General features: G+C 36.2%; 12 protein-coding genes across 13 annotated transcripts; 9 read left to right on the top strand and 3 right to left on the bottom strand.

Annotated features, from left to right (window-relative positions):
• Positions 1–14,562: 14,562 nt before the first annotated feature.
• Positions 14,563–16,430, top strand: LOC110731025 (probable aspartyl protease At4g16563). The gene has a single exon (XM_021910881.1). It carries the CDS (start codon positions 14,711–14,713, stop codon positions 16,109–16,111), a length of 1,401 nt encoding a protein of 466 aa, XP_021766573.1. The 5' UTR covers positions 14,563–14,710; the 3' UTR covers positions 16,112–16,430.
• A 9,775-nt stretch (positions 16,431–26,205) lies between these two features.
• LOC110731060 (wiskott-Aldrich syndrome protein family member 2-like) lies at positions 26,206–27,210 on the top strand. Its single transcript, XM_021910911.1, has one exon. It carries the CDS (start codon positions 26,206–26,208, stop codon positions 27,208–27,210), a length of 1,005 nt encoding a protein of 334 aa, XP_021766603.1.
• A 525-nt stretch (positions 27,211–27,735) lies between these two features.
• Positions 27,736–29,153, top strand: LOC110731059. Its single transcript, XM_021910910.1, has 4 exons — positions 27,736–28,000; positions 28,054–28,211; positions 28,296–28,555; positions 28,754–29,153. The coding sequence occupies exons 1-4, from the start codon at positions 27,736–27,738 to the stop codon at positions 29,151–29,153; spliced, it is 1,083 nt and encodes a 360-aa protein (XP_021766602.1).
• A 437-nt stretch (positions 29,154–29,590) lies between these two features.
• Positions 29,591–29,980, bottom strand: LOC110731058. The gene has a single exon (XM_021910909.1). The coding sequence runs from the start codon at positions 29,978–29,980 to the stop codon at positions 29,591–29,593; it is 390 nt and encodes a 129-aa protein (XP_021766601.1).
• Positions 29,981–32,662: 2,682 nt separating this feature from the next.
• On the top strand, positions 32,663–41,341 carry LOC110731024 (adoMet-dependent rRNA methyltransferase spb1-like). Its single transcript, XM_021910880.1, has 11 exons — positions 32,663–33,249; positions 34,113–34,160; positions 34,423–34,578; positions 34,698–34,741; positions 35,084–35,243; positions 35,324–35,385; positions 35,994–36,219; positions 38,028–38,117; positions 38,686–38,825; positions 39,578–39,698; positions 39,869–41,341. The coding sequence occupies exons 1-11, from the start codon at positions 32,776–32,778 to the stop codon at positions 40,931–40,933; spliced, it is 2,586 nt and encodes an 861-aa protein (XP_021766572.1). The 5' UTR covers positions 32,663–32,775; the 3' UTR covers positions 40,934–41,341.
• Positions 41,342–64,115: 22,774 nt separating this feature from the next.
• Positions 64,116–69,934, top strand: LOC110731023 (cytokinin riboside 5'-monophosphate phosphoribohydrolase LOG7-like). Its single transcript, XM_021910879.1, has 7 exons — positions 64,116–64,462; positions 65,678–65,775; positions 67,426–67,456; positions 67,946–68,045; positions 68,181–68,251; positions 69,063–69,206; positions 69,498–69,934. The coding sequence occupies exons 1-7, from the start codon at positions 64,352–64,354 to the stop codon at positions 69,591–69,593; spliced, it is 651 nt and encodes a 216-aa protein (XP_021766571.1). The 5' UTR covers positions 64,116–64,351; the 3' UTR covers positions 69,594–69,934.
• A 1,216-nt stretch (positions 69,935–71,150) lies between these two features.
• On the bottom strand, positions 71,151–75,854 carry LOC110731022 (2-Cys peroxiredoxin BAS1, chloroplastic). Its single transcript, XM_021910878.1, has 7 exons — positions 75,475–75,854; positions 74,752–74,826; positions 74,516–74,597; positions 74,347–74,426; positions 72,149–72,274; positions 71,643–71,756; positions 71,151–71,542 (listed from the first exon to the last, which is right to left on the bottom strand). Exons 1-7 carry the CDS (start codon positions 75,700–75,702, stop codon positions 71,426–71,428), a joined length of 822 nt encoding a protein of 273 aa, XP_021766570.1. The 5' UTR covers positions 75,703–75,854; the 3' UTR covers positions 71,151–71,425.
• Positions 75,855–77,783: 1,929 nt separating this feature from the next.
• Positions 77,784–79,128, top strand: LOC110731021 (transcription termination factor MTEF1, chloroplastic-like). The gene has a single exon (XM_021910877.1). It carries the CDS (start codon positions 77,982–77,984, stop codon positions 78,999–79,001), a length of 1,020 nt encoding a protein of 339 aa, XP_021766569.1. The 5' UTR covers positions 77,784–77,981; the 3' UTR covers positions 79,002–79,128.
• Positions 79,129–83,101: 3,973 nt separating this feature from the next.
• On the bottom strand, positions 83,102–102,557 carry LOC110731020 (putative HVA22-like protein g). Its single transcript, XM_021910876.1, has 7 exons — positions 102,469–102,557; positions 87,577–87,650; positions 87,358–87,456; positions 85,643–85,699; positions 85,478–85,541; positions 85,184–85,396; positions 83,102–84,564 (listed from the first exon to the last, which is right to left on the bottom strand). The coding sequence occupies exons 2-7, from the start codon at positions 87,606–87,608 to the stop codon at positions 84,199–84,201; spliced, it is 831 nt and encodes a 276-aa protein (XP_021766568.1). The 5' UTR covers positions 87,609–87,650; positions 102,469–102,557; the 3' UTR covers positions 83,102–84,198.
• On the top strand, positions 83,377–83,928 carry LOC110731057. The gene has a single exon (XM_021910907.1). It carries the CDS (start codon positions 83,377–83,379, stop codon positions 83,926–83,928), a length of 552 nt encoding a protein of 183 aa, XP_021766599.1.
• Positions 102,558–117,183: 14,626 nt separating the features above from the next.
• Positions 117,184–126,574, top strand: LOC110731019 (lipid droplet-associated hydrolase-like). 2 transcript variants are annotated; one of them, XM_021910873.1, is made up of 13 exons: positions 117,186–117,800; positions 117,969–118,070; positions 118,367–118,440; positions 118,522–118,593; positions 118,683–118,711; positions 119,722–119,772; positions 120,629–120,679; positions 121,355–121,414; positions 121,514–121,596; positions 122,767–122,911; positions 123,796–123,846; positions 124,438–124,542; positions 126,140–126,574. In XM_021910873.1, the coding sequence occupies exons 1-13, from the start codon at positions 117,727–117,729 to the stop codon at positions 126,269–126,271; spliced, it is 1,029 nt and encodes a 342-aa protein (XP_021766565.1). In that variant the 5' UTR covers positions 117,186–117,726; the 3' UTR covers positions 126,272–126,574. The 2 variants fall into 2 exon arrangements, with proteins under 2 accessions (XP_021766566.1, XP_021766565.1); XM_021910874.1 differs by lacking the exon at positions 117,969–118,070 and having other exon boundaries at positions 117,184–117,800.
• A 2,736-nt stretch (positions 126,575–129,310) lies between these two features.
• Positions 129,311–130,392, top strand: LOC110731018 (transcription repressor OFP6-like). The gene has a single exon (XM_021910872.1). The coding sequence runs from the start codon at positions 129,414–129,416 to the stop codon at positions 130,017–130,019; it is 606 nt and encodes a 201-aa protein (XP_021766564.1). The 5' UTR covers positions 129,311–129,413; the 3' UTR covers positions 130,020–130,392.
• The last annotated feature ends 3,591 nt before the right edge of the window (positions 130,393–133,983 follow it).

Genomic DNA, 133,983 nt, shown 5'->3' with positions numbered 1-133,983 from the left:
AAGAACTTTGCTACAAATTGTATTGAAAAACGAACAAAGGCTTGTAATCGCTTCCCGCACGTGTTTCGGTAGAATACCACGGATTGCAACCGGTAGGAATACTTGCATCATAATGTGACAATCATGGGATTTCATACTTGTCAGTTTCAATTCTCCATTTAAGGTTACAAATCTTTTCATGTTAGATGAGTACCCTGATGGAACCTTAATGCCGTACAAACATGCACAAAACATACGTTTCTCTACCCTTGAAAATGTATAGCAAGCCGGGGGTAAATAATTCTTTTCATCCTTCCCTTTACCCTTAACTTTCTTCTTTGACGCATCTTTGGCCTTTCCCTTTCCCTTGATCTTCTCCTTCCCTTTTTTCGAAACACTTTCATCTTCTATTCTCGGCTCCTTCCCCTTTCTAACCTTTTCTTGAGGCCACAATTCTGGACGAATCCCCATCTCTTTCAAATCTAACTGTGCACCCTTTCCGTCCTTCGTTTTGCCTGGGATATTCATAAGCGTCCCCAAAAGAGCATCACACACATTCTTCTCTATATGCATCACATCAAGACAATTCCTAACGTCATGTTCTCTCCAGTACGACAGCTTCCAAAAGATTGATTCTTTCTTAAACAGAGCAGCTGAGACCACAGTTTTTTCTGATTTTCCAAACACCGTTCGTATCCCTTTCACCCGAGCACTAATCTCAGCACCAGTCAATGGTCTAGGCGCAGTATCCTCTTCTACGGTTCCATCGAATGCCTTTTTCTGCCTACGGTACGGGTGATCACGCCTAAGGAACCTTCGAGTCCGTAGGTAGACATCTTTGTGAGAATGAGTCAGGTATACGCTTGATGTGTCATCAATACATATGGGGCATGCTTTTTTCCCTTTGACCTTGTACCGACACAAGTTGCCATATGCAGGGAAGTCATTCATGGTCCACATAAGGGCTGCACGCAATGTGAACATCTCGTTCTGATGAGCATCGAAAACGGAAACCCCTTCGTCCCACATCTTTCTCAAGTCGTCAACAAGCGGCGCAAGGTAAACATCTATGTCGTTTCCAGGTTGCTTAGGACCAGTTATTAGCAATGAAAGCATTACATACTTACGTTTCATGCACAGCCAAGGAGGTAAATTATAAATCACTAAAAGTACTGGCCATGTGTTGTGTTGGGTACTAAGAGTGCCAAATGGATTCATCCCGTCCGTGCACAACCCAAGCCTTAAATTTCTGACTTCATTACCAAATTCCTCAAACTTCAAATCAATGTTCTTCCACTGTGGAGAGTCAGCTGGATGCTTCAGCATTCTATTTTTCTTTCTTCCCTCTGCATGCCACCTCAAGTTTTTAGCGTCTTTTGGTATTGAGAACAGACGCTTAAACCTTGGAATAATGGGAAGATACCACAACACCTTAGCAGGAGGTCCCTCCGTGCCAGGATTGCAACTCATGCGCTTGTACCACGACCGCTTGCATCGTGGACACTCCTGCAGTTTTTCATACTCATTTCGATACAAAATACAGTCATTAGGACATGCATGTATCTTCTTATACTCCAAACCAAAGGGACACATGAGCTTCTTTGCGTAATAATAAGACTTAGGAATTTCATTCCCATCAGGAAACATATCACTTAATGCGGTCAACAAAGAAGTAAAATTGATGTCCGTCCACCCATGCTTCGACTTAATGTTGAAAAGTGTTAGCACGGCCGATAGTTTGAAGTATTTTTTGCACCCGGGATACAAAGGATTTTTGGAAGCCTCCGATAATAATTCAAACACTTCACCTTCAACACCTTGCAACATCTCATCCACTTGTTCATCCTCGACCTCATCCGCCTGATCTTCATCGGCTCCATCCTCACCATTATCAACAATATACTCATCATTCTCGTATTCCTCGTCCACATGAATCTCAGTGCTTCTAACACGCACATCATTCCAATCAAGATCCCCACTGTACTCTCCACTTTCTCCGTGCCAAATCCACACATGGTATAATTGCCTAAACCCACGACATAATACATGATCTCTAATGATTTCAACACTATCAACCACATTCACACAATTACAATCAACACAAGGACAATAAAGGCCTTTGCCTCCCAGTTTGCGTTGATAAGCTAAAGCCCTCTCGCAAAACTCTTGAACCCCATTCCAAAATTCCAATGTATCGCGTCTACCATACATCCAACCACGATCCTTCTCCATTTAGTAAATTGTCTCTAAACATATATATAGCACCATATAATTATAATGTGTAAGTGCTACATATTTTATGTAAATCAAATTCAAGTACAAAACGTGAATATACCATTTATATAGTGAAAAAATGCATGTTTCCAAAGGGTCCTTATCATTCCAACCTAACCCATCCTTGAATGTCTACTCTCACTAGTGAATGTATGTCAACTTTCCAATTCTAAGGAAAATCCGGCAGCATTTCCCCCTAGTTCTCCAAGTACACAATGTAGATAATTAATTACCCACATATGTACCCAGAGAACATAGTGAGGAAATGGTAAGCCAAGATATTCCTTAAAATCGAAAAGAAAACATACATTCACCACCTAAGTGAGAGTACACATTCAAGAACAGTCCCAACCGAGGACTATTCAAGACTTTCTCCTAATGAGAAAGCCTTGAACGGGTATCTAGGCATATGATGATGCAATTCAAGTATTCTATATATTGTTGTATTTATTTGCAATTAAACAATACACAAGTTGCAATTTCATGAATAAACTTTTATTAAATGGATGAATAGAAAGAAAGATAGCTAAGTAAAGTTTAATAGTCATACCAATATAGCAAATACCCACTTGAGCTCAATATGTAGTCCTCAAGCTAATTAAACTCTTGCTTCAATTCACATATGAAACTATATATTAAAAAAACAAAAATTAGCAACGTCACTAATTCTCTAATATATTCACAAATCTCTAATGTATTCACAATTCTCTAATTTATTCACAACTAATTAAGTGGCAATATCACTATTTCTCTAATTTATGCACAATTCTCTAATTTAAACATAATTCTCTAAATTATTCACAAATCTATAATGTAATCACAATTCTCTAATTTATTCACAATTTTCTAATTTATTCACAACTAATTAGAAGCAAGGTCACTAATATACACATTAAAACATACAAAAACTCAACTAAGGAACAAGGTAATGCAAAATTACTAATATATTCAATCGAGGATCAAGAGTCAAAGCATTCAATCACAATAATTTGACTAAGAAATCACCATCTGGAACAAAAAGAAAAGTGCATGGAGAAAAATAAACTCACTCTTTTTCACCAAGCTTCACTGTAGTTCCTCCGTATTCACGGTATCCCCTTCTTTGACAGCAACAGGAATATGATTCCCCGTCTTGTCATGAAGGCCAGGTCCAACAGCAAGAACTTTGCCAGAATTCAGCTGAAATCAAATCCAAGCAACAAAATTCAGTAATAAATCCTTAATTTGATTCAATTATCAAAAACCAAACTCCCCAAAACAAGGCATCATAAACAAATTTCACAGCCAGCAATGTAGCACAAACATACAATTTTAATCCCAACAATGTAGCACAATTTTAATCTAAAATAAGATGAACCCATTAATTTTCTTCGCATTTCATATACAATCTAAGCAGATAGATAACAAATCTACCAATTTTCTCTACTTGAAAAGATGAACTTACCCTAAATTAGTTGGAGGTGGAAGAAGCTAAGGGGATGAGAGAATGAAAAGACCCTCGCTGGTGGAGGTCAACAGGAGGTGGAGGCGGTGCGCGCTGGTGGAGGTGGAGGCAGTGCGCGCTGGTGGAGGTGGAGGCGGTGCGCGCTGCTGCTGTTGTTATTTGTTTCGCACAGAGAAAGGTGGTGGAGGCCGGCCGTGAAAGACATAGAAGGGCAGGGCAGGGAGAATTCACGGCGGTGGTTTTCGACACCTAAAAGCGCCGATGAAGGTAGCGGTTGTGGTGGAGGGAAAAGGTGGAGGCATGACTTCAAATTCTCTGAAAGAGAACGAAAGAAGGGATGAACGAATGAAGGGAAGGAAAGAGAAAGAGAGGAAGAAAAGAGGAAAAGACGCGGTTTTTTTTTTTGAATTTGCCACCGGTTTGAATTGCACCGGTTCAAACCGGTGCCTTTTTTATTTTTGGCACCGGTTCAGGCTGAACCGATGCCTTTTATCTTTTGGTGAAAACCCGCCCAATTCTAGACCGGTTTTGGGCACCGGTTTAGGATGAACCGGTGCCATATGGGGGGTGCCTTATCCTTTTTTTCTACTAGTGGTTCTTGGTCTGTCCAACCTGCCATATCGGAGATAGAGTTCTGAGGGAGTGGGGACGGACGCATCAGCGTCCGCCCAAGAAGAAGGAGGAGGCCCCTCACAGAGTAGCAACTCGGCCCCATCCATGACCGAGCTGGCATATTGGGGGAACCTCACCCCGGAGTTTGCCCGGACGTTCCCCCCATTGTAGAAGCGCCTTGAGTTCTTTGACGCTCCTCGAATAAGGAAGTTACTTCCACGGCCGAGCAGTGAGTGCCCGTGGAAGCGGTCGTAGGAGTGGTGGAAGGGGTCTCTATGTTAACATTGTTTGGGTCATAAGGAGGCCTATGGTTTACCAGACTTCCATCTGGATTTCTGGCCGCATGACGATCGTGCGTTTGCATCGTCCGTGCCATGTTCGACTGCAGGGACAGAGAAGAATGGGTGGATGTGAGTTGGTACGCACTAGAAATGGACCCACTCCACGAAGGAGACAACTCGTCTCCGTCCACTCTAGACTCCTCAGTCCCAGGCGAACGGCCGGCCTCATGAGGAGAAACGGACGAAGCCGAGTGTTGAGCCAGCTTTTAAATAAACAAAGAAATAAAAAGACAAGGAAAAGAAAAACAGGCGGTCTACCTCTGTACGTGTTGAAAACTTGGAAGTCTTGAAGATTGATCGAAAAATTCAACGAATGTCACCGGAAAACTCAAATGCACGGCGGAGCTCTTGAAGATTCAAAGGAAAATGCACTTTCTCTCTCTAGAAGCTCTGACTTCTCTCTAGAAAATGTAAAGTTCCAAAGTGCCAAAATGAAGTCAAAACCCTTGTATATATAGGGAAAATTTATGAGGGTAAGAGAGTAAATTCATCTTTCCCGCCTAACACAGCTGAACGGTTACAATTTGAAAATGTGACCTATAATTTGGAGAGACAAGGAGCAACTCCGTTAAATTAGGCGGAAAAGAGGATGACCTAATAAACGGCGCGTCCAAAGGGAAGTTGGCAGAGCTAAAGCTCTCTCCGCAGTGGCAAGACGACCACATCTCCCAAAAGTAAGACGGCCTATCTTCGTCCAGGGAGGTTGACAGAGCTAACTACACAAACAATCGAACATAATTGTTAAATTAAAGCAAGAAGTACACAAACTAGTAACCCGGGGCATCGCCCGGGGTACACACTAGTTGAACATGATATGTATGTATGGTTATAATCATCATCGTTATTATTGTTATTATTGTTATTATTGTAACGATGCTTGATCATTTTAAGAGTTTATGCAACTAAAATTGTTAATAATAGTATCATTCAATATTTCAATCACCTTTCCATTATTAAGGTAAGATACCTCCTGGGCCTCATTAAAACCTTCTTGTTTCTTTGAATGTACTTAAGGGAAACCAGAATCGATGTTCATAGTAAGTGTTTATGTTCTACCCAATTCTATTTATCTCTACAAACTAAGGCCCTATTCTGTTGACTGAATTTATTGGAACTGAACTGAACTAAATATTTTATGAGAGAAGAAAATTAAGAACTGAACTGAACTAAAATAAACTTATTGGAGCTGAACAGGACTAAACTAAAAATAATCTGAAGAGAATAGGCCCTAAGAGGTACACGCTATGTGTGTACAATATAAGAAAAGAAAAAATATAAAATACCGCAATCAACCTAGAATCACCACACAAAAAAAAAAAAAAAAAAAAAAAAAAAAACCATGTGTATTAAGAGTTTTGATCGAAACTGAGAATACAAATGAAATATTATTTATTAAAAGCATGAGAAAGAAAAAATAACAAAAAAAAAAATTGCAAATTGCAGCCATTTTAAGTTAGTACTTTGCAAATTGCAGCCATTTAAAAAAAATGCAAATTGCAACCCAAAAGTTTATATAAATTGTAAATTACGGCCTGATTTAACTTTTTCATCGGTTTACATGTCAAAAAAAATAGTTAAGGTTTTATGGATTTTTAAGGGTCTGAATTGAGTTCGAAATTAGCAAAAATATAACGTAAGTGTCATGTTTATTCTTTTTTAATATAGTTAGAAATATGAATGGTACACGTCAATTAAAAATTAATTATGTCAAGAATTGAACTTAGGTCCATTAGGAAATGAATAAGAAGTCATACTATTGTGGGTAAAAATACCCCGTATACGTGGGCCAATCCCATAGTGACACGTGGCCCAGTTATAGGGTGACACGTGTCACCACGGGAAGATGCCACCTAATTCAGAGCCCTTAAGGCCGTGGACCAATCGCATAGTGACACGTGGCCCAGTTATAGGGTGACACGTGTCACTACGGGAAGATGACATGTGTTAAGGGCATCCGCTCCCTTAATAATCAACATACCATAAAACCCTAACAACGTCAGGGCCTAAATCCCGAGAGATATCAATGAAAGCCGCAGGTGGGACCGACTCATTGCCAGAAGAGCGTGACCAGTATCCCATGAAATCCAAAAAATACCCGAAACACATACAATCTTTGCTACCTACTCCGTAATAATTTTGCTTATTTATTCTTTTTTAATTTTAATATAGTTAATGTGGAACATGAGAGTGTTTTACTTCTTTTTTTTTTTTTTCTATTTGTTAAGTAGTACGTACTTCAAGCTAGATATTGACTAGAAGACAATTTGTTTTTGTAGACTATCTAAAATAAAAGTATTTAAGATTATTATGTGAACACAAAAAAGGGTTAAATTGATCATCCACACAAGATGTAATACGTTACGTGAAAATAATAATAAAATAAATATTTAACATATTGACCCGGGACATCACCCGGACTAACATTAGTTTACATTAAAATCAAATCATGCTAAAGTTACCATTTTGTGAGGATCTTTTAATTGTCGCAAATACACAATAAATAGCTTTTTTCTTTGCATTTTCTGAGCACCTTTAAAAGCTTTATTTTGAGCTATTTTTTTTAAGGAAGAATGACTAGAATATTGCAAAATCTATCAAATACTTTGTATATTGAAATTAATTTCATGCTAACATAGTAATTATAAAGTCTCATACATTGATACATCGTAGTATAGTATGATTGTTAACATTGAAGAAGGTGATTCATTTCTTATATACTCATATATATGAAATACCAAGTACACGATTAACGCGAAGTAACACTTGGTCGTCTAGTACTAATGATTGAATTATACAAGCTCAGTTGCTTATACTCGTTTCATTTCTCCCCTGTTATTTCGAAGGAGTCGTGCCTATACTAGTTGCCCACACACCTGTGTGGCCGTGTTAAATTAAGTGTCGTTCTGATTCAATAGAGCGTTTTTCTAGTTTTTTCTTACCATACCATTCTACCACATGTTGATGTGCACGGAAGAAAAAGAAGGCAATACGATATATTCTCAGCTCATTAGTCCATTATTGCATGGGCTCACAAATAAAAATGAAGGCAAATCCAAAAGCTGAAGTTGAGCTTGGAGTTGATGAACAATATCGATGCTCCTCCGTGACCAAATACTAGTATGTTGCAAAGAAGGGACCATCTGAATCTGACTCCCTTTCACCTTGTTATTTTGTGTACTTTTGTATTACTCAATTATTCCAATTTATCATAATAAAGTCTAGGCCCTACTTTTTTTCATGTCCTTCAGTCCTTGTGAATATATATCAACTATCACCATTCAAATGATATATCATGGACATTTTTTCAGTATTTTATTTTTACTTAATTAGGCATAAACTTAGTTTTTATAATGAAATTAATTGCAAAAAAATTAAATGAACAAACTGAAACTATGCATGGTCCAGTTGTATAAAGCGGGTAAACTCTACACCGTACCACCAAATTCAGTCATGGCTTGGCCTCATGGGTATGTAACTATGTACACGAAGTGACAATATTGTGACATAAATGATAATAATCAAAAGATTGGGGATTTTGCGGGGAATGTTAAAATCTTTATACTTCGTATTTTTTGTTAAATTTTTATAAATACTTAATTACCCTCCTATGTTGAAGAGTAATTAAGGTCATTTTTATAATAATACAATGAAGTGAAACAATCTTAATTGATTAACTGAGTGTCTGAATATATTAATCTTAAAGCAATTTTAACTCAATTTCAACCAAATTCTAAACACAAATTAGCAGATCTTATAGTCTTATGCATCAGCCTGCCATCAGGTCCACTTTTGTGTAACTTATGCTTTTGTCGTTAAAGTTGGCGCCTTATTGGTTTGATGAGTTGCCGCTTTAATTGGAAGGGTCATTTAAACACATGTTTCTAAAGCAATCATTCATAAAATGACTAGTATTATAATTAATTTTCATTGGTGTTTTTTTTTTCGTTTTTCAACTTTTAAAAATGATTTTAAAAAGGAAAAAATTGTCACCATTGATCCCAACTTTGCTCCAATCCCGATATTAATCCCAACTTATGTTTATTCCCTATCACTTTCAAATTTGCACCCATTAATTTTTATCACCCACAAATGACTTGCAATCGGTTAATCAGGTTAACATTTGTGAATTAAATTATTTTGCACACGTGTCAATATTTAATTTAATAAAAAAAAAGGAAAAATGTAAAAAAAAAAAAATCCCTAAAATTAAACAAGCCACCACACCACCACCACCAGCCCGCGGGCCCGCACTTGCCCACCTCCAACACACACCCTCCCCACACACAACCCAGCCACCACACGCACTCCCTTCCTAGCCCACCACAACCAGAAAACCAATCCCAGCCCTAAACGACTATTTCCCCACCAAAAAACAACCCCCTCCGTCCCCAAAATTGATCATAAATGGCCAAAATCAGCCGATGTTTGGGTTGAATGGTTGATTTCAACCCTTTATCGGCCAATTTCGATCGTTAATGGCCAATTTTCGTGACTGTTTTAGGGAAATGGGTTTCGTTTTGGACGATTTAGGGATGCGGGAGTTGGAGGTGGATGGGTTCTGGTGGTCGGGGCTGGGGAGAGAGGATGGGTTGCGTTGTTGTTCGGGTGAAAAGAGCCGGAGAGAGGATAGGTGGTTGGGGAAGCGCCAACACCGGGGGAGAAGAAGGAAGACTCGGCAGCTGCCGCGCGCTCCGGGGGGAATAGGGGTTGGGGTGGTCGTGGTGGCAACAAGTTGGGCATGGGTACGGTAGTTTTTGGGTTTTTTTGTTTTCGTTTTTTTTTAAATTAAATTTTTTTAAGTCAATTATACGCTGACACGTGTCTTGTAACCTGATATATTAAGTTAGATGACCGGTTGAGAGTGACAAAAATTAATAGGGTGCAAAGTTGGGAGTGATAGGGAATAAACGGAAGTTGAGATTAATATCGACGAATAGAGCAAAGTTGTGATTAATGGTGACAATTTTTCCTTTCAAAAATTCTTTTTTTTTATGAAAACAAAACTGGCGATTGTCTTCTTCGATTTGCAATTAATTTTTGAAATAAAAATTAAGGGTTTGTTCTCATTGACTGAACTCAGCTGAACTGAACTGAATTGAGCTGAACTGAACTGAATTGAAATGAATATTTTATAAGAGAAGGAAATTAGGAGCTGAACTGAGCTGAACTGAACTGAACTGAGCTGAGCTGAACTGAACTGAATTTTAACGTAAGAGAACAGACCCCAAAAAGGAAAATCAGTATGAAGTTTGACCAATAAAAAATAAATAAAAAATCAACCAATGATAGTTGTTTTAGGGGTCACTAGTATAAATTTTCAACATATACGCACATTCTTCTATTTGACTATTTCCTCTTAATTCCCCGCAAAGAAAGGAGTGTGTCTCCATAAATTCCCTACCCAAATTTGAAAAAAATGATGAAATGTTTAACAAAGATGATACATGCAACATGCATCAAAAAACAACTTGATGCCGTAGGCATTTCCTTCCTTATTGAAACCATACAAATTACAATAATCGTAGTGACAAGTTGTGTTTAGCAACAACATATATTGATATATACATCTTATTTTGATTTCAGTGTACTATACATCTCAGGTTATATATCCATGAATCCATTGTATGTAAGAACGAAGTTGCTAAGAATCTAAGATAGCATGAAAATAGTCGTAATTTCCCTAAATGGATATATATCGGTAATAGTTACTTGCTAAGTGACACATGATCGAAAAATAAAACATACACTACCTCCGTTAACTTTTATTTACAACTTTAGAATATTTTATATCTCACAAATAATACCCCAAAGTTGCAAATAAAAGTTAAGGGAGGTAGTATAAATGACATGATTTTGATCTGATTTGGTCACATAGGTAATGTGAATTTGTGAAAAATTATAGAAAAATAATAATATGTTGGTTTCCAAATTCACGTGAAGTTTGTTCGGCATGTACGTAAACGCCGACTACTAATCGACGGGCCGTAAACTACCCAATCAGTTTTCGGTTTGTCTGCACCTTATCATTTTTATTTCCTGTACTAGTGTACTACGAATATTTGTATCTTTCTCTTAGTTTTACAAACTGAAATGTTACTCATAATGCATGCCATTTTATTTCACTTGACAGTTCACAACTTCACAAGCATTATTATTATAATGAAGCATGTAATCAACCACCATTATTTTGCTTTATTATAAAGAAAATATGTAGGAGTGATTAATTTACATTACTGTTGTAATCACATAAGATGACAATGAATGTGAAATCAAATAGGCTATATGCCTATATGGGGTTCGATCTGATGACGTTTACAAATTTGATGATTTGTGTTATGTGAGAATAATATTATCATGCTTTCGGGATAACCTAAAATGTTTGTCTTATCCTTTTATAAATGAGCTTGTCATCTAGTGATGTAATTGAATGGTTCTATTCTTTATTGGTGACCAATTATTTTGTACATTACATTTATTATTGTCTAAGCCTTAAACTCAATCTATACTACGAGTAATATATTAAAAGGTGTTTCTAACAACGTCCATGTGTCACGTAAACTCTCCTCACTACGCCACGTCACCCATGTAACTACTCATAACGCCACGTGGTTCTCCCTTCCATTTTCTTCATTTATGTCTTTCACTACTTATAATAATTAAAAAAAATGCTCACCACAAGATTTTTTATGTAATCTTTTGAATAAAAAATATTAATATGTAGCAAATGACAATATGAACCACAAATTTAATTACAAGAAAATTTAATCATAAATTACAACCTACATTAATGATCAATTCCATGTAAAAATTCGGGGCATCGTCCAGGTCTACAAACTAGTTTAAACTTATAACGAGTATGCTATTGTATGCATTAAGTTCATTAATTAATTTCTTTTCATTCAAATCTGGTTGGCACATTGCTTATACTTTTACATTAACCAGACTTCTCAGCTATTTATCAGTACTCCGTAACGATTATCCCTATTTTTAAAGTGAGAACTGGATAGTCGTGGTCACTACGGCTAATTTGCAAGTTACAAAACATGAAATGTTATTTTATTTTATTTTTATTTTTTTTTCAAAGTGCTAGATTTTGTAAAGCTCTTATAATGAAGTGAATTTAATTGATTATGAACTTATTTGGTAGAAGTGTTTGATGTGGCAATTAGCATTATTTGGACATTAAGACCAAGTCTAACATTATGTAATAGTAGAAAAAGTGATCAATCTTAGCTAAAAGTTTAATCAAATTCGCCCTAGATTTACGAGTGAGTTGTTAAATGATATCAAATAAACATACTTGCTCTGTTTCTTTATAGTTTCAACACTTATTTAAACTGGAAATATCATAATAATTGCAACACACTACAAAGGGAATGATTTTATGGTGAAAATTGTACTATTACCTTTATTTAAAGGTCATGGTCCACTTGATTATACTCCTAATAACCTCTTAACCCCAATTTTAGTGTATTATATCATGTAAGGTCCACTTTTCTTAAATACCATGATAAAAATATGTGTTGAAAGTAATACCGACTTACGCAATATAATATCATGAATGGAACCTATGGTCTACTTTCTTTTACTATTCTTTATCACAATGTAACTAGGTCGTCTAATTTTATTATTCGTTTTATTGTAAAATTTCAATGATTAGATCGATATGCAACAACCACAGAACATGGCAACATGCTAAAAGGTTAAAAATCAAATCTAGACTACAATCATACATACTCATCTCCCCATGTTCACATGGCCTCCCTTTTATTAACCAATAACCACACCTAATCTATTAGGATTATATGAATTATGATACTATATATAATCATTTTTTAGTTGAAGGATAACTCAAGTGGTTAGATTTTCCCTTTAGATTTTAGAAGATTCAGAGATTGATTCTCACCCTACCCAGGGGCGGATACAACTTGTACCAAGGGTATGCCTTTGCATACTTTGTAACTACATAAAAATAGAATTTGGTGCAATCTTTTAGCAATAATAATTTAAGTGTAGCTTGCTGGTTAACCAAGTGTTTTTAAAGCTTTCTTGAATTTTAAGTCTAGTCTAGAGTTCGAATCCCATTGTTACACATTTTTTCCAATCATTTTTTGTCTGACTACAACATGATTATCTAATAAGTATATAATTGTACATACCCTATATATGAATCTTGGATACGCCACTGACCCTGCCTTTGTGGCTCTCTATAGAAAATAATATGATAATTTTTAACCTAATATTCCTTCCAAACTTTCTCCCAATAACCAACTTTTCTATTGCGAAGAATGTATAAAAGTCATTACAGCTAATATCAACTAAAAATAAAGATGCAATCCAATAATTCTACTCGGGGCCAGACGTTACTCGAACGGCTACATTGACTCATCATTTTACTATGTTTACTTTTTAATTTATTTATTATTTATACTTACATTTTTTTTTAGATAGAATTAGGATTGCCTTTAAATTATTTATTTAAAAAAAAAGGGTAAACTAAACTTATTTTTTTTACATCACAAGCAATCAAATAAACATACAGTAATAAACAACTCCCACCTTTGTAATTATATGATTAAAGTCACCATCAAATCTAACCTTTAAAGTTTTATCAACCAAAAACTTTCATAATAAAAGAACCAATCCCAAAAGGCTTTATCCATAATTGCATGTGATTTAGTTAAAAAACATTTTCCAAAATAGAATTAATTTATGAACACGACAAGATTAAACTCTTACTTAGTACGGAATCTTAATTAATTATGAGTATTATATTTATTATCATCGAATGAACGTTTATAAAAAAAAATTTAAAAAAATTAATATATTCCCTCTATCAATTATCTAACACAGTTAATTTTGCACACATGTCAAGGCACTAATTTCAGTAATTTGACTTTATGTTAATATAATTAAATATTAATGAGAATTAATTTTAAATATTTTTTTAACACGTAAACGACGATAATATTAATTACTTAAAACGTTTACAACATATAAATACAAGCAGCTTCATTCCATAAACAAAATTAGAAGCATGCCTAATAGCTAAAATACATGATTTCGGAAAAACATTAACAAAATTAGAGATAATATTAATTATTTTTAAATATACTCGTACAATATTATGAAACTCTATATTAATATTATCGATCTTGCTAACGAGCGCCCCGGGGCGTTAGATAAGGATAAATTATATTGGTTGAAATGGTATTAAGTTAGGAATTCATGACAAAATCACGCGTCGTTCGGTGTAATTAATGTTAATTTTACTCTAATATTTGCACTTTAATTCTCTTATCTAACGCCCCGGGGGCGCTCATTAGCTTCATATTTAATGATAAAATATGCTTTTTTTATATTAGTAAAAAATTATGATAAAAACTAATACTCCCTCCGTTTCACTTTGTTAATCCCATATAGAATCAATCACAAAAAAATAAGAGAATGAATAATATTTGGAATCTTACATTTTAGTACAAAAATTGCTTAATTAGTTCTATCTTATTAAATGTTGTGATTTTTGTATTTGGAAAGCATCAATTACAATGCTTGTTTAATGGGATTGATGACCAATCAGAATACTTAATTACTGCCATGTCATCAATCCACTAATGGGATTAGAAATTATAAAACCAAATTAGGAAAATAAAATAAAATTTAAAAATGAATAGATTCAATATGGGTAGATCATTTTGAAACGCCCAAAATAGTATATGGGACTAACATTATGAAACGGAGGGATTACATAAATAATGAAAAAAAATCCCGACGTGAGACAGAGGGATTACTGTTCATTAATTCCACAAATCTCTCCCTGATTACTAACTTTCATGCAATCATACTCCACCGAAAAAAATTGTTGATTTGTTTTGTCTTGGTCCCTCAACCTCTTATATTATGTAAACCAAACGTACACATAAAAACAAATCTCACTTCCCCACATTTCACACCATATATCATACACACAAACTTTTTACATACTACTATAATATATTCCTAATTATTTTTCCTATTCTAAAATACTAAGACATCAACTAGCTTAGGATAGAATTAAACTATGGCCTCTCTTTTCCTCTGTTTTTTCCTCTGCCTCTCCTCCCTAATCATCTTACCTTCTTCTTCAAGCACAATTAATCTCAATCTTTCTCCTACTCCTACTCCGAAATCGTCGTTGAATCGATGGGATTTCACGTCCGACGTTGTTAAAACCGCCATCGAAAGAGCTCGGCAGCTCAAACACCCCCACAAAAATACATCATCTACTACTAGTGCTCTACATGGAGCTACTAGCATGCCTCTATATGCACGTAGCTACGGTGGCTACTCCGTAAACCTCGCATTTGGTACGCCACCGCAGAGCATCCCGCTCATTTTCGACACCGGTAGCAGCCTCCTTTGGGTCCCTTGCACGTCAAAGTATGCTTGTGCTAATTGCACCTCCTCTAAAGTTGAACCCTTCCAACCAAAGTTATCCTCTTCTACTCGTGTCATAGGGTGTCGAAACCCGAAATGTGGGTGGATCTTTGATGCTGATGAGGCAGCCCGGTGCGGACCGGGATGTGGGTCGAACTGCAACCGGGGTTGTCCAAGCTATGTTCTTCAGTATGGTAAGGGTGCCACTAGTGGGGTTGCTATTTCGGAGACGCTTGACTTGCCTGGCAAGCCGGTCCGTGACTTTCTCCTAGGTTGCTCCCTCTTGTCGATACAACAACCGGCAGGGACCGGGATTGGCGGGTTCGGGAGAGCCCCTACGTCTCTCCCGAGCCAGCTCCAGCTCGGGAAGTTCTCATACTGTCTTATCCCTCATAAGTTTAATGACGGATCAAGAAATAGTAAGTTGTATCTCGCTGGCAAAGGGGGAAAAATCTCCATTGCCAGCGAGGGTAAAGGTGGTGAAATTGAGTACACACCTTTTTATAAAAACCCTACTAAGGCCCCTTACAATGAGTATTACTATGTCAACTTAAGAAAAATTACTGTTGGTAAAAAACGTGTTAGGTTACCATATAAGTATCTTGTCCCCAGCCGCATTGGGGACGGGGGTACCATAGTGGACTCTGGGTCTACCCTTACTTTTATGGAGCAACCATTGTTTGAGCCGCTCGTGAAAGAGTTGGCTGCACAAATAACCGAATACAAGCGGGCACACGACGCGGAGGCGTTTTCGGGTTTAGGGCTATGCTACGAAATTAAGGAAGCACGAAATGTTTCGTTCCCGAAGCTCGTATTTCACTACAAGGGTGGAGCAAAGATGTTAATGGCAGTGGATAATTACTTCTCGTTTGTTGGTGATTTGGGTGTTTGGTGCTTAACTATTGTTACCGATGCAAGCTTAGCTGGGCCTAGTGTGCATGTTGGGCCGGGTATAATATTGGGTAATTTTCAACAACAAAATTTCTATATTGAGTATGATTTGGAGAATCAAAGATTGGGTTTAAAGAAGCAAAAGTGTGCATAACAAATTAAAGTAGTGAATTTTTTTTCATTCCTTCTCCATTTGTAATCGATTTTTTTTTTTTTTCCCTATGTAAATAAAGGAGGCGTCAAGTTAAGATTATTGGATAGTCTTCAATAATCTTAGAGCTACATTGATTTATTCAAGTTGGTTCAATTTTATAAGTGATGATTTTGTTTAAAGTCTCCAAAAATTAGAAATTATTTACATACGTTTCATGTGTGGTGTACTACATTCAGTTTATTATTCGTAAATTACAATATTGTCTATCATGTAATACCGCATAATGTGTATGGTACTGAATAAGAAAAACTTCGCCGTATGTAAAATTCTCTCACAACTTCACAAAGTCGTAACCTCTAAAAGTTTAAAATATTCAAAAGGAAACAAAAACTTGTATATAAATATATATTAATCCATAAAATCCAATTAGATTGAGATTTAAACGGTTAATATAGTTGGTGAATTATGTAAGTAGATGAAATTTGATCTCAACTCTTGACTTCTTAAGTACCGTCCCTTAAGATTTAAACCAGTTGATTATCCTGACGGTAATACTTAAGTTATTAGAATTCTGTTTTGGAATAAATGGTTAAAAGTTTAATCATGTTAATAAGGTAAACTTCAAATTTAGCGTAGTAAATATATATATATATATATATATATATATATATATATATATATATATATATATATATATATTCAAACCTTTGTAAATAATCCAAATTTAGACTTATTATAGGTGAGAATTAAGAAAAGATTAATTAAGTTTCTAACTTTTTATTATCCCTCATATGTGTTTTTTTTTCTTTTAAAAAGAAAATAAAATAGAAGCAAAAATATGAGGGTTCCTCTCAGTCCAGATTGATTGAGCTATAAATGTGAACCTTTTGGAATTGGCATTCAATACGGATTGCATATTGATCCTCTCAGACTTCTCAGTCCGGATTGATTGGGCTGTTATTCTGTAAATGCCCATAGGCTTGTTGTTCAAGTAAGAGAAGTTGAGATCGGATAACATGTCATACATTTATTTTGTGATGACTATCATAATAAACAAATAAATCTAATATATATAAATAAAGTAGGTATTTTTGGAGAGCATTGGGAGCGCCACATAAGAAAAGGTATATTTTCGACCAATCAAAAATTAGATTTCTATTTTATTTTAGAATTATAAAAATCACTCGCCACCTAAACAAAAGTGACGAATGAAATTTTAAATTTTTTCCACGTAGGTAAAAATGACGAATAGTAATTTATTAGGATTTTAATTATTTAAGAACACTAAATTTTATCATTTCTATTTGTTACAAAACTAAAAATTATCTTTAGATATTAGGATTTATATTATTTAAAAAACTAAAAATTATATTTTGATATTTAAAAAATATAAACTATTATTTGATTTTAATGGATTTATGTAAATATCTGATGATATGATACTTTTATACAAAATTTTAAAACTTATAATGCAAGAAAAAAAATTAAGAGATCACCAAAAAAAATTATATACAAAATGTATATTAAAATTTGTGCATCGCACGCCACATAAGCAAAAGTAATATTTCGACCAATGAAAAATTATATTTATAATTAATTTAGAATTTTAATTTTCAGTCGTCATTTAAGAAAAAATTACCAAATGAAATTTGAGAATTGAAAATAAAAAATAGTAATTTAATATTTAAATTATGAAAAAAAAAACAAAAATTATCTTTTATATTATCTTTTACATTAGGATTTATATTATTTAACAAATAATTAGAAATTCAAAATTATATTTTGATTTAATTATTTTATCTAACTATCCGATGAATGAGATAATCTTTATTTCAATTTATATATTCAAGTTCTATATACGTAAAATTTGAATAAGAATAATTTAAAACTCAACAAAATATTTTACCTTAAATTAATATTAAAATAATAGAATAGAAAATAAAACAAAAAATATTAAGAAATTAAAAAAAATATACAAAATGAAATATTTTAAAACCGTGCATCACACGGGCTAAACAAAAGTGACGAATGAAATTTAAATTTTTTTCAAGTAGGTAAAAAGGACGAATAGTAATTTATTAGGATTTTAATTATTTAAGAACATTAAATTTTATCATTTTTATTTGTTACAAAACTAAAATTATCTTTCGATATATTATTTAAAAAACTAAAAATTATATTTTGATATTTAAAAAATATAAATTATCATTTGATGTTAATGGTTTTATGTAAATATCTAATGATATGATACTTTCATACAAAATTTTAAAATTTATAATGCAAGAAAAAAATTAAGAGATCACCAAAAAAATATTTATATAAAAAATGTATATAAAAATTCGTGCATCGCACGCCACATAAGCAAAAGTAATATTTCGACCACTGAAAAATTAGATTTGTATATTAATTTAGAATTTTAATTTTCAGTCGCTATTTAAGAAAAAATTAACAAATGAAATTTGAGAATTGAAAACAAAAAATAGTAATTTAAGATTTAAATTATGAAAAAAAAACAATAATTATCTTTTATATTAGGATTTATATTATTTTAACAAATAATTAGAAATTAAAAAATATATTTTGATTTAATGATTTTATCTAACTATCCAATGAATGAGATAATATTTATTTCAATTTATAAATTCAAGTTTTATATACATAAAATTTGAATAATAATAATTTAAAACTTAAAAAAATATTTTACCTTAAATTAATGTTAAAAATAATAGAATAGAAAATAAAAACAAAAAATATTAAGAAATTACAAAAAAAAAAATATACAAAATGAAATAATTTAAAAACTGTGCATCGCACGGGCTTACATCTAGTTAGGAAATAAAATAAGCAAAAGTAATCTTTTGAGTGTATATGTAAGCAATAAATTTCTTTTCTAAGAGCATGATAAAGCTATGTTTGGCTCTTTGGGAATATTGTGACTAGACCTGATTGAGTGATATACGTAGTATAAATAAAGAACGAAAGGTAGGGGCTTTTCCATAAGTTTTCCTTGCCCAATTGACTCTGACATAAACACGTTGAGTTAAAGCTTAGGAATGAATCATATATTCATATAAAAACAGGTTAGTGAAGCAATCAAATGACGACCCTATAAAATATCCTCTAGCATTTACCAAAGCTATACAAGTATGTACATGAAGGAATTTGAGAAATATTAAGGTTAACCCTTCCCTAATACTAAATTGTTGAGTTAAAAAACATATTAATAGTTTGCTCATTTATAGTTATTTTCTTAGAAAATATATCAAAAATGACATTTTATGTTAATCATTTTGTGATAAAGGGCACATTAACCTTTGTCTGAATTCTGCAATTGACCACCAATTTTCAGACAAAATAATCACATGAGTGGCACGCGGCTTTGATTTTTCCCTTTTCATTTCTAACCTTTTAACGATTATTCCACCACCAACCAACCCAAAACCACCACCATCGCACAATCAAGTCAATCACAAGCACACTGACACCTATGCAAACACCTTATCTCTTTGCTCATATGCCGCTCTATTTTATATATGATCTCCTCCGATCCTCCCTAAGCATGCCACACCTCTAGCCAAACGCCACCTCTCATCATTGTAACCCTTGCATTACTGTTAGATACGAGTCTAGGCCACATCCGTCATCATTGTAACCCGAAACATCGACGAACTCCAACATCACGCCACCACCATCTAGCGTTGCCAAAATCACGTCGCCGAAATCCTCTCCCTTACATCACGTCGCCGAAATCCTCTGTTGTCAAAACCCCAACCCATAAATTGCTCTCACTTGAACCCTAACCCGTTTCCTGAATTTCATTGAATCGGGCTCGGCTGAGTTGGGTACGGTGTTTTAAGGGTTAGGGTGGTGCATCGTTTAGGTGGTCGATCAAGGGTGGTTGGCTGGGGGAACCGGTGCCGGTGTCTGGGTAGCGCGGTACGGTGGGGGCAGGTTGAATCAGCGCCGGTGGCTGGGTAGTGCGGTGGCTGGATTAAGATTTTAGGAATTTTCATTTTTTTTTATCCAAAATATAGTTGACACGTATATAATATGGTAGGGGTGTACAAAAACTGGCCCGGACCTGAAAACCGACCTGAACCGGACCTGTTGGGACCGGACCTGATCCGGACCTGTAGATTCAGGTCCGGTCCCGGTCCTTGAAATTCAAGGATTCCGGGTTTCAGGTCCGGTCCGGGTAAAACCCGGAAATTTCAGGTCCGGACCTGAAACCGGTAAAACTACTTTTTTTATTTAATAAGTTTAAATAGGTCCATAAACAGGTTCAAACAGGTCCATAACAGGTCCAATAAGGTCCATAATAGGTCTAAACAAGTCCAAACAGGTCTAAACAGGTTAGCACTTTCATATTATTTAAAAAAAATAAAAAATAAAAACTAATCAGGTCTATTCATGTCCAAACCCGGACCGGACCTGATTTTTCAGGTCTGGACCGAAACCGGACCTGTTGATTCAGGTCCGGTCTCCGGTCCTTAAAAATCAAAAATTCAGGTCCCGGTCCATTCGGGTCCGGGTCAGGTCCGGTCCGGTTTTGGACCGGTGTACAGCCCTACAATATGGGGCCCACTAACGGTTTTTTGGATGGCGGTGAAATCCAATTTTTTTGGTTTTTTTGTAGTGTTATAAAAAAGTTTTAAATTTTGTGGTGTTATAAACAAAATCTGGGTTTTTTTATGGTGATATTTTATAAAATTTCCTATTTTATATATCACAAATAATACTCCAAAGTTACACCTAAAAGTTAACGAGGTAGTACTAATTTTTCTAATTTTTTTATCATATTTATTGACGAATAAATTTAGTAATTAATACAAATTATTATGAACAAGTTGAAAATTATAATAAGTTGACATATAAAAAATATAATTCGAGAAGATTACACATAATTGTTAGTTGGAAAAAGCCCAAAATTTTGAAGATTACATATGACTTTTTGTTGGAAATGACCCAAAAATTTCATTAGGCCCAAATTATTTTTGCCAAACTTAATCATGAAACTCTTATAGTGCAGTTTATCAATTATTGTTAGTTTATAAAATACATAGTGTAATCCTCCGTATTTTTAACTTAATTATAATTTATTTATATATTATTCTTACAAATATTTTTATGTCAGTTTCATTAAATAAATTATTTTTATGAAAAGATTTAAGTAAACTAATATGTTTTTATTAATTTACAAACAATTTTAACATTATAGCCTAAAACCCAAATATTACTCCTAATCTAATTAGGAAACCCAAAGCCCAAATAAAACCCTCAAAAACCCTTACCCTTCTCCTCCTTCTCACGTTAAAAAAAAAAAAAAAAAAAAAAAAAAAAAAAAAAAAAAGGAGAACAGCTTTCATTCTTCTCCTCCTTCTCCTTCATTCACGAGCAGCAAACAAGAGAAAAAAAATAAAAAAAAAATAAAAAAAATAACTCCTTGAAGCTTCTGCCGCCGCACAAGCCACCCGAACCACCGGCCGCGTGCACACCGAACCTCTGGCCACCACCGCCTGCACAGCCACGCCTCCCCTGCAGTTCGCCTCTTCTTCTTCTTCTTCCCTTTTCTTTATTTCTTGTTATTTTGATTAAAGATTCAATTTTTATTTGATTTCAATTATAAAATTATTGTTATTAGGCTTTAATTGTATGTATAAATTACAAAAGATTATAAATTTATGGGTTTTGTATGTCTAAAGTATTAAATAAAATTTCAGATTTGGTATATGTATGAATTTAGGGTTTAAAGTATTGATTTTTCATGTTTTAGGGCTTGATAATGTGTTAATCAAGTCATCTAATCATATTATGTTTAAATTACGTTAAAGTATAATTATCTTAATCATAAATAAATTTTCAGATTTATTAAAGTTTCAATTTTTATGAACAAGTAGTGTTAATTTTATGTTTTTATGCTTCTAAACCTATAAAATAATTATTGTGAGTATTTTGTGATTGAAAAAGCTTTGAACTTTAAATTCTAACTTTAAAAATAATTTTCAGATTTCATACCTTTTATTTTGAAGCCTCTAATTGCATTGAATTGATATATTCTTGGTTTTTTAACACACTAACTTGCTATATAATGACTATTTCAAGTAATTATGCTTACGGGGTTATTTTATATACTTAAAACAAGCTATTCAAAAAAAAATATACTTAAAACAAAATTCCATATTTATTTACCCACTTTAAAGTTGTTGTAATTTGATATAAAATACTATATTTTCATAATTCTAACATATAAACTTAAAGTTGGGATGTTATATTACTAACTTTGATTATTGGGGACAATTTAAAGGCTTTATTTTGATGATTTAAAAGGTTTTAAAGTAGTTTAGTATTGCTGTAATTTTAATTGCTTTGGTATTGATTTATTTCTAATTGTTTGGTTTAGGAGAGGACTTTGTAGAAGGCGACTTCTAGTTTTAAAGTGGCCAACCGGATTGTTTACACAAGGTACGTACAAGTTACGAAACCTTGCTTGTAGGTGCATGTTTAAGGACGGATCGAGAACTTAGTATCATGTATAGGATTGACTGGGTTAAATTGTCTGGTTATACATTGTGAATTTCAAATGATGTGCACTAGTTTATAATGCAAGTATTATTTGTGCTTTAATTATGCAAGGTGCGCTTAAAGGCAAAGGTATGTGATTGGTGTAAAGATCAAATTATTACTCATTCATGATTATGTAAACAAGATGAGTAAAGGAGAAATTCAAGTCTTGTGAGACGAGGTTAAGGTTTTGGGGTGCCTTATGCACTCAAGGTGTTTATACACCGAGGTAGTAAAGGAATAATTAATAAAGGTTGTTTATCACTAATAAATCAAGAATCTAAATTGAGAATTTGCCATGTTTGATTGAATTGTTTTTAGGATGTTTGTATTGAAATGTATATGAGTCATCACCAAGTCTAAACTTGTAAATCACGTAAAATGCAAGATGGATGAGTAATAAAACTCTGGAATGGTGCACATCTGGAGTAATGACAATCAGGGGTTGGGGTACATGGGGTATTAGCTGTGTACTTTTATCGAGGTCGTCTGATCTACGAGTCTCCTATTTCAAATATTATTTTTTCTAAAACTAGGAGTTAGGTGAGATCTCATACTAACTACGGTCACGGAGTCGCGCCCGTGGTCGTTGGATGTTTATTGATGTTTCCGAAAGGAGGCATGGGGTTTTTCTTTATTGATGTTCCAAATGGGACATGGGTTGGACAACCTTGTCTATTGCTAAATCCAATGAACTAAATAAATGAGTCAGTCAATATCAATTAGCGATGTCTTAATAAATTTGATAATCGAGTCATGAATTGAGTCTGTATTTAATGATGCTTGTGCTTGATTATTAGTAGCATGTTAGGTATTTTCTTAATTTATTTCGCAGCTTGTATGTACTCAGCTTTGCTGACTGCGTGCTTTTGTGTGTGTCTTTCTTTGGTCATGGCCTTCGCCTTTCAATGACCCTGTAACGATCCAATTTTTACACATGTAATATTGGGGAGCAGAATAACCACAGGTTCTTACACATGCAACATTCATCAGGGTTGTGGGATCTTGAGTAGAGAGTTGGTAATTGCATTTTATTTCTTTTGCAAGTTTGAATTTATTTTAATTCGATTTTATTTGACACTAATTCTTTTGGGTTTGAATTTATTTAAACACTGAATTTAATCACTTACTACTTTTATTGGGTTTTGAATAAGGGCCTTAATGGTTCCAACTTGTAATACTTATTTTGATTTAATTCCTTTGTTTTGAGGTTTATTTAAAACTGTTTTGGTTTTCCGCTGCTAATTTCTGAGATAGCCTTAACGTTTGAACACGTGGCGGTAGCACGCCAATAATTCTCTTGAAATTGTTCAGGTTATATACAGGTTTCTCACAGGTTTTTAAGAGAGAATTATTGGGGTGTTACACATAGTCACTAAGGGTCTGTTCTCATGGACTGAACTTAGTTGAACTGAATTGAACTAAACTGAACTGAGCTGAATTGAATTGAAATGAATATTTTATAAAAGAAAATTAGGAGCTGAACTGAACTGAAAATAAACGTATGTGAACAAGCCCTAAAACAATAAGTTGTCATTTGAATTATAGCTTTTAGCTACCCTTATACTATATATATACAATTTATCAATTATTGTCAGCTTATAGTATTAAATATAGAATTTTTTTTAGAAAATAACATCACAAAGTAACACAAAATTTGATTATAACCCAAAATATAAAAAAACTTATTACAACACCACCACCATTTAATGGATTCTAGGATAGCACGTGTCACTAAACTATTTTAGTTCAAAAAAAAACAAAAAAAAACCTAACCCAGCCCAACCCCACTACCAGCACCACTAGTCCTCCACCGTCGACAACCTTACCTAAGCTGCCGAAACTCCTGCCCCACCAAAAAAAGCGAAACCCTCCGCAAATCATCACCTACCCACCGCAAATCACCACATCGCTTAACAACAACAACTTCACCGTCGCAATCCCAACCAATTTGAAACCCCAACACCTTTGAACCACCGCAAACACCAACCACAATCACAACCAATTTGAACCCCATCACCTTCGAATCATCACAAATAACAACCATAATTCACTAGCTCGGTGTGAATCGGTATTTGCGGTGGTTCAAAGGGGTGGGAATTGATTTTGTGCAATGGCGGAGGTGATTGCGGGGTTGCTCGGTGCGAATTGTGGTTAGATATGTGACACTAGGCGGAGCTGGGGTGGTTTTCCGGGAAGGGGAAAAGAGTAATAAGGACTGGTTTTGGTGGTAATGGTGGGGGTTGGCGGTGTCGTCGGCTTGGGTTAGGCTGTCGACGTGGCTAGGGAAAGGTGGTGCCTATGGTGGAGTTGGCTAGGTTTGGGTTTGGAGTTTTTTTTTCTAATTTTTCTTTTTTTTAATAAACTTTTTTAAACCAATAGGCATTTACACGTATTAGTTATGGCCCCACTACCGGATTTTATCCAAAAATTCGTTCTGTTACGAGGTGGTAAAATCAAAATTTTGAGTTTTTTTTTTTAATTTTTTATGCTATTTTCTTTTTTAAAAAATCCTAAAATATATAGTCACTAAAATCAATCGCAATGGTGTTCATTTGAATTATATCTTTAGCTACCCTTATACTATATAATGCAGTTTATCAATTACTGTCAACTTGCAAAATATATGGTCACTAAAATCAGTAATGTTGCCATTTGAACTATATCTTTTAGATACCCTTATAATATAATGCAGTTTATCAATTATTTTCAACTTATAAAATATATGGTCACTTAAATCAGTAATGTTGTCATTTGAATTATATATAGCTTTTGTTCAACGGAAATTTCACCAAATGCCCTTGAACTCTTCAAAAATTCACCAAATACCCTCAAGTTTTCCAAAATTCACCAAATACCAGTGACGTCTTGTACTATTCACACCATGACCTGTAATTGGCTCTGACGTTAGTCCACCATTAGTGCAAAATTACCATTTAGCCCCTATTGTCTTAAATGGCGCCATGACTACCATTGACTCTTTCAGTTGATCAAAAAATACCCAAATTTTTTTACCTTTCGAATTTCACTTCCTCTCTTTGCTCTGTTCTTCAAGGTTTCAACTAAAAGGAACCCAAAAAACTTCACAAAAAATCCAATCTTTTCCAAATCAGAAGCTTGTGCAAGGTAGAACGAAGTTCCATAAGAATCAGTGATCCAGAATTGTGGGTAGAAACAACCAGTTCGACGTCATTCGGTAGGCTTGGCTGGGTTTGGAGCAAAATTGTACGGAACGTTTCATTTGGTCTATCTCAACTCGCGCAAGGTACCACTCTCTCTTTCGCTCTTGAAATCGCTTTCGTTTTTTAGGGTTTATCTCGAAAATCGATTTAGGGTTTAGGGTTTGATGAATGTGGTTGCTTGGTAACTGTAAGTTGTTTGTTGGTGATTTATGTATGTTATTGCTTGATGCATGTGGTTGATTTGTATAGATAGTTGTGTTTCTGTTTGGTTGTATATGGTTCTGACACTGATTGAATAGGTAGTTGTATAAGGTTTATGTACTCAGTGAATTATTTGTGTGCATATATAGGATGACTCATGTATGGCTGGAGGTTATATATAATGATTCTGCATTTGATGTGCTGATTGAAGACACTGATAAGAGTAATTTAATGGAGTTGTTTGAGTACATGTTTGAGGATTCAGTAAAACAAAGTGTATACCTCCCTAAATATTTCACTTTGTTTATTGATAAACCTAGAACAAATAGAAAGTTGGAGTTATGTGATGATACAGATTTCTTGAAAATGTGGGAGTGGAATGAGGGTAAGGAAACCATAAAAGTGTGGATACAGGCAACTGATGTTCCAGGAATGGTGTTTAAGTCTGCTGAAGCTACTTGGCAAAAAAAGATTAAAGATGAAGCAGAGAAGCAAAGGTGTAGGTTGGAAAAGATACAGGCAGAAAGGGAACTGATGGAGCAACAACAATATATTGTTGTTGTTGAGGTGCCTGTTGTTAATGCAGATAATTCAGGAGTTGAGTATATGAGGGTTTTTGACACTGATGTTGTTGATGAGATGTTCCCAGGTGCATCTCAACCACAACCCTCCCAACATTCAACTCCTCCCAAGCAATCCCAACCAACATCACCACCAAACAACCAGACAAAGAAAACACCTAGAAAGACAATGGCCTCTAGGAGGAAAAAGGGGCCAAAAACTAAATCCCCACCCCAACCAAAATCTGCACCCCAAACAGAGTGTCCACCCCAACCAGAATCTGCACCCCAACCAGAACCTCCACCCCATCCCCATCCTGATTCCCCAATCCAACCAAATTCTCCACCCCTGCCTGATTCTCCAATCCAACCACAACCAAATGCACCATCCCAACAATCCCAGCCACAATCAACACAAGATAAACCCAAAAAGGGAGGGAGAACTAGACCTACAGGCTTTAGAGTCTCTAAAAAGACTGCTGTAAAACAGGGGATAAGGGTGGAAAAGGGACTGACAAGTAGTAGAAGAAAGATAGCAAGAATTGGAGCCAGGTCAGAGGACATGGTAAACTCTGACAGTGAGGATGATGATTAAAGTATGTTTGGTAGTGATATGGATGATGAAGAAGATATTGCTGATTTCATAGTGGATGAGGAAGAAATTGAGTGTTTGTATGATGATATCCCTAAGAAAAAGTTTGAAGACTACCTTGATGGTTCTTCAAATATGGACAAAACATATCTAAATGGAAAAATTTGGACAAAACAAGAGTTTGGTTATATAACTTTAGAACCTTGGTTAATATTCCCAGATAGGAAAACATTCACTGATGTCTTCAAGGACTACTGCATACAAGAGGGGTTTGGAGTGTTTATTGAGAAATCTGACAAGGGGAGGTATGTAGCCAAATGTGCTATTGATGGTTGTGAGTGGAGGATTCTTGCTGGAGAGATGACTGATAAGGTCAGTTGGGCAGTTAAGAAGATAAGTGGGGAGCACAAGAGTTGTGGCAGGCTGGAAGAGAATCCAGTAGTGACTTCAAAGTGGCTTTGAAAGCATCTTAAAGGGGAAATTGAAGCAAACCCAGACATACTTGTTCATGCACTTCAGAAGATATGTATGGAAAGATACAAAATTCTTGTCAAGACAAGATTATTCTACAAGGTCAAGGCAATGGCTAAAGAGAAGATTCATGGAAACTTTAGAGAGTCTTACTCACTTCTGCCTAGGTATGCAGAGATGATTAAGGCAACTAATCCTGGTAGTTGGGCTTTGATCACTTGGACAGAACAAACAACAACTGAAGTTCCAAAGTTCAAAGCATATTTTTTCTCATTTGCAGCTCAACTAAGGGGATTTTTAAGAGGTTGCAGGCCCATAATTGGTATTGATGGTGCCCACCTTAGTGGATATTTTAAGGGAATTTAACTGTTGTAGGTATTGATAGTAATAATGAGATATTTGTTATTGCTTATAGGATAGTTGACACTGAAAGCTGTGACAGTTGGTCTTACTTCCTTAGAAATCTCAAGAGTATGTTTCAAAATGAAGGCTGCAACAGAGATGATTGGACTTTCATCAGTGACAGAATGAAGGTAATGCCATTGATTTTTGTGTAATTATACTTCCTTGACTGAATAGTAATACTTACTATTGTTTTATGTGATTTTGTTTTGCAGGGAGTAGACTCAGCAGTGCATGAAACTTTTCCTAGAGCCACTAGAATAGTATGTTGTCAACATCTTTACATGAACCGCAAAGCTGCTGGTTTTAGTGGAACAACATTTCATAAGCTGTTTTGGATAGCAGCTGATGCATATAATGAGTATGTCTACAACAAGGCCATGCAGAAGATCCTAAAGTACAATCCAAAGGCTGTAGAGTACTTAGACACTGTAACTGAACAATGGTCAAGGCATACATTTGACCCATCAGTCAGGTGTGATCATAATACCACAAATTTTGTGGAGTCCTTCGATTCATGCACCAAAAATTACAGAGATCTCCCTGTCCTAACTCTCCTTGAAGGTAACTTGCTGACTTTTTTTTTCCGTCCTAGTTCTAGCAATAGTTTTTGTTGTTATTCACACTCTAAACCTTTCCAAAATGTGGTTTGTTTTGTTTATCTCGCTATTAGGCAGTGGTGCATGAAAAGAATTGGAGTGAGGTATGAAAAAGCTGCTGCTATGGGGCCAGATGACTTGACTGAGTATGCATCTAGGATTTTGCAAAGTAGGAGTGATGAGTCTAGGTTATGTTATGCTACAGCTTGTGGTGGTGGGGAATTTGAGGTGAGAGATAGGCATGTTCTGTATCCAATTAAGCTGCAAACTGGTACTTGTGGTTGTGGGGTATGGCAGCACTCTGGTATCCCTTGCAAGCATGTGTTAAGGGTGATTTATCATGAAAGACTGCAACCTACAGATTATGCTTCTGCTTGGTTCAAGGGGGCTGCATATAAACAAGTGTATGGAGAGAATATCCATCCCATGCCTGATTCAACTCAATGGCAATCATTCAATCTTCCTGAGATATAACCTCCATTCATAAAGAGGAGTGCTGGCAGACCACGCAAACAGAGAAGAAGAGGGCCAAATGAAGCAAGGAAGGGAAAGAGAACAAGCACAGTGAAGTGTAGCTTGTGCAAAGAAATGGGTCATAACAAGCTAACTTGTGCTGCAAGGAAAAGGAAGCCAACTGATGAAGCAACCACATCCAAGTCCAAGTCAACAACAAGAAAGAGATCAAGGAATGAAGCATAAACTCCACCCCAAACCTGAATAGCTGCAACTGTATTTTTTGGAAACAACTTTTTGAACAAAACATGACTTATTGGTGTACTTATTTTAGGCAGCAGCATTTTGAACATTACTTGTACTTATTTTTGGGTGTCAATGATGAAATTGCTAAGACAATTTAAATTAACAACTGCGTTCTTACTATTTATTCATTTTTTTAAGCTGTTACAACCTAATCACTTCAACAACACAACTACAATGATTACAACCAAAACTATCCCTAATTTTATAAGCACATTAACAACCTTTTGCTGCCTTTTGATCTTCTTCTTTAATTGCTTCAACTCTGCATGCATACTCATCTGTCTTTCTCCATCCCTTGTGTCCATGCTTCCCCTTCCCCTACTCTCACATTCTTGCTGTTGATTGCTCGAACTTTCGTCAACAACAACTTTGCACCATTTGAAATTGTTACACGCATCACACTTGTAATAAAGCCTTTGTGGATTTAAAGATGAATCGGACCTTCGAATAACAAATTTCCTCCCACAAACACAATATTTGTTTGCCACTCTTATGTAAGAAACCTCATGCATAGAGGAGGAAGATCTAGAAATATAACTCATAGTGTGTTAATTTGTGGTTACTTTGATGAAAAAAGGATTATTAAGCCTTCTACATTCAAGAGTATTTATAAGAGAGCAAAATAACGGCTAGTTCCCCAATTTGAAAAGTAGTCGTTGTACCTTAAACAAAATAGAGGTATTTTGTGTAATTTTTTTCCATAATTTAGGCATTCTGTGTAATAAGTGTATAAATTTAAGGCATTTGGTGAATTAAGTTTTGCACTAACAGTGGACTAACGTCAGAGCCAATTACAGGTCATGGTGTGAATAGTACAAGACGTCACTGGTATTTGGTGAATTTTGGAAAACTTGAGGGTATTTGGTGAATTTTTGAAGAGTTCAAGGGCATTTGGTGAAAAAACCGTTTGTTCAATCATTGAAATTGAAAGGTACTAGCTAATATTTACGGTTATTTCACAACATGTCCAAGTTTTCAATTGTTCACCATGTATCCTTTAGTTTTCACACATATGCACCAGATATCCTTAATGACTATTAATTGAACATTAACTTTGTTAGTAATTCATTATACCCCAAGACCAGTCTATGTCCAGATGTCGGATTCATGTATAACTCAAATGATTAATGAAAACATAAAATATTCTCTAAAGATTGTACCTTGAAGCGCGTTTGTTAGTTCGAACGGAACCAAAAACTGCAAGTGCAATACCAAAGTCCACCTACATAAATCAAACCCATCTTGAATATATTAGCTTAGTATAGCTGACACTCTAAGATCCCTTAAGGTTTGTACTTAGATTTAGGTTCTCACTCTTTAGGATGTATAATTAATGGCATGATCATCTAATGATCTTGGGGTATTTATATATAAATAACCTCCTTAAAGTAATCCTTGTAGGAATAGGATATATAGTTATTTCCTCAATAACCTATTCCTCAAAGCTCTGTAATTAACCGAAACATATATTGTTACAATACACTTGGTCACTAGCTACAATATTGCCCAATTTTTAAATTATTGTCCACTTATAAAGTGTATGTTGCCATTTAAAACAAACAATGTTGCCATTTGAACTACTTATTGCGATTCTGTTTAGTTTACATGTTCAATTAGGAAACACGTATTAAGGAGAGGAGAGAGAATGCTAAAGCAAGTGGAGACACTAGTAAACACAAGGTATAAAATTGAACTTACCCAAAAATGAAATGTGTCAACTAAAAGTAAACTTTTTACAGAATAATACGTGTCAACTAAAATATGGAGGTAAGTATAAGTTTCGATCATTCAGTCAACAACGAAAGGTAAACCAAAGTTGTTTATGCTTCAAAATGTATTTATAAAGAAGATGATTTAATTTATGAGCATCTTAGGGCCTGTTCACTTCAGCTTAATTTAAGTTTAGTTCAGCTCCAATCAATTCACTTCAATTTAGCTTTTAATTTCCTTCGCTTACTTTCAGTTTAGCTCCCATCAGTTCAGTTCAATTTAGCTTCTAATTTCCTTTTCTCATAAAATATTCATTTCAGCTCTATTTAATCCAGTTCAGCTCCAACCAGTTCAGTTCAGTTCAGTTCAGTAAATGTGAATAGACCCTTAAAAAGGTATAGTTAAACAATTTTAGAATAATGAGTAGCTTCACATAACGATGAATAATATAATTATACTTCTAATGAATATGATTTATAACAACAAATGGAACGCTCTAACCTACACGAATTAAATGTGACAAAATTTATCAAATATCTTATTTATGTTGTCAATTACACCACAAAATAGTGTTATGTGACAAAATTTATCAAATTTCTTAATTATATTGTCAATTACACCCCAAAATAGTGTTATTTGAAATACATCTTACATTAATTTATAGGTGGTGTTAAATACCGCCCTCCAAATTTATCAAAATCGCTATCATTTGAAGTAAAATGCCAATCCTGTCTTTACTAAATCCTAACCCACTTTCCTCTTTTTTTTTTCCTCTCTCCACAAACACCCCACCACACATCTTTTTCCACACAACCACCACAACAACCTTTTTTTTGGTTTGTCAGGAAGCTCTTGGTGGCGCAAACTCAGGCAGCACAGGCGGCAGCGCGACAACCTCAGGTAGCGACGGCGGCGGCGGCGGCGGCGTGTCCTCAGGCAAAAGCGGCGACAAAATGGGTGGAAAAAGGTATGTTTTGCGATTTTTCATTCTTTTTAAATTTTCGGTGGCTGGTAACCGGAAGTGAAAGCCGGTTTCCAGCTGACGGTAACCGGCGACCAAATCCGGTTGACCGCAGCCAGTAACCGGTTTTCACCTTCGATTACCACCCACCATTTTTTTTATAATTTTTTATTTTAATGTATGGTAACCGGAGGCCAAAATCGGTTACCGTCCACGGTAACCGGAGGCCAAAACCAGTTACCGTATAATTAGTTTTTTTACTCTGGTTAACCGTCATCGTTCAATATTACGAATTTCAACCACCGGAAGTTGGTGTCCCCAATTCATTTTCCGTCGAGCCACCTGTATCACCATCCATTTCTCCTCGACTTTGGCCTTCGTCGTGTCTATCCGGTGTCGAAGGTAGTGGTTGTAATGGTTGTGGATATTGACTATTGTTAGAGAAAGAAAATAGGAAAAAATGTTAGTAAGGGTAAAATTCTCCGTTTGCTTGAAATGATGTCAGTGGCGATAATTATGGACGGCGGTATTTAGCATTTCACTAGTTTATTGAATCTCTACCCTTGTAATATTGCCAATGTTTATCCTACCCTAATAATCCCCTCACCCTTCCATCCCTCTCTCTCTCACTCTGTTCTTCCTGCTGCTCTTCCTCAACTCTCATCAATGGGGAAAGTAAAAGGAAAGCATAGATTAGACAAATTCTACCATTTAGCCAAAGAACAAGGCTACAGATCACGAGCAGCCTTCAAGCTAATCCAACTCGACGCTAAATACTCTCTTCTCCACGCTTCTCGCTCAGTTCTCGACCTTTGCGCTGCACCAGGTGGTTGGATGCAAGTCGCCGTCAATCGGGTCCCTGTTGGTTCCCTTGTTGTCGGCATTGACCTCTTTCCGATTCGTCCCATTCGCGGTTGTATCTCCGTTGAAGAAGACATTACCAAACCCAAGTGTCGTTCCACAATCAAGAAATTGCTTGCTGAAAATGGGTTTAAGGCTTTTGATCTTGTGCTTCATGATGGTTCCCCTAATGTTGGTGGTGCTTGGGCTCAGGAAGCTACTAGTCAGAATGCTTTGGTTATCGATTCGATTAAGCTTGCTACTGACTTCTTGGCTCCAAAGGGTACTTTTGTTACTAAGGTTTGCTTCTTTTGTAATATTTGATTCGGTTGTTGTACTACCTCCGCAACAAAGGGTATTATTTGTGAGACATACAATATTTTTTTATTGCACGTAATAGGAAATGGAGATAGTAGTTTAAAAAAACTGGAATGTTCTTTAAAATTGTTGGGTTAATTTCTTGTTCTCTCAGTCTAATCACTTAGCCAGTTGCAAGTATTATTAAAATGGAGGAAGTATTTGCTTAGAAAGCATAATTTTTGTAGCTTAATTTGCTCGTTTACATTTTCTAATCACGTCCAAATAACGTGCCTAAAAGATGTGTTGCAAGTATAAAAAAAAAAAAGGAAAAACGGAGGAAGTATTTGTTTATGAAAGAAAACATAATTGTTGTCTTGTGAGTTTTGATTGAATTCTCTGAGGAACCCATTGTAAGTAAGTGCCTAGTTGAATAACAAATTTTAAAACTTAAAAAGGAATGAACTTTCTGAATAGCTCAATATATTGTGTTTCAATGTTGTTTGTGGAAGTCCTCCAATATCTGCTTCAGTTGGTTATTTGTTTGAAGTCTTAGTTAGTAGTCAATTGTAAAATTGGGGGGAATCTATATGTTCCTTAATGTCTTATACGCTCCTGAAATCGCAATCGCCAATCTAGAGACATAATGTTTGCTGATTTCCAAGAACCAAGGATCTTAACAATCTGTGTGAAAAGCTTTTATGTCTTTGCATTTTATAAACATTGATAGTTGATCTTAATGTGTAATGGACTGTAGTCATAGATTCAAAGTTTCATCGGTTTGTTCTTCAGTTATAATTACTTCAAGAGTTGAGCTGGTTTTTTGGACAAATTATCTCATTAATCATATATCTTTGTTGTCTCAGGTTTTCAGATCACAGGATTACAATGCCGTGCACTACTGTCTTAGGCAGGTACTGGCGTACTGCACCTTCTTTTTAATGTGCTGTGAAACATGTTTCTTAGGGCAGAGCCAGAGTTTCTGATTCTAAATTTCATAATTACCTATATTTTGTAGCCAAATCAAAATGCTATGCAGTTCTTAGAACTTTTTGTGCTTTAATTTGGGATACTAAAGCTAGTTTGTCATCTCCTATCTGATTATTTACATCGTGATTTGCCTTCTTTTCATTAATCCAACATTCCAACCTCTCTTAAGGAATTATTGGTTTGCAGTTATTTGAAAAGGTGGAGGTAACTAAACCTGTTGCCAGTCGTTCAACATCTGCAGAAATTTATGTTATTGGTCTCAAGTACAAGGCTCCAGCAAAAATTGACCCTCGCCTTCTAGATATCAAGCATTTATTTCAGGGAGCTATTGAACCATCAAAGGTATTTTGAACTATTCATTGGATAGGACATATCCTTTAGTTATTCCTTGCATGTTATTGAAAGTGGCCATTTTTTTTAATTGTCCTAATCTTTATTATTTTGACCTGAATTCAACGCAGGCGTATGATATATTCGAAACAAAGCAAAAGAGAAACCGTGAGGGGTGAGTTTGACAGTTTGACGCTGCTAAAGCTTTACTTCTTTGTTCTTTAATAAAGACCTATATATTTCCTGATATCTGATTACCTCTTGCCTGCATGTCTAAGGGATCTATATTGTGCAAGCCAATATGTTGTTCCATGTTCAATTTTTACCTAGTAAGAATATCTGTATGTTTTGTGCATCTCTGCTGCCCAGAAATCTTCCTAACAATGATGTTTGTATTTCCCTGCTGCAAAAAACTAGGACTTGTTTATAGAAGGAAATAGATTAATGCTTAGCAATAAATGCCGCTGTGTTCATGTTTGTTTGGTTGTTTTTGATTGTTGATAAATGGTACTCTTAGGTATGATGATGATGTATCCCTAGTGAGAAAGGTCTGCCCTGCTGTTGAATTTGTGTGGTCATCAGATGATCCTGTTGAAACTCTTGGCAAAGTAACATCCATCAGCTTTGGTGATGATTCTAGTTTGCCTTTGAAGGAGCATCCTTCGACGACTGAGGAGGTGATTCTCTGTAGTATCTATTTTTTCACATTTGTCCTGCTATAGTTATCTTACCTCTGTTAGTTCTGAAACTTTGACAGGTTATAACCCTATGTGAAGACCTGCGTGTTTTGGGGAAGCAAGATTTCAAGCAGCTTTTAAAGTAAGTATATTTATTATTTATCCCCCTTTTTTTTTTAATTCTGTTTTGTCTCATTTCAGAGATGTTTTTTTTTTTTTTTTTTTTGTGGGCCATGAAAAAAAATTGAGTTCCATGTTTTATAAATATAACTAGAACATGCATATAAATCTCCTGGTTTATCCTGACATTGATGTTCAGAGAATGAACACGGCTTATATTACATAATAATGGTTCTAAATATCTCCTTTAACAGAATATTGTTTTGAGCTATGTTACTTGGACTCTTCATTTCACCTCACGTACCCGTGTCTGACCCTCGACACTTGGACATGGGTATGACACCCAGACACTTCTCTTTTAGTTTAAAATCATGGAATTTTTTCACAATATAGACAAGTCGGACACTTGGACACATATCCGTGTCAAACATGAGTACCCAAGTCCAAGTAACATAAGTTTTGAGGAACACATATATGGCCTACCCAATTTCAAGCTTTCAGATGATTTGTAACCTTTGTTGGTTTTCACAAATATGGCTGCATGTTCTGTTTTCATCTTGGATTATAATGATCATTTGCATTAATTTTTCTTTTTCTTCTCTCATTAATTGTGTTCTAATTTTACTACAGATGGAGGATAAATATTCGGAAGGCTCTTTCTCCAATTGGGAAAACCACTTCTACTGCTGTAAACATTGATCTGGAGAATAAGAATGTGGATAAAGAGGAGGATGAGAATGAGGATGAGGATGGGGACGAGGATGAGAAAGTTCTCAATGAAATGGAGCAGTTGACGCATGATGTAGAGAGAAAAAAGAAACGTGAAAAGAAAATTCTTGCGAAGAGGCGGGCTAAGGTATAATTCTCTTTTTTTTTTTCTTTTTTTTTTTTTTGTAAAATCAAAGATAAGTAAATTTCATATCCTATAATTAGTAGCATATGTAGCTAATCCAGACCTGTGGGTATCAGAAGATAATGACATGTTTGTGGCTGTGCATTAAATAGATATTAAAGATCCTCAAGGGAAAGATTTTTTATATTGTCATGTGCAATGGGCTTGTAGGTTATCCAATAAACATGGCTTTGCTGCATCTTTAATAGTTAACACTGTTACTTACACCCGAAGCTGAAGTCAAATTTTATGCTTGCTCCATTCTCTTTTAGTTGTAACTTTTCTATTTTGATACAGTTCTTTTTAGTTGAAACCTTTCTATTTTTAACATCTTTACCCACTTTACTTTACCAAACTACCATTACACATACAATTTTTTCTTTTTCAAAAAAATAGCCCACTCACTTAAAATATCCAAACCCATTACCTAACACACTAATTAACACTAACCTTTCCCATCACTTTCCTAATGAAACATATAAGAATGCATCAATTTTCCCCAAAAGTTATTTTAAGGTGAGTACTGGTTGACAGAGGTAATGTTCTATATTTTAGATTATATGAGACGTCACATGCTGTAAAACAATGTAATATAAATTGTTGTTGGTTTAGAAAACTAGGCAAATACTGAGCCCCAATCATTGTATAAAAAGTGCACCTGAGTTGTACTGTGGGCCTTGGTGCTTATTTGCGGGTTTGGCCAAAAGATTTCAAAGAGGCGTAGAAATGTGCTCTGAAATGTACCAAGGGGCACATTTACATTTTTTTTGCACCAAAGTTATTTACTTGTATAATATGCACCTCACTTCAATTTTGGGCACACCTTATGCTTTAGATTTGCACCTAGGCTCTTCGACCATTTTTGCCTTATTGTGCTTTGAGGTTTTTGTTTTATTTTTTATTTTTTACTGTTCGGTAATTTGAGCCTTGAGCTTGTAGTACCTGTGCTTATAAATTTACTTTATAATCCATTAAAAAAGAATATTATCCTCACAATTTTATTAGTAGCTCTTTATTGATTAAGAATGTGGTGTTGTAAACGATGTTTTGTCCACTGTTGTGACTGTTGTTGGACCTTTTAGCTTTGTGAGGTTTTATTACTGGGATTAGCCATGAAGCTTTGAGTCAGGTCTCACAATGAAACAGGGGATGGAGTTACCTATTGTTGTCTATTTGTTTTAAGATAATGTAGCCTTTGCATTTTTACGGGGAAGAGGTTTTACTTGGCGGATTGTTTCTATGTAATGCCCATATGAAAGATCTTATATTTTCTAAAGATCCCTTGTATTAAAGATCTTGGTTCTTATAAAAGGTAAGGGTCACTAATGATGTTATGTTGATGTGGTCCGTTCTGGCTCTTCATGCTGGATTTATCCATTGTTTTAAATATCTGTGCATCATAATTAAATGTGCCTCATTGTATTCTCTCAAACAAATTTGATTCGTTTTTTTTTTTTTTTTTTTTTTTTTTTTTTTTGGGCCAGGGGGAGGGGGTTATATTGACTTTCTTACATTTACAAATATATCACTCAACTATCTCCTATATGACATACTTATTCAATTAAAAAAAAAAAAATCTCAGTATCTCCAATCACATTTAGCTTCTAATAAATGTACACTTTGATGATCAGTCTCTACATATCCTGAAATTATGTTTGTGTATTTTATGATGCTTTGTGAATTTTCTACTATAGCATTCATATTGCTGGTGATTTTTGAGGTAATGTATTATACAATAAGATTTTCTCTGATGATGTAGTTTGTTGGATCAGGATAAAGCACGAAAAGCAACAGGAATGCAAATAGATGCTCTACAAGATGGTTATGTTGACAATGAATTGTTTTCTCTTGCTTCTATCAAGGTTAGTCATTATAAGCTGCTATTTTACTTGAAAAATGTAGTTTGGATACTTGTTTCTTATTCTTTTCAATTTCTTTGGGAGCTGGCTTTGCCGCGGGGGGGGGGGGGGGTGGGGGGGTATTGAAGAATCTATTTCTTTTTCGGTTGAAATTGTTAGTACAGTACAATTATTGTAACTGGATGGATAAATATAGAGCTTTGGACTTGTTTTTTCAACTCTTTTTGATGGCTGTTGCTCCAATCTCTTTGACGCTTTATTGAAGAGGGGAGGTTTATTGAAGAGACTTGTTGAAGAATCAATTTTTTTAGTTGAAATTTTTAATGCTGACATTGGACTTGTTTTTTCAACTCTTTTTGCTGGTTGTTGCTCTAGTCTCATTGATGCTTTCAATGTTCTCTTTATTACCTGTTTTCCTGTAAAGTTGGAGCAGTTTTTAGTCGAATTGATTGAAGTTGCTAACATTGTAGTCATGGGAAACTAATACTATAAATCTGAGAAAGCTGTACTGCACCTTGAGCTGTATGCTATTGTATTACCTATATTTTAATTTGCGTTTGCTTTCATTCAGGGCAAGGAAGACTTAGCAATTATTGATACTACAGTAGATGTTGAAGGTGATGAATTGGCTGGTAGTGATGATGATGCAGACAATGAAGCTGATCAGGATAGTGAATCTAGTGATTTGGATTCTGATGAGGAGCATTCAAGGTTGGGTTTTTTTTTTTTCAGTTTGTTTCTGAATGGCTTTTGGTGCCCCCATGTAATGATTTTGTTATTCCCTCTGTTGTTTAAGTATTACACTTTGATCGACACATTATTTTAGGCAATTTAATTGTCTTTAATATAATAATACGAATTGGGTATTATAAAACATAAAATAATTAATGTGGGAGGAGAAAAATAACTTAAAAAGTAGTTGTGGGTTTGTGTGGGGACTATGAGCGGAGAGAGATATATTATTAAAATGTAGTTTGCTGTAACAGGAAATATAACGTAACACTCACAAAAAAAAAGGCCGCAAAAGGAAATTTTAACACTTTAATAAAAAGGAAAATTTGTAAGAATGGTCCTTTTATAAAAAAAAGGTGATACAAAAGATCTTTTATCGCACTTAGGTTGTGGCGACTGGCGAGGGTCCTTTTACCAGATTTTGGCCATTAATTTTTTTTCCGACTAAAAAAAGTCATATGCACCACTTAAGATCCTTTTTCCCCCACTTTACCCCCTGGTTCGATTTGTCTTCAATTTTAATGCGAGGGACTCTAGAATTGGAGTTTGATAAAAAAAAAAAAAAAAATCACAAATTGGATTCGCATTAAGGTTGATGATGAAGAAATTAGGGTTTAATAAAGGAAAAAGGGGTGAAAAGGGAATTTAAGTGATCATGTGCAAGGCCCATAATGGAGGGAGTATGTAATCTTGTACTACCTTACTAAGTTGTGCTCCTATGATTGTCCCAGGTATGATGAACAACTAGATAAGGTTCTTGATGAAGCCTATGAACGTTTCTTGGCCAAAAATGATGGAAGCACAAAGCAGAGGAAGCGTGCAAAGGAAGCATACTCTGATGTGCTCACTGTGGTAAGCTGGAACTGACGGGCTTTATGCTTGTTTTTATCGTCAATGTAGTTTGTTATAGCTTCCTTGAAATGCTGTGACTGTTGAAGCTATCTTCTGATGTTCCTTTTCTGCACATCTTTGGTTCATTTAATACTGGATTGACCTAAGATTTCTGTACAATTTTTTTGCAGGATAGTGATGATGATAATAATGACATAGATCTTCCAGATGACGATTCTGACAATGATCAGGTTGATAAGGAAGCGAATCCTCTTGTGGTTCCTATTGATGAAGATAGAGAACTAACCCAAGAGGAAATCAGAAACAGGTGGTATAGTCAAGACATTTTCACTGAAGCTGTAGAGGGGGGAGATCTAGGCAAGGATAGTAGTGATGAGGATGACTTGCAGATAGCTGTACAAAAGAAGAAAATTGCCCTCAGATTCAAAGCTAAAGATGGGTCAAAGCCTCATTCTTTGGGCTCAGAAGCACCAAAAAATAGGGCTGCAAAGTTACAAGATGATTTAGAGGTTGTTCCGGCTCCTGTTACTGATTCAAGCAGTAGCTCAGATGATGAATCTGAGGACTATGATACTGACACAAAGTGTGAGGTGTTGGCTGCTGCAAAGAAGATGCTCAGGAAGAGAAAAAGAGACGAGATTTTGGATGATGGTTACAACAAACGTACATTTGATGATCAGGGCTTGCCTAGCTGGTTTGCTGAAGATGAAAAGAGGCATAACCAACCATTGAAACCTGTCACCAAGGAGGAGATAGATGCTGAAAAGGCCCGATTCAAAGAGATCAATGCACGTCCTGCTAAGAAGGTTGCAGAAGCCAAAGCTAGAAAAAAGAGGGCTGCAATGAGGACTATGGAGAAGGTACGAAAGAAGGCTAACACTATCGCCGACCAGAATGATCTCCCTGATCGCTCGAAGTCACGGATGATTAATCAACTCTACAAGAAAGCAGCGACACCCAGAAAGCCTAAGAAGGAATTAGTTGTTGCTAAAAAGGGGGTCCAGGTTAGGGCAGGGAAAGGAAAACTTCTTGTGGATAGGAGGATGAAGAGTGATGCAAGACAGCAGGGAATGAACAAACAAAATAAGAAAGGTTCAGGCAAGGGCAAGGGAGCAGGCAAGGGCAAGGCAGCAGGCAAGGGCAAGGCAGCAGGCAAGGGATCAGTGAAAGGTTCGGGCAAGGGCAAGGGCTCTATGAAAGGTTCAAGTAGGAGTGGCGGTAAGGGTAAAATGTGAGCTATATGGGGATTGTGGAAAATTCTTTCCAAGGTTTTGACAATTTTGAATTTTTGACTTAGTTTTGAACTCCTGGTAAGTACATTTTTGTAAAGAAAAGAACATTAATCTTTTTGTATTGAGTGGACTAGTGATATACGAAATATTTAGTGCTTCTATGAGTCTTGTTCCAGCTTGTCACATGAATATCATGGCGCTTAAGCAAAAATGTTTAGGTTTTCTGCATAATTTTTAGGTTTAAATAAATTGCAACTTTCGTCTTGTGACTCTTGTCTTTTTATACTTCACACGTTTTATCTTATTGTTGCTCACAGCTCACACGAGGATGGTATGCTTGGATTGAGAGAAATGTATTACTAGGGGTCTAGGGTAATAAAAGTCAAAAAAAAAAAAAAAAAAAAAAAAAAACTATATATTGGGGAGGACTGGAGGAGGAGATGGCGATGGTGTGATTGTAAGGATTTTTATATAGTGGTGGTGTGGTAATAGGTGAAGAAAGGGAAACTATGTGTTCCAAACGACATATGAGCTAGATGTCTAACAAGTACAGTTGGCATGCAAACAATTTTTTATTTTTTTTTATTTAATTTTTTACAATACCATTGGGTCTCTTTATAATACTATTGATACTTTATATTATGTTGTTGATGATACTATGTCTATTATTACCATTAAGGAAATACCTGGAGGTCAATTATTTCTGCTAAGGAGGCTATTTGTTTGGGTGCCCGCAAGTTTGTGGGTAAGGGAAACACCATTGATGTTTGGCAGGATCCTTCTTCTTCGATTCCAGTTAATGCTGAAGTCTGGGACTTCCTGTGGAAGGCGAAAGTCCCAGCTAAAATTAAGCATTTTGGGTGACGTGCTCTTCACAACAGGGTGCCTGTTCGTAGTAACTTACTGAAGAGAAATATCTGCAGTGATGATGTTTGCCCTGTTTGTGGTGAAGCCCCTGAGACAATTATGCACTCGCTGCTGGTATGTCCGTCTGATGATTGCTCTTCGTTGCATTTTAGAGATTTCTGCACATCTCTTTTTGCTGTGAACAAGAGTAGAGACTGGTGGGATAATTTTTTGGTGTCTTTTGTTGGGTGTGTGGCTGAAAAGGAATGCGTGGTGTTTTGAGAAGAAAAATATTGACATTGTGGATGTGATAAACAAGGCTATGAACATGGTTGGTGAGTTTGCAAAAGCCCAGCAGGTTCAATCATCCCCCCAGCTGAGTCCTGCTTGTTTTGCAAATGGTTCTACTGGACTTGTGGTGTTATGCGTGATTCGGTTGGAGATGTCATGGCTGCCACGTGCTGGAACATTCAGGGATTCTACAACACTGATATTGGAGAAGTTATGGCAGCAAGACATGGCCTTACTATCACCCTCGAACCTGGTCTTCACAAGCTTACGCTTGAAACAGACTCACTGAAGCTCTTTAACCACCTGCTGGGAAGCAAATCTGACAATTCGGCTTTTGGTTTGAATGTTAAAGATATCTTGTTTCTTACCAATCCTTGCTCTTTTATTTGATTCTTTCATGTGGGAAGATTAGGAAATGGTGTAACTCATTGTTAAGGGTGAAATCAGATGAAGATTTCAACCCAGAAAATATAGAGTTTTCTCGGGTTAAATCAATGGAAAATTTAGAGAAGAAAGGGAATAACAGAATAGAGAGAGAAAGAAGAGAGATAGGGAGGAGATTCAGTGTATTAATTCATAATGAAACTTAATACAAAGCATGACCCTATATAGCCAGCTAATTAATCTTAACAGCAAAAACAAAAGGAATCTTATTTTCTAACAACCTGGAAAAGGACAAAAATGATTAACAAACTCAGCTAACCAATTTTCCCGCCAAAACTGACAAAAATACCCTTTTTGCTGTAACATACCCTCCCCCTTTAAGAAGACTTGTCCTCAAGTCAAGAGATGGGTAGATCCTGGAAACTGAGCCACAAAATCAAAACGGTTCATCCAAGAAGCCTCATGCCTTGGTTTACCACACCACTGCACCAAAACTTGGTCAACAGACAAACCATGAATCAGGACAGACCTGATATCTAAAATATCAGCAGGAACTTGAGCTTGCACAGCAGGCTTATCCATTTCAGCAGGAAGAATAGCCACGGCAGGTAACTCTCCTTGAAACTGCTTTAGCTGAGAAACATGAAATACACCATGAATTCTTGCTGTGCTAGGAAGATGTAATTTGTAAGCCACCTTACCCACAACTGAAAGTACTTTAAAGGGACCAAAATACTTAGCAGAGAGCTTATTATTGCTCCTAAACTTATTATTGCTCCTAAACTGAACAGTCTGCTGCCTATAGCCCTGTAACTTGAGCGGGACACCCAATCTCCTACAACAAAGCTTCTTTCAGAACGTTTCTTGTCAGCTTGAACCTTTATTCTATGCTGAGCTTTAGTCAAGTTATCTTTCATAATCTTCAATACAACTTCCCTTTTTTGCATGCTTCTGTCAACCACTTCATTACTAGACTCACCAGGAAGGTAAGGTAAATGAATGGGGGGTGCTTGGCAATAGACAGCTTCATATGGTGTCATGCCAGCAGCAGTGTGGAAGTGAGTGTTATACCACCACTCACCCACAGGAAAATATTTACACCACTCACTAGGCTTAGCACTAGTTACACATCTGAGGTAGGTTTCCAGACATCTATTTACTACCTCAGTTTGACCATCAGTCTCAGGATGGTATGCTCAGTGCCATATAAAGAGAACAACCCTCTCCAAAATTGACTGAGAAAAATGGAGTCTCTATCACTCACAATACTCCTAGGCCAGCCATGAAGCCTAAAAATATTATCTAAGTATGCTTGAGCTACCTCAACAGCAGTGAAAGGGTGCTTAAGAGCAATAAAATGAGCATATTTACTCATTCTATCTACAACCACAAAGATCACATTTCTATGCATAGACATAGGAAGACCAGTGATGAAGTCCATGGAAATGTTTGTCTAGATTTGCTCAGGAATTGGCAAAGGCTGTAATGCTCCTGGTTTTGCTGAAGTATCATACTTTGAAGCTTGACATATGATGCATTTTCTGACAAACTGACTCACATCCTTAGACATGCCCTTCCAATAAAAGATATTTTTTAATCTTTTAAGGGTTTGATCTCTCCCAGAATGCTCTGCTTCCAGTGAAGCATGTTGCCAGGCTAACAATTTCTTTTTCAAGTTGTCATCTGGGCCCACCACTAGCTTGCCAAATCGTCTTAGTAAATTATCTTGCAAACTGAAGCCAGATACAGTTCCACCCTGACTCAATGTGGTCAAAATAGCTTGAGTGTTGTCATCCATAGCATAACTGCTAATAATATGCTGAACTAGGTCTGAATCTATAACAGAAATGGCCAATAACAAACACTCAGATCCTTGCACCCTAGAAAGAGCATCAGCTACACTATTTTCATGCCCATATTTGTATTGAATCTCATAGTCAAAGCCCATAAGCTTAGACAACCAAAACTGCTGAAAAGGTGTTGAAATTTTCTGCTGTAAAAGCCATTTTAGGCTTTTTTGGTCTGCCCATAAGCTATTTTCATGCCCATATTTGTATTGAATCTCATAGCCAAAAGCTCTTTCTCATAAACTGAGAGTTTCTGCCATTTTATACCAAGAGATCTGCTAATAAAAGCTAAAGGGTGCTGATTCTGCATCAAGACTGCACCAATTCCTGTCTTTGATGCATCTGTCTCAACTGTAAACTGTTTAGAGAAGTCTGGGATGGCTAGCACTGGGGCAGTCACAATAGCTTTCTTTAGATTAACAAAAGCAGCCTAAGAATCTTCTTTCCAGTCAATTGCTCCCTTTTTCAGTAAATCAGTCAAGGGTTTGCTAACCACAGCATAGTTACTGATAAACTTCCTGTAATATCCAGCAAGCCCCAAAAAACTTCTCAACTCCTTGACAGAAGCTGGAACAGGCCAAGACTCAATCACAGCAACTTTGCTGGGATCAGTTTCCACACCTTTTCCAGAGATAAAATGTCCCAAGTATTCCACCTTTTCAGTGACAAATGAGCACTTGTTGTCTTTAGCATATAAAGCATTCTGAGCCATTATATCAAACACCTGGGTAAGATGCTGCCAATGCTCATCCAAACTTTTACTGTAAACTAGAATATCATCAAAAAACACCAGAACACATTTTCTCAGCAAAGGTTTGAACACAGCATTCATCCAACTTTGGAAAGAGGAAGGGGCATTTGTTAAGCCAAATGGCATAACTAAGAATTCATAGTGCCCTTCATGGGTTTTAAATGTTGTTTTGAACACATCATTGGGATGTATTATTAATTGATGATAGCCTGCCCTTAAGTCCAATTTGCTGAAAACCACTGCTCCAGATAGCACATCAAGGACTGGTATGGGAAACTTGTTCTTAATAGTCCTTTTGTTCAACTCCCTGTAATCTACACACAATCTCCATGTGCCATCTTTCTTCCCCACCAAAATAACAGGGGAAGCAAATGGACTGGTGCTTGACTGTATAATTCCCCTATCCATCATTTCCTGCACCAATTGCTTTATGATATCCTTCTGTTTCAATGGATATCTATATGGTCTAATGTTCACTGCTCCCACACCTTGTTCAAGATGAATTCTATGATAAAAAACACCTCTGCTGAGAGGTAACCCTTCAGGTTCCTCAAAAACAGCAGAAAATCTTTGTTTCAGCTCTTGCAACTCATGGTGTTCCTTGTTCCCACCACACAATTGCACCATACAAGAACTTGCAAAAATAGAGCTGTCAGACACCTGTATCAAACAAATCTGAGAAGCAGCAGACATTAACTTCTGAGAGGGACCAGCTGCTAACACCTTGAGCTTCTTAGGGGAAATTCCTTGTAACTCAATATCCTCACCATTGAAGTGGAATTTCATGGTTAACTGTTTGAAATTCCAAGAGATTGAACCCAAAGTACTTAACCATTGAATACCAAGAACCATATCATAGTTGCCCAAGGGAATTAGCATAACATCTGTAACATATTCCTTACCTCCAACACACCAAGTAAACTGTCTGCAAATAGAGTGACAAACTAATTGATTACCATCTGCAATCATGACAGCTTGACCTTCAATGGGTTCAGCCTTACACCCCAATTTACTGGCCATATGAGTGTCCAGGAAGTTGTGAGTTCTCCCTGAGTCAATCAAGGTATGCAGAAGGGTATCACCTACCCTAGCTGTTACTCTCATGGTATGGTAACTTTGTGCACCAGTTAAGGCACTGCAAGAAATTCTTGGATCAAGATGCTCAATCTCTTCCTCAACCCCTTGCTCTTCCAACTGTACTACAACATAATCCACTTCATCCAACCCAGGAATCTCAATAGTGAACAATTGAGGTTCCTTGAATTGACATTTGTGATTCCTATCATATGGAGCATCACAGTAATAACACAATCCTTTTGCTATTTTCTCAGCTCTAACATCAGCAGGAACATATCTGGGTTTTTGGTAAGGTTTTGAAGTAATTTTGGGTTAAGTTAAAGGTGGGGTGGAAGGAGTAGGTAGTAAGGGTGGTTGTTTAGAATTGTAGCTAGGTGTTTGGTAAGGTTTTTGGTATTGAATGGTATGTTTGTAAGCTCTTTGTGAGTTGGCAAGGATGGATTCATCTTGCAGTCTAGCATACTCTACAGCAGCTACAATAGTCTGGGGTTTGAAAGCTCTAAAAAATGGTCTGAGCCCAGGCTTAAGACCACCAATAAAACTTTCCAGCAAATATTTTTCAGGTAAACATATATTATTTTGCAGCATGATGGATCTCAAATTCTCAAACTCATCAACAAATGATTCAATACTACCACTCTGTTGTAACTTATTAAACTCTTCTACCACATTAATTCCCTTTTCATCCTTAAGCCGTGTGGTAAGATCAATGACAAAGTCACTCCAATCAACCCTGACTCGATTAGCCAGATAACTAGAAATCCAGTTTTCAGCCTTACCAGACATATTCAAAGATGCTAGATCAACTTTTTGATTCTCAGGAATTTTACACAAATCAAAATACTTGCAACATTTCTTAATCCAGATCCTAGGGTTACTACCATCAAATTTTGGAAATTCTAGTTTAGGATTATACCCCAGTTTAGGCTGAACAGTTCGATCATCAGGTTTTGATTGTGCTATTTGATCCTTCATGAGATGCAACATTCCCAAGAGTTCTTCGATCTTCTGGGCAGAAGCATCTGAAGCAGCAGCAGACGCAGTAGTCTGAGCTTCCAGCTTCTCTGCAAGCTGAGCTTCCATTTTACCAACTCGCGCAGTGAGAGTTGGTGCCATACTGGTAGAAAGCAGAGAAATATAGCGGAGGCTCCGATACCACTGTTAAGGGTGAAATCAGATGAAGATTTCAACCCAGAAAATACAGAGTTTTCTCGGGTTAAATCAATGGAAAATTTAGAGAAGAAAGGGAATAACATAATAGAGAGAGAAAGAAGAGAGATAGGGAGAAGATTCAGTGTATTAATTCATAATGAAACTTAATACAAAGCATGACCCTATATAGCCAGCTAATTAATCTTAACAGCAAAAACAAAAGGAATCTTATTTTCTAACAACCTGGAAAAGGACAAAAATGATTAACAAACTCAGCTAACCAATTTTCCCGCCAAAACTGACAAAAATACCCTTTTGCTGTAACACTCATAGGGTTGCACAATTAAGCAAGTGTTATGATGAGCTACGAGTGTGGCTGGAATAACTCCCTGTGAGTGCTTTAGATGCTATAACCTTTGAGGTTTTGAATCTGTTTTAATAAAGTTTGACAACGTTTCTCGTAAAAAAAAAAAAAAAGGGGGGGGGGGGGGTGAATACTTAATTACAATAATGTTAAAGATCATTTTATTATTGCATAATGACTTTTGCCGATACCAGTTATCACAACTCTACTACTTTATATATCAAAATAAATTAACTTAAATTTTAAAAGCCCACCATGCTTCACAATAATAATAATTTAATGAGAGAGTTTTGACCAATAACTTAATCGACAATGAACTTCGGTGTTTAGAGCTTTTGAATTTACCAAGGTAACTACCCACAACCCTACCTTCCTTAGATTAGGCTCAACATAGATATAATTCGTTTACAACCTTAGACAATAGTCTTTAATCGAACACTTTATATCATGGTTATGATGAATTTTCTAAACCGAAAGATAATCTTTTCAAAGCATATTTTCAATATGTCAACGAATAAATTTAGTAATTAACACAAATCATTATCAATAAGTAATTTTTTATTTTTTTTAACATAATAAGTAATTAAAAAAAATTATAATAAGTTGATATATTGAAAATATGCTTTGAAAAGATTACACATACATGATTGTTTGTTGGAAATAGCCCAAAAATTTGAAGATTACACGTGACTATTTGTTGGAAATGACCCAAAATTTTCATTAGGCCCAAAATATTTTGCCAAACTTAATCATGTTGGAAATGACCCAAAAACTTCATTAGGCCCAAAATATTTTTGCCAAACTTTGGAAATATCTAAAGTCGTGTGGAACTTTGGAAATTAGTAGTGAGCTTCTACAAATGTGGAGTAATTGATTATGAACCGAAGCTTCTATACTACATCTACACACATCTTGAAGACTTGATCACTTTGTTAGCCGACTTAATTTCACCTTACTAACCATTTCCACCACCGAACAACAAGTATATATGGGAGAAGATGGCTTCAATTTTAAGCATCTAAAAAAGCAAATACAAGCATTTTACAGATTTACAGTGGCGGACTTAGAAATTTGACAATGTGGGGACAATTTTGATAATTTAACTAACATCAACTTGTTTTTTTAAAAAACGGGTACACGATACAAATAATTCGGGTACATACTTGTTTAATACTAAAAAGTTACAATCCCAAAATCCATTGAATAATACAATTTGGTTACATACTACTAAAATATCCTCCGAGTCTTCATTCTTTGAAATCGACCAATGATATCCTCATCGGGCACTTGTAAAAACACTTCTTTCTCAATGAAAGTAACCAAACAATCATTCATAAGTTGATCACTTATACATATTCAATAACCTAATTATACATATTCAATAACCTAATTAAATATAGTGTTACAAGGGGATTCGAACCCCAGATGTAGGTGAATATCATATTGGCCCCCTTGTCATATTGTTTCTAGCCCACAACCAGTGGCGGATACAGGTTGGGTTCAAGTGGGTTCATTGAACCCACTGAATTTTTGAATAAAAATTAAAAATAAAAAAAAAAACAAAAATAAACAATGGTTAAATTTAATAATTTCGCAATATATAACATCATGTAAGCGTGTAGCCCAGTGGTAGTTTTTGGTTCGCATCCTAATAATCCTTTACAATGTAATAGAGTATAAAACATATTCCTGGGCCCATTTAAATTGAATTTCATTGTTTTTGGAAATGAGGGTTAAGTTATACAAAGCACTAAAATTGTGATGCAACACAGAAACCTTGGCTTTTGTTAGTAAATATGCTTTGATATACCCAAAATATCAAATGATGAATGGAACATTTGAGGAAGCATTAGTCGAAACAACTTTCTTGCTATCATTAGAGCAAAACAGTGACATTGTTGAAATGATGAGCTACGCCCCACTTTTCGAAAACAGAATGACAGAACATGTAATCCAGACGTGATTTTTCTTCAATATTGCTAGCTATTGGGTTCAAACATTTTTCAAAGAATCGAGTGGAGCGACACTATTAAATGTTCTTTTTTATAATCACTCAAAGAATGAGAATACATATGTTTCCGCAATAAGTTGGACTGATAAGCAAGATAAGAAGAATTATATAATTGTGAAGAATTATATAACGGAGAAGTTGAAAATTTCATTCGATGTAATTGATTCTCACGCCATTAAATTGTGGAAAAAAACGGTACTTACTAGTGATAACTTGCAAGATGATAATACGTTTTATAATTCTACAAATGTGGTGCCAATATCAACTCTACTCAAAAGTGAAGTAGGAAATTTTTTTTGAAGTCGAACCATTCTATTCACTCTTTCTTCTAAATTGTCGATAGAGTATAAAACATATTCATGGGCCTCAACCATAAGCTTAAGCTTTTGGTTGAGTTGGTCCTTTAACACAATGAATTTGGGGTTCGAATCATGAGTGTTTTCATCAATAACTTATGTAAAAAAATAAGTTGTGTTAGATTTAGTGATAATAATGTATTGATACGCTTTCAAAGTATGAAAACTCGAATAATGTTTTTTTAGTTTTTTTTTTCCAAATTTCTAAGTGTAATCCATTTATAATCCGAAATCTAAACTTACGTATTGAATCTTTAATTAATGCATGTTCATTCCTTTTTTTGATTCCGAACCCACTGTTCGGGAATCCTAGATACGCCACTGCCCACAACCAACAACTTCTTATTTTTTTCTTACACTCAATTGTATATAACTACTAGTTTAAATCTCGTGCAACGCACAGTTTTTACTTAATCAAATTATGAATCAGTGAATTATAATGTTAATACAACAATAATTTTTTTTTATATGCCCATATGTCCCTATTTTATTGGCATGTTTTTACCGGCACAATATTTTATACGGAGTAGCATACTATAACTGGCACAATGTTTTACAAATTTAATTGACTAATTTTTATAAAATTTAATAATCATGATTTTTTCATTTTGTTTTATATTTGTGTTTATAGTTATTGAATTGTAATGTTATTACTCCTTCCGTCCCCAAATGATAGTCCCTTATGGACAAATTTTAGTCCCAAAATGTTCACCCCATTTGCTTTTTCCAACAACCATTAATATTAATTTTTTACCAAAATTTTCTCCAATAATTTGCAATAATATTTGTGCAAATTAAAATTTTCTAGGTAAATTTTATTTTTCTATGTACTTTTATTACTTTCTCTCTTTCAACTTTTTTTCATACCCAATGTCAATTTACTTTTTCAATGTACTTTTACTATTCTTATTTGTGTTTATTAATTTCTGTGAAAAATGTCCATAAGGGACTATCAAAAGGGGACGAAGGGAGTATTATAAAAAATAAAAAAAATATCAATAAATATATGATAATAGTTAAAGTATCAAATCCTGGTTAGAGCAAAAAAAACTTTCAAAAAAAAAGTACGTTGTAGAATGATACGAAGCACGGGAGTAGTACAGTTTATTATTCTAATATATTACCTTATTATGTGTTTGTTTATTATACAAAAATACCTATTATAAAAAATTTGAAAGATATGCATATAAAATATATTTCGTATATAGTTGCCAAATTGAAAGTTAAATATCATAGGATATATAAAATAATATTAATGAAGATTTTGTACAAAAAAGAAAAAAATTGGAAAGAAAAAAGTGGCGGGAAAATTTTTAATCAGGACATGACAAGTGTCATGTCAGATTCGCTTTTAGTATTATGTAATTGATTTTCCCAATTTTTTTTTCCGAAATCTTTTTACTCTTTTTTTTCTCTTTTTCCTCTGTTTTTTTTCTCTGAAAGTTGAGGGAAAGTCGTCCCCCTGTTCCTTAGTGGGTCCGCCCATGCAAATTTACATATACATTCAATACCTTCATATATCCTTTTATTATTAACCTGATTCTCTATTCCTCTTTTGAAAATTATTTTCATATATTTTGAGAAGTTTATTTTATCACCCTAATAATTTGAGGTTCTTTTGTACACTCATAATTTCATTATAGCATAGCATCAAATATATATATATTCAATATAGCAAAATCTTTAAATAATTAAGAAACTAACATTAAATAATGTGCCACTTGTTTCGGGGTTTTCTGATGTCCTGCGGGAGAGTTACAATTCCGGGACTGGTATCCTTGCGCCTGTACCTGCAAAACAACGGAGACTCCTTGTGGTGGGAGCTCCGCCTCCAACGGTCAAGTTAGTACTTGTTTGAGGAGTAATAAATGCGGAAAGTAAAGGTGGGAGATCTGGTTCCTCTAGGGGAGGAGTGATCAATGTGTTTAGACTTCTCTAGGTGAGAGTCATCAATTGCTGGATCCCCTTTAATGAGGATTAATTAAGTATTTATAGTCTTGAGAAGCGTGCCAATCCTAGGTTTAAGTTAACCAGGGCAAATTGGGCTTCTCTCGGACTTTGGGCCTTGGTGGCCATTTTGCCTATTTGGCATATGGGAGGCCACGTGGCGTGGCCTGATTAGTCCATGTTGGACCTCTTAGGGTGACAAGTGGCGGACGCTGATTGGCCCACGTGGTGGACACGTGGCAGGTCCGGATTGGTCCATTTGTCATGGGTAATTTTTACCCTAAACATTTGCCCCTCGGAAGGAGTAATTTCTCTTTCCAGGAGGGATTGCTCCTTTCGAAAGTTAGACCCTCGAAGCTTTGCTAGGTCGGCATCTTGTCTAGTTCTAATGGGAGATGGACTTGATTAACTTAGAAAATTTTGAAACCTTGGGCGGTATGACATTTTCAAGGTTAATCAATCATAATAATGATTGCCGCCGAACTAGACAGATGCAGATAGCCCCTGATCAGGTGGACTGTCAACTATTGCACAAGGGGTAAGCATTTAGCATTATTCGGCCGTTGGCCTCTTTTGTTTGAGTAGTAGGGAAGCCAGGCGGCGGGGGCCGAATAGTCCCCTTGATTCGCCAAGTTTTTCTTGGCTATTAACTCAAAGGTTGTTAACCTAGCAAGAGTAGTGGTTGAGAGCCCCTGTTTGCTAAAAACAGGCGGGCGACTCATACCTTTTAGGCTCCATACTAAGTTTGAGAGAGTGACTATGAGTTAACATGGGAGTTACTCAGTCTCCGTCACACTCTAGCTTGAGTAGTAGAGGTACCAGGCGGCGGAGGCCGGCTGAACCTTTTGATTCGCCAATGTTTGTTGGCTATTAACTCAAGAGGTACCCCCTGCATTTATCCCAAGTAATACAAGGGGTCATCCGACTCAGATGTCAAATGCTACCACTGGTTTGGTTAGTGATAGAGTTATCCTTGTCTCAAAAACGGCTACGTGGTTGTCCTTGGGGACAGTCGTCTAGGTGCCGTGTACTTAGTTTATAGAGCAATGTTCCACCCAAAAGAGAGCTGCTCTCTGCGACGAATTTCATCCGGAGGGATGCCGCCGGACGCCTGCTATTATGTTGGGACAAGTCGTATTAGTTTAATTTTAAGGGAGGATCAGTCGGCCTGGCGCCTGGGCTGATCATTGGGCCTGTGGCCTTGGTTAGTTCTTGGCGAACGTAGGTGCTAAGTAAGAAGAGGGCAGCCGTTTGTTTAGGCACATGGTCGGCCTGGCCCTAATCTTTTTTAGCTAAGTATAAGGGGGTGGTTGTCTGTTTTGGAAACAACCGTCCCTCTTCTATGGAGAGTGGCCGACTGTATGTCTAGACGGCATGCCCCTCTGGTGGAGTAAAATAACCAATGGAGAGTAGCCGACCATAAAGGTACAGGCGGCATGCCCCTTTGAAGATAAAGAGTAAAATACTCAATGGAGAGTAGCCGACTGTAAAGGTACAGGCGGCATGCCCCTCTGTAGATAAGAGTAAAATACTCAATGGAGAGTAGCCAACTGTAAAGGTACAAGTGGCATGCCCCTCTGAATCAGTATCAAGTATTGAAATCATTTCAAGTGTTAGAGCAGATGGATCACCTAGTTCCCTTCCATAAAGGATGGATGGTGTTATTAATGAGAGTCAGCTGCTTTCATAGCTACGAGACTTCATTGTATAGGGGGTCGGCTACTATTCATGCCGCCTCTCTTGCTTGATAGATTGTCACACAAATAAGTGGAGGACGGTCTTCAGTAAGGTGCCGCCTAAACAGAAGGGAGACGGTCTTCAATAGGGTGCCTCCTAAACAGCCGGTTTTACTAACCTTAGGCAATTTTTTCCTTTTTTTTTTTTTTTACTTGCAATCATAATAATGATAATGTGCTTATGGTGACAACTCACACATAAGATGAGACTTCCTGAATAATCATGCGGCAGGTTTTATACGATATGCAAGGCGTCAAGCCCCACACATGCTTGCAATGAACAAGCAATCGACTACTCTTTGGGTTTTGAGGCCGGCTGCTTGAGCTACGACGCTTTACATGCCGCCTGCTCAAGCTTCACATCCGGCCAAGCATGGTGCCGGTCTCCTTTGGTGGTTGATCAAAGAGAGTTGGCTCTCTCATAGCACCAAGATACGAGGGGGTGTTTTCAATAATCATTTGGCATGTCGCCTGTTGTATGATGTCGATTGCCGAGCCACTTGTATATAGCTTGCATATTCACAGGTGGCTTATTATGCCGCTTGTGTTTCTAATTCATCTTCAGTTTTCTACTCAGCAAGGAGTCTATCAAACATACGGCTTTCGCCCCTTGCTTGTGCTACTGCCGGATGCTTTAATCATAGGTGCCCATGCTCCACCTTGTACTTTGTCAATGATTTCAAAGGCCGGCTGGTTCTGCCGTGATGTGCCGACTGTTTTTAATTGCCGTATAGCCTGACTTGTGATGGTAGCGAGAGCCGCCTGTTATGAAAATTTACAAACTCTCAAGATTAGACGTCCACTCCCGTCTTGTGTATTTTTCCATGCATAACGAACACACTCTTGTCTTGTTGTGCCTTTGCTTGCTAGCTTCTGGCACAAATTTATGCAATTTCAATGGTTCATTGGTTTAGTTTTATGAGCCTAGGACCCACACTGCTTGGGAGCTTTGATATATCAGGTGTCTAGGAGAGACAATTACATCAAATAGCCCTTGTTTATATGAGCGAAGCCATTCAGCTGCTTATTAGAGACGCTTGTCCTTGAAGTGTCGTATCACAACTTGTGCGACCACTCTTAAACTCCCAGGTGTAGGGAAGTATGCTACGCATTTCATAGTCCCGCATTCGTTTACTGAGTTAGCTGTGAATGTCGCCTGCTTATATGAACTAGACGGCTCTTTACGTGGTCGTGGGTTCGATCCCCACAGACGGCGCCAAAAATGTTTCGGGGTTTTCTGATGTCCTGCGGGAGAGTTACAATTCCGGGACTGGTATCCTTGCGCCTGTACCTGCAAAACAACGGAGACTCCTTGTGGTGGGAGCTCCGCCTCCAACGGTCAAGTTAGTACTTGTTTGAGGAGTAATAAATGCGGAAAGTAAAGGTGGGAGATCTGGTTCCTCTAGGGGAGGAGTGATCAATGTGTTTAGACTTCTCTAGGTGAGAGTCATCAATTGCTGGATCCCCTTTAATGAGGATTAATTAAGTATTTATAGTCTTGAGAAGCGTGCCAATCCTAGGTTTAAGTTAACCAGGGCAAATTGGGCTTCTCTCGGACTTTGGGCCTTGGTGGCCATTTTGCCTATTTGGCATATGGGAGGCCACGTGGCGTGGCCTGATTAGTCCATGTTGGACCTCTTAGGGTGACAAGTGGCGGACGCTGATTGGCCCACGTGGTGGACACGTGGCAGGTCCGGATTGGTCCATTTGTCATGGGTAATTTTTACCCTAAACACCACTTATTATGTTACTTAAGCATTTACCTCGTTTAATTCCTCAATTTAATTTACGTTTTCACTATATATTTATATCAGAACACTTTTTAAAATATATAAATCACATAATATACTCAAAATAGAATTTATTATTGAGACTAAATAAATCTAGTAAATAATAAGGAAATATTGTCAGAAAAAACCATTTATAACAACTTTTTTTGTTGGGATAAAAATTTTTAAAAAAAAATTGGCAAAGGGAAACCAGATTGCATTTTTTTTTTTTTGACGACAACCAAGGTCACATTTCACCGGAAAGTGAACTGAGTCCCCTTTTGCTCCAAAAAATAACTTTAGCGACAATTTGGTAAAAAAAGTTAACTCTAAAAGACAAATTGGTAAATAAAATAATCTCAGGCGACATTTAAGCCAAAAAAATACAAAAATTTCTGACAAATTACTTGCGAATGCTTAATTTAATTCGTTATTCGTGTTTTATTTTTACCAACCCTTTTTTCAAGAAAAAAAAATGTTTCACTATCAATTTTCACTTAAGTTTCATACCCCTTTATCGGAATTATATTTAGCAAAATAAAAAGGATGACATATTAATTCGATATTTAGAATGGGAAAAATAAATTTAAAAACACAAAAACAAATGAAAATAAGATTTTAAATGGTTTGTCGAAAAAAATTAGATTTTTTAGGCTGAATGTTGCCAGAGTTTATTATTTTTACCAAATTGTCGCATATGATTAGTTTTTTTCTTTTACCAAATTGTCGTCGGATAAAGTTTTTTTTTTTACCAATCAGGTCAATTGGCCTTTATTGAGGTACTATGGTATTATTTTCAACACTAAATTGAGTTTAATCACATATAGCCTGTGCAATGTGCATGCTTTGCTCATGCCCAGCGGCCAATTCTACTTCTACATGCATAAGTTTATTTTTCTTGGCCTTCATGCTAAGAAAGGAAAAAGTGGGCTTTTTAATTTGTCGCTGGACCGAATCAACGCAATTAAAGATAAAATTTATATACTAGTATATATATAGTTGGACCTTTTTAGACATTTATTTCGGTTTGAAACTCTTTGGGCTTTTAACCCACGATGTAAAAAAGTACGTCGCATAGTTGGGTTTCTTATATAAGCTTGGTTAAAAGTAAAATAAGTTGTACAAGTTAAAAGTAATTGCAATATCGTAAATAAGTTTAACAGTAAAACTGATATTTGAAAACCTGAAGTAGCAATTTTGCTATTGATACTACGATTTTACCCTGTAGATAAACCTTAAACGCTTATCAAAAAGATCAATGGGGCTCTATCAGGGTGAAAATAATAATAATAATAATAATAATAATGGATTTATTTGTTTTCCAAAACTAATATGAATTAAAAACACCTTATTAGGGCCTGTTCTGATTGACTGAACTGAACTGAACTTATTAGAGTTGAACTGAACTAAACTGAACCGAACTTATTAGAGTTGAACTGAACTAAACTGAACTAAACCGAACATTTTATAAGAGAAGGAAATTAGGAGTTGAACTGAACTAAACTGAACTTAAATTATTAGAGCTGAATTGAACCGAACTGAACTTATTAGAGTTGACCTGAACTGAAAATAATCGTATCAAAGCAGGCCCTTAGTCATTGCGCTTAAGTAAATCCAAACTTTTATGTTAAAAAAAAAAAACAAACTTTAAAATAAGTAAACAAAAGAATAAAAAGCATAACACTTAGCGAAAATAATCGTATCAAAACAGGACCTTAGCTTAGTCATTACGTGTACGTTTGATTTGATCAACTTTGATACACATAAATATTGTTCAAAGGTGAGCAAAATGCACCTTGAAAAATTCATAACAATAACATTATACTACAAAGATACTACACCATTTTAAAATCATCGTCAATTTCATGAAATATTTGTTGTAAAATATGTGTTTCAAAGGCTACGAATAATAGAATGAATACTGCAATAGTTTGATTAAAAGGAAGATGGTGTGGCGTGACTTCGTCACTTCCTTTGAAAACGAATTCCGGCGCAAGTGGGGTGCACATTGTATCGCCGGTACGTTCTTTAAGGTTACACACCACTCTCACTCAAAGGCAATTTTGGATGAGAGGTGGAGTCATATAAACTTATGCCCAAAGAACAAATGTGTTTAGCTAGTTTTTTGTGTATGATGTATATCAACAATGAAGAATAACCAAGCTAATTTTATAGCCAAGGATGAAGTTTCAAGAGGATGAATCTAGACATCAAAGGGGTGATTGAATCATATAGAAGTTGATTAAATCACCATAAACAACCACTTTAATGGGAGATTACAAGAGTATCCAAGAGACGAAGGAGAATGCCAAAAGATGAATGAATGTAGACATCAAAAAGTCCACTCCACAACCCACTTGTGGTCAATCGTTGTTGGCCACAACCTGCTTGTGGAGTAGGCTGATATTCTTATAAAGAAGACATAAAAAGCCTACTTCACAAACCACTTGTGGGCAAACGTTGTAAGCCACAACCTCCTTATGGAGTGAACTGATCAACAATAAAAAAAGCGTGGTTTTTCTCTCTTTAATCCAACAATATTGTGGCCCTTCAACTCTCTACCTTAGCTTGTGATTGGGAGATGGAAACTCTACCTTTGTACGGGTAATAATTTTGGATAAGTAGATCAAGACTGAAGAGCCAGTACTCCAAGGCTCAAGGGTAATGATATAAACGAAAATCAATTTGTATGGTATACGATGAGTATCACTCCTTCAAAACTTTACCAACTGACTTAGATGACATTGACGATCTTTTAGACTATCAGTGAAACATACAACTTCAAAAGCCAATAAGGTTTCTATAATTCTAGTCTTCTAGATGATATCCATTAGCACGTCTTAAATTTCTTCCAAAAGCCACCATTTGGCTAATTCATCCCTAGATTCTCGAAGATAAATTGGATTTTTCATGTATATACGATTCATGATATCTAATCTACCAGTTGGCTGCTAAAATTGAGTATTTTGGACTTATAAAACAAATTAATAAACAAAAAAAAAACAAAAAAAAAACTACTAATTACATTCCTTTTTTTAGGGATTTATATATAATTTTTGTTATGTATTTTGTCCACTTCTCCTTTGTTCTTAGATTATAAATTTGTCTTGATCTGTTGTTGGCTGTAAGACAACTGTACATAAGTCTAAATTAATTAAAATTTGTTACAAATTAAGGATTAGATTGTTCATCAATTTATGTTCAACGTAAAGAAAATTATAAATAATGATAATGTAACTAAGCACTAACTGTACAATCGAAACCAAGATCTAACAAATCTAATATTAGTGATTCATAAATCTTTGGAACAATTAATTTAATCTTTAGAATCTCTCTTCATAAAATTATTTCTAGTTCTACCGTCCATAATTGCAATAGTTTTTTTGTATTATTTTATAAGATGGATACCCTTAACCACTTAACATGCTAGTATGGTCTAGTACTTAATTATTAGTACTACATATACTAATGTACTACAACTCCTAACTTGAATCCATTGGAAATAAGCCTAGTTTTGGGCTTTTAGACTTTTCAAATTCGGGTCAAAATAATTATGAAATTAAATGTTGAACTATATTTTGTTTAAATAGATTTCCGTACGAGTAGATTGAGATTTTAAATTCGATCTTCAGGTTATTGAAGGGGTTTGATTCTCACTGTTCTAATTTGCCATAAATTTTCAAGTGATTTTGGTCAACACTCAATCTATTAGATGATGTGTGGCATTTGGTGAGTTAGTTAAAAAAAAAAAAAAAAAAAAACAGTTTTTATTATTACTGAAATTAATTATAAAATGTTAAAAAAAATAAGGAAATTTTGAGATTTGCTACCACTAAAATGACCCTCTTTCACATTTATTACCTGTTTAAAATTTTATTTTATTTTACTACCATCTAAATCCCACACTGTTAAATATCACTACCACTTAACAGAATCCGTTAAGTGGGCCCATCTTCTCAGCCACCCTCCCCCCTCCCTATACCTGCCCACCAAGCAGCCGCACAGCACCTCAAACCAACCACCATCACCACACAATTTCAACGACATCACCCTCACCTGAGTCACCTCCCCTGTTCAAAGCCACCTCAAGCAAACACCAACACTAGCACCCAACCAACACGACAATAACAGCAGCAGCACCACCCAATCAATCACAAACAACCCAAATCGACCTCCACATATCAGTTGCTCCACCATCGCACCGCCCAAACCATCGAAAATCGGCAATCCTACTCGGTAATTACTATTACTATTACACAGGGATCTCTAATCCTCTTCAATGGCCTCAACTTCGCAAAAATCGTCTTCTTCTTCTTCTACAATCTGATGTTATTCCGGCGAGATCCTTGAATCTTCGCCGTCTTCCGTCGTCGTCGATCCGTGATTCTTGAATCGCTTCCAAAGCTAAAGGTTGTTGCTCTATTATTTTTCTACAAGTTTTGTTGATTTTTAATTTGTGAATTGTGCTAATTTCTTGATAAAAGATGGTGAAATTGATGATTCAAGCGCCAAATTCGACCACCATAGCCAATATGGACGGTGCAGAGGAGAGATAAGGACGGCGAAGAGGGGCTAGGAGTGGCGATGATGTCACTGGTTTAGGCGCCAGAACGGGGAGAGGAGTGAGAGTGGTTAAGGAGTAGAAGTGGTTGTACGGTGGCAGTGAGGGTGGCTAGGCTCCCTAACGGAACAGTAACGGTATAATGCAAGAGATGGTGATAAATAACAATATGGGATTCGGGTGGTAGTAAAATAAAATAAAATTTAAAACAGGTAGTAAATGTAAAAGAGGGTCATTTTAGTGGTAGTAAATGTCAAATTTTCCTTAAAAGTAATAACATTTTAGTTAATTTGACATAAAAAAAAATTAAAATTGGCCAATAAAAAATTAGTATAAGGGTCTGTTCACATTTACTAAACTAAGCTGAATTGAATTGAACTGATTGAAGCTGAACTAAAGTGAACAAAATATTTTATGAGAAAAGTAAATTAAGAACTGAACAAAATTAAACTTAAATTAAGGTGATGTGAACAGACCATAATGATAGTCATTTTAAGAATGACTATCATATAATTTATACAAATATTTAGCTACAATTCTAGATAGTTCAAAAACCTCCATTATTTACCCAACAATATTTTTAGCAATAAGTGTGTGATATGACCTTTAAATATCTTGGGAGTTGAATATCCATTTAAGGTTATCTCATGCTCATTTAAATTAGCTTACTTCCTATTTACTCATTCAAATTGGATCTTACAATGTGGAACATCTCCCGCTTATATCGCTGAAAAATACAGTCTTGTTGGAAAGACAATCCCTTGTAATCGCAAGGATGGTTTCTATCGAATCATTTAACCGTATTCGAAAAATTGAAAACCTTTGCAACCCTAGATAATTTTTCATCAACGAAACAATTTCAAGGCAATCCATCAGATCTATTATCCTAGATTTTAAGCTAAAAAATTTGCCCCTCAAAATAGGAGAAAAATCATATCTTTCGAGGGAGATTGAAAAACCTTGTCTTTCGAAAGCGATCAAAACCCTTTCTTTTGAGGGAGAAATCACTATTATAAACCAAAAAAAAAAAAAAAGTGAAAAAACAAAGGCTGGGGCTTCCCTTCAAAAATCAAGAATAATGGAGGCTAAGTTTTTTTTTTAAAAAGAGAGAATAGAGTAAATAAGTAGAGATAATTAATTTCATGTGTACTCAAATAATTAAAGATAGTTGTTGATTAATTTCATGTGTACTCAAATAAATATACTATGTAAGGGTAAAGTCTAAAATAGACCCGATGCATAATAACTTATTGTACACCCAACCATCTAATATATCATAAAAAATGTGATTATATCGTTACAAAAGTAGTTATATCATCCAAAAACGGATTATGTAAATGTATTATTTAAAAAGTGAATTTATCATGAAAAAAAAGAATCAAACGGTAATTAAATCTCTACCCTTTTAAAAACCAGAAGTGTGTTACTATTTCAATTCTACAGTGTAGTGACGATTATACCCTTGTCATTCAAAAAATAATTATATCATGTCACTAAATTGTTTAATACGATTAATCATTTAAAATATGACTCACAACAAGAAAATTATATCATCTTAAAAAATAATTATATTATTTAGAATATGACTATACTATTTGATAGTATTAAATTTTAAGTGTATAATAATTTATTGTGGACAGGACCCGGTAAGTATCAATTCGTATGATAAGAATTACCTTATCTTTTCTCTATAGTTTTAAGGACGTGAATGGATTAAGTAGATAAAAGCCTTCAAAAGATGTCGAATGTTTTGATGACAACATGATACTATCAAAGGGAGAAAAGACATTTTAATCAAATTTATACTAAGCCATGTAAGCTACTAAGTAATGGGAAAAGACTCAAAAGAGCATGCAAATGCAATCGATAAGAAATATTGAAATGAAAGAAATGATGATGATTTGTTTTTGGACACCATTAATATTTTTGGTTGTTTGGTGCACAACTTGGTTACACTTTCTAGCCTAACACTCCACGTGTATGTATCACCAATTAAACTCAACGTTGTTGTGCTCTGAAAAACTTAGGCACAAACGATTATCCACCCCTTAATTGTCCTTTACATCATTCCACATTTTCTTAATTCTATTTGTGAGCATAAAATCAGTGGATTGTCCATTTTGTCTTTTTTCTATTTGTTACTCTTAATAAGTTTCTTCTCTCCTTGGTTTAAGTATGAAAATATCTCTAATGGTCATAACACTCAATCTTAATCAATTAAGGGCTTAAGGCTATGTTTCAATTAGTAAAAATGAGTTTTCATAAATACAAAACGATTTACTAGCAAAAGTAGGTGAAATTGATGTTACTAGTTGATTCATTGACGTATCTGTAATGTTAAAAAATAAAAAATAAATTGTTATTTAAAGTTAGGGCATGTACATATTTAGTGAATTGAGCTAAACTGAATTGAAAATGATTGGAACTGAACTGAATAGAGCTGAGATGAATATTTTATGAGAGACGATAACTAGAAGCTGAACTGAACTGTACTGAAATTAAGCTGAAGTGAACATGCCCTTAGTATGATATTATGAAGTGCATTTTATTGACCGTTGAAGTGTTGATGAAAGATCTAAGAACACGGTTTATACTTTATAGGGTAACAATATGAGAATGAAATCTAATAATGCAAATATGATGGAGAAACACAAGGATGTAGTCTTGTGGGTGCAAAGGGGAGGGGCTAAATTAATACTTGTATATACTTGTACCAAAAGGCAAAAAAGTTAAAGAAATATCAAAATGGATGATCACGTAATACTACAGTACGACTTTATTCTTTTGAGCCGCTAAGGACTTGTTCTATTCACCTGAAACAAGTAAATCTGATCTGAATTTTTTAAAGTCTGATTTGAATTTTTATGATTTGATTTAACAATTTAATAAACTTTGACCGCATTTTAATACTAATCTATAAAGAAAAATATAATCAAAATGGATCTTGTTAGATTCGTCTTATTATGAACTTTTTAAATATGTAATTTTTATAAAAAAATTTAATATGCAATTAACGATATTTAGCAATAAGTAAATGATAATCAAAAGTTCTGATCTGGTCTGATCTGAATATTTTCTAATCTAATATGAATTTATTAAGAAATAAGTATCTGAAATAAGTTGAAGAGAACAAATCCTAAGCTAAGCCTTAATAATGTTATATACTATACTGAAATTTGCTCTGCTATGCTCTGTAGTGTTGAAAGATGTCGTTTTGCTAACACTACTCTGCCCAAAAGCTCAAAAGAACATGATCGTATGTAATAGTCAACATCGATCAGTTTGTATTATATTTTCTAAACTTCTAACATGAAAATAACAAATATGGAACACGTATATTTTATTAATATTTTACAAAATAGCTTCATACAATCTAATTTTAATAATTGGTTTTATATAGAAGTTAATTTCTCACAAGGAAAACCATTTATAAGTTATAATCACATAATTAAATTTCTTTTCTCACTACTCGTAGTATGTAACCACCAAGCCATCAAAGATGGTAAACGATTCCATTCACAATCATTTCATTTTCTAAAAATTAAATAATTTTCTAATTGTATTGCACTTGGACATAGCATATATAGTCATTATGGGACCCAATTATATCAAAGTTAACCTTCTAAGTCCTTTGACCAAAAATTCAAAAGCAAACATCAACATCACATATTTAAACATAACAAATCTTATTACCCCATAACATAAAAAGGTTAATAGTAAACATGTTATGTTATGTGCAACGATTTGACATAAAGAAGAAAAGAAAAATATCTAATCGTTGCACGTAACCTGTAACAGAGGTAGTAATAAAATTATATACTACTCCGTACCTCCGTTTCTTTTTAGTTAACACGTCTTTCTTTTTAGGAAGTTTTTTTTAGTTGACACGTTTTGTTTTGGGGTAAATTTTTTACCTTGTATTTACAAGCTACCACACTTTCTTTTACATTCTCTTTCACTCTCTCTTCTTTTTAATATATGTATCAAAATCAAACGCGTCAACTAAATAGAAACAAAGGAAGTAAAGATATATAACGTTAAATTAATAAGACATTGTAGTGAGAACAACAAAAGAAAACAAAAAAAAAAAAAAAAAAAAAAAATTAATAAGACATTAAAAAATGGTTACTTGGTAGAGGCGTTACCCGGGTGGACCGGTGGGTTTATATTTATAGGAGAACATCGCATATGCAAACATATCCCAACTTTTGTTCTCATTCTTCTCTTACATTATTCTCTCTCAACTTTTTCTTCCAAAACTCTCTGAATTTTATAATTTTATTTGTACATTTTTTTAGGAGAGAGAAAATTAAATTAAATTAAAAAAAAATGGAACAGACAAAGCCGTCAAAATTCAAGAGGGTTTGTGTGTTTTGTGGAAGCAGTTCCGGCAAGAAATTGAGCTACCAAGAAGCTGCTGTTGAGCTTGGCAATGAACTGGTAATAATTTTATTACTAAATTCCAATATCCCCTGTTTTTTTTTGCTATATATTTTCTGAATTATTGCATTAAGAAACTAAAAAATTGCATCTTTGGAAAAGATAAACTATTTTTTTTGGGTAAATTTATAATCCCAGAAGGTCTGATTTGTAATGCAGTTGAATAATCTTTCTGGGTATTCTTATATGCTCTGTATTATGCAACATTTGCACAAAAATCTGTGAAAATGACAGTGAAAAAGACAGCATTTTTATGAAAAAAAATTGATGGGGTATTTAAGTTGAGCGATAATGAGTGCAAAATTGTAACTTTTTCTGGTTTACCCACTTTAAACCCTATTATTTTACACTAATCTTTTTTGTTTCTAAATTTGAAAATTGTGTAAAGTTGTTGTAATAATTTGGTGAAAATGGAGGAAGATTAAAGGTTAATTTTGACATGAGAGAGAAAATTATTGCAAGCTGTAATCTGTCTGTCAGTGGAACAGCCTTCTTGCATGATCCCTCTTTCCCCCCATTTTCTTCCCCCTTAATTTCCTAGAGTTTTTGATTTTATATTTATGTTCATTAAACATAATTAATTAGAGAAGAGAGAAGCAAATTACATGTTAAAGTGTTCAATTATAAGATATAGGCACATAGTAGACGTTCAATTTCACAAAGGAAGCAATTTACGTGTGATTTTATCATAAATTCTTGACTGGTACATTTTTAGGGCTACGTTTAGCAATACTCGAAAAAATATTGGTAATGAAATTAAAAAGATTAAAACTTTATGATTTTCCCTTGGTGCTCTCAAGGGAAACAAACGTGCTTGTTGGATATCATGACCCATAAAAGCGTGGGGTGGTGACATATGGGGTTTCAATTACTTCCATTAATTTTCCACCAACAAATGAAATTAATTTAAATTTTAAAATCCATATTTTTTGTTTTTATGGCCATGAAAATCAATTATACATTACTAATATTATACATTTATAAAATTATTTTAATAAAATCTATATATAATAAACTTGTTATAGATTAGGCATATGGTTCACAATCATGATTATTTAATTGTCTTTGTTTTTCTTTTTTATTTAATGAGGTTGTGTGAGTTGTGGGTTTCTGACACGTGTCCAATATGAACTAATTTGATTTGTTCTCAATATTAAATATTTTAATTTTTATAAATTTTTAATTTACCTTTGGATGTGTGTATTTGTGTTGAAGGTGGAGAGAAGGATTGATTTGGTGTATGGAGGTGGCAGCGTGGGTCTGATGGGTCTTGTTTCTCAGGCAGCTCATGATGGTGGGCGCCATGTTCTAGGGTATGTTCCTTACTTTCTCTCTCTTCTTTCTCTTTCTAAAAATTACTACTACTAGTACTAGGAGACTATCTACTTATCTAGGAGTAGTATGCTAGTATGTGTTGTTTATTGAGTTGTAAATGGATATGTCAACCAATTAAAGATTATGTGCTAAGTTTTCAAAGTCTAGCAACATCATTGCTCTGCCTGCCCCCTTCATAATTGTCCCTTTTCTTTGCTTCTTCTTCTTCTATGAAGTGGGGTGTGGGGGTATCACTAAACTTCTCTTCATCCTAGACCATGCAAAAACTATTTTTATTGAGCTTCTAAGAACTCTGTGCTCTTATGCTAGACTTGACTCATCATTTCACATCAAGTGCCCATGTCAGATCATTGGACAATAAAAATGGTTAAGTTAGATACTTAAAACATGTACGCGTGTTGAATATTGGTATCCAAATCTCGATAACATAGCCTAAAAAGTTATGATGGTTTTAAATATATTTGCGTGTTATATAATATTGGAGCACTTAAAGAATGTTCGCTTAGACAATATGACCACCCTTGAAAGTTGAGTTCATTTTGGGATTTATATCTAAAGAAGAAAACTTTGTATTACCAAAAAAACACATAAAATAAAGTTTCTTGAGATATGTGAGGAATGTTTTACCCATACAAGAAAAAAGGAAGAGTTTGATTGTATGTGTTACATGAATTAAGTATTTACAAAATGACTGGTACAAAAGTTGTTATACCCTTTTAGTTTGATCTGGATCAGATGGGAAAAGTAAAGTTGAATCCATTGGGTTTTGCCCATGTCAGGCTATTTTACAGGAACTCTCCTTATTCCCATACACATTTTTTTGACATGAAAAGGTTTGGTAGAAGGATTAACTTTTTACTCTGCAAATACATTTGTCATATTATTTTTAAGCTTTGATTTTTATGACATACTCCCCCTTTTCTTGGATCTTTGATTTTGCCACTGTGTTAACCTTATCCTACTAGCTAGTAAAATTTCTTCATCTTTTAGTTCAAAGAACCTAACCTAAGCTACATGCCTTTGCACCATTCTTTTACCTACCAGTTTCAATGAGAACTGTACCTACTTCCTCAGTTCTTTTTTGTTTGCTCCATGGCTCACTTGTTTGTGAGAGCTTTTTGAATCATATGGGGCAAAAAATAAGGGACGGGGAGTAAAGCTCGAGATTAAATGATTTTGCGTATCTCTTAGATGAGGTGATTATGACTCGTATTTATTTTTATGAGCATAAGTTCAATAAATATACTTTCATGGATGTCTAAATCTGTTATTTTAAACCATTAGATGTATTTTGTTAAAGGAGATGGTGAGCAGATTATTGATAAATTTTCGATGGCTACTTTTCTTGTTGATGGCTTCTTTTCTTGTTTACTTTAAACAATAGTGCCTTGTAGTTTCTGTTATTAACTTTGTGGTCTAAGCTAATCTATATTTTATCTACTATCTTATTGTAAAGATCAATCAAATGCACTCAAATGCTTTGACGTGTATGTTATTTGAATGTTTGAACATCTTTGTTGAATATTAATTAAAGCTAATTAGATCATAATGATTCCGTTTAGAAGTTTGACGTGCCAACAAATCAGTTAACTTACTTTTTGCTTTTGGTGGTTGTTTTTAACTTGCAGGGTCATTCCAAAGAGCCTTGTTTCTAAAGAGGTAATAATCTCATTCTCATTATAGCTAGGGTGGTTAGCTTAGTGTTTTATAATAAAGGGATATTCTTTAAGTTGTTCTGCTTACGTAGGCTAGTCATCGTCGTTTGGAAAAATAAAGGCTACATTCTTGGCTTTCCATACATGTGTTGCTTTCTTTGCCTCTTATTAGCTCTAAAGCAAAAGTCAGCTTGTACTATCTCCATGTTGTTAGTCAAAACATTCATACACTTGAGTTTCTCTTTATTATTATAAACTCTTCGGTGCTAATTATCTTTTGTGGATCAAAGTGGACCCACTAATTACTTAATCTTTAAAAAACCTGTAACAAAAATAGTTTGGTTAAGTAATATAATAAGAATATGATACGGTTTTTGTTATTAATCAACATACAAGCAGTTTGATCCTGTCAAAATTACTTGGAATTAGTTTGCATTGTGGTGTTGTTGAATATTGATGATAGCTTTTCTTAACGTAAAATTTTACTGGGCAGATAACTGGTGAAACCGTTGGGGAAGTGAAAACTGTATCAAACATGCACCAGAGGAAGGCTGAAATGGCTAAACAAGCTGATGCATTCATTGCATTACCTGGTATGTTTTTCGTGTTAGTCTAACTAAGCTTAACATGGATAGGCCTTGGATTGATGATATCATACGGGCTTTACTTTATTTGATTTGATTATTAAATGATAATTAAATTAACGTGTTCATTCCGTGTATGATCAGGTGGTTACGGCACTCTTGAAGAACTTCTAGAAGTCATCACTTACGCTCAGCTAGGAATACACCGAAAACCTGTATGAATCCTACTTTTATCTGAAATGCTCTTTTATTTAAAAAACGACGTGTGTAAATTATCCTCTCTTTTCGCGAATAGAAACAATTAGTAGACACCAAAAGATGTAGGCCAGAGGTAAAAAAAATGAAGATGTTTTTATGCATGGGTTATGGAGAGACCAACTACCAATCAAGCTTTTGATGTGTAAATGTCCCTAGAGTATGAAACAACCAACAAGTGTGTAATGGATTACGACGGTTGGATTGTTGGCTTTCCGTTAAAAGAATGATTCCTTTCCATCTTTTGACCAAGCTTTAATATGAGATTGTTTTTTGAATGCTCGTTGTGGACTATCATCATAATTTTTTGTACTAAAGCATAGTAGTCAACATCTTCCTTTGCCATGACATCTACGGACTATACGACTGATTATGTATAAATGCTTAAATAATCGAAATAAATAACAGATTTAATGAAGATTTGATCAAATAGGAGATTTGATGAGGATAGATAATAATGGAAATTGCATGTGATTCTTTGGGTGAGTTCACATGGAAACATGCTAAGAAGATTTTATGCTGTTACATAGTCATGGTGCATCATTATTGAGAGGTTTCCTGAGGGTATCTCCCTCAGGGAATCAGATTTTTTTCGACGAATTTTCAATTGCGTGTGATCTAAGAACTCCTTCCATCTCACACGACATATTAAAAACATTTTTATTAATTGATGTATGTCGTGACAACATCGATCGTAATAAGAATATAATTGAAAAGCATGGTTAGTATCTATTGATTGAAGTTGTGCAATTTGTTGTTTTTATAATACAGGTGGGTCTGTTGAATGTGGATGGGTACTACAATTGCTTATTATCTTTTATCGATAAGGCCGTTGATGAAGGCTTTATCTCTCCAACGTCTCGTGGGATCATTGTGTCAGCCCCAACAGCCAAAGAATTGTTTAGAAAGCTTGAGGTAATTAATCAATATCCAATAATTACACCAATAGTAAGACAGTTTAATTGACAGACCGAAATATAAACATATTTAGAACTGTTAAACTCGCTATTGTCTGGTCGCGGGGATGCACGAAAGTATGCTGTTTTCATATAATAATCAAGGGAAGGAATGTATCAAATTTTTGTCTTTAATATATCAACACTTAGGGTAGCTAGAATTGATTAATTAATTAGTCCTATGCATTATCGAAGTTAGCAATCTTGCTAATTACTCCACATAATAATTCTGTACTCTTTGGGCTAGCAGGAGTATGTCCCCGAGATCGATGAATTGTCGTCTAAGTTGATCTGGGAGGAAGTGGAGAGGCCTAATTATGTCTCTGAATCGGGCGTCACAACATAACCGTGCTCATGTGTGCTGCTGCTGGTTTTCGGAATTTTGGGGGGGCCTCGGCCTATAGCATACACAAAAGTACAGTGATATGTGATGCTGATATATGGGGTAATCTAATGTTTAGTATAGGAAGGAAAAGGGGCCTCTGGTTTTTTGGTACTTAGACAAATGAATTGACCACCCCATTTTGGTTGTATACGTGACCGGAAAACGAATGGTTTTAACAAAAATCAATGGAAAAAATGAAGCAAAAAAATTAGCCTAAACTATTAGTTACTTGGTCAATCTCTGGATGTATAAATTTAATTTTGAATTATCCAAACTTTTTGCCACTTTTTTATGCTTCATCATATTGTGATGTTGTAGATTGATCAAATGTAAATTGTGGCAAACTTTTGTTGTAAGTTTAGGATTAATATTTAACAATCTCAGCTTTATTTAAATTGTATCTCTGGCTCTTAGCCATTTTAGCCATTTAGCAACAAGTAATAGAGTCAAGAATATTGTATTATAAATTAACTTGGCTTACAAATTTTTTCATGTCTCTCTCATATTTAAGCTTTTGTGCTTCTTAATGCAACCAAAACTAATTCATAGTTTATGGGTGATAGTGTGCAAAATTTACTCAAATCAATTATAACCAGACTGAGATAATATCATACTATTTTTCTGATGTTCGGAAAAATAGTCACGTTCTCGTATTAACAACGGTTTTTCAAACTACATGATATTTCCTCCGCATTTTTATTTGTATAACTTGTATCATTTCCTTTTATAGGATCAAGTGATCAACTGGTCAAGTTTTGTGAACTTCATTGTGTTTTTTCCCCATTAATAGTTTTTAAAAAATATACACCCAAGTGGATTGAATTTGGACTCAAAAAAATGTATTTGGATCGCGGACTTGGACTCCCGTCCAAAAAAATACTAAGTTGGACGTGAATTTGGCAAAGTTTTATACAACCCATCCTTTTTTTTTTTTTTTTTTTTTTTTTTTTTTTTTTTTGAGAGATACAACCCATCCAATTTACTTATATGTAATGTTAAATCAACCACTTCCTTATTTCATTATTTGTTACTCCGTATGTGTATAACAATTGGACATATCATCGGACACGAACTAATATAGGAGTAGAACCAAGAAAATGGATGAGATGAGAAAAGCAACGTTAAGAATAATGAAGGAAACAAAAAAAAAAAGTGGTATTACTTCAATTTCAAATGGAAAATGTTTTCCCCTATTTGAAAAACTATTTCCCACCCTTGACAAACAATAGTGGAAAATTAGAAATCATCTCCTAGAAAATCGTTTCCATCAAAGCATTTTATTGGATTTTGGGGATGCAATAAGGATTCAGAGTAAAAGGCCTTGATGTAGTATTTGATTGTAATGTGGATAAGCCCACTAACCCATTAACACCCACTAATAACTACGGGTGTGCTAATTATAAATGACCATTATCAGTATATGTATCAGAATAGGTGGAATCCTATTCAAATAACGCTTTGACAGTATAATAAAATACTAAGAATTCTGAAATCACCATGACTAAGGAGAGGTTGATATGCATACTAAAACGATGCTCAAAGTTGAGCAATTTGCAGTGCTTCTAATAAACAATTTTCCGTTGTACTGCTAGCTACAACAAAGCACACAATCCAAATAGCTCAATGATAATAGTTTAAACCATTACAATTGGATCTGCTACAAAAGCGATACATAGATAAATTGTTGACATTTATTCCCTAGAATCAGCTCAAATTTCGCAAAAGATTACAGATCATGATACAGAAAACAAAAATTCAGGACTTCCTATGTGATGCAGAGTCAATCGTGTTCCTTAAATGGCAGCAAAGTACTCCTTGCTAAGCTTGGGGTCTGGCTTCATTGATTTCTCCCCAGGCTTCCACCCTGCGGGGCAGACTTCATCAGGGTTCTCCTGCACATACTGCAATGCCTGCAAAACCAGTTTAAGAGAGATGAATCACAACACTACTCAACATTTCTCCAATCCAGTGAAAGGATAAGTACGGGGTGGCAATTTGAGATTTATATACCTGGAGTGTTCTCAGAGTCTCATCAACACTACGACCAATAGCAAGATTGTTGATGGTTGAATGTTGAATGACTCCTTCCTTGTCAATGATGAACAATCCTCTCAATGCAATTCCCTGGTAAATTTGAACAAAAGATGAATCAAATAAACAGAAATATTAACACTATAACTGTATATTTATGCATTTGAAGGTCCAAGATTAAAAATTTAATTAACATCCATCAATGACTGAAGCTGCTGAACACATGTACTTATTAAGCTCACTCCTCATGAATTTCAGGGAATGTTGGTATTACACTATTACTACAAGAAAAGACTGCAAATGAGCGCCAGACTCTACTTATACTACTTTAACAGTTTAGCAAATGTGTGAAATTGTGAAAGACTACAAGTTTAGCAAATGTGTGAAATTGTGAAAGACTACCAAATACATTATTTAATGGTTGAAGCCAGAAAACCGAGAAGCCGAGTGTTACCATTCCAACAATAAAAGTGATTCATGCATACCTGGTCTGGGATCAGAACATTGAAAGCCTTTGAGATAGACTTGGTGACATCAGAAACCAAGGGATAATTCAAATCACCCAAACCACCAGACTTCCTATCTGTTTGGACCCATGCGAGATGTGAGAACTGCACAATAAACAATTATATCAACCATTACATGGATAAACTAATACAGAATTGAGGAAAGTGCTAAAAATGTTACAATCAGAACATACTATATGGAAAGGATATCTGACATGGAAATGTGTACATAAACCTTGTGAATAAATTGGTTGGTACTTGGTACTTTATATCGTCTTTACTTGTAATTAGTAATTTTGGTGTAATGCCTTGGGTATGGTTCATGGAATACGGTTTAATGCATGTTCCATGAATTATAATGTTGTCCCACAATAAAAGTTAAAGGAAAATAATCACAATGAAAACTATTTTGAATTAAGTTAATATCTACTCAATAGAAAAGCCAAGAGATAAAGTCAAATTAATTGCGGGGTTAACATTCAAGGGCAAAATCCAGATAGATTGAAGAGAGTTTTCAAGCTACGCTGTGAAGTGATATTATAAAAAATCAGGCTATGCAGAAAATTCACAACAACAAAATCCACCTTATGCCATGAATTTTTGTAAAAAATTTGCCTAAATATAAAGCCTCAAGACCCCCAACATTCCAAAATTAGGCAGTTAGAGACTGCTCTGCCAAAAAAAATGCACTACAGCTCACATAGAGAAGTGAATATTTGCATCAGCCTCATCCCTACCTCCCATTGACAATGACCCCACTAGCAAGAGAAGTAAATAATTGGGAAATGTTCAAGTTGACAGATATATTGACTACAGCACATAATGCTGTGCTGTTGCACACCAAAACAGTACAGAATTTAGCTCAACTCAATTATAATTTAGATAGCAAAAGTATTATTCAGGAAGGCAATCTGAAAGTGTCCCATATAATCCAAATTATTGATGTGATTCCGGGTGCTCCTTCAAGGCAATTGGCCCACATGCTTTTTCTCAAGTTCATTGTAATTTATTCTTTGTTACTTAGAAATATTTCCTAGAGGATATCCTCCATTGACTCCCAAAAGGTCATCCAAATAGGCTTGGTCCACTTAGATAAAGACAGTATACATACCAAAGGTTATAGACACTCCAGACTATCTTTTGGCACTCCTAATTCACAGATGAAGTGCAGAAGGGCAGTGTGACGCTAATTCACATTCCCTTTACCAATGTATGTATAATTTATGCATTTGATAGGGCGGTCAGATTTAGTTGAGTTGATTAAGAAAGTATGGCTTAAGGTAACTGCTTAACCAAAGCCCCATCGCCATCCAAATAATGAATACTGCAAATTACATGCTATTTTCCCATAACTCCTAACTAAATCACCAGATAAAAATAATTTGGGCTCTAGATCATCATTTGACAAAACTTAAATTCCTGTCCGCAAATAAAGCGAAGAGCCTTCATGGGATAAACCTAAAGTAGAACTTGCTAATGTTGCCCACAGTCGTTCTTCGGTAGCAATAATTTTTTGAAACCACTAGTCTTTTCATAGTTGTATGGTGTAGAGAGGTTTCCATTTCAATAGAAACTAACATCAATTTGTAGTCTCCTGACTCTCCACCCTCCCAGGCCCCAGCTCTCCCTACCTTTTTCATTAATTTCATTTCTCTAATGTTCTTGTGCATTATAGTATAGTACAACAAATCTTCTGTTACAATCATAACTATTAACAGAAATCTTCATAGAATTATCATCCATGTTAGTAAAGGTTGTTTTTTGGTCCTCCATGACTACCACATTGAAGTATCCGCCATTTATTTCTTGCAAAAAAGGAATGTCATATTTTCATGTGCCCCTTGTCCCCCTTTTCATCCTTTTTTGGTCACCACTCATCAACAAAGACATTTTTGGCAACCAAAAATTAACAGAATAAAAAGTGTAGGCTGCATGTAAAAAGCACAATCAATAAATAAGAGGGTAGAACCACAGGAGAGACGGTGAAGAGAATCAGAGAAACTAATATAGTTTCCTACTAAATTTGGATTTTTTAGCTGAGCACAAAAGACATTACAGATGAGCACAAAATACATTACAGATGAGAACAATGTAAGCAAGCCACAACCAATGAGCAACTGTAACTCAGCAAAAGATGGTAGCAAATGAAAAAAATGAGAAAGACGAGAGATACTTACAACACTGTCAACGGAAACACCTAGAATTTCGGTGTTCAACTTCTCAAATTCTGCATGACGGTCACTGAAAGCAGTGATTTCTACAAAAACAAAAAGGGAAGCAAAGGGTGTAAGGAACTAATTTGGAAACTATAAACATCAACTAGCCTTTTAGATTCAGAGTACTAACCAGTAGGACAAACAAATGTAAAGTCCAAAGGATAGAAAAACAAAATTACATATTTCTTTCCCCTGTAATCAGAAAGTTTAACCTGCAAGAAAGTTAAAACAATCAGATTCCAACCCTTTTCCAACTTTTCTGACTGGAACTAGTACTCATAAAACAAAGTAATCAAAAATCGGATGGGTGAAGCATGTTTGTAATATATGCAACTATTGTAATAAATTTGTCTGTGCGAAAATTACATTGATGAATTCTTGGTCGAAAACAGCCTCCGCCTCAAAGTCTGGCGCAACGTTTCCAACTAAGGGGAGGTCAGCCTGAAAAAAAAAGACAGAAAAAAAAGGGTCAAGTTATAGCCAACATTGATGCTTGAATCATATGATAACTGCCACACAACAGTCAGTACCCCAATAATCATAGCGTAATGTGTAAAAGGGACTAACAAGAATAATTACTACCTCCATTCCAATATAATAGGCCACATTACAATTACGTCGCAAAATTAACTATCTTATGCCATAACATTATGCCAAAATGTATTATCTTACAACAAAAAAAGTAACACTTCTTGACTTTATATCGATTATAATCAATAGATTGACCACACAATTTAAATATAATGTTACTTTTTCATAATCAAAGATTACAAAAGGCTTCAAACTTCACATTCATAATTCCAGAATCACCCGCTGTCAATTCACCTCATTTTATTTCCAATTTACACAAATGTATAGTGATAATTTGATACTTATTACACATTAACAATGCAGTTCAACCTACAATCTACAGTCTATCAATTATTCGTCAATTAAACCGAATTCAAGATATTAAGAGCAACATTCAAATCAGCAGTTTTTCCAATCAAAATGATGAATATACAATACAGTAATCATTATAAATTTACAAAATTAATTGAAAAAATGAAGAATGAATGAATGAATTGAAATGAAGAAAAAGTGACATACAGAAGCGCGAACGACGAAGCTGCGTCTGGAAGATTGAGTGCGGCGAGAAGACAAAGAGCGAGGAGGTTGGAAGGATTTGCCATTGAAGGTGGAAGAAAGAGTTAGGGTTTGGGAGAAAGGTTTAGGGAGAGAAGAAACGGAAGCAGCCGCCATTGGAGCATGAGATTTAGGGGCGAAAACCCTAGGATTAGAAGAGAGAATAGCAGAGGATGAAGCTGCAGACGCCATTGTTGATGAAGGTTGAGTTTCTCTCTCCTCGAATTTCTGGGTGTGAAATTGAAGTGAGATTATATGAATGGTGTGAGGAGAAAGGTTGGTGGGAGAGTGGATAAGTAGACTGTTTCAGTGTGTGGAAATGGAAGATTGGTTATTTGGTGTGTGATGATGTGTCTTTTTTTCTTTTTTAGTAAAGTGTATTTTCTAGACTTTCCAGAAAATGGTCACTTATCACTCTACTTCTTTTTCTCTCCACAAATTGATGGAATTGTCGTTTTTTAATTAAACCAAAAAAAAAAATAAAAAAAATAATGGAAATTAGGTTATTTTATTTTTATTTTATTAAAAAAAAAAGGTTTATTTATAAGTGACTAATTAAGGAAATCGAGTTCTTATAAATTCAAAGATGTACAAATATGAATATGTTTTTATCAAACAATATTTGATCTAGTTATTTCAAAAAAAAAAAAAAAACAATATTTAATCTAGTGATAAGGATTGTTTGAATAAATCATCAATTTTAATTACAAATAAGAACAATAATATATTAAAGGTATTTCTTTTTATATAAAAAAGGTAATGTTAATTTATCACACGTTAATATTAATCCGCAGTTCCACTACGATCATCTTTGGTGTTGATAAAAACTCTCTTCTATAATACAATACTATGTCACGTAGCCATGTAGGCCTGACAATCCCTGACTTGACCCGACCCGATAACCCGACCCGAAGTTACTGAGAGAAACCCAAACCCGAACAACCCGAATTCGACTGAATTTGACCCAAGTTTCATATTTCGTAATAATATTAAGTTTTACACTATTTTTGACCCGACCTGCTGACCCAAACTGTCACCCCTAATTTAAGAGGAGGGGGGTGCTTTTGATGTTGTAGCGTTGGAATCAAATAAAATTTGATGCAATTGATTGTAGATGTAGAATTGAACTTTGTTGTGACATCACATCTATATTGAACCTTCAAAATGTGAGAGAAGTATTTCTGATACCATGATACATTATACATAATCAATTGCATCCAACCTTAATATGTCCCAAAAGCATGGTCAAACCTAGCTCAATAGTGTTATGCAAGCTTGAAAACTTGATTTTATGTCCATTTAACCTTAATTTAGATTCAACTCATAGATATGATCTAAAAAGTGCACGTTAATTTGACTCGGTCAACTCTATCTATCGGACAAATGACTCGAATCTTGCCTGATTTGGCTCTCTAATTAACTTTATGATATACTATCTCCGTTAAATGTTATGTGCAACCTTGGAAATTTTTTTATATCTCACAAATAATATCCCAAAGTTGCACATAACAATAACGGAGGTAGTATGTGTTTTGTTAAAATATCTCTATAGTGGTTAAATGACGAAAAGAGTTGTACCTGAACAATCACAAACTTTTTTTTACAACAATATCAATCTCCACACATTTGATGCATTGCTCGAATTGAATTGAATTTAAATAATTTGATTGCCACCTTGACCCTTTAAGAGTAAAAATCGCTCTAGATCGGTCGTGCTAGGCTCATGTGCTTTGGGGTTAGTTAGGTTTGTTCCTTGGCTTGACCCACGACTCCACGAGTTACGTGTCGTTCTTAGCTGGGCCAAAATTTTTAAAAGTTGGCTTGTGTACTGCCAAGGTCACGTGCTGAACTTGCGTGCCTAAGCAAAATTTCATTGATTTTAGCATGCTTTGTCGTGCCAGGCTAGGTTGTGTTGTACCTTATCGTGTTTCTCCCAAATAAAGGCGACTTAGACTCGACCCACACCCTGACGCATGCTATAACATACCGGGCATGCTGGGTTTTAGGTCGACCTGACCTAGTGCCATCAGTCTCAAGACTTAGGGTCTGTTCTTATTGACTGAATTGAACTGAAGTTATTAGAGCTGAATTGAATATTTTATAAGAGAAGAAAATTATGAGCTGAACTGAACTGAACTTATTAGAGCTAAGCTGAACTGAACTGAAAATAATCATACAAGAACATATCCTTTAGAGTACTATTGTGTGTCTACTAGTCTTTTACCGAGTAAGCAAAAGAAAATTGAAGGAGTGAAAATTCATACGTGGGAGGTGAAGTGGAAATTGAACTAGTTTACTTTCACTTTAGTTGGATGAAACTCCATAGCTCTAGATTGTAGATAACCTGCAATCTCCCCTAACACCTTTTCCACCTCTCTTTCTTTCAATCCCACCTAAAAGACAAACACCACCCTTCTTCTTCACACACTCTCTCCATTTCCCAACCATGTAATTCCACCCCCACTTCAACAATGCAAGACACCCTCAATTTCCCCACCACCACTTCCGCCGCCACCTCCACCACCGGGAAACTCCTCCAACCCATCTTCCTCCCCAAAACCCCTTCTTTCCTCCGCCGGAAAACCACCATTTTCCCCACCTTTTCCTCCAAAACCACCACAATCCACCCTCTTAAACCACCCAAAATCCAACCTTTACCTTCCTCAACCCCAAACTCCCACCCCAAAACCACCCTCCCCACTTCCTCCGACCCTGAATTCGAAGAAAAAACCCTCTTCCTCGACTCCATAGGACTAGACTCTCTCTCTCTCCTCCCTCCTTCCGCCATTGCCGCCGCTTCTTCTCTCTCCGACCTCAAAACCCTCTTCGATTACCTCACTTCTCTCGGCTTCTCTCCGCCGCATCTCCGCCGTATCACCACCATGTGTCCTGAGATCCTCTCCCTTCGCCTCCACAACACAGCCCCTGTTTTCGCCTTCCTTCTCCGAGAAGTCAAGGTGCCAGTTCATCACCTCCCCCGTGTAATCTGCCGTCGTCCCCGCCTTCTCGTCTCCGATGTAGAAACCCGGCTCCGACCCACCTTGTATTTTCTCCAGAGCATTGGGATTCATGAGGTATATAAGCATACTGATCTTCTTTCAGCTTCTGTTGAGGATAAATATTTGCCTAAAATTGAGTATTTTGAGAAAGTGGGTTTTGCATATCATGATTCTGTGTCTTTGTTTAGGAGATTTCCTGCATTGTTTTGTTACAGTGTTAAGGATAATTTCGAGCCTAAATATAATTACTTTGTGGTTGAAATGGGGAGGGATTTGAAGGAATTGAAGGAGTTTCCTCAATACTTTTCGTTTAGTTTAGAGAAGAGGATTAAGCCTAGGCATCAGTGTTGTGTAGAAAGGGGTGTTTGTTTTCCTCTTCCTTTGATGTTGAAGATGAAGGATGAGGATTTTCGAAAGCGATTGGATGTTTGTTGTAATTCTTCTATGCCTAAGAGCAATTCCCCTTTGTGGGGTTTGCAAAAAACCAAATGACTTGTGAATTTATTGTTGTTAATACAATGTAGATTGCTCATTGTTTTAACTACTGTAACATACATGATCAAGTGAATATATCAAGGTTTATAGATGAATACATGATGTTCTTTCCAGCTCTATGTTGTTTTTGGTCCCAAATGCCAAGATTACTGCTATAATTTGCCAAGTGTTAATGTGTTATCATCTTTGAACTATGCTGATACTAACAATTTTAATGTATAGAAGTTGATGGATGATATAACAATTTCACAAACACTGATTACTATTGTTTGGTACTCAACATCGCGTGAAGTTGGTTGGGTTTCCTGTTCTATACTAGCTCAGTCTTTAACCACCAAAGTAACTGAATGCTACACCTGCCCTTTATCTCGATTTCCTTTCTTTTGCATTGCATTTTGCTAGACCAGGCTGTTAGAAAACTTTTTCTTTCATGAAATTTGTCATGGAGGTGGATTTTAATGCTTTCCTTCTCCATTTGGCAATGCTTTAGATAGTATTCAGTTAGTCTATGGTTAGTTACTTAGGTGCAATATCTCAGTTAGAGCTAGCATGTATCTCATGTAAACGTGTTGATATTCCTGGGTAAGTTGAGAATCTTGAGATATGTTATAGTCTTATAGATGCTGGAAGAAATAAATGTCAAAAAAAATTTTAAAATGAGAAAGATTGGCTCCATATGGATATTTTGGTCTGAAGTTGTGATGCTTCATACAAATCGATTATGTTGAATCTAAGGACTGTACTGGGTTGAAATAATTTGCAGAATGAGGTGTAGTGGTTCTATATGAAGCATGTTGTTCTCGGAATGTGATGCTTTATAATTATTCCTATTAAACTGCTTGAAAATTTAAATTTATGGAACTTGATCATCTTATAGAGTTTTTTCTCTTTGGTAAATCCTGCTAGTGTACTAGAAAGGAAATTGATGCTATTAGAATCAATCATGGAACTGATATTTATGGAACTTGATCATCTTATAGAGTTTTTTCTCTTTGGTAAATCCTGCTAGTGTACTAGAAAGGAAATTGATGCTATTAGAATCAATCATGGAACTGATATTTGTTGAGAACTTGAGATAAGAGAGAGAGAAAGGAATATGAGCTGGGAAAGGAGAGAATATTATCTTTTTGTTTTGAGTTTGTTACATGAGAGAATAAGCATAGCATGGGTAGTTTTGTTCTTTTGTTAGTTTTTGAATTCCTTTTTGTTAGCTGCTGGTGGTGTTGGTTATGTTATTTAGTTTTTTCTGTTGGTAACTCCTAAAAATTTTGGTTCTTACTGTCAGAGCAGTAGTCTGTTCTGTATGGAAAAATCAGGAAAACTGCTGTTGTGCATCACTCGCTATAGCATCCTGCTTTTGTGGTTTTTTAGAGCTGAATCTTTTTCCGATAGTCTCTGGGTTATCTGCAAGGTTAATCCTGTGAGATATTTGACATTTGTTTGCGTGATTTCATCTGTACAACCAATGTTAACTTAAATAATCTTGTTTTTGGGTAACAAACTCATGTAAATAGGCTAAAAAGTATAATAAGAGTACATTGTGATGTTGCACTTCCGGTAGAACCCATAGTAAGTTAACCTCCACCACAACAACCCCAAAGCATCTACCACAACAATATGGACTATACCACCATTTGCAGTGAGGTGATCTTTGCCTGTAACAACTTCCCACTAGCCTTCCATGTCGCTGTGGTTTAATGCCCTATGATTTCTGTTTCTCAGTCTGCTTTCCCGAGTAAATTGGCCATTACAAACAATGCGTGCGTGAGTTCCTTCCTTTAGCCTGTTAGCTCACATTATGTCTTTGGGTGTTTGTGTGATCAAGTGAGGTGGTTTGGTACTTGTGTTTGTTTGGTGCACGGGCCAATATGTGTGGTTGTTACGCAACTACACTTCTCATTCATGCACACCTCACAAGATAACAATCTCACATGCGAACTTATATAGTGCGCACGCTAGTGGTGTATGCAACTCCGTGCACCTTGATGCAGTCATATATGATATAGGTGGTGAGTGTTGGATCATTTTTTACTTAAAGTTGTTGCAAGGAAATTCTTGTTGCAATTTATATTATTTTCTTTATAATTATGATTGTTTAGAATCCTTAGAATATCCAGTTGGCTACTAATGGCACTCTACCAATCATACTCCTTAATAATTAATGGTAAAGTACCTAAAAAAGATTGAGAAAAATACCTTTATTTGTGCAAATCTTAGTCCATGTGTTCGCATGCCTTGCAATCTTTGGCTTTGTTTTTCCATTGAATGCATTCCTTTGATCACATTCTCTGCTGGCATTTTACTTTCTTCAAGTCAACCAATTAGCAAACCTCAAGTTTTAAAAACAATCTCTTATCATCAAATTATGTTACTCCATATATGATTTTTATTTTTTAAGAACATCAAAATATACGGAGTACATATAATAACGGATAGAAACAAAAGTACCTAATCGGCTAACCCTTTGATTTGAGACAAGTCTACTACCTCCGTTTCTTATTAGTTGCAACTTTGGGGTATTATTTGTGAGATATAAAATATTCCAAAGTTGCAACTAATACGAAACAAAGGTAGTATTACATAAACGATCAACCAATTGTACTAAATTTAACTTAAACCATGATACATTATACTCTATACTTAATTCAATATACAAATATTAATCTAATTAATATCATAAATTGAGAATTTTATTTTATCTAATATGGAAGAAAAAAGGGTATCAACAAGAACTTCAATGTTAAGATTAGAGGATCCTTAATTTCAAAACTAGGAACGTACATCAATTTTAGGATTAGTTGTTAAATTATTCATAATCAATGAAAAAAGTTGAGCGTGGACCTACATTCAACTTGGTGGTTGAATAACCAATATTTTAAGTGCATGATTGTAGTATACCAGTACTCGTACTTAGTATGTTTATAATTAAGATAAAATTATACGTATTACTTTTTAATATATTCATATTAGTACTTTGACTATATTTTATAACTAATACTATAACTTTCTTTCTACATCTTCTCCTTTAACTCATATCCCAAATTGAAATTCTAATGTCTACCCATACATCTCTATTTGCACACTTAATTTTGGGTAAATAAGTTAAATATTTAATGGCAATTGCTTAGGAAAATGCATAAATATTCTTCAAAAAAAAAAAAAGGAAAATGCTTCATATATAAATTAATACTTTGTAGAAATATTACCTTTTCAGGTATGCAATGTAGTACTCATAATAAATTTTTAAAATTTCTTATTTTACACATTTCTTATTTTATACAAGTAGTGTGTTATTTAATTAATGGATGATGATGCTCATACATGTACATACAACATCATTTTGCATAGACAAGGAGTTTTAAAAAAGTAAAAATATTAAATAAATAAAAGACAAATATTTAGGACGGCATGTAAGAGCTTAAAATGAAAAGAATTGACAGGAAATAAACATTTATTATTACACTAATTTACTCGTGAAATGTCAATAAATTTCTAAATTAATACTAAAAAAAGAAGTATATTAAATGTTTATATACAAACCTTGGGGCTGCATATAACATTAGTAATTACTTACAGTGGCGAATCTTGGCCGAAAATATTAAAGGGGCCGAGATTTAAATATTTTACCTCTTACTCAAAACTAATCACTATGCCCCAATATGTTATTAGTAAATATAGATTATCTAAGTTTATTAACTAATTAATTACAATAATTTATGGGGAGTTTGACCCCGGTAAAAGATCCCCCTATGATTACTTATAAATTAAAAAAAAAAAAAAAAAACTTAGGGCTTGTTCTCTTACGTTGAAATTCATCTTAGCTCAGTTCAGCTCTTAATTTTCTTCTCTTATAAAATATTCAGTTTAGTTCAGCTCAGCTCAGTTCAGCTGAATTCAGTCAATGAGAACAAGCCCTTAGTTTAATTCCACGAAAAACAAAAGTTAAAGACGAAATTACTAGACTTTTGGACATATATTAACGACTTCAATTGGAAAGAGTGAGTCAAATGCATTTACATACATCCCACTCACAAACACAAATACACAATTGAGTTAGTAAAGTGAAGTAGTAAAACACTAAACACGGAAACACCATCTGGAAAAACCATCCAATACCCAAATATTGCATCTAAACAACCCATCACAATTCACCAATAACCAATTTCAAATGGATGGTGACAATTTACGTCAATCATTAATTTCTCCCCTTCTAATCTTTCCATACAAATCTTTACAATTTTCTCATTAATAACAACAACTATTCATCATTCCACTTTCTTTTTCTCTTTCTCTTTCTCTTTCTAAAACTAAACTATAAACCTCCATATTTCCATTAACACGCTCTTTCTAGCTCAATCCAACATTATTACCAATGGTAGATCAACCACAACAACATGATAATCATCCTATTACTACTCTCAAACGTCGTAACAGTCTCCCTTCTGCCGTCATCGTTCCGCCTCGTAAACCCAAACAAATAAACGGAAATCACCACAACACCACCAACAGATCGCCGCCGTTACCGCCGTCGTTCTCCGCCGCGGATTTCGAGCTTTTTCCGTTGAAGTCGCCGCCGCCGTTACCATCATCGGATAACTACACTTCTTTAAGAGATATTCTCCCGTGTAGTAGTCCTTCCTCCATTCTCTCACCTACTCCGGCCGTCGCACTCGCCGGAATTTCATCTTCTTCGTGTGGTTCGGGGTATGAGATTTCGATTAAAAACCGTTTGGTTAAACAGGCTGCTTGGGCGTACCTTCAGCCTACTGTTTCGACTTCTCCTTCTTCTTCATCTCGCCGGCTTTGCTTTCCCGGTGGATTTTTCCGGCCGATGTTTGTCAGTTTCCGGCGGACGGTGTCGGATACTGTAACACGTGTCTATGATTGGTTGGTAGACGCTCTCTGGCTCATCCTGTGCAGATAACGACGGATTGTATTCTTTTCTTTTCAATTATTTTTTCCCAAAAAAAAGTTTGCAAATTTGTGTGGTGGCAAAGTTGTAATTACAAACATGAGAAAAATGAAATAAATAAAGTAAACAAAAAAAAAGTGTGTGTTTTTTTAAATTTTTTTTTTTTTTTTTTTTTTGGGTGAACTATAAACAATGGAGATTTGTACAGTATGATTTTTTTGGGTAAAAATGTCAAAAATGGTGTTTGATTAGCCGATTAGGTGATCATTGAATGGGTTATGATTATGATCGCCTAAACTTTAAACGGGTCGGGCTAAGCTTGGTCTTTTCTTTTTCTGGGCCTTTGGAATGGGCTTCTTCCGGAACCTCTTGAACGTAGATGTATTCAGTTTGGGCCTCTTCAAGTTTCATTTGGACCAGTTTGGACTTGGAATGTTGGGCTTCATTTTTAAACAAACTGGGAAATGGAGCTGGAAGGGGAGGTGCTGATGGTGCTGGCTGTTCCTCTCGATGGTTCGGGTGTAGTGGCGAGGCAGTTGGTGATTCAGGCTTTGATTTTCGTTGTCGGAGAGGCCATATGCTGGACCCTTTTGATGGTGGTTGTGGTGGTGGGCTGCCCCTGCCGTCTCGTCGTTTCCGATCATCTTTCTGCAATGTGCCAAATAACAAATCAATGCTCAGCAAAAATAAAGTGAGTGTGTGTTTGTAAGGTGTTAGTGTTATAGGTTTAACTCATGATTAATATTTGAATACATGAAATTTGTCTCCCTTTTGCACTTATTTAGTGTGGGATCCAATGTGCATTGACTTACTTATTTTTTTTGTTGCGAGCATTGACTTACTTATAATGCTGCTAGAGTATATACAAAGGTAAAAAGAACATATACACTACTTTACATAATCACAAACATTTGCTCCTTTTTTTATATGTTTGTGAGATGCACGTTTCTAAATTCGCATGATCACAATTCATTGCTTCACTTGCCTAAAAATTAAAGACAGCGCTATGACAACGAGAGTGCGAGAGACACATAGACAACTGAATGATTTAAAGGATTCAGTATGCTATATAATTAATCATTACTGGGTCCAAATTCTAACTTTTCAAGAAGTAAATTAGCATACATCATACAACAGTTGATCATAGACATTATAGTGAATTATGACTTCTTTCACGAGGCATTCGACCTTAGCTGAGGTATGTATGATTCAGGAACAATTTTAGTGGGCCTATTTTAGATGGCGACAGAAATTGAGAAAGATATACCTGAGTGCTGCCGCCTCTAAGCCTGGAAGACTGGTTGGCTATGTAGTCAAACACATTGAAAACTGCTGATGATCCCAATTCAGTGCAGTTTTGCCAGTAGTAAATGGCTACATCCCAAGCTCTGTATCTCAACTCTTGCAGGTTCTTGTCAATGTCTGTCTCATGTTTCGACACAAATGGCCTTAATAAGCTCTCATACACATAAGAAGTTCCCTGCATCGTACCACATTTCTGTCAGTTACACTCTTAACATCAGAGCTACACATCAGGGGTAAGCATTAGTTGATTAATTACCTTTGTTTGTGGATACCAAAGGTAAATAATAAAAGCCAACTTCAACTCTCCATATAATGGCACCCTTTAAGCAAAAACGAAATCATGTTAGTAGCAATTGAAAGAACATGTAAATTAGAGACAATTTTGACATACTTCCTCTGTAAAGGAGAAACCTCTGCTTACCATGATATGAATATATCACCAAACCTCTCACAAACTGAAAGTACAGCAATAATGATCCTACAGAAAGACCAACAATCAAGGACTCAGTGAACAATAACATGATTACCTTATGTACAATATTGTTAGCATTATAAACCTGATACTAAAAAGTAGTGAAAGATGCAGTACCTACTAGTATTTCAAGTTCTGATCTTACTTAAGAGTAATCAACAAGTCTTGATTGATTGCTTAAAATAAAATATACAAGCAATACAATTGTGTCACGACAAGTATAATGTGTTGTTTGCTACTACGATTAGCGTAATTCTTATCTATGGAGTCCAAAAGTGCCTTAGGTTCTTAGTACTACTGCCTTTTTAAGCCAAGCAAGAAAATGCTAATTCTGTAATCTTCCCCAACATATCCATATCAAACCAATATCTTTGTTTAGGGGCCGAGTTGTTGTCAATTCTCACTATGATTAAGGCTTCGTTGTCATAAACTCAATTTTTTCTATGTTTATTATTGGTTCAAAAGAGCTTAATGCTACGTAGCACTTATCTAAACTTACATAAATTAACGACCAAAAAAATTACCCCGTAGTAGATATTATGTGGTTTTGGTACTCTACTAGCTAAAGTTTGGCCCAAGTATAACTGGATATTGATATTTTACTCAAATAAATTGAAAATTTGACATATAATGCCCAGAAATTGATGTTTATCACCTTAGTGGGTATAATTGTAAGGGAAGTTAGTGTGAGTTGTGAAATAGAGCAGTTGACCACCTCAACTACCTACAAAGTTTAGGCCAGCCAACTAAAACACCCATAACTCTCTCATTCATCACATGATCCCCAAAATTACTCTCCCACGTTCCCCCACTTTTTTATTTTTTTTAATTATATAATTAATTTGTTCAATACTTTATAAACTTAAAATTAAATAAATAAACAAAGGATATTGTGATAGAGTTATGAGAAAAGAGAATGTTGGAAAGCTTAATTATATTGATGTGATTCCATGAGTATATATAGTACATGAGTAAGCAATATAATACGACTAGATACATTAGAGTACTTGTCTAGTTACATTAGCTAAGAATAAGGGATATCTTTGACTATCAATCTAAAGAGTAAATCAAGGGATTGCTAACTATAAACAATATCAATAAATATGATTTGATCAAATCCTTTACATATTGTACTATTTTATTTTAAATTGTACTTTAGAAATACATAATCGGATAAACAATAACGCTAGATAACTGGAACGGCTAAACATTTTTTTTTGTTGTTGTTGGTGTGTGTTTACCGAGTCACAAGGGCGGGGTGAGAATCGATAATCACTTAATCATTTTGTAATGTGCGTTATACTCCTGTTGTATACAGTACAAGACATGGTGCAATTGAACTACGAAATTTTAATAATAATACTACTTCAGTATGAAATTTTGAACCCCAATTACATAAAAATTGTATACAATTAATGAAAACTTGAAGCAACCAAGTACGGGAAAATGTAACAGAGAATTTAATAATCAATATTCAATAGAACAAATAATTGTTAAATTAAAAGATATGATAGAATTATACCAATTTCACATCAATAATTATCAATCAATTAACACAATATATCCAATTATTATCAACACAAATAAAAAAAAAAAATTATGATCAAACTCTACATATTTTTTCATCATCATCAAAATAATTTAATAGTACAAAAAAAACGTACCAATATTGACACCAAAACCGGAGTTCTTCGATGTTAACTTTGTTCCTTTCCACCGTTTTGAAACACTCAAATGCTGGGTATGCGAACCCCAATACCATACTACAATCGCAAATTCTTGAATCAGACGGTTTAATTTGAATCACAAAATTTCTAGAATCGGAATACAAATCAAACTAATGTAATCGAAAATTCAAGTAAGAACAGAAACAAATTACTTACAAAAGTCCTCTGCCGATGAAATCTCCTAACATTTTGGATGATCAATTTCGGATTGCGTTACGAAATATCGTGAACTATATCAAGAAATTAGAGTATGAATGATGATGAATAAGAAATTGATTTCTATGACTGGAAATGATCAAAGGTTGTAACTAAAAAACGAGTGATTGAAGAAGTCAGAACCCAGAAATTTATATTCAGAAAAATGAAAACAGAGGTCAATCACATTGAACAGAAAATTCAATGGAAATTGCAGGTATAGTGTAGAATGTATCTTTGAATATTAATGAAATTAATTTTATGGGGGTTAAAAAGAAAATTAAGAAAACTTGAAAAAGGAGGAAACTGAAGTTTACAAGCCAAGAAGTATTATATATATTGTGTACAAAAAAAGAGAGAAAAATAAAAGGGAAAGATGAATAAAAAAAGAAACAAGGGTGGTTAAAGAAAATGGAGAATGATGATTGGATAAAAGTATTTGAATTCGTGAAGATATAAAAAATAAATAAATAAAACAAAAAAAAAAAGGAGGAGAGAGAAAAATGAGGAATATTGCTTGCCGGGGACGCCTGCGATATAAAATAGAGGAGATGATGAAATAGGGCGAAGATTCAGTCCACCGTTTAGGCAGTTATTCTTTCGCTTTTAGCTTACTATTGCTTCACTCATTTCCCTCCATATTTTTCTTGCTTGCTTTGTTTTTCTTTTTTTCTACTTTAGACGAAATCCTTGATTTGGTAATAAAACGGAATTCGGGTGATAAAAATAACATCCTAAGAAATGTTCGTATACGGGTTTAGGTAAGTTATAAGGTACTCTCTCCGTTTTTAAATACTTGCTCCATTTTTCCATGCGCGGAGTTATAGGAGAAATTGGATAAAGTAATAAATACGGAGGTAGTGGGGTAGTTCAGAAAATAAAAAATTGTAAAAAAAACAAAAGTAGTGGAAGAATAGGAGGAAATAGAGTATTATGTTGGATCCATTAAGTGTGAGAAATGAATTAACTATTATAAAAGCTTTCCATAAAAGAAAATGGAGCAAGTATTTAAAATCGGCCGGAAAAAGAGAGCGGAACAAGTATTTTAAAACGAAGGGTATACTCTGTATGAAGTTAGAAAGATGTGAAATGCATGCGAGTTATGGTTGTGATTTGTATTTCCGTTAAGGTAGAAATATGTATCATTGGATTTAGTTCGAGAAAATACATGGTGTGCGTAGCTTTTATACCTTAAAGATGTCACAATGTTTTGTTCCTTAAATAAATTCTCTGGAAATCTACATTGATACCTAGGTTACTGTTTCGGGGTTTTCTGATGTCCTGCGGGAGAGTTACAATTCCGAGACTGGAACCGGACGCCTGTACCTGCAAAACAAACGGATGCTCCGGATGATTGGAGATCCGCCTCCGACGGTCAAGTTAGTACTTGATTAAGGAGTAATTAATGCGGAAATTAAAGTGATTGGGTCTCTCTAGGTGAGAGAGTTTAATGTGTGTAATCTGCGTTGTTCGCGTCCCCTCCCTTAATGAGGATTAAGGGAGGTATTTATAACCTCGGGAAACGTGCCAATCTAGGTTTAGGTTAACCTTGGGCTGATTGGGCTTCCCTCGGAAGTTGGGCCTGGGTGGCCGACTTCTCCATTAGGCATGGAGTATGCCACGTGTCATGACATAATAGGTCCAAGGCGGACGAATAAGCGTGTGCCACGTGGCAAGCCCTGAGAGGTTCAACTGGGGAACACTTGGCAGGACCTGATTGGCCCACGTGGCGCATTCCAATTGGTGGGAGCAAAATCCCCTAATCATTTTCCCCTCACAGGTGGCACGTGACTGGTCACGTGTTACCTGTGACAGGTATCGCCCTGTAACAGGCGACGACCTGCTACAGGTGTCACTCGGCGAGAGGCCGAGAGATTCTCCCGCCAAAATTTTGAATTCTAGAAGTGACCCTTCGCCTTCTCACTTCGCCTATATAAAGGAGTGTTGACTTCGGTCATTTTCACACTTGAAAACTTTGTGAGAGAACATTCGGACCCCTGAACTTGCTCTGACATTTTGGACCCTTTCTGCCTACCGCCTGCTCTGACAAGCCGACTGCAAAGGATTTTCAGAACTTCATCAATCGTCACTCGTTCAGGTAACCGTCAGTTCTCTTACTCTTAATTTTCTCTTTACTTTATTCTTTTTTGAAATGGCACCACGGAAGCACACGACACGACCTAGGTTAGTGATCAGCCGGTCACCGGGGACGGCTGAATCTAGGACTAGGAGTGCCGCCTGCCCTTTTCTGGACCCATCTTTGCCCTTTATACAAAGTCCGACTGTATCTGTGTCTATGCAGAGCATGATGGCCAGAACAAAAAAGACTGCCAGGATCTCAAACTCAGACGGCTCCTCCCACAGGGTGCCGATTAGTGAAACATCTGACCAGGCGCTAGATGTGGAAGTGAAACAAAGCGGCTTGAAAGCCGGCAGTTCTGAGGGAGGAGTCAAAGTGACCCCTTCCCATTTTACAGTTGACAATTCTACATTCTCTCCTGCTCCTTTTAAAGGAGAGGAGGCGGGAGGCGGGCCCCTCCGGGAGAGGGGAGAAGTCGTCCTCTTCGGACTCGTCAGAGGACGATTCCGAGTCTAGCTCTTCTGGCCATGCTTCTCTGGACACAGAAGAGAAAAACAGCCGCCTACAAGAGGCGAGGCTTTCTCACGCAGTTGAGAAGGGGGACGATTGGGCGGAGCCATCCGCCTCTCACCGAGAGCAAAATACCCCCTACTACTACATGGTACCTCGGGGCCGGATCACAGCCATGTAAGAGAAAGTGGAGAGCTTTATCGCAAACCACACAATGGGCCCCGGCTTTTTAGTGTTCGTGCCGGATCCAGAAGACACAGTCGTCTGGCCGGCTGGTACCAGTTATGATGGCGCCTGCTTTGGCTGCTACGAGGCGGCCATCAAGGCTGGGCTGCGCTTCCCACTACATCCGGCTGTTCAGCGGATCTTGGATGGGTATGAGTTGGGGTTATGGCAGTTAGCCCCGAACTCCTGGGTCAACGTACTCGGCTATGTGGCCGGGTGCGAACTGCACGGGGTGGAGCCGAACTTCGAGGCTTTCGCCCACATGAACTACCTCAGCCGGACCCCTAAGGCAGGCGGTACCGGCTGGTATCAATTGACGAGCCACAGGGGCTACCTCATGACGAGAGGTAAAGCAAACAAATGGAAGGACTGGCGGAGCACCTTCCTTATCATTGAGAGTTCAGACACAGAGCTGAACAAGCGCTTCAACAGGTGGAACAGGAATCCGCCCCTTCTTGCAGGCGGCCGCAGCATGCCGCCTGTTCCCCCAAGGCTAAGAAAGAGATCCTAGATAAAGGACTCTTCAAAGTAGAGTCGAAGGTGAACTCTACTTCAGGGGTACGAGAGCAAGTACCCCTGCACTGCGTCCCGAGCTTCAAATGGCTCTACGACGAGTACTTTTTGGCCGCCTGTGGCCTCAGCAGTCGGTGTTCAAGAGGTAGCCGACCTGTCGAATACTCTGTTGTTCCATGCATTTCTTGTTATGACTTTTATTAACTTTGCTATTTGTTTTTTGCAGCGGACGCCATGAGCAAAATTACCGCCTCCCAAGACTGCGGCGGCCATGTTGCGGGCCTCCATCATGCAACAGTCTTCAACCGACTCCCCTAACAAGGGGGCACCCTTGGTGGGCTTCGAACCTTTCACCCTCTTTTTGGAGTTGTGTTTATGCATATACTGACTCTTTTCTTCTTTTTCAGACGGGCGCTCCAAGAGCTTCTTCTTCCCAACAGCCGGACCCCAAGGCCCGGAAGACGACTGTTGCGAGCTCTCCTGGTTCTACCAGGAAACATGTGGCGGCTGAGAAACAGCCGGCCACTTCTTCTAAAACTCCAGCTGGGCCACCTAGAAGTATGAAATTGTCCTTGTAAATTTTAGACTTGCTCCCTCCTTTACTAGGTCTAATCCGTTTGTTTATGCTTGATGCAGCCGGCCCTCAGGAGCCTGACTTGGTCGAGGTGGCCAAGTCTATGATCAAGGCCGTTCCTCCAGCTGAAAGGGAGGCGGTCAGGGGTGTCGGCACCCTTGACCTAGACGGGATTGCAGGGGTCCTTGCTGAGGTAAACTTAGCATATTTTTGAGTATTTGAATTCCAGGATGCCTGTTTTCTTTTTTGTTTGGAAACTGACGCCTGTTCCCCTTTTTACTTAGGCCCTGCTCCGAGTGAACGGCCTTCGCAAGCCGCTTGGCCGGAAGAACAAAGAGGTAAAGGCTGCAAAAGCTATGGCCGCCTCTGACTGTGATAAGGCAATGTTTCAAATTGCCCAAAATGAAGTTCTGACCATTGATATTCTTTATTATCAGGCGCAGGCTACCGCCGCTATCCGGGCTCAGTTAGAGGCGGCCGAGAAGAGGAATAGCGAGCTGGAGGCGACCATCAACAACCTCAAGGCCGAGCTGAGACCTCTTCGCCAAAAGATGTCCTCATACGAAACCTTGGAGAAATCCTTGGCGAGCGTAAAGGTACGCCTGGTGACCCAGGAGAAGAGTCTTACTCAGGAGCTCTCGAAAAAGGCCGAGCAAGAAAAGAAAGAGCTGGTCCGGGAGATGATGGAAGACTCTGCTCAAATCCAACGCATGACTTGGGGCCGCCTCTTCCCCAATGCCAACTTTGCCTCATGGGAAAAAACGTACCGCCAGTGTTCTGATAGATATAATCAAGAGATCCTGGCGGCTGCTGAGGAAGAGGCGTTGGAGGAGGAGGAGCAGCCGGTAGTGGCGCTTGTGCCGCTTGAGGGTAATGCATCAAAGAAGGATGCAGCTGAAGCCGAGTCCAGCAAGAAGAGTGCTGACCAGGCGGCATCTGCTAATATTGAAGATCTGCCCCCTTCTTAAGCTTTATGTCTTCTTTCCACGGCCTGCGTGCCGTTTGTTTGTATTTACCCGGCCAGGGGGCCGGGGCTCTGAATATTTTGCCGGTCTTTAATGACCGGCTTCTTTTTAATGAATATTTTTGTTTTGCTTCAAATTTGTTTAAGTATTGAATATTCTGATATCCAATTGTACACTATACCGACTGTTTTACATGGCCGATAGTTGCAGACAGGTACGGATAGTTAGTCACGCCGCCTATGCCCCTGGACGACTGGTTGTCTATTTCTAGGCTAGACGATCAGTCGGCCATTTATCCAATCGGTATTCGAACCATTTTAAAGACTGGATCCCCTTTAGGCAGGCGGTCCTGTCATTTGTAAAATTAACCAAGTAGGAAAGTTGTTTCCTACTTGTCATGCTTTTAGGCTAGAGACTTTAGGCCGTCTAGGCCGACTGTTCCCCGTCATATTTAATCTAGTGTGACCAAGTAACTGAGTAGTAGAGGTATCAAGCGGTGGGTACCGGTTGTTCCCCTTTATTCGCCAATGTTTGTTGGCTTTTAACTCATAGGTTGTTAACCTAGCAGGAGTAGTGGTTGAGAGCCCCTGTTTTCTAAAAACAGGCGGAAGACTCATACCTTTTAGGCTCCATACTAAGTTTGAGAGAGTGACTATGAGTTAACTTTGGTGTTACTCAGTCGCCGTCACTCCTGTTTGAGTAGTAAAGGTACCAGGCGGCGGAGGCTGGCTGAACCTTTTGATTCGCCAATGTTTGTTGGCTATTAACTCAAGAGGTACCCCCTGCATTTATCCCAAGTAATACAGGCGGTCATCTGACTTAGATGTCAACTGCTACCACTGGTTTGGTTAGTGATAGAGTTATCCTTGTCTCAAAAACGGCTACGTGGTTGCCCTTGGGGACAGTCGTATAGGTGCCGTGTAATTAGTTTATAGAGAAATGTTCCACCCAAAAGGGAGCTGCTCTCTGCGACGAATTTCATCCGGAGGGATGCCGCCGGACGCCTGCTATGATGTTGGGACAAGTCGTATTAGTTTAAAGATTGGATCAGTTGGCTTGGCGCCTGGACTGATCATTCGGCTTGTGGCCTTGGTTAGTTCTTGGTGAACGTAGGTGCTAAGTAAGAGGAGGGTAGCCGCCTGTTTAGGCACAGGGTCGGCCAGGCCCTGATCATTTTTAGCTAAGTATAAGGGGGGTGGCTGTGTGCTTTGGAACCAGTCGGCCCTCTTCTATGGAGAGTAGCCGACTATATATCCAGACGGCATGCCCCTATGGTGAGTAAAATATTCAATGGAGAGTAGCCGACTGTAAAGGTACAGGCGGCATGCCCCTCTGAAGATAGAGTAAAATACTCAATGGAGAGTAGCCGACTGTAAAGGTACAGACGGCATGCCCCTCTGAAGATAGAGTAAAATACTCAATGGAGAGTAGCCGACTGTAAAGGTACAAACGGCATGCCCCTCTGATGATAAAGTGAAATACTCAATGGAGAGTAGGCGACTGTAAATGTATAGGTGGCCTGCCCCTCTTAAGTAAGAATAAAAATTAAACATGGAGAGTAGCCGACTGTTTGTCAGTAGGCATGCCCCTCTTAAGTAAAAATGAAAACTGAGTATGGAGAGTAGCCGACTGTTTGTTAGTAGGCGTGCCCCTCTTAGTACAAAATTGAATATTAAGTATGCAAACTTTTATCAAGTAGCCCTTGACTATTTATATCATTCAGAAGAAATATTTCTTAAGATTATCTGCATTCCAAGTTCGAGGCAACGGTTGGCCGTCTGGTGTTTCCAGACGGTAGGTACCGTCCCTGACCTCTTCACAGATTCGGTAGGGTCCTTCCCAGTTGGGAGTTAGTTTGCCAGACTCATTAACCCTTCCAACTGCTTCCATTTTTCTAAGTACAAAGTCCCCCACTTTGAGTGGACGCCTGTGTACTTTTTTGTTGTATGATCTAGTCATTCTCAGGCGGTAAATCTCATGGCGCAAGACAACATTGCCCCTCCTTTCAGGAAGTGAGTCTAATGCCAGGCGCATGGCTTCCCAGTTTGCCTCTTCGTCATATAGCATTACTCGAAGAGTCGGCTCGTAGTGTTCTATTGGAAGAACAGCTTCCGCACCATAAGCTAGGAGGAATGGAGTTTCTCCAGTCGCCCCTTTTTCAGTCGTCCTAATGGCCCAGAGAACATGTGGTAATTCATCCGCCCATAGGCCACCTGCTCGTTCAATATTTTTCTTGAGACCGTCTGAGATGATTTTATTAAAGGCTTCTACCTGGCCGTTTGCTTGTGGACGGCCGACAGATGCAAAGTAGTGTGCAATTCCTTGGTCACCCAACCAGCTTTTGAGAACAGACGTCTCAAATTGGGGACCATTATCAAAAACCATAGACATGGGAACCCCGAACCGAGTGATGACATTGCCCCGGGGTCCGGTCGGTCGATGGTGCAGCGGAGGCTTTTCCAAATGAATGAAATTACATCCTTCGTCTTGATTCCCTTTATAGCCTCCGCCTCTACCCATTTAGTGAAGTAGTCGACGGCAACAAGTATGTAACTCCTTCCGCCTGTAGCAGGCGTATATGGACCCAGAATATCCATGCCCCACTTAGCAAACGGTAGTGGGCTATGAATGGTAGTGAGGTCAGTAGCCGGACGGTGAATTAGTTTGCCAAACCTTTGGCACTTGCCACATTTTTTCACCATCTCCATCGCATCTGCTTCTAAAGTTGGCCAAAAGTAGCCCTGCCGCCTTGCCCGTTGAGCAAGCGTCCTACCGCCTATATGGGAAGCACAGTAACCAGAGTGAAGATCGTCCAGTATCTCTCGCCCCTTTTCTGGAGTAACACACTTTAAGAAGGGTTGAAGAGACCCCCTTTTGTGAAGTTCTCCCTTTATTATTTCAAAACTGGTTGCTCGTTTTTTCAGTGCTGCCGCCTGTTGATGATCATCCGGCAGGGTACCATTTGTCAGATATGCCCTGATTGGATCCATCCAGGTTGAGCTTCTGTCTAAGATTCCAATAGGTTCTTCCTCAATGCTTCTCTTCTCCATTACTTCCCAAAAAACAGTTCGAGGAGTATCACAGGAGGCGGATGATGCTAATTTTGAAAGTGCATCCGCCTGGTTGTTTTCTGATCTCGGCACTTGGGTCAGATGGAAATCCTCAAGGGAGCCGACTGCTTGTCGGACCGCCTGTAAATACTTGATCATGGCCGGATGGGTTGCTTCGTATTCGCCATTGTACTGACTCACTATCAATTGTGAATCGGAACAGGCGTCTATTTTTCTTGCTCCTTCCGCCTTGCACATGCGGATTCCGGCTAGTAAAGCTTCATATTCTGCCTCATTGTTTGAGGCCTGAAAACTGAAGCGTAAAGCATACTCGTACCTGTCGCCCTCTGGCGACTGACATATGACTCCTGCTCCACAACCATTTGAAGTAGAGCTTCCATCCACATATACCTTCCAGACTTGGTCTGTAACTTGAGAGTCAGGAGGACGAGTCATCTCAACAATAAAGTCAGCAAAGGCTTGCCCCTTCACTGCTTTTCTAGGCTCGAAAGTAACTTCGAGGCTCTGTATTTCTATGGCCCATTTGATCATTCGGCCTGACGACTCCATGATGGTCAGTGGCCGCTTGATAGGTTGGTCTGTATACACGACGACTGCATGTGCCAAAAAGTAGGGCTTCAATTTTTTAACAGCCATGAAGAGTGCAAGACCAAATTTCTCCACTAAGGGATACCTCAACTCGGCATTTTTCAGTACATGACTGACAAAGTAGACCGGGAGCTGACAGTTGTCTCTTTCAGCAAGGAGAACAGCGCTTAACGCATGATCAGAGACGGCCAGGTACATGTAGAGTACTTCTTTGGGCAAATGGCTGACCAGCCTCGGCAAGGAATGCAAGTGAACTTTCAATTTCTGGAAGGCCGCCTCAGCATCCGGCCCCCATTCAAACCTTGCCTTTTTCTTAATTGCCTGGAAAAAGTATAGGCATTTGTCGCCTGATCGGCTTAGAAATCTTCCCAAGGCCGCCAGACAACCTGTTAACTTCTGAACCTCTCGGATGGTACGAGGCGACTGCATGTCGATGACCGCCTGCACCTTCTCAGGGTTCGCCTCTATTCCTCTCTGATTGATAAGGAATCCGAGAAATTTCCCAGACTCAACTCCAAAGACACATTTCTTGGGATTGAGCATGACATGGTGCCGCCTGAGTGTGGCGAAAGTTTCTCGGAGGTCCGACAGATGATCTTTCTGAAGTTTAGACTTGACAATCATATCATCAATATATGCCTCGACATTTCTCCCAATCTGATCAAAGAACACAGTGTTTATCATTCGCTGGAAAGTGGCCGGGGCATTCTTAAGACCAAACGGCATGACCGTGTAACAGTATAACCCCTGATCAGTGACGAAGGCCGTCTTCTCCTGATCTTTCTCCCATAAAGGAATTTGATGGAAACCAGAGTAGGCGTCCATAAAGCTCATTAAAGCATGGCCGGCTGTTGAGTCGGCCAGGTTATCAATTTTAGGCAGAGGGTAACTGTCTTTGGGGCACGCCTTGTTTAAGTCTGTGTAGTCTACACACATTCGCCAGGTGCCGTTCGGCTTTTTAACAAGCACCACATTTGCAACCCAGTCTGGGAAGTAACATTGCCGAATGAACCCTGCATCAAGTAATTTTTTAACTTCGACGGCTGCCGCCTGACTTCTTTCTTCGCCATGGTTCCGCTTCTTCTGCCGTACCGGCTTCTTTTTCGGATCCACGGCCAGTTTATGTACCGCCAGATCAGGACTAATGCCTGGCATTTCATGGACTTCGAATGCAAAGATGTCCTTGTATTCTTTCAATAATTTGTGAAAGTCGTCACCCAGGTCCCTTAGAGCAGTCGTCCTAACCTTGATTGTTCTGTCAGGACGCGAGTCATCTAACATCAGGTCCGTATGCTCACCAGCTGGCTGAGGGCGGAATTCATCCGACCGCTCCTCTGCCAATGATTGCTATTTTCTGTCTTTTCTTGCGGCCCTTGTCTGGGATGCCTTTCTCTTCTTGTCGCCTGCTTCTTGAACAGGCGCACTCTCCTTGACATTGTCAAGGTCTATTTTTCCACCGCTCGACATAGTGGCCATAACAGTGGGCTTGACATCCGAGAGATAGCACTCTCGGGCCATCCTCTGATCTCCCCTTAGGGACCCGACTGTTCCATTATCCCTCTCAAAATTGAGCAACATAAGAGATGGGATTATAACAGCCTTGGAATTATTCAGGGTTGGTCGTCCCAGAATCATGTTGTAGGCCGAGAGTTCTTCTACTACCAAGAACTGGACTACCATGTGTCGTCCTTCCCCTTTTTCACCCAGGCGGATGGGTAAATCCACTCGTCCCACTGGGTGGACGACTCCCCCTCCAAACCCTACTAAAGGGTGGGATGCCGGATGTATGCAATCAGTCTGATATTTTAGTTTCGACAGACATTTGCTACTGATGAGATCTGAGGAGCTTCCGGTATCTATGAGGATTCGGCCAACTCTCTGGTTGGCCACTTTACATTCAATAACGATAGGGTCGTCATGCGGCCCTCTTACCCCTCCTACATCTTCTTCAGTGATGACAATCTCAGGAAATGAATATTTGGAGGGTCGTTCTTGGTGAACGGAATTTACATCTAACCGTCTGATATTGTCTTTGTTGCCCCTAATAGTGGGGCCGCCTCCTGAGAAGCCGCCTGCAATGGTGTAGACGACTGCATCATCTGTATCGGAGCTGTCGGCCTGTTGATTCTTTTTGGCCGACTGCTTTTTCGAGGAAGTGTTCCCCGTAGATTTCTTGACATAAGTGTTAAGATCACCTTGCTCAGCCAGGCGGTCCAGATACCGCATGAGACTGATGCATTCATTGGTGTGATGACCAACATCTTCATGATAATCACATAATTTTTCTTGGTTTCGGTTGTTTGCAGAACCCTTCATGGGGACCGGCTTCTCAATTGAGATCCGTCCCTTGATTTCCTTTAGGATAAACTGGCTATCCTTGTTAAACACATACTTTGGGGAGTATGGTTTGAATTCTTTTTTCTTTTTCTGGGCCGGCTGTTTAGAGGAATCAGTTGCCCAGACCTCTTTTCTCTTCTCGTCTTTGTTTGACGACTGCTTCTGTCGTCCTTCTCTTTTGTCGGACCTTTTCCCGTTTGACTGTTTTACCGTACTACAAAGATCATTCGCCTGTATATAGGCTTCCGCTTCAATCAAGGCCTCTTGAAGAGTCGCCACCCTCTTTCGGACCAAATCAAATTTGAAGGTCGACCCGTCTTTGAGACCTCTGAAAAAGTCAGTATAGGCTACTTCATCCGGTAACCCTTGAATCTGTATTCTCATCAGGTTAAACCGCCTGATGTAAGAACAAAGCCCCTCCTTCTCGCCCTGCTGAATTGTTCCTAAATCAAGGGTCGTCTTCTTCGCAGGGATGTTCATGGCGAAGTTGGAGGTGAATAAGTAAGCAAGCGTCTTGAAGTTATTTACACAACCAGTCGGCAGGTTGCCGAACCATTGTTGTGCGATTCCTTTGAGAGTCGCTGGGAAACACTTGCACCAAGTGGGATCATCCAACCCTTGAAGGTACATCAGGTTGGTGAATGCCATCAGATGGTCCGACTGGGGAACACGTGCGCTAATACATTTTTCACTTTGGCCGGCTGAGCGGCTTCAGTAATTTCCTTGGAGAAGGCCAACGGCTGTTCACCAAGTCTAAGCAACCGTAGCTGCCAGTCCATAGGTTGGACATTTTTTGCTGCATGTCCACCAAACGGAGGTGGCTGTAAAAAATACTGTTGTTGCGGTACAAACGGTAAGTTTGGTACCGCCTGGTCGCTATGAAAGCCGGACTGACGGGAGGTGCCGCCTGACTGACTCTCATGATACGACTGAGTATGCCTCATCGAGGTATTTCGCAGACTGTCTTGGAAGTTTGAAGTAGAGGCCGACTCTGACAATCGGTCACTCTTCTTCTGTTCTAGCAGTAGCCGAGCGTCTGTGTATGTTTTCCTCGACCCGTCCGCCTGAATATGACGAACATGTTTCCTATTTCCTGGAGTAGGAAAACGGTATTTTGTGAAATCAAGGGCAGGTGGCTCCCACTTCCTAGATTTAGGATGAGGGGTCGCCTCTCGCCCTTGAACTGGCTTCCTCTTCCGTGAAGTGGAGGGTTTCTTAGCCGACTGCTCCTTGTCCAGAGCAGGCGGCTTCTTGTTGATCAACTCTTGAATTTCTCCCTTGAAGTCCCTCATGAAGGTCATGAGTTCGTTCCTTGTGATGGGAGCAGACCCATCAGTCGGCTCGCTTCCAGTTTGAAGATGTTCCCGTTCCCTCCTTTTGGTATGACGGGTACGTCGGGCCCTTAGGGTCCCGTCTGAAGCTGTGTGAGCTTCAACTTCAAATTCATTCTCAGTATCGTGGTCCGACTGAACTAGAGGGTCGTCCAGGGGACGTCTCTCTTCAGGAGCCGGTACAAACGTGGATGCCATCTCAGAAGTACTCTCCCCACAGACGGCGCCAAAATGTTTCGGGGTTTTCTGATGTCCTGCGGGAGAGTTACAATTCCGAGACTGGAACCGGACGCCTGTACCTGCAAAACAAACGGATGCTCCGGATGATTGGAGATCCGCCTCCGACGGTCAAGTTAGTACTTGATTAAGGAGTAATTAATGCGGAAATTAAAGTGATTGGGTCTCTCTAGGTGAGAGAGTTTAATGTGTGTAATCTGCGTTGTTCGCGTCCCCTCCCTTAATGAGGATTAAGGGAGGTATTTATAACCTCGGGAAACGTGCCAATCTAGGTTTAGGTTAACCTTGGGCTGATTGGGCTTCCCTCGGAAGTTGGGCCTGGGTGGCCGACTTCTCCATTAGGCATGGAGTATGCCACGTGTCATGACATAATAGGTCCAAGGCGGACGAATAAGCGTGTGCCACGTGGCAAGCCCTGAGAGGTCCAACTGGGGAACACTTGGCAGGACCTGATTGGCCCACGTGGCGCATTCCGATTGGTGGGAGCAAAATCCCCTAATCAGTTACAGCCTTTCCAAACATGACTGGCAAAAGAACAGTCTCTAAATAAATGCTCAACAGATTCAAGGTGATGATTGTTCTTATTTTCACTGACAAAGCAGAGTTGGCATAAATGATTGTCTCCTAGCCCTCTTCTTTTCCTTTCACTCCCCACAGGCAAAGCTCCTTTCATAATTTTCCACAAGAAGGTTTTTTGCTTTAGAGTACCAGCATATCTCCAGAATCGTTTCCAAAATCTGCAATTATCCCTATTCTGAGATTGATTTTGCTCAGAGCAATACTTTAAATCAAACAGAAATCTGTAGCCACTCTTTACAGTATAGACACCAGCTCGATTTCCTTTCCACACAACATCATCATCATTTCCTGCTTCCAAGTGAGTTGTGTGCTGGATTTGCATTGTGGTGTTATCAGAAAACCACATCCTACACAACTCTAGGTCCCATTCTCCATTTACTTTTTTAAGCCTGCTAACATAGTCAGTGGTGGTAGAGCTTTGGTTCTTCCACTCTGGTGTCTTGCCCTTAACCCAGGGATGGTGAATTCTAGCTTTGCACCCATCGCCTAAGGACCACATACACCCTTGCTTAAGAACCTGCAAACCCCATTTGACTCCCTTCCACCCCCGGGAACCAGAATTTCTATTTTCCCAATTATCCTCAAAAAGCTTGCTGTTGTCAATCCCATATTTGGGACAAAAAACCTTACTAATCAGTGATTCAGTGTCATTCAGAGTGCGCCACCCTTGTTTTTCTAAAAGGGCTTGATTAAAGAACCTAGCATCCAAGATGCCCAAACCCCCCTTTTCTCTTGATTGTGTGAGATGGAACCATTTTTTTCCAGTACACTCCCTTACCAGCCCTATTTCCTAGCCACCAAAATTTGGCAACTATACTGTTAATCTTCTTTAGAATACTGACAGGGCACTTAAACACAGACAACACATATGTACCCAAACTTGTGAGCACATACTTAATTAGAGTAAGTCTCCCAGCATGAGATAAAAAAAAGTGAATTCCAAGCATTTAATCTTTCCTTTATCGTGTCAACTAACCCACCAAAAATCTGTTGTTTGTTCACTCCAAAATCAGCTGGTATACCAAGGTAAACCCCAAATTTATTGCTCCTTTTGATACCTAACAACTCACTGAACTTTGTTGCTTCATTATCATTCATGTTAGGACTAGATAGTAGGACTGATTTTTCTTGGTTGATCACCTGTCCCGAGGCCTTGCAGTAGATATTGAGGACCTCACTTAAATTTTGAACATACCTCTCTTTACCATGTAAGAAAAATACCGAGTCATCCGCAAAGAATAGATGGCTGATTTTAGGGTTTTGTGAGCTACACTTAACCCCATAATGTTACCTTTTCCTTCCTCAATCTTAAGTAATCCAGACAAGGCTTCCATACAAAGTATGAAGAGATAGGGGGATAGGGGATCCCCTTGACGAAGACCACATTTAGGAAGAAATTTTCCTTGAGGTGAGCCATTAATAATTACAGATAAAGAGACAGAACACACACAATTCATGATCGTTCTGACCATCAAGTTAGGCACCCCAAAATTAATTAGAACTTCCTCTAAGAAGTCCCACTTAATTCTATCGTAGGCTTTACTCATATCCGTTTTAAGAGCTAACTTCCCTTTCACTCCTTTCTTAGTCGTCCTAATATGCTCTAGCAGTTCATGACCTATTAAGATGTTATCAGAAATAGCTCGACCTGGGATAAAAGCATTCTGGAATGGACCAACCAAATCACTAATCATCTTCCTCAATCTATTGGTAATGCACTTAGAAATGATTTTGTAGGTAACATTGCAAAGGCCAATTGGTCTGAACTTATCAATAGTTTCTGGGTTGTCACACTTCGGAATAAGAGCTAAATTCGTGCAATTAAATTCTTTTAGTATGTTACCTGTTTTGAGAGCAGATTGCACAGCTTCAATTACATCTTCCTGCACCCAGTTCCAATTTTGTTGATAGAAACCTGCTGGAATCCCATCAGGCCCCGGAGCTTTCCACGACTTCATGGCAAAGAGAGCATTTTTTATTTCCCTTCTCGTGTATGGGCGCGAGAGAGAATCTCTTTGATCCTCTGTAAGCTTTCGTGCGCTACCCTTGATGTCGCTTTCAATATCACCAATCCTATTAGCAGCACTGTCATCTTCACCTCCCCTGTAAATATCTCTGAAATGTTTTGTAGCGATCCCTGCAATTTCTTTTTCCTCGGCCACCCAATCACCTTTGTCATCTTTGAGAGCCTCTAATTTATTCCTTGCTCTCCTCCCTTTAACAAAATTGAAAAAGTACCTCGAGCACGTATCTCCCGAGTAATTCCAATTAATTTTTGCCCTCTGTCTCCAATAGATCGTCATATTCTTAGAGTATTCTTTAAATTTTTTTCTGAGTTGTTTAAAGTCCTCATCATCACCTTCGTTTTCCAGAATCAATTGAACTTCCAATAAATCCTTTTCAAATTGATCCCATTTCCCCCTCCACTCTTCCCTTTTATCGAGTAACCATTTTTTAATTTCCAGTTTCGCCCTTTGAGCTTTTCTTGCCAATTTAAACATTGGTGATCCCCTCTGAGCTGAATCCCACCCTATTTGAGCAGCACTAATACACTCACTATAAGCCAAACTCCATTGATCCAGTTTGTATATACTTCTCTTATTCCTGTTCCTTGGTTGATTCTGAAAAATAATAGGTGCGTGGTCTGATAATTGGATAGGTTTGTGAATGATGCATGCGTGTGGAAATTTACTTAACCAAATTTTGTTAGCGTACTCTTTGTCTAGTCTTTCTAAGACTAAATTATCCCCTTCCCTTCCGTTGGACCATGTAAATTTCGGCCCCTCGTAAGTAATGTCATGTAGGTCATTAAGTTCTTTCCAATCGTTAAACAAACTTGCACCTCGTATGGTTTTTGACTTTTCTCCTAGCTTATCTAATTGCGAGTCGACTTGATTAAAATCACCTACAATAGTGATCGGTAAATTAAGGTTTGGGTTTGTCCAATGATTAAGACATTCCCAAACCTCCTTCCTATGGGAAGTGCTAGGTTCGCCATACACCAAAATCAATCTCCACTTTCCATTAATCAAATCGTTAACATCAACTACAAGGAAATTGGCACAAACAAAAACAACATTGAACAAATTCTTGTCTTTCCATCCTAGCCAAAGACCACCACTAAGGCCTTTGGAATCAACACCTTTATAGAAATTAAAACCTAACGATCTTAAACGATTGTAAACTAAATCCGAGCTACTTTAGTTTCCGAAAGGAAAATAAAATCCGGAGCAAAAGACCCAACAAGTCTTTTTATATTAGGAATAATCGGGGTTGTTGGGCATTTAATTCCCCGACAATTATTCCAAATCAATCCGATCATTGCGCTAGAGGTGGTTGATTTGGGTCAACCACCGCAAGCCCATCCCCTGCATATGTTAGAACAATGTTAGTTTCAAAGGCCAAGGAAGAATTCGGCCCAGGCCCAGGCCTAGAAGAAGTAGAAGGCCTTCCTCCTGCTGCTTCAACAACACTTTTCCCTTTCTTTCTTTTCCTAGCCATAAGTGAGTCAGCATCATCATCTTCATCCTCTATAAATTGAATTGAGACAAGGTCTAGGTCAGACTGGTTCTCTTATTTCTACTGCCCTTGGATGATTTTGATTGTCGAATTCAATAAAGAACCTTTGATTGTAGCCTGCATTATCAATTCTCCTACCAGCGATCTCATCATTTAATTCTACTCGTGACTGTATTGCAGAGCTCATTAATAGATCGAACCTGAGACTCTCAATGTCAGGGCTAGGCACCCCATCCGGCATTCCCCTGTTAGTCTGCAGATTGGAGTTCTCCGCATTCGTGTATGGATCTTCTCCCATATTATTCCCTTGACCTTGTGTACTATTTTCATTACTTCCTGCCTAGACCCTAAATCCCCTGCAATTTCTTGCGGGTTGCCCTGTTCATTTAAATCCACGCCTTCCATGGGGTTTTGCTGATTGTTTTGCGGGGGAACATTCCCAAGGTTAATAACAGGTCCGTTGAAAGGAGCTCCTCTATTGTTGATCCTAGTACCAGGAACAACAATTCCCCCCCCCCCCCCCCCATTTTGTATTCCTAGGTCGAAGGACCGGATTCAGAACTGGTTAAGATTGCTGGGAGCCAAAGACAGGTGCATGGAAAGAAGTTTGCTAAACTTTTTTGCAGGATTTGAATGTATTTGGGAAGCTAGGAATGGTCTTATTTTTAAGAATTCCAAGCCTAACCCTTGGGCAGTTATTAAAATCATGAAAAGCAGGGTTGCTCTTAATACTCAGAAGCAACCTGCAGGGAAGACCTGTATCTTGACTGTTTAGAAGCAGGACTGTGATTATCCTCCTGGATTTGGTCCTAACTGTGCTAATGAAAATCAATGCTTGGACCTGATTGCTGGGACAGGGAAGTGCATGACTACTACATTGAAGATTCGAAGGGGTAAGCAGCAGGGAAAGTATAGAAGCTGGTGCTGGTATTTGGGAAATGATGCAGTCATGGTAAACCAGGGAGAGGAGTGGTGTGACCACGAAGAAGGTGAGAAAAGTGTGCTTGCTGCTATTTACAAAGGTCTCAAGATGGCTCTGGGAGGCCTTAACTGGCATGTGAAGATCTGCTGTCAACAGGCAAGAGTGCTCAGGTGGCTGCAGGAAGTGGAAACAGGATCTCAGAGAAATAGAATTCTGATTAAAAAAATTACTATGCTTATGCCTTATTTTCATTGCTTGTCTGTAGGTTTATTGAAGAATGGAGATTAGGTCTCTTTGTATAAACTGTCAAAAAAAAAAAAATCTCTAAGTTGACATGTGTTTACCTTTTTAATTACACTTTAAATAATCTAAAACACTCTTTTAAAATTAAACATATCTTAACAAAATATTATGTTGTATGAGACGGTTTTACAACCTACTTTAATTTTAGGAATTACTTTTAAGCACTTAATCACTTTTCTAGGGTTTAGCCATTATGCATTTATAAAATAGTTTACATTAAGGATTACCCTTAGCTCCTTTGCGCTTAAGTAGAGGTGATCAACTATGGCTTGACCAACTAGCCCAGCCCGTTCAAGATTGAAAAAAAAGGCGAGTTTGGACAAGCCAAAAAGTGTTTTTTTTTTTTAAAAAAAAAAATTAAAACCTAAACCTGACCCGAAAAACTCGCTACTTTTTTTACGTATTTGGGCACAATATATGATGTTAAGGTCCAACTTGGCCGGAATTATTGATCTCCTTTGTGCTTTAAGTAAAATATATATATGTTCCGGTCATCTTGAAAAGGGTAATGATTTCACATAAGATCAAATAATATCATATCGAGATGATAAATTTTTAGCTAAGATAGGGTTAATAATTAAGTTCTAATAAGGTATGACTAAGGGTCTGTTCTCTTCAGCTTAACTTCAGTTCAATTTAGTTCAGTTCAGCTTTAATCAGTCCAGTTTAGTCCACTTCAGTTCCTAATTTCCTTCTCTCATCAACAATTCAGTTTAGTTTAGTTTAGTTCAGTTCAACTCCAACCAATTCAGTTCAGTTCAGTTCAGCTCAACTCAATTCAATAAATTAGAACAGACCCTAAAACTAGCTTATGATGAAGTTTAATAAACTCAAGTAAGATAAGGTAATATAATGGCCAATAAGCAATAATCTAATTTGTATATACACATATGTATAGTAATAAATAATCAAAGATCACTAATCCGTAGTTAAAAATCACTAATTAATAAGTTCAGTTCAGCTCAGTTCAGTTCAGCTTAGCTGAGTTCAGTCAATCGGAACAAGCCCTTAGAATGTACTTGGTAATTTACTCATATCAATTTCAATTGAAAAAAAAAGAAACTTGTTATCCTGCAAATAGGGATAATTTTAAAAAGCTAAAACAAAACGAGTAGTCCGTACATTAAATTAGAGTTATTGAAAGTGTTTAATCGCATGCCATGGTTTGATAAAAAAATTAAAATTTAAATTGGTTCAATAAAAGATTGTGTCACGTCTGAGGGATTTTGAGTCTCCATCAAGTTCGCAACCCGTTACATGGTCAATAGACCAACATATGAAATATATAAAATCCTCAACATTGCTTAAATAAATAATAAAAATGTGAAAAAAGAAAAGAGAAGAGTCGGATATGCTTAGTCATTAAATTTTATCTATTGATCATATATAGAGGTGTTAATTCGTCGAGATCGGGTCAGATTAAGTCTATTTAAATTATGCTAAATTATTGTGTAAATACAAATTAAAATCTAACATTAATTTTTTTTTTTTTTTTGGTGTAAATACAAATTAAAATCTAAAATTAATTTTTTTCTTTTGGTCAATTCAGTTAAGTCTGTTTTGTCAACTTTTTTTAACAGTTTTTTTTTTTTTAGATTTTTTTTTAATAAAATCTTACTAAGCTACCATATGTCCATATGATTGATAATCCATGTACACTTTTGATTTAATCATGTAATGTATATAGGCTTTAACGACAATCATATATTCATAAATCTATCTAAGATAAGTACACCGTACTTTCTATAATATTTTGTTCGTTCACTACATAGTCTACATTTCATAATAGTCTATTTTAATTTATTTTCAACCTAAAATTTAGGCGCGTGGGTTACCAATCTGCACACTTGAATAGTTGAATACTTTGTACAGAGGAGTTATCATTGAATAGACCACGTTAGAACAATAATCAAACTTAATTTGTATTAGTACAACTTTTAAAATCACTCAACCTTTTTTTTTAATAGTAATACTCACCTAGATATAATAATTCATTGGTTAACCCATGCATATATAAATACTTGGTATTAGACTTCCAATTAAATTGCAAATGGTGGGTAAAATAGAACATTGAGACGTTAGTTACGTGTTTGGTAAGTTCTTGAACTACTATGACGGTAGTTGAACCATTGATCTCTATGCAATTCTATTAAATTACATGACTTCCAATCTCTTACGAGTACTATTACTATATAGTATTACTTTATAATACGAAGTAATAATTACTTAAGACTTACAACGTAGTATTAAGTTAATGTTAGTTGATTTTTTGATACCTAATAGTAGAGGTGGCCAGTGGGCCGGGTTGGACCCAGCCCACCCTAACCCGCACGGCTGGTGGGTCACGTGGGTTTGACCCGGTTTCAACCCGGCACAGCTCAGCACAGCTCGGATGTAACCCGGGTTGTGTCGTGGGTCCAAAATTTTCAACACAACCCATTTCAACCCAGCTCGGTTTAACCCGTTTGATTCGACCCAACTCGCACAACCCGTTTTGACCCATTTAATTCGACACACCTAGCCCGTGAACCCACCTAACCCGACCCACCTCGCACAACCCAGCACGCACGGCCCACCAACCCGCACGACCCAACTCGCCCAACCCGCACGACCCAACCCGCCCAACCCGCACAACCCGCACAGCCCGCACGGCCTAACATCCATTTTTAAAAAAAAAAACGGCTAGTTTTTTGTATGCAATTGTATGTAACGGCTAGTTTTTTTGTATGTAACGGCTAGTTTTTTTAGTGTATGATCATCCCTTCAATTTTCCCTATAAATACCAATTCCATTTCATTCAAATTTCCACACAACTCAATCTTTCTTTCTCTCTTACTCAAAAATTCTTAATTGTTCTCAAATTCTCAAGTGTTATATAGAGTTTTATTTTTGTTAAAAAAAATCTCCTTAATATTATTATTAATATTCTTAAGATTCTAAAAAAAAAAAAGTTTCTTCTCCATATTATAATTAGTAATCATAAAAAAAAAAAAAAAAAAAAAAAAGGGCTCAAGAGGAGGAATGGGAAGGAGTCAAAGTGGTGGTCGAAGTGGTGGCCAAAGGAGTGGTGGTGCAAATTTTTCGTATGAAATTAATACGGAAAATTTAAACCAATTTGTCAATGAATATGGAGATTATGGTTTAGGAGATAGGCAAAATATTCAATCGCCTCCACCACAACATTTCTCCCACCAATCATCGAGTTCAACTATGCCACCTCCATCGCAACCAACATCACAACCAACATCTCAACTTTCATCTCAAGGTAATTTCTAATTAAATTTTGGGTTTTTCTAAGCTATGCCCTTAAGGTAGTTGAGTTTCTAAGGTGTACCCATGCTTTTTCAAATTTCTAAGTTATGCCCCTCAACTCACTACCATTAATGAATGGTACCCTCCTTGGGACTTCCACGTCATCTAAAGTTAGCTATAAGTTTAATAAAAAGATGATAAAAGGTAAGGAAATGATAGGAGAAAGAAATCTTAGCCACCGCAACCCTAATAACAAAAACTGAAGCCACGAAATCACACTCTCAATTAACTTTTAAACAACTAATAAGGGTACATTTTGGTATTGATAAGTATTTGAAGGGCACGGCTTAGAAACTTGAAAAAGCATGGGTACACCTTAGATACTCGACTACCTTAGGGGTATAGCTTAGAAAAACCCTTAAATTTTTATTGTTATGAATATTTAAAAAAACTATTATTAATGATTATAAAGTTAGTTTAGTTTCCACTTTTCTATGATTTACAATTAGTTAATTACCATGAAAAATGCGTTTAAATAATTATAATTAAAATATTTAAAATTTAAAAGCTTATCTTCATGAATAGCGTTTAAAATTAAATTCAATAATTTGATTTATGAAAGGTGGTGGCGGTGAAAGTAGAGTTCGAGCACAATATTCTTGGGTGTGGAAACATTTTGAACGAGTTGAGGTCACACCCCCGGGATGGCAACCCGGTCAACCAAAGAGGTTCACGTGTACATTCCTAGTTTGCAAGGCGCTAGGTGCAACTGTCAAGTCATATAATTGGAAAATGGGAGATGGAGCCGGAACCTTGAGTCGGCATTTGCAAAATAAACACGATTTGTTCGAAAATGGCCCCCGTCCTTCGGTGGGTGGCGTCCAAACACAACTGGGTGGATACATGAACCAACCCGGCGGAGGTACACCTTTCATTTATAATAAAGATAGAATGATTGATGAAATGAGTACTTTAGTTATTGCTAATGAATACCCTTTTAGTTACGGTGAAAATGCAAATGTTGAGCATTTTAATAAAGTTGCATAACAACCTGCATTTACTCGTGTCCCCCGAAATACCCTAAGACGTTATACACAAACTTCTTATTATAAGTATATGAGTGATTTGATTGAATTATTTCGTACTTTTGATGGTCGTGTTAGTTTTACAAGTGATACATGGACTTCTAGTTTTGGCGAACCTTTTCTTTGCATTACTGCTCATTGGGTGGATGATGATTGGTTTATTCAAAAACGTATACTATGTTTTAAAGCTATGGAAGAAAGGCATACTGGTTTTAACATCAAAGTTCGTATTTTGGATTGTTTAAAAGCATTTCACTTGAATAATAAAGTTTTTTCTTTGTCTCTTGATAATGCAACTGCAAACACAAAGTGTATTGACTATTTGAAAAATGACTCCGAGTTGCATTTGTTGTTGGGGGGTCTCTTGCATGTTAGATGTTGTGCTCATATTTTGAATTTGTCTGTTCAAGAGGGTCTCGCTGAGTTGCAACCATTGCTAGACCCAATTAGAACAGTTGTAAAATGGATTAGGATTACCCAGTCAGTTAGAAGAAAGTACATAGCTATGTGTAAAGAGAGAGGTCTTAAGAAAAGACAACGGTCTATTGATACCCCTACCCGTTGGAATTCTACTTTCAAGTTGTTGAGTGATGCTATAAAGTATCGTGACATTTTAACCCAACTTTACAATGAGACTCGTGTTGATCCTACTGAGTTAATAACCGAAAGTCATTGGACTAATGCTTCTTTTGTTCATGATGTTTTAAATGCTTTTGATAATGCAACTCATACTTTCTATTATATTTATGAGCTTAACATTCACTTAGTCATAATTGAGTGTGTTAAAGTTGTTTACACCATCGAAGAGCATATGATGATTGATGGACTCCGTCCCGTTCTTGAGAGCATACTTATTTTAGTGAATTTCCAATCATTTATGGAATTGCTGCTATTCTTGACCCGGTGTCAAAGCTGAAGGTTTGGAAAATCTTTTAGAATTTTATTATACAAGTTTAAGTATCGATTATGATGTTAGTGAATATATTAACAAATGCAAATCTGTTTTGGGAGACCTTTATGATCATTATGCATCTATATATGATTTTGATTTGGCAACACCAACTACTACTAGCACTTCCGATTCTAGATTTGGTTTTCCTGATAAAGTTATGAAAAAAAAACCACAAAGCATCTGCATCATTCTCATCATCATCTTCTTCAACACTTGCTATTAATGATTATTTGTCATATCAACATGAGACCAACACCAACTTTCAAATTATAAAATGGTGGCAAGAACATAAAAAAAGTTTTCCTATATTGGCGAGAATTGCAAAAGATGTACTTGCAGTTCCCGCTTCATCCGTTGCTTCCGAGTCTGCTTTTAGTGCAGGTAGAAGAGTGTTAGATGAAAAAAGATCTCGCTTAACTCCGGAAAGCATTCAAATTTGTGTTTGTAAGAAAGATTGGGATCAAGCTGAAAGAAGAACTCAAGGTTTAAAGGAAGACGAAGACGATGAAGATGATCCTGTGATGATATTGGAGTCGTCAACGGATGATGCAGCTTCCGGGGATGATGATGCAACAAACATGGGTGGCTAGAAAAGTCTAAATCAGGTACGCTAAGAACTACGTGGGCTTTGATTCTTTCGGGATACGTAGGCAACTTATTTTTCGAAAATTACAATTTAATTGCAAAATTAAATTTTAGTTTTCTAAAGATAGGTCCAAGCCCCCCCTCCCCCCAAATTCCAAAAGAAGTACAATATAAGAACTACGTTGGCTTTGATTCCTTATTTTATAATATAAGGATACGTAGACATCTTAATTAAGAGCAGCTGAGCAAGTCATCAAATTGTTAATTTTGTAAAAATTAAAACACCACACAACCCACCCGACCCTAACCCACGAACCCACCCGACCCTAACCCACGAACCCACCGGACCCTAACCCACAAACCCACCGGACCCTAACCCACGAACCCACCCGACCCTAACCCGCCTAACCCACTAACCCACCCTTCGACCCACCCTAACCCACTAACCTACCTTGACCCGTCTAACCCACGAACCCAGCTCGACCCACCCACGACCCGTCTAACCCAGGAACCCAGCTCGACCCACCCATGACCCGTCTAACCCACGAACCCAGCTCGACCCACCCACGACTCGTCTAACCCACAAACCTAACCCTGGTGTGTCCAACTTCTCCGACCCAACCCACGACCCGGCCCACCCTACCCTACGTGTGTCGTGCCGTGTGTCATGAAACCCCAACCCGCGACCCACCTAACCCTAACCCAGCTCGCACGACTCGCACGGTGGACACCTCTACCGGCTAATAGTGTCTAAAGTTTATCTAACTTAGCTTTGTCTAAAATAATTGACACAATTTTAAGTGATGTTAGAAATCCACTATACTAACTTCCCATATGCGGACCCATTTACAATTAGATGCTACGTATTGTTGTGTAAAGATTATCAACCATAAAAAGTTGAAGATTATGACGTGTCTTTTTAATATTTATGAGTGTATACTACTTACTACTCCACTAATTTATTTATTTTTAACCTTATATCACTTGAATTGTTAATAGTACAATTGAAAAAAAAAAAAATATGTTTTTGTTATGAGAAAAATGAAGATATTAAGGGGAGAAGAAGATAAAAAAAAAAAAGAAAAAAGAAAAAAAAGGATGTGTTCAATTCATTAGTTTTACACTTATTAGATCTTATTTAATTTTTTTTTTTCTTAACTTATCTTATCTCTACTTACTTGTAAATTGTAATTAGTGAAACTAAGGTAAAGCCAAAGTTAGAAATGGAATTATATAATTTAAAATTTTAAAGAGATCGAAAAAATAAGGAATGATTAAAGGAGAAAAATTATTACATACACTCGGGTATATCGTACACCCAATTAAATCAAGGTTAGTTTTTTGCTCTTCATGTGATGATTAAATGAAAAATAATCATCAAAATGAGTACAACTTGGGTATAACAATCTCTCGAAAAATCGTACATTACATGACGTTTATGGGTTGTGTTTTCAAAAACTATATACTCTTGTATAAATTTTTTTGGCGAATTGATAATTTGATATGTTATGATTTTATTATCCAAAAACACTTATCTTTAAGAAAAAGAAATAATCCGTGTGTTGATATGTTTCTTGATTCATACTCCGTATTCCGTATTAATAACGTGTACTTTGAAATTTGATCCCACAAATCGAAATGGAAGCTCTAACCACTTGAGCTACCCCTCACTCTCTGTGCTTCTTAAATATTAATAAACTTTTTGTAATTGTTATGGATAATGAGTTAATGACCCTAATTTAATAATGACCATAATGTCGATAGAAAAATGGTTTATTCTAATTTCTATCACTAGTAAAGTAATTAAACTTAAATACTTTAAATACGACATACAAATAAAACGATCGAAGAGAATAAAGAGGATAGTGGAACGAATGATCTATCGAGTACACTTGTATAGCTTAAGAGGAAATTAAAAAGAGAATAATAGTTGCATACCTTAACGTTCCTTCAAAGCTAATGTACTATTAGCATTGATTAACAAAAAGTGTAATACTAATTGATAACTTAATGTAAGATATGATTGAGTTTAAAAAGTTATTAGTAGTGTTATTGGTCATGTACTCTACCGATTATCATATTCATCGTCTCTAATCTCTATTTCTCTTTTGAGAATTTGAGTGTTTGAATTGAAGTATTTTCAGTTGACTACCGAGTATCTTATAATTTTCTTCAACAACTAGGATTTAATATTATTTTTTGTTAATTAATACTTAAATTTTACATCAACACGGTTATGAAATCATTTGATTAATTAAGGAAATATGTAAATTTGATTATGTGGCATGCACGTAAAAATATTACGTCTTTTTTTTTTTTTTTTTTTTTGGGGAGGTTCTTCCATAATTGAGTATTTTAATTATGTTGACCAAATAGTCAATATTAGTCATACGTCTGCATGTCCCATTCTAAACTTGTAGGTATTTTTTGATCCTACAAAACAATTGTAAGGAAAAAAACCCGTTAAGAAACCCTCATAAAGGGAATTCCTAATACGTCTTAAGTAAGGATGAGGATAAAGAAGAATTAGATATCATTGCTAACTAAATGACCAACATTAGCAATTCAAGGCTTATTCAGATTTACTGAATTGAATTGAATTGAACTAAACTAAATAGAGCTGAAATGAATTGTTTATAAGAGAAGGAACTGAACAGATTGGAGATGAACTGAACTAAACTAAACTGAAAATAAGCTGAAGAGAACAGGTCCTCAATCCACTGATTGATTTGACTCCAGAAAGATATGACGAAGCATTAAATTACTAAGAGATTATCACCTTAAATTAGAATATTTTATCCCATGCTCAAGAGCTAAAAGAATGTCTTTATGAAGAGCCACCCGTGGATATACTAGGAGTAAGTATTACCCACTACCATAGTATGGGTAATACTATGGTAGTGGGTAATACTACCCAATACCACAATTTTTTTTTTCTTCTCCCCTTTTTTTTCCCTTTCCTCTTCATCTTCTTTCTTTCTTAAACCTTTTCCCCACCTCCATGGATAGTTTCCATTGTTGGTCAAACCTCCGCCCACCACACCTTCACCTCTGACGGCAAGAAGCCCACCCCACCAGCTACTACCTTGGTCGAAATCCAAAAACACGCAACTACCTCCATTAAAAATCACCGAAAATCACCCTAAAAAAACATAACCCAAAAACGAGAGACACAAATTTATGGCTCTAGCCATTAAAAACGGTGAGTTCTATGCTGGAAATCGCTGAGTTCGGTCGAAATTGACGCCGGTAATTTTTTGTCGGTGCTCAGTTATTATTAATTTATGTAATGTTATTATTGGTTTGTGTACTATTATTATTGGTTTTTATACTGTTATTCTTAATTTATATACTGTTATTGAGAGGATAGAGACTACATTTTTACAACATGGCTAAGTAATACATGAAATTACATTTTTACTCAACGAGCCCATACCCGATAGTGCTCTATCACTACTCGATATACTAGCTTGTAGAAGGGCTACCTAATGTATACGAAGAATTTTGTATAATGTTTTTTGTTAAAAAGAAATACTTAGTTGCTTTGGAGTTTATTTTAGTCTTTTAGATTTACTTGTACTTCATATTAAACGTAACCGTTTCACTTTTGTATTATTTATATACTTACTTTGACTATAATTTTTATCAATACACTTCCTTTTTTTCTTTTATATGCAACACTTTAACATTTACACTATTTATATACTCCACTTTGACTAGCTTTAATTGATTTATAATTAAAACTAAATATAATTATGTGTGATCTTGTTAAAATCATCTTCGTTTATACTTTATTAATATCATTTTTTAATTTTTATGTATTAGTAATAAAAGATATTAATGATTGAAATAATGCATTGATAAGGGTGTAATAAGCAGAATTGCATTTAAAAGATAAGTAGAGGGTGTATAATCATAAAACAAATGTTGTCTTGTATAGTATAATAATGATTCAACTTAGGGACCGTTCACATTTACTGAATTGAGTTGAACTGACCTGAACTGATTGGAGCTGAACAGAACTTAACTAAACTAAACTGATTGGAGCTGAACTGAACTAAACTGAGCTGAAATGAATATTTTATGAGAGAGGGAAATTAGGATCTGAACTGAACTGATATTAAGTAAATGTGAACAGGGCCTTAATTGTGTATTGACATATATGCCAGCTGTTGTGATTAATTCGAAACGAAGGGAATAATTTGTAATGTTTCAAATTGGTGAAGAGAGGTATTCAAAACCGAACTTAAGCAAACAATATAGCTCAATTGTTGGATGATAATCGAGGAGACACAATTCGATATCCACATTATTCAATTAACGAAATTGCTTTTTCATGAGACAAGATTCCATAAATTACCCTGATGTTATAATTAGGAAAATTTGCAAGAGAGGACCTTTTAAATTGAATTGTTTGTGAGAAAGGACATTATATATTAAAAAAAAAAGTGACGGATTGGAACTATAATGTGAGATGGGACCTCAAAAAAAAAAGTTGTTAGATGGGATCTTTCGGTGGATTTTGGCGTGGCAGAGGTGGTTTTCGGAGGTCAGTGAGAGATTTCAGCGAGGTGGAGGTGGTCTTCCGGGGTTTGTGTAGAATTTTGGCGAGGTGGAGATGGTTTTCGAGGGTCGAGGTGAGATTTCGGCTTGGTGGAGATGGTTTTCGAAGGGTTCGGTGTGGGATTTGAGTGAGGTAGAGGTGGTTTCGGGGATCGATGTGGGATTTAGGTGAGGTGGAGGTGGTTTACAAGGGTCAGGGTGGAATTTCGACGAGGTGGAGGTGGTTTTTGAGGGTTCAATGACTGGATTTTGTAAAAGGTCCCATCTCACAATTGTTTTTTGAAATAAGGTCCCAAACTGCCACATTTTTTTTATTCATTTATTTTTATATAAGATCCTTTCTTACAAACAACTCATTATAAAAGAATTTTTCTTGCAAATTTTCCTTAAACTAGAATGTGCACGTGCTAATGCACGTGTTATAATTAAAGATAGGATTAAAAAATACAAAGTATATACTACCTCTATTAAATGTTATGTGCAACTTTGGAATATTTTAAATCTCACAAATAATACCCCAAAGTTACACATAACAATTAACAGAGATAGTAGATGCATGCAGATAATCTTTAATAAAACATAAAATAGTAACCAAAAAAAATTGGTTAGTAGTACTCCAATATTTTTATAGAAGTGATTACCAAGTTATTAGTTACTGAAGAGTGATTTCCGTGGATAATCTGAGAAGAGAACTAAATTCCATAAATATGCTACATGTTAATAAAATTCTCGATGTATCTAGACCTATCAAAGCTGATTCGACCCGAAAAAACCGACACGAACCCAGTCATTAAGCAATCCGTTTGAACCCGAAAAAATGGTGACCCGAACTTGATATGGCCCGACCCGAAACCAACTCTAGATCCTAGTGAATCCGAGAATTTGAGACCCGAACCGAACATCAACTGACCTGGAGATTACACGACCTGAATATAACCCGTGAAATATTGACCTAAATTAAATTGACCCAAACCCGTTTAACCCGTCAAACCCGAATGTAACCCAACCCATTACTAACCCACCCCGAATTTAACCTGACTTGTTACAAAACCGACCCGAATTTAAACCGACCGGTTATTAACCCGACTCAAATATTACATGGCCTAATACTATCCCAACCTGATCCGTTACTAACCCGATCCTAAATCAACACGACTTGTTATTGACCCGATCGAACCAAATGCAATCCGTATTGTTCTTAACCCATTTTGAACTAAATCTAACATGTTATTGACCTGATCTAATTTCAAATCACCTTAAATTCAATGTAGACCACGCTATTAATATTGATCGAAGTATAGCTATATAGTTACGTTGATTACTTGATTCTGTTTTTTTTACTTTTTTTTTTATGAACTTATTACGTATATCTTATTAAAACTTATTTGAACTAATTAGCTTGAATTTGGACTTATGTGAAATTATTTCTCTTACAATAAATGAAGAAATTGATAATGATTAAACGTAAACGTCATTACATGAATTTTTAACAAATTGAACTGAAAAATGTACCCAAACTCGATATGATCTAATCTGAAATCGACCCGAAACCAAGATTAACCCAATATTAGGATTAATAGAATTTTAGGATTGGGGATTTGGGTGATTGTGGTGAATTGACTCTACAATTATAATATAAAAGTATCTAACTTATCCCAACTCAAGATCAACCCTACATCCTGTCAAAAAAAAAAAAAAAAATCAACCCCACATAAATCCCAAACCCGAGAACAATCCAACATTACTTGAACTATAAGAGACCCATAACTTCCTCATACCAATGAAGAGAATGTCAAGAATGTCAACAAACAAATGACTAAAGCCCAACATTCTTTGGGTGAATTTGGAAATGACCCGACTATAATCTTGTAGTAGTTCGTTGAAAAAACAAATGTAGTTTAAATGACAACACCTTAGATCATGTTCAGGTTATTGTTATGCTCTCCAATTGCTCGATCATTCTTTAACACCCAACACCCACTCTTCTTCTCCAGGTAATTTTCTCCATTGTATTTTTCTCTGTTATCTTTGTGTTTGAATTGAGTAATCAATAATAAGTTGAATTGAAGTGAGTAATTGAAAAAAAAAAAAAAACCCAATTATTTGATCTTCACTGATTAACTATACAATTTTAATTTGTACAAGTTGCTGTAATGTATCAGATTGAAGAACAACATACATTGCAAGTGGGTACAGATGGGTGCTGGGAGTGTTAATTCTGAGTATTCAAAAATTGCAAAGTTTCGAATGTGCAATGTATCTGGGTAAATGATTGTCAATTGCTTGTTATATATACTGTGATTCTAATCGGAACATAGGTCTTGTACACGACGGGTGTATTTTATACAACTGTCTTTAGTCACTAAAGATTACATAAAAGTGTTGTTGTACTCTCGTGTTTGGGCAACTAATCGTGTTATATACAATACACCCGTACTCATTATGGACTCGATTTTGCCTAACTCAAATTGCAATTGATTTTTGTGTTCTTGTCATTATTCTTGTTGGAAGTTGTGTTTGTGTAAATTGGTTTTTACATAGTTATGTATTTTGGATTCAGTTATATGACAGAGTTGCTGGAAATTCAGGCTCCAAATCCCACAATGCATGTTTTGCTTATCCCTGGAAATCCAGGTTTTGTTGCCTTTTCTCTCTTTATGTGACTCATTCTTCAAGTTGGGTAGGTAAACAATGATTTAGGTGGTTGAATTTCAGGTATTGTTACATTTTACAACGATTTTGTGGAGTCATTGTATGAGGAGCTTGGTGGAAAAGCATCAATTACAGGCATGATTTGGCTTCCCTTCTCTTTTTAAACCATTTATTTTCGACCCGAAATATCTCAAGGGAGTTGTTCTTGTTGTGTTGATCCACAGCTATTGGGCACATATCCCACACAAATAAGGTACTTATTGTCTGTTGAGTGTTGAGACCTTACGTCTGAGTAGTGAACTGCTTTCTGTATAATGTAATTGATCCTTGTAGGAGAAGTTGTATTGCTATTTGCTCTAAGTAAAAGTTATGAAGATTACTTACATGTTATGATAGTTATTGCATGATGATACGCCTATAATGGCTATGAATAGCTACATAGACTCTGTTAAAACACGAAGTGTAGTGGTTTAATGATGGGATTTCTTTATATGATGGAAAATTTTGAGTGAGTGGCCTAGCATTTTAACATTTGGGCTACTCAATACTTGATTTTTCTGTAACTATCTGGTGTAAAAAGCTGCCGTGTCTCCTTTTTTGGACAGTTCATTCAACTCCTATATTCTATGTAACTATGTGTTTATGTACTCAGTAGAGGGATGATGATGGTGACTATGGTGGAGAGATATTTAATGGAAGATTTTAAAAAGAGCTCCATGATTGTTTCAAATTGTGAGCTTGAGAAGGGGGAAAATTAGGTTGGTCAATTGGAGAAAGTGGTGGTATTGGATCTTCAAAGAAGAAGAATCTTGGAATGAAAGATAGAAGAGAAAGAAGAAAGACAAGAAAGGAGGCAGGCGAAGAAAACAAGAAACACCCCCCCTCCCAATATCTTTGCTAGTGTTAGTAGTAGTTTATTGAGGACGTTAACATTTAATTTTATCCAATAATTTTATTTCAAATAGGCTACCTTACTGTAAATGTGTATTAATGCATGGGTTTATCTCATTGTAATTACCTCAATATCAGGCTACATAGTTGAATTTTTTCTTAGAAAAGATAGAAATAACTTTTTGGCTAATTTTTTCTTGTTCGGAGAAAGTAAGCTGTGAAGTGGTGTGAGGATTCTCCTTGGCTTGTTATAATAATATTTGTATATGTGTAAAATTAATGAATGAAAGTACCGCATGGCACCTCTCTTTTGGATAACTTAATGCTTCAGAGTTGAGACTGCCTCTCTTATCGCATTTGATTGTGTGCTAGGATTGGGAGCATGGACGCTTATTCTCACTGGAAGATCAAATTAACCACAAGGTAAGCTTTTTTTGTTTGGCAAACTCCATTACTATTCTTTTATATTAAGGTGGCAGATCACTGAAATGGGGCCATTTAACACATCTCATTTTAAATTTCAACTTGTCTAGCTGAGTACATTGTGCTAAAACTACAATGTGAAGGATAATTTGGCTTTTATAATAGAAAACTATACATGCTTTGCATATTCAGTTTAAACCTATGTACTATTCTGAATACAGTTTTTATCCTATTCCTGGAATGAGGAATTGCTGGTACTATGAGAAAGAGTGGGAGCCAGTATATTAGTTAAGAACTAGAGAGTTTTCTCTGTGGTTAGCTTTGCTTTGACTTCGTAAAACGGCTAAAACCACTATATTAATAAAGAACTAGAGAATTTTCTAATGAAAAGGGGAGGGAGTTTGCACTGTAATTTATTTGTGATTGTGTTGATAATTTTTTATTATGCTTAGTTGAAAATGGATTTGAGGCCTAAAATCCATCATTTAATTTTTTATTTTTTATTATTGCTTTATAAATACACTTTCAAGTCATCAGCACCAATTAGGCGAGTAGAAAGAACCACATATTTTTTTCCAACTTTTTATGATCAAGCTCTGACACATCGAAAGTATCATTCTTTTTATGCTTTTTGTGCATACGTCACAACTCTAAAGTAGTGTAGTTGAGCATTATTGACTGCAGGGGGAACTTTCCCCTGTCATGTAATTATGTAATTTTTCTTAATTAAGCCTTTCACCTGGTTTGTGGTTACGGACAATAAGTTTCTGTGTCGATTTAACGAGTTAATTTACTTTGCAAAGCTGTTTTGAGGTGCAAGATGAATCATTGATGCTTTGTGTTTCTGTTGCTGCAGATTGATTTTATTGCCCATGAACTCCAAAATAAAAGTGCTCCAATAATACTGGTGGGTGAACTTCCATTTAGATCTAATCTTTGTGGATTTCTTATTAGTAAGCATCACTTAATAATTGAATTCCCTGTGGCTTGAAAAGAAAAATATCCACAAAGTAATAAAAATCCATTTAGCCATGTTATTCTACAGTCCTGGTGATAATATTTGAACATTATTGGTTGTCATATGATATTTGAATGCTTATCTTAGCTTTTGGGACCATTGTTTGATTAATAATTTGTTTTTGTTATAGCTTTGACATTATGCACACTTCTGGTTAAAAAGCAGAATATTATTGTTTTCTGACATACTAGATATTGAGTTTTCTTTCCACCATTTGCTTGTCATTGTTCTGATTACCTTGTAATCTTGGTGAAATACTCAAGCAATCACTGGTCAATAGTGTAGTAGAAATACATATGTAATGAATGTATATTTTAATACTTTTGCGTGGTTCTACTGAAGCCTTTTAAAAAATCTGACCAATACTTGTTGTCTTGTTGATACGGTTCCATCACAAGTTATGCTACTCAGTCCATATCAGTCATATGGGGAAGCTGATGTGGGGTTTATATAGGTCTATGGACTCTCTATCCTCCGAGTTAGCTTTTGGGGATGGTTATCTCATTGGCCTGTATCAGCTATCCTTTCAGAAGTATCCTATCTGACTTGTATGTTCTTTTGAAGGTTGGGCACTCTATTGGATCTCATATAGCATCTGAAATGTTTAAGAGAGCTTCACAGAAGGTGTTCAGTTAACTATATTGGAGAAATCATCATACACTACTACTTTCATACCTTTGCTTTCTTATTCTCAATTGATTAATCTGGATGCTATTTATCCAGGTTATATACTTCATTGGGCTATACCCTTTCTTGGCTTTAAATTCCAAATCATCAAAGCAAACTGCCATCAGGAAGCTAGCAGAGTAAATTTTTATCTTTACACTCCACATCAAGATAATAATTTTAGCAACTTTACACAACTTAAAGCGGTGCTTAAACGCATTTATTGCATTGCTCTTGTGTTGATGGTATTTATACCAGGTTGTTACTGTTTTACTGACGTTCAAACGACTCAATTATATATATATATATATATATATATATATATATATATATATATATATATATATATATATATATATATATATATTGTTTTTTTGTTCACTTTCTTGTGATTCTGGTCTAGGAGTTTTCTAACATATTTACACATTTGATTGTTAGCTATTGTGCAGATTTTGTCTTTGTGTTATGCCCTTTGATTCTTCATATCCTCATATTTCATCTGAATTAACAAATTTGAATGCATCTCTGACTTCAATTATTACTCATGGAGTATTTATAAAACATTTAGTAGGCTTTCCTATTGTGAGTCCATCAGGAATAGCTTCTTTCTGCATACAGTGCACATCCTTAATCCCGCCTTAGGTGGGGGCCATATGCTTGGTGTTTGGCAATGGCATGGTGTGGCATATATAATTGTAAATTTGCTTTTACTTCTTGATGTTTAAGTTGTTATGACGTAACTGCTTATTCCTCACTATCACATCATGGATCAACTTCTCAGATGCAAAATTTGTGTTAAGTCTGTACAAAAATGAGGGATGAGTGTTGATCTGTGCTTTGCTTTCTGCATAGCACATTAGTTTACTCTTATGTTCCTTGGCACTTTAGGCCTTTATACACTTGGCTAGCTGAATGTGAAGAGCGTCGTGTCTAGAAAACCATGCTTTGTCAGACTTAGATATTAAGTCGCCATTAAAACTCTCCCCCGTGGGGTTAGGCTATCGAGTTGCTTCACTAACTGAATTGATTTAAAAAAAAAAAAAATAAATAAAAAAAAAAATCCTGTTTAAGATCTGCAAGAGCTATCGTTCTGTCTTAGGGCCAGTCCTGCTGCTGCTGCCTGTTGTGGTGGGCATTAGTTGCATTGTCTTTGTACAATGTGAGGCTTGCATAACTGAGGCAATCTATAACTTCTTTTCTAGATTGAGATTTTACGTGACTTATTGCTCCTACTGCATCCTGCTGTCCCTCCACCCCCCTTACCCTACATAACTTAGTTGAATGGTCCATTTTCTTGTTCAAATTTCCAGGTCTTCAGTACTATGTGCATTGGTAAGCTCTATAGTAGCTCTGCTGGGCGTTGTCCCCAGTTTATCAAGGTTAATTGTGAAGACGACTTTAGGCAATTCATGGTCTGGTGCTGCTATAGATGCTGCTTGCTCCCATTTGTTGAAGGTAAGACTTCCAAAATCTGGATAAGAAGGTTGTGCTTTTCAATAACAAGTTAAGAATAGATGTCGATCTAGAAGTTTCCATCAAGATGTTGTAAAACCAAGGTCTGCAATATTGTGTTGGCTTAGATTTAAACATGTTAAATGAGACACAAAAGAACTCACTTCTTGACTAGTTTTATGCTTTTATCCTTTTTTTTTTAATTAACTTCACCAAAATATATTGTAATCCAATTTGTTTATTTGCATCTCATTGCTAAAACCAATTAACTTTGGTTAAAACATATCCAATTATTCACCATCCTCCCTTAAGTTTTGAGAGAAAAAAATCAGCCAAACTTATATGAAAGAAAACTGTAACTTTTTCAGGTCATATAATGTGCTGTAACAGCATAGGGTGGTCTGGTCAACTAGAATTTCTTAAGATCTATATATGTGGGATTATGTTCCTCAAACTTTTCATTTACATTACAACCTAGAATTTATTTGGTCCTATAGTTTTTTTTGGAGGAATATTTGATCCTATAGTCTTGCTTAAGCAATCAATCAATATTTACACTTAATGGTCATAAATTGCTCCCTCCGTTCCCATGGACAGTACCATGAGAGCTTGAGGCTGTTTTATGAAGGCTTTGCTCATAAATCAGACTGTACATCTACCAAGAAATTTATGTTCTTCTGTGCAGCTTAAATGGTTTCTTGATCATATTCACAATTGGAACTCTACACATCCCTTGATGAATGCTTTTTGCTAAGAAAAGAGAACTCTATTGTTTTGTATTTTGCCATTTTTGAGGGATCTTCCTCCTTTTTTTTCTTTGGCCAAGTTATATACATTTTGAAATGAATGAATTCTTATATACTGTTTGTTCATATTAAAAAACGCAGTACCACACAATGCGGAATATGTTGTTTATGGCAAAGACAGAGTTTGAGAAGGTAAATTTTTGTTTAATTATTTTGTCTGTAGGCATACTTCTGATATGTTTTTTTTCCCTTGTTTTATATGGTGCTATGAATTTCCTTGCAATACTTGGTTGGTCGGAAGAGAAATACAACCTCCTAGAATTGAATTTGATGTATTGTGTCTTGTATAGTTTGCAATTTCTCAGGAAGATCTTCTTTCTCTATGTTTGAGAGTTTGCTGCCGATAAACAAGAATGTATATTTGTAGACAATTCATTGGTTAGAATACTATTGGAAGAGTAGTAAATGAATGTAAAGCTTTGTTGTACATTAAAAAATGTCTTTTATTAGGCAAATTAAACTGATTTTCTTGTTTCAAAATATCAGTAACTCTGCATCAACAACATAACATTATATGCTCTAGTTTGTCAAATCAACATAAGAATATATGCTACATTCCATAATTAATGCAATGTTATATGCCAATATTGCATTACCCTTCAATTTTAACTAAATCTAATAAAGTTTCTGTTGTGTGGAAAAAATGAATGAAGTGTCTTACCCTTTGTAATGATTGGATAGAAAACAAATCATTAGTGCTGATTCTGATTGCTTTTATAACAGTTTTCAGAAGCACCGGACTGGGACTTCCTGAAAGCTAACCCAAATCAAATAGCATTTTTATTTGGCATTGATGATCATTGGGGTCCGTTGTCATTGTTTGAAGAGGTATGTGATTCAAGTCCAGTCATTCTAAGATATTCAGTTGTTCAACCATACTGCTACACCTCAACACTTAGCTGTGTACCTGTTGATTGCAATTGCATACTACGTATTTAGCGTCTATATAAAATTTCATCAGCAGATGCATAAATGGTTGGATCCTTATTCACGTCCAAAATGTTGCTTCTGCCTCTGCATATACTCTGCGAAAATTTGTTGCTTCTGCCCATAAACTTAAATCAGTTTGTGACAGTCATTGCATTCTGTATGGTATATGTATATGTCAGAATGCAATTGTTGTTGAGCACATCTTTTCTGCTCAGCTTAGGATTCTCATTCTCACTTCTTTGGAAATGCCGTCAAAGCTATGTAGTTGGGCAGTTGGGAGCTTAAGACAAAATACATCAAGATAGGCATCACACCAAATCCTCTGAAGTTGTCTTTTGCTCATTCTAGGATAAGGGAAGTTAAGATATATGCAGCCTTCCCAAACAATATCAGGGTCTGTTTATGATTAACTGCTGATGTAGAACTTACTTACTGTCTGCTGCTTAAATCTGACAACTGAGTGTGTATTGCATAGTCAATTGTGCTGTTTTGTTATTGTACAGTATGATTTAGATCCGTGTTGCTTTGGTTGGAATTTAGTATTTAGATCAAGGGAAATTTGTTTGAATGTATTGAATCATCTCTCCTATTTCTCTTACTGTGGTGTCATATTTTCTAATCTCTATTTGTTCTTGTAGAATGTGGCCTTTGATCAATAAGTCTGTTCTTAAAGCAGTTTAACACCTTAACTTAATCAAAATGCCGATTTCAGTTTAAGATAGTAGTTGCTTCTGTGATGCTCAATGTTCTATGCAAATGTCAACTTTGGTTATGGATCCAGAGTTCTTCCATTAATATTACCTCAACTTGAGAAAAGGGGATACTCGACAGAATTAGAATTATTCGATTTATCATGTAGCCCAAGGATAAGGACAATATCCTTTTCTATTTGCGTATAGTGTAGGTAGAGAATTACTCTCTATCCCATATTTGTACATTTGCCTGTATTGGGTGTCCCAAATTTTTTGCGCACTTGCTTTTTAAGGTGAAGTTTCTGTTATTTTCTCTTTCTACCTCTTTCTAAAATCCGTACTAAAGACAAGCAGGCAAAATGTTATGAAACGGAGAAAGTTTCAGATTTCCCTTCTCAGACTGAAGTTGAAGTGCCCAAGTGACTGTGCCTATATAGGGTGTCAGGTATATAATGCTGGTACTTGAGACGAAATGAAGAAGTTTAGTATCTGACAATTGAGCTTATTGTTTACCAGAAAGAGCTCTGTAAGGTGGAGCAAAATAGACTTTGATCCCTCTGCAAAGTTAAACTGTCACAGTTTTAAATTCTAGTCAAAACTGGAAGTTTGCAACGTTTCATACTTAGTATTTGCTTAGAAGGTCCAATATTCTGTTAGATATATGAGACAAATAATGTCCTATGTGATGACAGATGATAAATAAACAGACAATGATGTGAATATTCCAAACAAATTTCTTATGTTTCTTTGTTTGTTGGGCAATTTTTTTCTAACTCCTCTGTTTTCTTCTACACTTGTTACAGATTTCCAAACAAGTTCCTGATGTTTCTTTGTCAATTGAAAAAGAGGGTCACGACCATGCTTTTAGTTGCACTGAGGCTGGTTCCACTTGGGTTGCCCAGCATGTAGCTGGCTTGATCAAGAAACATTTGTAAACACTATACCGTCATCTGGCTCTCCATTTGCTGAGTAAACAATGAAGAGAGTGTTACCTTTCTAGTTCCTATTTCTTTTACTTTATTCACCGCACTTCTTCTGAAAGTTAACTGGATATAGATTCTGTAATGGCTTAAGTGATACAAGTTTGTCATATGTATGTTTCGTTTGCTGCTACACCTGTGTACATAATGAAATAATGAATTGCTCTATCCTTTTTTTTTTTGAAAGAAAGAGAATTGCTCTATCCTTAGGTCCCTGTATTTCTGTGATATTGATCAAATATTACTTCGATTTGAACAGTCGATGCAAATAAAAAAAATCAGTTCGGAAGTTACAGAAATTGTCTTTTTTTTTTTCAGCATTTTCATTACAATAGTCTGTTTCATTTTCTGAAGGATTTCAGCAGCCAGCCATGTCTACGGACTACAGTGAGGCCTCATCATACGTGTAAACGAAATGCAAACAGCTGCTGCAGAGTACTATATGCAGGTTTGCTGATTCTTTCCTTGATCATATTGCTAGTCCAACTCTTAAACTGATTGGAAATTAGACATTACGGCCAAGTAGCCACCTGTTTCATGCTTGAATACTCAAATCGCCGGAGATGTCTTGTGAACTACCTCAAAATATTAGGATGTCGGCTGAATTTTTTTTTTTTTAGTGAAATCTGCTAATCATACATAATTCATAAGAGGACAACATGAATTGTTTGGTAGTTTAGTAGTTAAAGGTTGTATTTTGTCACTAATACATAGCATGTCAATCAGTCTATATATTTGTCTTGCCTGCTGGAGTTTTTTCCCCTCAACTAAGGCCCAGCAATGTCGAAGTCTACTTACAGTTTTGTCTAGCCATACAAAGGGGATCCTAGGTTGGTAGTTAGCGCTTCTCATATAACTACCAACCTATATAGCCTTCTTATTGGTTATGGACCATAGTCTAGAGTCATGTGTGGATCACGGTATCGAAATACTATATGCACCCTCTTTCATTCAAACCTACACCAAAACTCGGATAATACCAACGTACATAAACCCTCTTTCATTCAAACCTACACCAAAACTCGGATAATACCAACGTACATAACCAAATCATGCCCTGATAGAATTCCCAAACGCTGTACTCAAAACTAGATTGATTTGCACCATCTATCACAATTAACCCAAAAATCGATTTATATGACTCGAACTGAATCCAATCTATACGACTGAAATTTTAGCTCTTTACAATACCTACATAGCATTTTAAGTCTTTGAGGTAAGACAATCACATGTTACAAATTGAGTGAATATTGTGGGACATAGATAACTTCAAATCCAAAATCAAATTTAATTTTTAGTGATATGGACATTAATGTATATGCAATTTATGTCTAGCTACCTATTACAGTACTTTATTCTAAAGTATACTGGGGGCAAGCATTAGCACCTTCTTAAATCATTCATAAACCACTATTAACTTTTAAGTACTTTGTCTTTTTTCTAAATATATTTTAGATAATACAAGCATGTCTTGTTATTAATGAAGTTACTTAGTAGTTTCAAGAAACATAAATCATAATTATATTCTGTTTAATGCATTATTAAAAATTCTGAATGATTCCTGTAGTAGAGTACAAACTCTGTTTGCAGACAAGAATTATTATATTAACCTGTAGTTTACCTAATTAGTACCTTCTTTATAATATAATTTAATTCCTTGGTTTAATTTTTCTAAATCTGAAATTTAGTCAGGGAAGATTTTATGCTAATTATATTGTTTAATAATATAATGTTTAAATAATCAAGTAGGAGAATAAATTACTGCCACTACATTATACAATAAGATTTAAAACTCGAAAGCTTAATAGCTGTATAATTTAGAGATGAGATTAAAAAGTCTATGTAATTAAAGCAAGTAAATTTAATTAAGGCATTAATTAAAGCACATGAAGTTCTTTTCTTACGTGCTTTATTTGTTGGACACTGAATTAAAGATGCATCAATTGTGTTAAAATTTTTACATCTATAAATTTTAATTTTAATAGAGACGATTAATTACAGATGTATATGAATACGAAAGTTTATCATGACTTTTTCTTTAATCCATTATACTTTGATTACTTTCTATCAAAACTTTTTCAAAAGGGTTTGTTTTTGCATGGAAATTTCACGGGTTTCTATTATACTATAATAAAATTCACAAAAGTCCTTTTCATAATTTTGTATACTCCATATCTAAAACTTATATACTCCATTAGTCCATATATTATGGATAGTTTATGTGATAATGTATGCACAGTAATTTAGACGTGATTTTGTTTTAAAAAATCTTGAATATTACCATAAGACTTTTAATCAACTAAATTAGTTGACATTCACAGTTTATGCAATAATGTTACAACACATCATATCATACAATAGACTAAGGGCATGTTAACAATTACTTAATTTCAATTCAGTTCAGCTCCAATCAGTTCAGTTCAGTTCAGCTCCAAATTTCCCTCTCTCATGAAATATTCATTTAAGCTCAGTTTAGTTAAGTTCAGTTTAGTTCAGCTCCAATCAGTTCAGTTCAGTTCAGCAAATGTGAACATTCTCTAACCAAACACAACTAAGGGTCTGTTCTCTTCAGATTATTTTCAATTCAGTTCCAATAAGTTCAGTTCTTAATTTCCTTCTCTTATAAAATATTCAGTTCGATCAGTTCATTTCAGTTCAACTCATTTTAATCAATCAGAACAGGCACTAACTATGCATTTTAACATTTTTTTACAATCACCTTGAACTTTAAAAAGCTCCACCTTTGTTATAAGATAAATGACCCAATTAAACCTGAACTCGCTTCCATAAACAATTCAAAAGTTTCACATACTATAATATCAAATGATGCCTAGATTTTATATGATGTCACTCAACCCATTGTAATTAATTAATAAGATAAATGCACCACACGGATCCTTAATTACTCATTGGGTCCCCATACTATAACCATAGTAGGATGGCTGTCACCTACAACTTCAAACACCCACATGTCATCCTAGATTTCCTAACATACATACATATAAACTCATTCACATGAACACAACCTATACATCTCTCCCACAAATTCAACCAAAAAATTTCAGTCACCCCTCTTTCTCTCTCTCTCTCTAAAAAAATGTCCTCAAACAAAAGAAAAGTTCTCCTAAACTCAGTCCCAGTAGACTTAGGCTGTAATTGTAGAAAGCTAAAACTTTCTTCAATTTTTAGCCCTAAACCAAAATCATCAAAAATACCCAAATACCAAAAATACCAAAATTATTCCTACTCTTCCTCAACTTCTAGTACTAACACTACTTGGGATAAAACTACTAGAAACTTCTCTTCATCCTCCCCTTATGAGTGTTATTATCCGACTATTAACTCCACTACTTTTTCTCCTTACTTGGACACCACCACCTCCTCCTCGTCCTCTTCACAGCCGTCCTCATCAGTTGATGGGTACGGCCGTATTGGGACTAAATCAGTGGCCGTTGAGAAGGATTCGAGTGACCCTTATTTGGATTTCAGGCAATCTATGTTACAAATGATAATGGAGAATCAAATTTATACTAAAAATGATCTTAAGGAGCTTTTAAACTGTTTCTTGCAGTTGAATTCTCCTTCTCTTCATGGGACTATAATCCGGGTTTTTACTGAGATTTGGAATAGTTTCTTCTTCAATGGGAGGCCTGATCATTCTTCCCCTCGGTTCTTCGTTCGCCCTAAATCCTATGAGATTTAAGTAGCCGCAATTAGCAGCAGGGATAATTAAGATTGCGTACATCTGAAACTCTGTCTTATTTACGACTAGAGTGAGTGATGGCTATGGGTCCTAGAATTTTACTTGGATTTTTAGTTGATTTGGTTAGCATTTGTAATCATGTTTTGGTGTTGTTATTAATTAGTATGAGTAGGATGGATTAATAGTAGTAGTGCATTATTATTAGGTGTTAGGTTGTAGGTATGATCTTAAATATTCCTCCTTTTTTGAGGCAACATATATAAGATCTTTCTAACTTGGTTGGATTGTAAGTCATGATCATGTCATATTGTGATGTGACTAGTAATTGTAAAGATGTTTTACCATTTGGTATGAAATCAAACGGATTTTACTATCTGTAGTATTTTTGTATTTTTATTTTTATTTTTAATTTATGTGTATATAATATACAGCATATGTTTAATTTTTCTATAACACTATAATATAGTGTTCTTTTGCCAATTCTTGAAGGGAAGATTTAAAATTCTATTCTATGACTTGGGATTTGTAATCTCCCATTTTTAGGTGTATGTATCATTCAAACGTACTATACTCAAATCCATAATTTGTCTTTTTTTCACCATTTTATTTTATTTTTATTATTTTTTTTATGTTTCTATTTTTTTTTTTTTACATTATCACCATTTAATTAGTATGTTTAAGTGCAATCCTTGGAAGAGACAAGTGTATCTTCCTTGTAGAGTTGTAGTATTTCAATATTTGTAGGTCCTTGATAAAATCTTTATAAACAGTCCACTGATTTTTGGTCAAAAGTGGTATTTCATTCTCTTTTACATAACCTTTTCTAAATTAAAAATAAATAAAAAAAATCTTTTCTAAAAGATAGGCTATGGGTCCCCAAAGAGCGAGCCTTGAGATTTATCCTTTTTTTTCTTTAATAAGTAAATAAAAAAAAAAGTTGGAGCCTTGAGTAATAATAAAGCCAAAAAAAAAGCAGAAGGTTAAAGTATAGTTAAGACTTATAACATAAAATTGATGAAATAAAGACATAGGGATTTGGAACAGAATAATAATTGTAGTCTTGTAGAGTTTACATAGGAGAAGTATCAATATTCAATCCTTCAAAAAAACAAAAAACAAAAAAATAAAATAAAATGAAAGTATCAATATTCAATTGAAAGAAGTGGTATGATAATGGGTCTGCTTCAATTGAGCTCGTTTTAATGCTCATTTAATTTTATTTTTGCTTATTTCAAACTTTGCTCTTCTCCCTAGAATCTCTTACTAGTTGTCTTTTGTTTTTTTTCATAAAACAGTATTGTCTAATGTTATGATTATTTTCAGCTCCTAGTTGTCTTAATTTTGTGAAACAATGGATTAAAATTTAGAACCCTAGGTCGGCTTAATGTTTTTATTATTTCTGTCAGTTATGATAAATGATGAAGAAAGCAAGAACTTATTGCAATGGTATGTGTAACTATCAACTATAGAGTTGTTCTTAATCTTGTGTGATGCATCAGTCATGAGTGTGTCAAATATGACCGCTCGGTATATTGTTCCTTAAAAAAAAAAAAAAAAAAAAAAAATCGGAGTTATTCTTAATCTAGTGTAATCGATGCATCATTTATGTATGTGTCAAATATGACTACTCCATATTGTTCCCTAAAAAATAACTATATTGTACGTCATGATAGATGGTGTTTGTACTGTGAGGTCAAAAATCATATAGAGTATAATTCATAGATGGTGTTTGTACCATGAGGTCAAAAATCATAGTGTAGATTGGTGAATCAATAGTAAAAATGACTTAATAATATGAATGCTTTACCATTTAAACGTGACTATGTAATATAAATTAAAAATCAGTATATAAGTTAGACTAAAAACCATAAGAATCAAACAAGCCCTTAGTTTAATTTTCATAAATTTAAGTAGCTCATTGCTATAGGAATGAATACAGTTTAGTTATATCTCCCATTGAAAATTATCGGGTATGAAAATACAAAATTTGGAATTTGAGTTGTTTATAAATTGATGTTAGCTATAAGAAAAGAGTAAAGTAAGGCTCTGAAATAATTAATTCTTAAATAAAAAGTTACAGATATCTGGGATATTGTTCACCAAATGTTGCATAACTTGCATTAGAAGTAGAAAACATAAATTCCAATTAATGAGGATGTCATGTATGCATGTTGCATTTGGATGGAGATAACTTGGTGATAAGTCAGTTATTGAGGTTTCAATCTACAGTCAATGTTGTAGGGTCTTTAAGGACACAACTACAAGTGCACCACAATTTAATATTTTGCTTGTCTCCATTGAAATACATATTGATTAAATTCCATCTCTCCATTTCATATTAATTCTATACATTTCGCAATTTATTTGAAAACTCAATGTTTCCGTTTCATATTAACTAACGACGAACAATAATGCTTGCACATTGTTGATAAGTATTAGGTGACTCGTACTTCGTAGCTTTGTCCGCCCGATCGGGCGGACATTGCCCGGTCTGACCGGGCGGTGGGGGTTGGATACGTTGAAGCATTCGTATGGAGTTTTCTTCTCGCGCCCGATCGGGCAGACCTTGCCCGGTCTGACCGGGCGGAGAAGGAAAAATGCGGAGACGCGGATTTTACGATTTAAAGTTATCTTTTATGTTATCTTTTTGCCCAAGTATCTTTTATTTTAGGGATTAATATAAAACCTCCCTAATATTAGTATAAGGGTTAAGAGAGAGAGAGTGAGAGCCGTTCTTGAGAAATACAAGAATCATCTTTGTAATCTTTGCAGTTTATAGTGAAATCATTCGATCTCGGTGCCCGTGGACGTAGCTATCACATCGATAGTGAACCACGTAAATTCTTGGTGTTGTTCTTATTGTTTGCATTGAATTTCTTTATTGTTTTCTTGTTTGTTTTCGACCTTTGCTTCCGCTGTCGCACAACAATTGGTATCAAGAGCTCAGGTTCAATCCTTGGAGAGTTTCTTGAAGATAACAATGGCAGGAGATTCAACAATAAGAATTGAGAAGTTTACCGGGAAAAATAGTTTCGGGCTATGGCTAATTAAGATGAAGGCTCTGTTAAAACAACAGCAGATATGGCGTCCGTTGGCTCCAAAGAGTACTACTTCGGAGTCAGAAGATGGACCGACTGACCCGCAGTTAGAAGTTATGGAAGAGAAGGCACACTCTACCATATTACTTAGTCTTGATGATCAAATCATCACGGAGGTGGCTGATCAGGAAACGGCGGCTGGATTGTGGCTGAAGCTGGAGTCATTGTATATGACTAAGTCGTTGACCAACAAATTATTACTGAAACAGCGGTTGTTTAGCCTCCGGATGCAGTCAGGTACTTCCTTACGGGAACATCTAGAAAAACTTAACTCTATTTTGCTTGATTTACGTAATTTAGATGTTAAAATTGATGATGAGGATGCTGCGTTGATTTTACTTGTATCTCTACCGTCTAGCTTTGAGAATTTTGTAGAGTCTTTTGTTGTTGGTAAGGATTCTATAACCTTAGAAGAAGTGAAGGCAGCACTTCATACTAGGGAACTCAGAATGAAAGCTACGAGTGATAATGGGGATAATGGTAGTGGGTTGTTTGTTAAGTCCGGAAAGTCTAAAAAGAATAAGGGGTTTAACAAGGGGAACAATGCTGGGTCGGGTGCTGGAAACGGCAAGGATGGATCTAGTAAAACTACTACTAAAACATGTTATTACTGTAAAGAACCGGGTCACTTTAGGAATAATTGTCCGGTGAGGAAAAACAAGTCCCAGGCTGCTGTAGTTGAAGAGAAACCGAATGAGAGCTATAATTCAGAGGAAGATTTAGCATTAGTCAGTTCTGCTAGGTCTGATGATTTATCTGATAACTGGGTTCTAGATTCGGGGTGTTCGTTCCATATGTGTCCACGTCGAGATTGGTTTGATACATATGAACCTCGCAATGGGGGTATGGTTATAGTCGGTAACAAT

Source organism: Chenopodium quinoa, unplaced genomic scaffold (genome assembly GCF_001683475.1).
Source record: "Chenopodium quinoa cultivar QQ74 unplaced genomic scaffold, ASM168347v1, whole genome shotgun sequence".
NCBI lineage: Eukaryota > Viridiplantae > Streptophyta > Magnoliopsida > Caryophyllales > Amaranthaceae > Chenopodium > Chenopodium quinoa.
This window is presented reverse-complemented; position numbering and strand designations above follow the sequence as displayed.

Coding starts and splice junctions, on each gene's coding strand:
- LOC110731018 (XM_021910872.1), top strand. CDS start 129,414: ATGTCCTCAAACAAAAGAAAAGTTCTCCTAAACTCAGTCCCAGTAGAC.
- LOC110731058 (XM_021910909.1), bottom strand. CDS start 29,980: ATGAGTTATATTTCTAGATCTTCCTCCTCTATGCATGAGGTTTCTTAC.
- LOC110731019 (XM_021910873.1), top strand. CDS start 117,727: ATGTTCAGGTTATTGTTATGCTCTCCAATTGCTCGATCATTCTTTAAC. Junction 118,712..119,721: donor ACATATCCCACACAAATAAG/GTACTTATTGTC, acceptor ATTGTGTGCTAG/GATTGGGAGCATGGACGCTT. Junction 120,680..121,354: donor AAAGTGCTCCAATAATACTG/GTGGGTGAACTT, acceptor GTTCTTTTGAAG/GTTGGGCACTCTATTGGATC.
- LOC110731024 (XM_021910880.1), top strand. CDS start 32,776: ATGGGGAAAGTAAAAGGAAAGCATAGATTAGACAAATTCTACCATTTA. Junction 34,161..34,422: donor TGCACTACTGTCTTAGGCAG/GTACTGGCGTAC, acceptor ATTGGTTTGCAG/TTATTTGAAAAGGTGGAGGT. Junction 38,826..39,577: donor TCTGATGAGGAGCATTCAAG/GTTGGGTTTTTT, acceptor TGATTGTCCCAG/GTATGATGAACAACTAGATA.
- LOC110731025 (XM_021910881.1), top strand. CDS start 14,711: ATGGCCTCTCTTTTCCTCTGTTTTTTCCTCTGCCTCTCCTCCCTAATC.
- LOC110731057 (XM_021910907.1), top strand. CDS start 83,377: ATGGTAGATCAACCACAACAACATGATAATCATCCTATTACTACTCTC.
- LOC110731060 (XM_021910911.1), top strand. CDS start 26,206: ATGACTCATGTATGGCTGGAGGTTATATATAATGATTCTGCATTTGAT.
- LOC110731020 (XM_021910876.1), bottom strand. CDS start 87,608: ATGTTAGGAGATTTCATCGGCAGAGGACTTTT. Junction 85,397..85,477: donor TTTGGTATCCACAAACAAAG/GTAATTAATCAA, acceptor GGTACGATGCAG/GGAACTTCTTATGTGTATGA. Junction 84,565..85,183: donor TTAGAGGCGGCAGCACTCAG/GTATATCTTTCT, acceptor GGCACATTGCAG/AAAGATGATCGGAAACGACG.
- LOC110731059 (XM_021910910.1), top strand. CDS start 27,736: ATGGAAAGATACAAAATTCTTGTCAAGACAAGATTATTCTACAAGGTC. Junction 28,001..28,053: donor AGGTTGCAGGCCCATAATTG/GTATTGATGGTG, acceptor TAACTGTTGTAG/GTATTGATAGTAATAATGAG. Junction 28,212..28,295: donor TCATCAGTGACAGAATGAAG/GTAATGCCATTG, acceptor TTTGTTTTGCAG/GGAGTAGACTCAGCAGTGCA.
- LOC110731021 (XM_021910877.1), top strand. CDS start 77,982: ATGCAAGACACCCTCAATTTCCCCACCACCACTTCCGCCGCCACCTCC.
- LOC110731023 (XM_021910879.1), top strand. CDS start 64,352: ATGGAACAGACAAAGCCGTCAAAATTCAAGAGGGTTTGTGTGTTTTGT. Junction 64,463..65,677: donor TTGAGCTTGGCAATGAACTG/GTAATAATTTTA, acceptor TTTGTGTTGAAG/GTGGAGAGAAGGATTGATTT. Junction 68,046..68,180: donor TGCATTCATTGCATTACCTG/GTATGTTTTTCG, acceptor GTGTATGATCAG/GTGGTTACGGCACTCTTGAA.
- LOC110731022 (XM_021910878.1), bottom strand. CDS start 75,702: ATGGCGTCTGCAGCTTCATCCTCTGCTATTCTCTCTTCTAATCCTAGG. Junction 74,598..74,751: donor TCGACCAAGAATTCATCAAT/GTAATTTTCGCA, acceptor ACTTTCTTGCAG/GTTAAACTTTCTGATTACAG. Junction 71,757..72,148: donor ATGTTCTGATCCCAGACCAG/GTATGCATGAAT, acceptor CAAATTTACCAG/GGAATTGCATTGAGAGGATT.